Source organism: Aotus nancymaae, unplaced genomic scaffold, assembly GCF_030222135.1.
Source record: "Aotus nancymaae isolate 86718 unplaced genomic scaffold, 86718_ANA_hifiasm-v0.15.2.pri h1tg000011l, whole genome shotgun sequence".
Classification (NCBI taxonomy): Eukaryota; Metazoa; Chordata; class Mammalia; order Primates; family Aotidae; genus Aotus; species Aotus nancymaae.
Window position 1 is genome coordinate 10,877,434 of NW_026988422.1, and position 144,179 is coordinate 11,021,612.

The 144,179-nt window shown below is 41.3% G+C and overlaps 2 protein-coding genes and 2 pseudogenes across 2 annotated transcripts; 2 read left to right on the forward strand and 2 right to left on the reverse strand.

The window, feature by feature from the left end:
• Nucleotides 1–6,568: 6,568 nt before the first annotated feature.
• On the reverse strand, nt 6,569–14,811 carry DPPA4 (developmental pluripotency associated 4). The gene is made up of 7 exons (XM_012460911.3): nt 14,735–14,811; nt 11,845–11,971; nt 10,364–10,521; nt 10,226–10,276; nt 8,789–9,074; nt 7,484–7,682; nt 6,569–6,615 (listed from the first exon to the last, which is right to left on the reverse strand). Exons 1-7 carry the CDS (start codon nt 14,756–14,758, stop codon nt 6,579–6,581), a joined length of 882 nt encoding a protein of 293 aa, XP_012316334.1. The 5' UTR covers nt 14,759–14,811; the 3' UTR covers nt 6,569–6,578.
• A 4,261-nt stretch (nt 14,812–19,072) lies between these two features.
• LOC105723042 (nucleoside diphosphate kinase 3-like) lies at nt 19,073–65,085 on the forward strand. The gene is made up of 4 exons (XM_064374434.1): nt 19,073–19,168; nt 63,806–63,824; nt 64,620–64,951; nt 65,065–65,085. Exons 1-4 carry the CDS (start codon nt 19,073–19,075, stop codon nt 65,083–65,085), a joined length of 468 nt encoding a protein of 155 aa, XP_064230504.1.
• A 58-nt stretch (nt 65,086–65,143) lies between these two features.
• On the forward strand, nt 65,144–66,426 carry LOC105723043 (glutamine synthetase-like; annotated as a pseudogene).
• Nucleotides 66,427–88,092: 21,666 nt separating this feature from the next.
• Nucleotides 88,093–97,788, reverse strand: LOC105723044 (eukaryotic translation initiation factor 1-like; annotated as a pseudogene).
• Nucleotides 97,789–144,179: the final 46,391 nt, after the last annotated feature.

Genomic DNA, 144,179 nt, shown 5'->3' on the forward strand with positions numbered 1-144,179 from the left:
AAAAAAAAAAAATTAGTAGGACGTGGTAGTGGGTGCCTGTAATCCCAGCTACTGGTGACGGCTGAGGCAGGAAAATTGCTTGAACCCAGCAGGTGGAGGTTGCAATGAGCCAAGTTCATGTGCCTGCACTCCAGCGTGGGCAACAAAGCAAGACTCTCTCTCAAAAAAAAAAAAAAAAAAACCCTCCAATTATATATTTTTCTCTTTTTTTTCATGAGTAGAATCTCTTAATCATTTTTTTAAATAATCTGCTTGAATCAACATCCAAATGAGATCTTTGATAATTAAAATGTGCCTTAAGTTTTTCTTTAATATGCAAGTTATTGCCATCTGTTTTTATTTATTTATTTTATGGAGACAGAGTCTCACTATGTTGCACAGGCTGGGCTTGAACTCCTAGGCTCAAGCAATCCTCCTGCCTCAGCCTCCTGAGTAGCTGGGATTACAGGCACATGCCACCGTACTGGCTTCCACTTCTTACTTCTTACAATTTGTTGTTGTTGTTATTGTCAAAAGAATTGGCCGGTCGTGGTGGCTCACGCCTGTAATCCCAGCACTTTGGGAGCCCGAGGTGGGTGGATCACAAGGTCAAGAGATTGAGACCATCCTGGTCAACATGGTGAAACCCCATCTCTACTAAAAATACAAAAATTAGCTGGGCATGGTGGCGCGTGCCTCTAGTCCCAGCTACTTAGGAGGCTGAGGCAGGAGAATTGCCTGAACCCAGGAGGCAAAGGTTGCGGTGAGCCAAGTCACGCCATTGCACTCCAGCCTGGGTAACAAGAGCGAAACTCCATCTCAAAAATAAATAAATAAATAAATAAATAAAAATAATAATAATAAAAAAGAATTGTGTGAATTTCCTATAGTTTCCTATTTAAATTTTCACAGTTTTACTTGTTCTACCCTTTAGTTTGCTCTCCTAGCTTCTGTTGCCCAGGCTGGAGTACAGTGGTGCGATCACAGCTCACTGCAGCCTCTACCTGCTGGGCTCAAGAAATCCTCCCACCTCAGCCTCCTGAGTAGCCGTGGCTACAGGCATGTGCCACCACACCAGTTTAAATTAATTTTGTTGTAGAGACGGGGTCTCACTATGTTGTCCAAGCTGGTCTTGAATTCCTGGGCTCAAGCAGTCTCCCACGTATGTCTCCCAAAGTGCTAGGATTATAGGTGTGAGCCACCACACCAAGCCTGCTATTTTAAGGTTTATTTTTATTTATTTATTTTTGAGACGGAGTCTTGCTCTGTTGCCCAGACTGCAGTGCAGTGGCACAATTTCGGCTCACTGCAACCTCTGCCTCCTGGGTTAAACGATTCTCTTGCCTCAGCCTCCTGAGTAGCTAGAATTACAGGCGCGCGCCACCATGCCCAACCAATTTTTTATATTTTTAGTGGAGATAGGAGTTTCACTATTTTGGCCAGGACCTTTTGAACTCCCGGCCTCAGGTGATCCACCCACCTCGGCCTCCCAAAGTGCTGGGATTACAGGCATGAGCCATCACGCCTGGCCAGTTTGTTTGTTTGTTTGAGGAGTTTTGTTCTTGTTGCCCAGGCTGGAGTGCCATGGTGCAATCTCAGCTCACCGTAACCTCCACCTCCCAGGTTCAAGCAATTCTCCTGCCTCAGCCTCCCGAGTAGCTGGGACTACAGGTGCTTGCCACCATGCCCAGCTAATTTTTGTATTTTTAGTAGAGACGGGGTTTCACCATTTTGACCAGGATGGTCTCGCTCTTTTGACCTCGTGATCCAACTGCCTCGGCCTCCCAAAGTGCTCGGATTACTGGCGTAAGTCACCGCGCCTGGCCTTTTTTTTAATTTTTTTATTTGAGACGGAGTCTCTCTCTGTCACCTAGGCAGTATAGTGGCGTGATCTCAGCTCACTGCAACTTCCGCCTCCTGAGTTCAAGTGATCTTCTTACCTCAGCCTCCCAAGTAGCTAGGACTACCGTCGTGTGCCATCACACTGGGCACCTGGCTAGTTTTTGTATTTTTAATAGAGACAGGTCCTCTCCATGTTGGCCAGGCTGGTCTTGAACTCCTGATCTCAAGAGATCCGCCCGCCTCAGCCTCCCAAAGTGCTGGGATTACAGGCGGGAGCCACCATGCTGACTTGAAACAGGAATTTGAGGGAAGAGCAGAACGTAGAGTTCTTCACCTTTACATTCTAGCTAGACCTGCATGAGTTCTGGAATGCTGAGGAATTCTTGTCCAGTCTGTGTACCTCTTTAGAACCCTTCTTGGTGTTATAAACCCCCTGATGTATTGTGGTCCTCCTTTGTCATCTACCATAGAGATAAACAAGACTTCTTTCAATCTCTAGCTCTGATATCTACAGAAATACTGGGGGTAGAGTCATGTGACACAAACCATTACCTCTTTGATTTCCAAACTAACCTTTTTTTTCTCCTTTGAGATAAAATTTAGAGCGAAATACAGATGTTGAATGTACACTGTTACAAGCTTTTAAAAAAGAGTAGTCAATTCCCCAATCAAGACAGAAAATATTTCTATCTCCAGAAAAATTCCTCTGGGGCCCTTCCAGTCAGTTCTCATTACTTCTGCCCTTTGGAAAACCCGTTTTACTTTTTATCACCAAGATCGGTGGTTCTTACACTCTTCTGCAGGACTTTTAAAAACACACTGTTCAGGGCCGGGCGCGGTGGCTCACGCCTGTAATCCCAGCACTTTGGGAGGCTGAGGCGGGTGGATCACAAGGTCAAGAGATTGAGACCATCCTGGTCAACATGGTGAAACCCCGTCTCTACTAAAAATACAAAAAATTAGCTGGGCATGGTGGTATGCGCCTGTAATCCCAGCTACTCAGCAGGCTGAGGCAGGAGAATTGCCAACCCAGGAGGCGGAGGTTGCGGTGAGCCGAGATCGCGCCATTGCACTCCAGCCTGGGTAACAAGAGCGAAACTCCGTCTCAAAAAAAAAAAAAAAAAAAAAAAAAAACACTGTTCAACCCCACCTGTGTCACTCAGTAGGTCCGAGATAAAATAATTTTCATTTCAGCCGGGCGTGGTGGCTCACGCCTGTAATTCCAGCACTTTGGGAGGTTAAAGGGGGTTGATCATGAGGTCAGGAGTTTCACACCAGCCAGACCAGTATGGTGAAACCCCGTCTCTACTAAAAATACAAAAATGAGCCAAGCATGATGGCACGCACCTGTGGTCCCAGCTACTTGGGGGAGGCTGAGGCAGAATTGCTTGAACCCAGGAGGTGGCGCTTGCAGTGAATTTGCATTTCAAAGTTTCAGGCTAATATGGATGCTCCCGGTTTGGGGACTAAAGGAGAATCACTGTCATATTTTATGGAAAACTTAACTTTTTTTTTGAGACCAAGTTTCAGTATTTTTGCCCAGGCTGGAGTGCTATGGCCCAATCTTGGGCTCACTGCAAACTCCGCCTCCCAGATTCAAGCGATTCTCCTGCCTCAGCCTCCCAAGTAGCTGGGATTACAGGTGTGTGCCACACTTGGCTAATTTTCTATTTTTAGTAGAGACAGGATTTCACCATGTTGGCCAGGCAGGTCTCAACCTCAAACCTCAAGTGATCCACCCACCTCAGCCATCCAAAGTGCTGGGATTATTGGCATGAGCCACCGTACTCCATCAACTTTATTGTCCTCTTGTTAATTACCTTTCTTCCTGGATTCTTTCTGAGGGTCTTGCTCTGTTGTCCAGGCTGAAAGGCAGTGGTGACATCATGGCTCACTGCACCTCTGTAGCCTCCTGAGTAGCTGGGACTACAGGCCACAGGCCACCACAGCTGGCTAATTTTTGTATTTTGGTGAAAGGTTTTCAACACGCTGCCCAGGCTGGTCTTGAACTCCTGGGTTCAAGTCACCTGCCAGCCTGTCTCCCATGTTGGGATTACAGGCGTGAGCCCCCACCCTGGCCTCTGTCACTCTTCACATATGGCTATGTCTAAGTAACTGTCATCCGAAGCAAGATGTACTCACTTAATCAGCCTGAGACAACAGGTATAATCAGGACTGATTGCTTCCTCATGATTAGATTCACATTCTTTTTGGCAATGATACTGTGCACTTCCTATTGTTGATGGGAAAAGACATTTCAGTTTGTAACATTCCTGGTGGTGCTAAGTTGGAATACTTGGTTAAGGTGGCTGTCACCAAATTCCAATTTTTATGTCCATAAACCTCATCATGTGAAAATGTAGAAATTTTATTTCTACCCAGCAATGGGTTCAGAAGCCCTGACCAATATTTTCCCTTGGGAGCTGCCATGTCCCTTTGGAGCCAAGAAAAATTTGGAGGGCTGGCTCCAGGTTTTCCACACCACATACAATGTGGGAACAGACCTATTTGTGCAAATGTTACCCTTACATCCAGATGGGAAATTAAGATTATAAACCTCTTCTCAGCTCCCCGCAAAACAAGGTATCATACCATGTCGTGCCTCTGCCAAGGAACCTATGAGACACAGAATTTATAGCTCCAGCAGTCTTCCTCTTTGTATTCTGGGAGTATGGGAGGGAAACAGAGAGTGGGGGACTGAACGTGGTGATAGGAACTTTGGGGAGGCTTGTGGAAATGAGGGTGATTTAGAGAGTATGTAACTTTAAGGGCATCCTTCCCAGGGCAGGAAGGATGAGTAAATAAACGGTCTTACTGGTAGAATGCAATTAAGCAAAGGAAATTTCCAAATTAATAGAAAGGAAACAGAATAGAAACTTGGCCCATCCAGGCCAGGCGTGGTGGCTCATGCCTGTAATCCAAGCACTTTGGAGGCCAAGGCAGGCGGATCACCTGAGGTCAGGAGTTCAAGACCAGCCTGACCAACATGGTGAAACCCCATCTTTATTTAAAAAATAAAAATAAAAATAAAAAAGAAACTTGATCCATCCAAAGAAAGCAGGGGAGAAGTTTTAAAAAGGGAACAAAATTAAAACGAACAATACACATAGTATTAAGAAAAAACATCTGTTATTTATTACACTGAACAACTCTGACCACCAGAGATGAATAGGGGGCGGGAGAGAAGAACATTTTGCTTCTCAATAAACTCTCCTTCCTTGTTTTAACATTTTTGAGGATTCTTTCCCAACCTATTACATCTATATTATAATGGTTACAAATTTTCCAACTCTGCCACTCCTTCCAGTGCATTATTTTTATTATCTTCATTAAAGATGGAAAAAAAAACAGATCCCTACTTGTAGTAACAAAACAATGTTGGAAACTGTCATTAAATCAGGACAAGTGAAAAACAGATCTGTTCCCAGACTCACAGGATTATAAATTTAAGAAGTACACACACACAAAAATAAAAATTATACTCAATAAGATACATTAAATATGTACAGCTTTTTGTATGTCAATTACACCTAAGTAAGTAGTTTTAAAAAAAGTATGATCCAACCCACACCACCAACTAATAAAGAAAAAACAAATGAGTAATGCAAAAGAAAAATCACGTTTCGGTTTACTCCTACTTTAAGAACACTAACAATAATTTGCATGCAGTGAATAGGGTTCCCTAAATACAACAGATGAATTATGTTCTATACATATTTATTTATGGAGAATTGGTTAATAAACACATTTTAAGTTCAATATATTATGTATTTCTGAGTGGGGAAGCAATCTTAAACACTTTAAACACCAGAAATATACAAAATTTTAAGTGAAATAATACAAAGTGCCTTGTGTTTTGATTCTGTAGTCACACCATAAAAATCTCAGATTAAGAGAACTCTGAAAAACATTGTTTTGAACACTAAGAATCATGTTTTGGGGGAGGGAGAGAATTAGCAACCTTTCTTTCCCTTAAAATACTTTTTATGAAATGTTTTATGAAATTGCAATTGGAATGAAGCAGCTCCTAAAGCCGTCAGTGTCCAGAGGAGGAAAAATTGAGCACAGGAGCAAACTACTGTTTTATTCAACTCCTTCCAATGCTCAGCTGAAGAAGTTCTCACTTAAAAGAGCTGCTGAAAGCAGGCACAGTGGCTCATGCGCGTAATCCCAGCACTTTGGGAGGCTGAGGTAGGTGGCTCACTCAAGGCCAGGAGTTTGAAACCAGCCTGGCCAACAAGGTGAAACCCCGTCTCTACTAAAAATAAAAAAATAGCTGGGTATGGCGGCAGGCGCCTGTAACCCCAGCTACCCGGGAGGCTGAGGCAGGAGAATCACTTGAGCCCAGGAGGCGGAGTTTGTACCGAACTGAGATCGCACCACTGCACACCAGCCTGGACAACAGAGCAAGATACTGCTCAACAAAAAAAAATAAAACAGAACAAAACAAAACAGCTGCTGAAGTCTTCTCTATTTTAGAAAGGTAGTATGAATAAGTTTTTCTACATATTAACCACAATTTATGGTAATTTGTGAAATGTTTTTCCATTTTTAAATGCAAGAGTCTATCTTATCTCTACTCACAAAGCAACAGGCACTGCTAGGGGTCTTAGACTAAGATCTGCCACCCCAGCAATCTGCATGGTCCGTGAGCAGGTACGGAGAGGATCAAGTTCACCTGCCAGCAGCACCACGGAATCCGACTCTCCAGCCTTTCTGCCATTAATTACCATAGATACTGCCTTTTTCCTGATATTCTATTCCCATTGGAGGCTTTTTATTAAGACCTTGTTCCTATAAAACAAATTAAATGTTTGTTTTTAAAAAGATAAGAATCAAGACATATCAAGCTTCATCCTGGAAAATAGCCCAGAACCCCACTGCTGGAATGCTGCTGAAATTGCCCTTACGCCTTTAGGATCATAGGTAAGCAAGCCTGTGACCATGTCATTAAAGAATGATGACCATCAGCCAAGTTATCACACCTCTGTAATTTGTTCCCTGACTTATGCAAGCCATGGGCACGAGGGCTTGGAGTGGCTCTTCTCATCCCTTTCACAAAAACCCAAGTATGTCATTAAAGAACTAACCAAAGTGACCTCAGTTCTATTCAGCTGCTTGGCATAGAGAGATTATCAAAATACAGCAAAAAGCAGGATATCCCAAAGAAGCAAAAACCACACATTCACACACTTCTTCCTGTGGGAGACGGTCTCGCTATATTTCCTAGGCTGAGAAATTAACTGATTCCCCCTTTCCATCTGGTCAGTTCTTCCCTTAACTTAAGGAACCTCTTCTTTTGATATGTCATGCTATTCCAGGTGCTTATATGCCCACCATCCCTATTAGACTGTAGAGTACTTAAAGAGGTTTTTTGCTAGTCATTATTTCGGTGTAGGACATATACTCTGAATATAGTAATTATACAATGTTTGTTGTTGCCAGAATTCTGTGTCTCAGGGTAGGAGCATTAAACCCTGATACATAAATACTTTCTTTTTCCTGGGATAAACTTGAGTAATAATTTTGTTGAAACGCTCTACTGACAATTTGAGCTTGAAATACGTGGCTATTTAAGATTAATGCATATCTTATCTTGACTTTCTGCAGTTGAAAAATCAGGCACCCACTCTTAGTTTGTAGAAAAGCACCAGGTAATTACCTGTGAACACATTTGGGGCACAACATATTGTCTTCAAGGTGCGGGGGTGGAAAACTGGAGGCAGGAAGCAGGAAGAGCGCACTCACTCTCCCTTCTTGCTTTTCTGGAACCCAGGCTTGACCAGCATGGAACTGCAGGTGCACCCAACCATCTGCGTCTGCAGGGAGACTTTTCCCATGGACCACACACCACCTGACACCTGGCAAAACAAAGACAGACAGGTACCCACACACCAGGATGACATACTCACCTAAGACTGCATTATGGCCCATCACCCTTGATTCCTTCTTAACTGCCAGCTCCAAGATATGAACCCTGAAATCCTAACTTAACCTTTATGCTATCCTGTTCTTTTAGAAAAGCATACAAGACAGTTCCTGTTAAAACTTCATCTAGTTGGAAGCAATATAGTCGTAGGTGGACAGACGGTATTAAGACTAACCCAGAGTGTCTAGAAAGGGCTTCATGAAATAAGCTCAGGGGTCTCAACTCTTAACACACATTGGATTAAGCTAAGCAGTTTACTGTCTTCTTTTCTTGTATTTCCTGTAATTCTTACAACATATGAGGTAGGTATTACTAACTCATTTTACAATGAAAAAAACTGTCCGGGCACGGTGGCGCCTGTAGTTCCGGCTACTTGGGAGGCTGAGGCTGGTGGATCGCTTGAGTCTAGGAGTTCTGGGCTGTAGTGCGCTATGCTGATTGGGTGTTCTCCCGGGGACCACCAGGTTGCCTAAGGAGGGGTGAACCCGCTCAGGTCGGAAACAGAGCAGGTTAAAACTCCTGTGCTGATCAGTAACAGTAGTGCGATCGCGCCTGTGAATAGCCACTGCACTCCAGCCTGGGCAACATGGCGAGACCTTATTTCTTTAAAAAAAAAAAAAAAAAAGAAAGAAAGAAAAGGAAAGGAAAAAAATTGGAAAATACTTAAATAACTTATTAATGCAATTCTGGGGTTCAGCAGCAGGAATCCATTTAAATTAAAGATCTTGTCTTTAATTTAAATTGCTTAAAGGGGGGGAAAAAGAAAAACCCAGACTGTTATCCTCTTCTGATGCCATTAATAATTTAGAGCAGTGGTTCTCCAACTGTGGTCCCCAGACCAGCATCTTTAGTATTGCTTGGGAAATTGTTAGAACTCTCAGGTTCTGCCCTAGACCTAAAACAGAAACTCTGTGGGCAGGGTCCAGGAATCAGCGACCCTTCATGAGTTTTTCATATACCCTAAAATGTATCAAGCATTAATATCTACTAAGCTTATTTCCCCACTGGACCAGAATGAGCTTTTCATGATGGGCTTACCACTGGCTTCTTGTGGAGATTCCACTGCCTCTGGCGTCCTTGCCCTGGCTGAAATTCTTGCCCAGGAGGCCAGCACAGCCTCTGGGGCAGAAGTTGTCACCACAACTGTATCAAGTCCCTCAAGAGCAGTGGGCCCTTCCAGAGCAGGCAGCCCCTCCGCAGGGGGAAGGGCCACTTGAGGAGGCTGTGTCCCAGAACTCTGCAGGCACGCTTTGCCTTTTTCCACCTTTAATTTATTTTGCAATGACTTCCGGATTTTGGCCTCTTTGGCTGTGCTAGGGAAATCCTACAGAAAGGGTTAAATAAAGATAATAATAAAGGGTAAAGCTCTACCAAAAATGGCCTCAGGGTTAACGAGGTGTGGATCAAATACAGTTTCACTTAGACAGGACTAGGTTCAAGAGATCTATTGTACAACTTGATGACTATAGATAGGTAATCTTGAAAATTGCTCAGTTAGGCTGGGTGCAGTGGCTCAGGCTTGTAATTCCAGCACTTTGGGAGGCCAAGGCAGGCGGATCATGAGGTCAGCAGTTCAAGCCCAGCCTGGCCAGGATGATGAAACCCTGTCTCTTATACAAAAAGTATCCGGCGTGGTGGTGGGTGCCTGTAATCCCAGCTACTGGGGAAGCTGAGGCAGAGAATTGCTTCAACCCAGGAGGCAGAGGTTGCAGTGAGCCAAGATCATGCCACTGCACTCCAGCCTGGGCAACAGAGCAAGACTCTGTCTCAAAAAAAAAAAAAACATTGCTGAGATGATTTTGAGTATTTTCACCACAAAAATAAACATGTAAAGTGATGTATTAATTAGCTTGTTAGCCATTCCAGAATGTATACATATTTCAAAACCATATGCTGTAATGAAAAAAATAAACAATTTTTTTCAATTAAAAAAATTTATGTGATGCCCTGCCTTTTTTTTTTTGAGACAGAGTTTCACTTGTTGCCCCAGCTGGAGTGCAGTGGCACGATCTCGGCTTAAAGCAACCTCTGCCTCCCAGGTTCAGGACATTCTCCTGCCTCAGCCTCCCGAATAGCTGGGATTACATGCATGCTCCACCACACCCCGCTAATATTTCTATTTTTTTTTTAAAGATGGGGTTTCACCATGTTGGCCAGGGTGGTCTTTAACTTCTAACCTCAGGCAATCTGCAAACCTTGGCTTCCCAAAATGCTGGGATTACAGGCGTGTAATCCCAGCCTAATATCTGTATTTTTAGTAGAGACAGGGTTGCACCATGTGGACCAGACTGGGCTGCCTCATTTTTATTACTCTTTGCAGATTTGGTGAAAAGTAGGAGGGTTGGGAAATACTGTTCTTTCTTAGAACTAGGGGTGGAGGGACAAAGGGAGGCTAAGACAGTTCCTTTACTCACTTTTGAGGTTACAACAAGTAATTAGGATAAGCACTGAAACGTCCATCCTTAAAAAAGTTACCTTTTGGTTTGGGTAGGCAAAGGCACACAAGCGCTTATATGCATCCAGTTTCTAGGACAATAGAAAACTGCATTAGTAAGACAAGTAAGACTCCTACCCCTTCCTCCCAGCAGCACCGTCCCCGGTCTAGGGCCTCACCTGGCCTCTGGTGCTCAGCTTTAATTGCTGACACCAGGCCCGCACGATGTCCCGGTGAATCAGATTAACAGGTGGCAGTTTAGAGGGTAAGGGAGGGATTGGTATCTTCTTCTGAGGTCTGGGGTTATCAGAGTCTGCCTTCTTCTTAGGGCAGAGCACTGAAGGAGAATGGAATAAAGTTAGTAGTAATTAACTTGTGGCTTTTCAGAATTTCACAAGTAAAATCACTTTTAGTTACGAATAGTTCAATTCCTCTCAAACCTAGGACTTACCGCTTCTAGATCCAGTTTTAATTCCTAAATCTCCCCACTACTCAGGTACACTTGCGCCTTTGTGAGCCCCCTAATCCACAGAATCCAGGTGGTGGCACCGGAGAGGGCACTTCCATCCCAGGGGAGTTACCGCTGTCTTAGACTTGAGATCATAAATACTCAGTGGTGTCCCCTTCCCGCAGAGCAAAATCAACACCTGGCCATGCTATGCAGGCAACCACTAATACCCAATTCTGCCAGCTCCCCCAGTCAGGGCAGCACTCTGATCTCATTGCAGGCATGCCTCCTTAGCCGTCCTGTGTTTTTGTTCATCCAGCTTCTGCACCTCACACACAATGTCTTCATTCAGTAAAGATTTCTGGCCAGGCATGGTGGCTCACGCCTGTAATCCCAGCACTTTGGAGGGCCAAGGCAAACAGATCACTTGAGGCCAGGCGTTTGCAACCAGCCTGGCCAGTATGGTGAAATCTCATCTCTACTAAAAATACAAAAATCAGCCAGATGTGGTGGCACACGCCTGCAATCCCAGCTACTTGGGAGGCTGAGGCAGGAGCATCACTTGAACTGGGAGGCAGAGGCTGCAGGGAGCTGCGATCATGTTGACAGAGCGACACCCTATCTGTGTCTCAAAAAAAAGACTTCCAGAGTTCTCAGGTACTAAAAAAAAAAAAAAAAAAAAAAAAGACTTCCAAATCACACCTCCAGGACAGACACATCCTGAAACGACACTAACAGTTACTAGGGTTTACTAGGTATATATCACTTCTCAGGCGTAGTGTAAGCGCTTCACCTAATTATTCTATGTCAATTTTCACACTCCAACCCCACCCCTGAATAAAGGTAGGTACTGTCCTAACTTACTTTTAGGATAGTAAGTTCGGTTTCAAGAATGAGTTTCAAACTTATAGTTGTCTGTTCCCAAATCATTGCACATGGAAATACTTAACTCCCAGTAGCAAGTGAAGGAAAAAATGATCAACAGAACCAAATATGCCGTGGAAGTCTGAAGACAGGAAGCGATCAGTGAGAGCAAAGGTGACCAAAAGATCCCTTCAGGGAGGTGCAGTTTCAGGCAGGTTTCCAAGAAGCGTAGGATTTGCACAATAGATGGTGGAAATTTCTTCCCTGGTTTTTCCTTTTCTTTCAGAAAAATTCTTCAGGCTTCCAAGACTTGAGAAAGTGGGATTTGAGGATTTGTAGACCTCTTACCTTTGTCACTTTTGACAGACACTTTTCCTTTGGTTACCCCCTTTGCTGATGTTCCCGGCAAAGCAATCGTGTTTGGTTGATTAGAAGCCTGCTGATCCTCTTCCCTCGCCTTCTCTGTGGAGGTCCCCTGGGGAACAGAGGAGCTGATCAGTCATTCCTCTAGTGTCCAAACCACACACACACTACCTGCCTCAAGATAACTCACTTCTAAGGCACCAAGACAGTCCTGCACTCCTCTGGCAGTGTGGATTCTCCTATGGGTATCCTCTTAATACTCAGTTTCATTTACAAGACTGGGAAGCAATGATGGAAAAAATGGGAAGCCAGTCTGAAAGCACATGAAAACACAGATAAAAACAAGAATAGAAGAAAACAGGATCTGCCTTGCGGGAAGAAGTGCTTAGGTAGGCCAGGAGTGGTGGCTCAGGCCTGTAATCCCAGTGCTTAGGAGGCCAGGGCAGGAGGATCGCTTGAGTCCAGTAATTGGAGACCAGCCTGAGCAACAAAGTGAAACCTTGCCTCTACAAAAAGGAAACAAAATTAGCTGAGCATGGTGGTGCATGCCTGTAGTCCCAGCTATTCAAGTAGGAGGATTGCTTGAGCCAGGAAGGCCTGGGTGACAGAATGAGTCTCTTAGAAAAACAACCAAAAAACAAAAGCCCTTCCCTCACCTACTATATTTTATCATCTCTTATCTGGAATAATTTTTTTCTCCCAGTCCTTCATTCTTGACCCCTTCCAAATAAATTATTTTCTAACACTGTTGGCAGAGTGACACTATGAAAACTTTACATCCTTTCAGCGGTTTATCGCTCTTAGAATAAAAATAACTGTCTTTGACTGGGTGCAGTGGCTCATGCCTGCAATCCCAGCACTTTGGGAGGCCAAGGCGGGTGGATCACAAGGTTAGACTTGCGAGACCAGCCTGACCAACATAGTGAAACCCCATCGCTACTAAAAATACAAAAATTAGCCGGGCATGGTGGCAGGCACCTGTAATCCCAGCTACTCGGGAGGCTGAGACAGGAGAATTACTTGAACCCGGAGACAGAGGTTGCAGTGAGCCCAGATCGCGTCATTGCACTCCAGCCTGGGAGACAGAGAGTGACTCCTTCTCAACAAAAAAATAAAACAACAATAAAAATTAGCTGGGCATGGTGCTGTGCGCCTGTAATCCCAGCTAATCGATAGGCTGAGTCAGGAGAATCCCTTGAACCCGGGAGGCAGAGTGAGCCGAGATCAGCCACTGCACTCCAGCGTGGGTGACAGAAGGAAACTCGTCTCATTAAAAAAAAAAAAAAAAAAAAAAATGTTTAGGCCGGGTGCGGTGGCTTAAAGTTGTAATCCCAGCACTTTGGGAGGCCGAAAGGGGCAGATCACGAGGTCAGGAGTTAGAAACCAGCCTGACCAACAAGGTAAAACCGCATCTCTAACAAAAATACAAAAAAAAACCAGTCGGGTGGTCCAAGCTAAAACTAGTCGGTAATCCTAGCTACTGAGGAGGCTGAGGCAGGAGAACTGCTTGAACCCGAGAGGCGAAGGTTGCAGTCAGTCGAGATCACGCCACTGCACTCTAGCCTGAAAGACAGAGCGGAGACTCCGTCTCTAAAATAAAAAATATATATATAATCTAAAACTTCCCCTAAATCTAAATCTTTTTCTTCACTTTTAGGGTGGATTACTGCACAAATTAACATTTGTATGGCATTTTTACATCTCTATAGCAGGTCTACATTTGGATTTGAAATTTACATTTGCATTAACCCTTACAAGAAGTACTCGCTTTGGACCTCACAAAGACTTAAAACAGAGTTAAAAATGACCCGGTTCAAGTAAAGAGGCTCAAATATGGCCGTTCAGTGCCTGTGTAACACGTCTCAAAGGCTCTCTTCCTTCAGTTTCTGTCTGCACGGCTGTTAATGTCTGGCTCCGGTTACTCCCAAGTCCTAAGGACACTGGGAAAAGGAAAATTCATACCCAGCACCTTTGGTTTAGGATCTGTGTCCATCTAAAGGAAATTAAGGAGTTTCACTCATTTCCAACCTCAGCTCAATGACCTCTTCCTAAAATCTTCCCTCACCACCGTTTTTCTCCTGTAATCATTTCCCTCTAGCCCCGATATTCAGTTAATTCTTCTGACAGGACAAAGCACTTCTTCAAAACAGAAAACCCGGGCCGGGAGCAGCGGCGTGCGCCCAAAAGCACTTTGGAAGGCCGAGGCGGAAAGATCGCTTGAGCCTGGGAGGTCAAGGTTGCAGTGAGCTGTGATGGCACCACTGCACTCCAGCCTGGGAGACAAAGTGAGACCCTGTTCCAAAAACAAAAACCTGAAAACCTAATTTCTTTCTTTTTCCCTATCTTCTGACACCCTCAACCTCCTCAGCTAAACCTAGAAAACCTCATTTTTTACTCCAATATACCAGGTTGCAATCATGTTCTTTGGGTTTACTCCAAAAGAGTCAAGAGAAGAAAATTCGAAGTCACATTGTTTTCTCCTTACAAGAAAAATCCGGGCCGGGCGCGGTGGCTCACGCCTGTAATCTCAGCACTTGGGAAGGCCAAGGCAGATCACCTGAAGTCAGTTTGAGACCAGCCTGACCAACGTGGTGAAACTCCATCTCTACTAAAAATACAAAAATTAGCGGGGCGTGGTAGCGGGTGCCTGTAATCCCAGCTACTCAGGAGGCTGAGGCAGGAGAATCGCTTGAACCCGGGAGGCGGAGGTTGCAGTGAGCTGAGATCGGGCCACTGCACTCCAGCCTGGGCGACGGAGCAAGGCTCCATCTCAAACAATAATCATCATCATCATCATCATCATCAGGAGTGCTCAGGGAAGACACAAACACGAGGAGACAAAGACAGAAAACAAATTCACTAAAACTGTACTGACCTCCTTGCCTTTTACCTTCTCCATATTCGGACAGGAAGCGGAGCTTGGCCAGATGCTTCCAAAATGGCCCCTGGCCCAAGATTGTGGTTTGCAAAGTCTCCTCCCACTTCCTGCCTCTCAAAGACCCTTTTTCTCCCCACCTCTTCTTTTCTTCTCCCCTTCTGTTCCCTCCCCTACAATTTGCAAATGCTAAAATTGTATCCTTTCTTATTCATGAGGTGACTTTTGTATGGGTTGAATTACTAATACCATTCCTCGCCCTTTTCTGTGCACTTTTAATGTAATTATCCAAAGTATGGTTCCGGAGACCTTGGGAGGTTGAAGACTCCTTCAGAACAATTCCATGGGGCGGGGAAAAAAAACAGTTGCCAGAGACTTGAGCAGGATGTGGGAAGGGATTTAGTAATGAAACATGTGGAAACAGCAGACTTCAGGGGACCAGACTGGTGGCTTGAAGAAAGCTAAACAATTTTCTCCTACCAAATACATTACATTTCCTAAGCAAGTTACTCAACCAACTAGAACTCCAGGTTTCTCTAATACCCAGCATCTTTTTCATCTGCCAACGATCTAGTAATCATAGCTTTTAAAGTCTACAGAGTAGGACGGGCGTGGTGGCTCAAGCCTGTAATCCCAGCACTTTGGGAGGCCCGGGTGGGCGGATCACAAGGTGAAGAGATCGAGACCAATTTGGCCAACATGGTGAAACCCCATCTCTACTAAAAATACAAAAATTAGCTGGGCGTGGTGGCGCTCTCCAGTAATCTCAGCTACTCAAGACGCTGAGGCAGGCGAATCGTTTGAACCCAGGAGGCGGAGGTTGCAGTGAGCCGAGATCTTCCCATTGCACTCCATCCTGGCAACAGAGGGAGACTCCGTCTCAAAAAAAAAAAAGTCTATAGAGTATGTTATTTATTTATTGTGTGTGTGTTGGGGGTGCGGGGGGCGTCCTCTCTACTTTGGCCAGGCTGGTCTCGAACTCACCAGTGATTCTCCATCCTTCTCCTCCCAAAGTGTTGGCATTACAGGTGTGAGCCACCACTCCGAGCCCAAGTATTCTTTAGATCAGATTGTGAGTTTAAAACTCAGTCATGCCGGGCGTGGTGGCTCATGTCTGTAATCCCAGCACTGGGAGACTGAGGTGGGCGGATCACCTGAGGTCAGGAGTTCGAGACCAGCGTGGCCAACATGGTGAAACCCCATCTCTACTAAAAATACAAAAATTAGCCGGGCATGGTGGCAGGTTCCTGTAATCCCAGCCACTACAGAGGCTGAGGTAGGATCCCTTGAAACTGGGAGGCGGAGGTTGCAGTGAGCCGAGATCACGCCACTGCACTCCAGCCTGAGCAACAGAGCGAGACTGCCTCAAAAAAAATAAAATAGCTCAGTCATTATTGTCCCCCCGTTTTATATATGACAGAAGTTTATATAAAATTTTATTGGTAATTTTTCCTATCATAGCACAGTAAGTGAACTCCTAACCTACTGACTCCCAAAGAAGTTCAAGTTTTTCTCCTTAAAATAATTTGAAAAATCCTTCCACAGATCACTGCTCCCGGTCAAGTTGTCAGTATATGCGAAGTGAAGGAAGTAGCGACTGTGGGACTGAAACCCTCCCTTGTCAGGGTCCAAAGTCTCCTTTTTCCTTTGGTTGATTTTGTTGTGTTTTTTTCCCTACATCTCATTGTTTGTCCTAAAATGATAAATAAGAGATGATCTTTATCCAAATGATATTAGTAATCTGCTCGCAGGCTAGAAATACACAGACAGAGGACGTCAGTAAACGGAGCCAGGAATAGAGAAGGAAGTGCCCATTGTGGACTGGGCAACCCCCGAGGCGGCAAAGAGGAAACAAGGTGAGTTGAGGTTATCTGGGAGATCATATTAGGGCTTTGATTGAACAATTCTTTACCACAGCCTTTGATAACAACCAGTCAGACTTACTAGCTCAGGTTTGTGTATAATTGAATCATCTTTCTTTTCTCAGTGTAATCAAACGTGACATTCAGAATAACTGGGAGTTCTGGGCTGGGCATGGTGGCTCACTCCTGTATTCCCAGCACTTCCGGAGGCCGAGGTGGGTGGATCACTTGAATTCAGGAGTTTGAGACCAGCTGGCCGACAATGCAAAACCGCATCTCTACTAAAAACACAAAAATTAGCCGGGCTTGGTGCCACCTGCCTGTAATCCCAACTACTGAGGAGGCTGAGGCAGGAGAATCGCTTGAGCCTGAGAGGCGGAGATTGCAGTGAGTTGCAATGGCACCACTGCACTCCAGCCTGGGTGACAAAGCAACACTCCATCTCAAAACCAACACAAAAGCAGAATAATTGGAGTTCTGAATTAAATATGAACTGAAGCATTGAAACATCTAATTCTGGGCAAGGTACAAACTAATTTGTATATGAACAGTTACAGTGTATTTTGGGATTAATCATTTATAAATCCTTGGATCCACTACTATTTCTGGGAACACAATTCTAAAAGAATTGCACCAACCATTTAAAACATGTGGGTTAGCTGACATCCTATACATAAAACCGATTAGTACAATTTAATTTAAAATGTTGAGAAGTAACTGGAAATAATATTACTGAGCTCTAGAACTAGCAAAAAGCCAAATATGGGCTGCAGGAGTGGTGGCTCCTGCCTGTAATCTCAGCATTTAGAGGGGCTGAGGCAGAAGGATTGCTGGAACCCAGGTGTTTGAGACCAGCCCAGGCAATGTAGTGAAATCCTGTCTCTACAAAAAATAAAAAAAGAAATTAGCTGGGAGTGGTGGCATGTGCCTGTAATCCCAGCTACTTGGGAGGCTGAGGTAGGAGGATCACTTGAGCACAGGAATAGAGGCTGCAGTAAGCTGTGATCATGCCACTGCACCCCAGCCTGGGCAACAGAGTAAGACCCTGTCCCCTCTTCCCCTAAAATATCGAAAAAAAAGAAAAAGTCACATAGCTTTTTGGCAGGTTTGTTGGAGTTGTCATTTATAAGCAGATTAGGGCAGGAGGCAACTTATTTGTGCACTGGTTTCTCAAATGTAAAATAGGAATAACTGTAAGTTTATGTGTTTTCTGAGAAATAACTAATTTTGTGTATAAAATTTCCTACAAATATTTGGTAGTCAAAAGAAAGACTTTTTTTTTTAAAGATGGGGTCTCACCATGTTGGTCAGTCTGGTCTCAAACTCCCGACCTCAGGTGATCCACCCGCCTCGGCCTCCCAAAATGCTGGGATTACAGACGTGAGCCACTGCGCTCGGCCTAGAAAAACTTTATTGCTATATTTTTTTTAGACAGGGTTTCGCTCTTGTTGTCCAGGGTGGAGTGCAATGGCGTGATGTCGGCTCACCACAACCTCCACTTCCCTGGTTCAAACGATTCTCCTGCCTCAGCCTCCCGAGTAGCTAGGATTACAGGCATGTGCCACCACACCCGGCCAACTTTGTATTTTTAGTAGAGACAGGGTTTCTCCATGTTGGTCAGGCTGGTCTCAAACTCCTGACCTTAGGTGATCTGCCCGCCTCGGCCTCCCAAAGAGCTGGGATTTCAGGCGTGAGCCACCGCACCTGGCTGAGGGGTCTAGTGCTATTTTTAATGTTATAATTCCAGTGCCTACATTTCTATCTTGAGTTAAAAAAGTATTCGTAATTGAACCACTGCATCTCTCATTCACTTACTGAATAAAAATGTATTAAGTGCTTTTTTTTTTTTTTTGAGATGGAGTCTTTCTGTGTCACACAGGCTGGAGTGCAGTGGTTCAGTCTCAGCTCACTGCAACCTCCGCCTCCCGGGTTCAAGTGATTGTCCTGCCTGCCTCAGCCTCCTGAGTAGTTGGGATTACAGGCACACACCACCACACCCAGCTAATTTTTGTATTTTTAGTAGAGATGGGGTTTCACCATGTTGGTCAGGCTGGTCTTGAACTCCTGACCACATGATCTGCCTGCCTCAGCCTCCCAAAGTGCTGGGATTACAGGCGTGAGCCATTGCACCTGGCCCACATTCTTTCAACATATATTTTATTTATGTGTATCATCAAAACGTATGCAACTGTTCAATTATGACACTTGCAAAGCAGGAGAACTCCCTGTGTATGACAGCATGCAATAGGGGTTTTTATTTAGTTTTGATGTTTTTTATAGAGATGAGGTCTCACTGTTGCCCAGGCTGGTCTCGAATTCTTGGGCTTAAGTCAGCCTCCCTCCTTGGCCTCTCAAAGTGCTGGTATTATAGGCATGAGCCACCTTGCCCTGCCCTGCAACAGGTGTTTTGAAGTCAGAAAAGTATCAGATCTAAAGGAGGTGGGGAACTGAACTAACTGAATAGGGGAAGGGAAGGATGGGCCCTGGGGAGAAAGCGCAGGCTCCTGGGGCAGCTCAGCATGGTCAGGGACTGAAAGAAGAGCAGTGGGGCTGGAGCTCAGAGGAGGAGGAGGTAAGCGTGAGGTGAGCGGGATAGGTAGGCCTACTTATCTTTAGGTTGAGGACCACGGGAAGCTATTGAAATATTCAAGGTAGGGGTAAGGGTGGGCTGACTCTGATGAGCGTTTTGTAAAGACCTCTCAGCTTCTGCTGGGGTGCAGTGGCTCACACCTGTAATCCCAGCACTTTGACAGGCCGAGGTGGGCAGATCACAAGGTCAGGAGTTTGAGATCAGCCTGGCCGATATGGTAAAACCCCATTTCTACTAAAAATACAAAATATTAGCTGGGCATGGTGGCAGGCTCCTGTAGTCCCAGCTACTACAGGGGCTGAGGTAGGAGAATTGCTTGAACCCAGGAGGTGGAGACTGCAGTGAGCCGAGATTGTGCCATTGTATTCCAGCCTAGGCGACAGAGTGAGACTCAGTCTCAAAAAAAAAAAAAAAGACCTCTCAGCTTCAATGAGAAAAAAGTGGAGATGATTAGAGTTGCCACAAAAGGTGAGTTATGAGGCTACTGAGCAGTCTGGAGACTGAAGTGGGAGTATGGACTGTGGTTAAGAGCACAGACACCAAAGCCAGAACAGATGGACTGATTTTTAAATGTAAGGCTTTAGCAGCTAGCCAGACAGGATTTAAACCCCAGCCTCCCCTTCACTAGCTGTATGACCTGGGCAATAACTTTAGGTCTCTTTCTTTTCTCATCTGTAAAATGAGGGTGATGAAAATAATGGCCTTTACTCAGAGGATTGTGGCGTGTCTGGAGAAAATAGTGTCTGGCACAGCACACGTTGGATCAATGTTAGATGTTTCCAACAGAGTTGGAGAAGGGCGGGGCGTGGGGCTCATGCCAGTAATGCCAGCACTTTGGAAGGCAGGAGACTCGCTTGAGCTCAGGAGTTTGAGACCAGCCTGGGCTATGTAGTAAAACCCCATTTCTACCAAAAAACACAAAAAATTACCAAGTGTGGTGACGCACTGGTCTCAGCTACCCAAGAGGCTGAAGTAGAAGGATCACTTAAGCCTGAGAGATGAAGGTTGCAGTGAGCCAAGATCATGCCACTGCACTCTGGCCTGGGTGACAGAGTGAGACCCTGTTTCAAAAAAAGACAAAAATAAATAAATAAATAAAAGAGAGAGGGAGAGAGAGAGAGTTGGAGAAGAATGAATTTGAGACATGTGAGGGCATTCTGGATGGGTTTTCTATTTTGCCTTTTTTGTTTTTTAAGAGATCTCCCTCTATTTCCCAGGCTGGTCTCAGGTGAAACTCCTGGTCTCACGTGATCCTGCCTTAACCTCCCGAGTAGCTGGGACTAAAGGCCAGCACCCCTAAACTCAGCTTTTCCTTTTTCCTTTTCTTTTTCTTTTCTTTTTTTTTTTTTTTAGACGGAGTTTCGCTCTTGTTACCCAGGCTGGAGTGCAATGGCGCGATCTCGGCTCACCGCAACCTCCGCCTCCTGGGTTCAGGCAATTCTCCTGCCTCAGCCTCTTGAGTAGCTGGGATTACAGGCACGCGCCACCGTGCCCAGCTAATTTTTGTATTTTTAGTAGAGACGGGGTTTCACCATGTTGACCAGGATGGTCTTGATCTCTTGACCTCGTGATCCACCCGCCTCGGCCTCCCAAAGTGCTGGGATTACAGGCTTGAGCCACCGCGCCCGGCCTCCTTTTCTTTTTCTAAAAAAAGTTTTAATTGAATAAAATGAGCTGAATTAATGAGTCCTTTAGTTTACCTGAAGGCAGTAAGTCTTCCAAAGTCATTAATTTGTATCTACAGAAAACAAACCAGCAGTGTTTCATACATAAAACTGTTTCCTGTCTGATGGAATGGAGAGCCGGGGAAGGAGGTGTGGCTGTGAGGGAGGGAGCCCTTGTCGGTATCTCTCTGTGCATTCCAGAAGCACTGAGTCAAAAGCTGGATTTATTTAAAATCTATATATAGTTAAATTCATTTCTAGAATGATTTCCCAAAATTATAACAGTGCATGAAAATACCTATTTTCCCATATCCAAGAGTCTAGTATTTTAACAAGTACACTAGAACTTGACACACCTAATTTATTTATTTATTTATTTATTTATTATTATTTTTTTTAATTTTTTAGAGATGGGGTTTCACCATGTTGGCCAGGCTGGTCTTGAACTCCTGACCTCGTGATCCACCCATTTCGGCCTCCCAAAGTGCTGGGATTACAGGTGTGAGCCACCGCGCCCGGCCTTATTTATGTATTTTTAAGATGGGGTTTCACCATGATGGCCAGGCTGGTCTTGAACTCCTGACCTCAGGTGATCCACCCACCTCAGCCTCCCAAAGTGCTTGGATTACAGGCGTGAGCCACCGCGCCCGGCTCTGACACACCTAATTTATAATAATTCCACCTTGTATCAGATAATCCTATATCCATAGTGGATAATCATTGTTGTTTTAGTGGTTATTTTACTTTAGGAAACAGGGGAGTCAGTTAAAATTAAATGTAGGGAGTAAGGCAGACCATCAGGTTAGTTTATAACTTTTGTTTAAACAGGGAAATGTTGGAGGTAGATGATAGAGCCGGTATCATCAAAAACAACAAAAAAACCCAAACCTATTTGTTTATAAAGTTTCCTTCCCTCCCTCCATTCTTTCATATCTTATTTTTATTTTATTTCATATTTATTTATATATTGTTTTGAGAGGGAGTTTTGCTCTGTCGCTAGGCTGGAGTGCAATGGTGCAGTCTCGGCTCATTGCAATCTCTGCCTCCCAAGTTCAAACTATCTCCTGCCTCAGCCTTCTGAGTAGCTGGGAATCCAGGCAAGTGCCACCATGCCCAGCTAATTTTTTGTATTTTTAGTAGAGACAGGGGTTCATCATGTTGGCCACGCTGGTCTCGAACGTCTGACCTCAAGTGATCCACCTGCCTCGGCCTCACAAAGTGCAGGGATTATAGGCATGAGCCATCCACCGAGCATGGTCGTTATTAGGTTTTCACTTTCTGACGCTTTTCCTGTGCTGAATGCCAAAGTAATTCTGTGTCCTAGGACCATCATTAGCACAATGACATTTTGTATACATTAAAAAAGTATAACACTTTGGGGCAGACAAATTGCAAAAAGACTTAAACACAGCAATTAGAAAAAAGTTGCCACTTCCTCTAGGCTGATGCAGCTGAGTGAGGCCACAGGGCTTGGCAAATGGCTCATGAGCTTTTTTTAAGCTTAATTATTGTCCTTTCTCAAGTCGCCCTCTCAGAGACTACAATCTGTACAACCACTGGGGCAGCACTGTGTCCCTAGGTTTTTTGAGATGCAGTCTCACTCTGTTACCCAGGCTGGAGTGCAGTGGCGCAATCCTGACTCACTACAACCTCTGACTCCTGGGTTCAAGTGATTCTCCTGCCTCAGCCTCCTCCTGAGTAGCTGAGACTATAGCACATGCCACCACACCCAGCTGGTTTTTGTATTTTTAATAGAGACGGGGTTTCACCATGTTGGCCAGGCTGGTCTTGATCTCATGACTTCGTGATCCACCTGCCTCGGCCTCCCAAAGTGTTGGGATTACAGGTGTGACCCACTGCGCCTGGCCGTGTCCCTAGTTTATTTCAAGTTTGTTAAGTAGATTCAAATGCTTTTTTAAAAATCCGTTTTATTATTATTTTTAATTGACACATAGTAATTATACATATTTATGGGGTACAGTGTGATATTTTGATACATGTATACAACATGTAATGGTCAGATGAGGGTAATTACTATAGCATATCCACTGCCTCAAACATTTAGAATTTCTTTGTTTTTAGAGACAGAGTCTTGGTCTGTCACCCAGGCTAAAGAGCAATGGGATGATCATAGCTCACTGCAGCCTCAGATTCCTGGGCTCAAGTGATCCTCCCACCTCAGCCTCCCAAGTAGCTGGAACTATAGACACGCACCATCATACCCGGGTAATTTTTCAATTTTGTCGTGGAAATAGGTCTTACTATGTTGCCCAGGCAGGTCTCACACTCCCGGCCTCATACCATTCTCCTACCTCAGCCTCCCAAAGCGCTGGGATCATAGGAGTGAGTTACCACACCCAGCCCTTATCATTTATTTGGATAGCAAACATTCAAGATCCTCTATTTGGCCAGGTGCGCTGGCTCACACCTGTAATCCCAGCACTTTAGGGGGCCGAGGCTGACGAATCATGAGATCAAGAGATCATGACTATCCTGGCCAACATGGTGAAACCCCGTCTCTACTAAAAAATGAAAAAATTATGGTATGAAACGCCTAACCCATTAAAAAAAAAAAAAAAAGCAAAAATTAGCTGTGCGTGGTGGTACATGCCTGTAGTCCCACCTACTCCAGAGGCTGAGGCAGGAGAATCGCTTGAATCCAGGAGGCAGAGATTGCAGTGAGCCGAGATCGCATCACCGCACTCCAACCTGGCGACAGAATGAGACTCTGTCTCAAAAATAAATAAATAAATAAATAAATAAGTAAATAAATCCTCTCTTCTACCATATTTTAAAATATGTGATAAACTGTTGTTAATTCCAGTCACCCTGGCTCGGTGCTGTGGCTCTTGCCTGTCATCCTAGCACTTTGGGAGACTGAGGAGGGAGAATATGCTAGAACCCAGGAGTTTGAGACCAGCCTGGGCAAAATAGTGAGACCCGGAGTGCAAGGCTGCAATCACAGCTCACTGCAGCCCTGACCTCCTAGACTCAAGCTATCCTCCCACCTCAGCCTTCCAACTAGCTAGGACTGCAGGTGCATGCCCAGCTAATTTATTTGCCCATTTTTAATTGTAATTTTTTTCTCTTGAGTATTTGGGTCCTTGTACATTCTGGATATTAGTCCCTTTTTTGGATAAATTTTTGTTTGTTTCCTGTGCTTTTGAGATCCTACATAAAATCTGTGCCCAAACCAATGTCCTGAAGCAATCCTCTTATGTTTTCTTCGAGGAGTTTTTTAGTTTTGGGTCTTACATTTAAGCCTTTAATCTATTTAGAGTCTATTTTTATATAGGGTGAGAGATGGGGGTGTAGTTTCTTTCTACTGCATATGCATATCCAGTTTTTCCATCACCATTTATCACTGTCCTTTCCCCAGTGTGTGTTCTTGGCACCTTTGTCAAAAGCCACCTGGCGGGGGGTGGGGAGTTGGGGAGAGATAGCATGGGGAGAAATGCCAGATATAGGTGAAGGGGAGGAAGGCAGCAAATCACACTGCCACGTGTGTACCTATGCAACAATCTTGCATGTTCTTCACATATACCCCAAAACCTAAAATGCAATAAAAAAAAAAGCCACCTGGCTATAAATATGTGAATTTATTTCAAGGTTATCTATTCTGTTCTGTTGTTCTATGTCTCTTTTTATGCCAGACCATGCTGTTTTTGTTACTATAGCTTTCTTTTTATTTTTTCTGACAGAGTCTCGCTCTATCACCCAGGATGGGGCATAGTAGCGGGATCTCAGCTCACTGAGACTTTCACCTCCCAGGTTCCAATGGTTCTTCTGCCTCAGCCTCCCAAGTAGCTGGGATTACAGGTGCACACCACCATGCCCAGCTAATTTTTGTATTTCCAGTAGAGATGGGTTTTCACCATGTTGGCCACCCTGATGTTGAACTCCTGGCCTCAAGTGATCCACTCGCCTTAGCCTCCCAGAGTGCTGGGATTCCAGGCATGAGCCCCTGCACCCAGCCTACTATAGCTTTGTAGTATATTTTGTTGTTTTATTATTATTATTTTTTTGAGACAAAGTCTTGCTCTGTTGCTCAGCCTGGAGTGCAGTGGTGTGATCTTGGCTCACTGCAACCTCTGCCTCCTGGGTTCAAGTGATTCTCGCACCTCAGCCTCCTGAGTACTGGGACTTCAGGTGTGTGCCACCTTGCCCAGCTAATTTTTGTATTTTTAGTAGAGATGAGCTTTTGCCATGTTGGCCAGGCTGGTCTCGAACTCCTGACCTCAAGTGATCTCACCTCAGCTGAGATCCCATCACTACACTCCAACCTGGTGAGATTCCAAAGTGCTGGGATTATAGGTGTGACCCACCACACCCATCCTTGTATGTTGATTTTGTATCCCACAATTTATTCAATTTGTTTATCAGCTCTAAGAGGTTTTTCGTGGCATCTTTAGATTTTTCCAAATATAAGATCACTTCGAAATCTTATATGGTTGAAAATTACAATTGTGTAATTTCCTTATTCCTGATGGTTTCCCCTCTCATTTTCAAATGATCTTCATTTGACTGGGGCAATTCAACTTCCTCCTTTCCAATTTGGATGCCCTTTAATTTTTTCTCTTGCCTAATTGTTCTAGCTAGGATTTCCTTAAATGCTTTGAAGCCAAGATATATTACTGTATATTTATCAACACTCAAGGAGATTCATCACTGTTGGAGAAGACATTGATAAGTTTCCCAAAGTGTGTTTTTCACCAAGTCAACTAATAATGCCTATAGATTGATTAGTGTTGATTTCGTTTCTTTTTTTTTTTTTAAGCCAGAGTCTCACTCTTTCACCAGGCGCCAGACTGAAGTGCAGTGGCCCGATCTCAGCTCACTTCAACCTCTACCTCCCGGGTTCAAGCAATTCACCTGCCTCAGCCTCCTGAGTAGCTGGTACTACAGGCATGCACCACCACGCCTGGCTAATTTTTGTATTTTTGGTAGAGACGGGGTTTCACCATGTTGACCAGGATGGTCTCGATCTCTTGACCTTGTGATCCGCCCGCCTCAGCCTCCCAAAGTGCTGGGATTACAGGCTTGAGCCACCGTGCCCGGCTTTTTTTTTTTTTTTTTAAGACAGAGTCTCACTCTTTTGTCAGGCACCAGGCTGGAGTGCAGTGGCCCGATCTCAGCTCACTGCAACCTCTACCTCCTGGGTTCAAGCAATTCACCTGCCTCAGCCTCCTGAGTAGCTGGGATTACAGGCACATGCCACCACGCCCAGCTAATTTTTGTATTTTTAGTAGAGACGGGGTTTCACCATGTTGGCCAGGATGGTCTCGATCTCTTGACCTCGTGATTCGCCCGCCTTGGCCTCCCAAAGTGCTGGGATTATAGGCGTGAGCCACTGCGCCCGGCCTTAGTGTTGATTTCTTAAGTCATTCACTGGTATATAGCTGGGAAAGAGAGACAGCTGTGAGACTTCAGGCCCTAATGAACCGATTTCAGTTGAAAACAGGCTGGCTCTGAGCTAGTCTTTGTGATCATAAGAACTAACTGAAATATAATGACCTACTTTGAAGTAAAGGAAGAAGCCTACAAAATATAGGTAAGATGCAGTGATTGAGATCATTTTTTTCAGCTCCCACTGTCAGCATCCTTACTTCCTTCTCTTCATTACTCATCAAGTCCTGATGAGTCTACCTCCTAAATGTTTCTCAGGGCTGACTCTTCGTTTTCAATCTCTAGTACTATCTGCATTCAGGATCTCATTTCATCTCACTTGCATCACTGTGATAACTTACTTATTGATGCTTCTGTCTTCATCTGATCTCTCACCCCTTCCAAACCATCCTCCTCAAGAGCCTGGCTATGGAAGGCTGTTCTGTCCATCTCTAGGGGATGCAGCTCTAACGTGAATGGCACCCCTTGGAGTTCTTTCATTTCTTGCATCCCAACAACTCAGGGAATAGAAAACATGAGTAAATGAGGCTTTTTTACATGGATAGCCATCCCAAGGAATTTATGAGTGAGAGTTTCTAACAGCAGGCTAATTTAATTCTGCAGCATGTTTGCATTTCTGCTCAAAAGCCTTAACTCTTGTTAAATTCATTTTCCTGTGGCTTTAAATTTTACCCAGCTCTGAAATAAGGTGGCTTTTATGATAAGAATTGCTTTCCTCCTGAGCTTGAGGCACAGCCATGCATAGAACAGTAAGACTAACTTAAATGAGAATGATTACTAAATAACTGTGGCTTCAAAGAGAAGATAGGTAATAACACTTTGCATTCATACAAGCCTGCCTTTCATCTGAGTATCTCAAAGAAAAGCAAAATGTAGCTGATGCTGTGTTATGGTTGAAAATTACAACTGTGCAATTTCCTTATTCCTGTTTCCCCTCTCAAATATGATACTGAGTTAAAGCATCTCTAGAATCTAATGTGTATTGATTTTGAACACAGGCTTTTTCTCTCTTGTTTTCTACTCCTTTAACATCAACCCCAAGTTGCAAAGGCATCAATGAACCACATGCTTTTTTGATTTTGAAGCATTTGCTGTCATTGGAGAAAAATATAATGATAAAGGAGAGACAAAGTTCTTACTCGGCTGTTCTAAACTTACCGTGGAAAAATAAAGAGATGAAGTTAGAGACAGAATATTCTCTTCACCCCCAGAATCAATTCGATCCTGGTGCTAACAAACACTTCAAGAATGTACCAGATTCACTCTACTGAAACACAAGATTCGCAAGGTGTGCTTAGTGGTATAAATGGTAACTATTTCCATTAAGGCCCTGAATTACAATACTGTGAATGTTCTGAATATTGATAGATCTAGAAATCCCAGTAGTACATTGGTAGAGACCCTCTTTACACACTTCCTCTTGTGAGGTTGTAAACTTGTTTTCTGGTGGCTTTAAAATGGTCATATAGGCTGGGCATGGTGGCTCACACATGTAATCCCAGCACTTTGGGAGGCCGAGGTGAGTGGATCACCTGAGGTCAGGAGTTCGAGACCAGAGTTGCAAACATGGTGAAACCCTGTCTCTACTAAATACACAAAAATTACCCAGGGGTGGTGGTGTGCGCCTGTAATCCCAGCTACTTGGGAGGCTGAGGCAGGAGAATCACTTGAACCCGAGAGGCAGAGGTTGCAGTAAGCCGATATCTCGCCACTCAACTCCAGCCTGGGCAATAGAGCAAGACTCAGTCTCAAAATAAAATAATAGGCCGGGCGTGGTGGCTCACACCTGTAATCCCAGCACTTTGGGAGGTCGAGGCAGGCAGATCATGAGGTCAAGAGATCAAGACATTTCTGGCCAACATGGTGAAACCCAGTCTCTACTAAAATTAGCTGGGCGTGATGGCCCATGTGCCTGTAGTCCCAGCTACTCAGGAGGCTGAGGCAGGAGAATTGCTTGAACCCCAGAGGCAGAACTTGCAGTGAGCTGAGATCGGCCACTGCACTCCAGCATGGGTGACAGAGCAAGAATCCGTTTCAAAACAAAAAAGAAAAAGAAGATTGTAGTTGACTATTACAACTGCGCAATGTCCTTATTCTTGGGTATTTTGTTGTCCAACAAGCTGTGCAGCAAGCAGAAGGCAGGTGCAATCAGCTGTTAGGGCCTGATGACAGGAGCCTTGGGAACTTCCAACTAACTCTTCAGGCTGCATTTTTTTTTTTTTTTTTTTTAGACAGAGTCTGGCTCTATTGCCCAGGCTGGAGTGAGTGGTGCAATCTCAGCTCACTGCAACTTCTGCCTCCCAGGTTCAAGTGATTCTCCTGCCTCAGCCCCCAGAGTAGCTGGAATTACAGGCGTTTGCCACCATGCCCGGTTGATTTTTTTGTATTTTTGTTTTTATTTTTTAATTCCTATACTTTAAGTTCTGGGCTACATGTGCAGAACGTGCAGGTTTGTTACATAGGTATACATGTGTCATGGTGGTGGTTTGCTGCATCCATTACCCAGTCATCTACATTAGGTATTTCTCCTAATGCTATCCCTCCCCTATCGCCCCACCCCCCGCTATCCCTCCCCTACTCCCCCCCCACCTCCCGATTTTTTGTATTTTTAGTAGAGATGGGGTATCACCATGTTGGTCAGGCTAATCTTGAACTCCTGACCTAAGGTGATCTGCCCACTTCCGCTTCACAAAGTGCTGGGATTACAGGAGTGAGCTGCCTCGCCCAGCCAGGCTGCATTTTCTTTTAACTAAACAAATTAAATTATTAAATTACAATTATAAATTGGTTACTGATGAACATTTGGTTAGAATGAGCACCCCAAAGGGGTTGTTTCTTTTGTGATTGACATTTACCCTTCCAAATTGGCATTATTCTGGCTTATGCCTCAGTCTCCTGTGAGGTCGCTTAGCAAGAATTATTCACCTAGAGCTGAAGAACTTAGATTTCTGAGCTTGCAAGCTGGAGCATAAGACCAAAGAATTGTGTGCTAGAAGAGGTCTGCCTGTGGTATGACCTGTGGCCCTTTCATCTCTCTCTTATCTCTGTTCTTCACACTTCACAGACATTCATTCAGAATTATCGAACAAGATCAACTTAATCAAATGAAAAGTCTTAAGCACAGAATATTTCAAAGAAAATTTATTTATTTTTCAATGTAATCCATCACAAAGACATAAAATGTAATAAATTTGAAAATTTAAAGTATATCAATGAAAAACTATTACAATATGTAAAAATGTTTTGAAATATGAAAGTTCTTTAGAAAATATAAACAGGGCTGAGCGCGGTGGCTCACACCTGTAATGTCAGCACTTTGGAAGGCTGAGCAGGTGGATCATGAGTTTAGGAGACTGAGACCATCCTGGCCAACATGGCGAAACCTGTCTCTACTTTAAAAACAAACAAACAAACAAACAAAGAAAAACAAAAATTAGCTGGGTATGGTGTGCACACCCACGCTGGAGTGCAGTGGCATGATCTCGGCTCAATGTAACCTCTGCCTCCGGGGTTCAAGCGATTCTGGAGCCTCTACCCCTTGAGTAGCTAGGATTACCCAGCGCCCACCACCATGCCTGGCTAATTTTTGTATTTTTAGTAGAGATGGAGTTTCACCATTTTGGCCAGGCTGGTCTTAAACTCCTGACCTCAAGTGATCTGCCCACCTTGGCCTCCCGAAGTGCTGGAATTACAGGCTTGAACCACTGCACTTGGCCTAGTTTAGGTATATTTTGAAGTTATAAAAATAAATTTCTGAGCAATGTGTATGCTGTGACATGTTTTTGATAAGCAATAATGTGAAGAATAGGAGAAGGGATTATTGGGCAAGTCATTTTCTATGTCAGACATTTCTGTAATATTTGAAATTGTTAGCATACATTTCTTTAAAATTTAATTTTATTCTATTTTTAGTTCTGGGAAACACGTGCAGGACATGCAGTTTGTTACATAGGTAAACATGTGCCATGATGATTTGTTGCACCTATCAACCCATCACCTAGGTATTAAGCCCTGCATGCATTAGCTATCTGCATTATTATTATTATTATTATTATTATTATTATTATTTGAGACAGAGTCTCACTCTGTTGCCCAGGCTGCAGTGCAATGGTGTGATCTCAGCTCACTGCAACCTCTGTCTTCTGGGTTAAAGCAATCCTCCTGCCTCAGCCTCCTAAGTAGCTGGAATTGGAGACACCTGCCACCACGCCTGGCTAATTTTTGTATTTTTTTTTAAAGACAGTATTTATTAAATGGCATACAAAATAAACCCAAATCCAGGCCATAAATCTAGAATAAAGAGACATAGATAAGACAGTGACTTAAAAAGTTTAAAAATAAAAGAAGAAACAAAGGTATATTAGGCCAATACAAACAAAAGAAATACAATTCACAGTGTTATCCCAGAGTTTTTTTTTTGTTTGTTTTTTTTTGAGACGGAGTTTTGCTCTTGTTACCCAGGCTGGAGTGCAATGGCACGATCTCGGCTCACCGCAACCTCTGCCTCCTGGGTTCAGGCAATTCTCCTGCCTCAGCCTCCTGAGTAGCTGGGATTACAGGCACGCGCCACCATGCCCAGCTAATTTTTTGTATTTTTAGTAGAGACGGGGTTTCACTATGTTGACCAGGATGGTCTCGATCTCTTGACCTCGTAATCCACCCGCCTCGGCCTCCCAAAGTGCTGAGATTATAGGCTTGAGCCACCGCGCCTGGCTTTTTTTGTTGTTGTTGTTTAATTGCATTTTAGGTTTTGGGGTACATGTGAAGAACATGTAAGATTGTTGCATAGGTACACACATGGCAGTGTGATTTGCTGCCTTCCTCCCCATCACCTATATCTGGCATTTCTCCCCATGCTATCTCTCCCCAACTCCCCACCCCCCACTGTCCCTCCCCTATTTCCCCCAACAGACCCCAGTGTGTGATGCTCCCCTCCCTGTGTCCATGTGTTCGCATTGTTCAACACCCACCTATGAGTGAGAACATGCGGTGTTTGATTTTCTGTTCTTGTGTCAGTTTGCTGAGAATGATGGTTTCCAGGTTCATTCATGTCCCTACAAAGGACTGAACTCATCATTTTTGATGGCTGCATAATATTCCATGGTGTATATATGCCACATTTTCCTTGTCTAGTCTATCATCGACGGGCATTTGGGTTGGTTCCAGGTCTTTGCTATTGTAAACAGTGCTGCAATGAACATTCATGTGCATGTGTCCTTACAGTAGAACGATTTATAATCCTTTGGATATATATCCAGTAATGGGATTGTTGGGTCAAATGGAATTTCTATTTCTAGGTCCTTGAGGAATCGCCACACTGTCTTCCACAATGGTTGAACTAATTTACACTCCCACCAACAGTGTAAAAGTATTCCTATTTCTCCACATCCTCTTTTTTTTTTTTTTTTTAAATACGGGGTTTCACCATGTTGGTCAGGCTGGTCTTGAACTCCCGACCTCAGGTGATCTGCCCGCCTTGGCCTCCAAAGTGCTTGGATTACAGGCGTGAGCCACCATGCCCAGCCTTATTTTTGTATTTTTTTTTTTTTTTTTTGAGACAGAGTTTCGCTCGTTACCCAGGCTGGAGTGCAATGGCGCGATCTCGGCTCACCACAACCTCCGCCTCCTGGGTTCAGGCAATTCTCCTGCCTCAGCCTCCTGAGTAGCTGGGATTACAGGCACGCTCCACCATGCCCAGCTAATTTTTTGTATTAGTAGAGACGGGGTTTCATCACGTTGACCAGGATGGTCTCGATCTCTTGACCTCGTGATCCACCCGCCTCGGCCTCCCAAAGTGCTGGGATTACAGGCTTGAGCCACGGCGCCCGGCCGTCTATTTTTGTATTTTTAATAGAGATGGGGTTTCACTATGTTTGCCAGGCTAGTCTTGATCTCCTGACCTCAGGTGATCCACCCACCTTTGCCTCCCAAATTGCTGGGATTATAAGCATGAGCCACTGCACCCGGCCCTGCCTTATTTTTATAATTAGAAAAAAACATTAAAAAGAATTAGCCACCCTTTCCAGTGTTAAAATATTTTATTTTATTTTATTTTTGAGACGGAGTCTTGCTCTGTTGCCCAGGCTGGAGTACAGTGGCGTGATCTCGTCTCACTAAAACCTTCGCCTCCCAGGTTCAAGCAATTCTCTTGCCTTTGCCTCCCGAGCAGTTGGGATTATAGGCACACACCACCACACCCACTAATTTTTTGTATTTTTAGTAGAGACGGGTTTTCACCATATTGGCCAGGCTGGTCTCAAACTCCTGACTTTGTGATCCACCCTTCTGGGCCACCCAACGTGCTGGGATTACAGGTGTGATCCACTATACACAACCAAGATTGTATTTTTAAAATAGCATGTCTTTGTGTAGAAGTATTTTAAGTAACTGAGATTCAAACTACACTAAAAAGGGATTTAATTTGTTATTTACAAGATTAATGATTATGCATCAGGGTGAAAGATCCTTCCATTTTTCTTCTGGAGATGGATTTAGACCAACCAGAAGAAAGAAAAACATAAGTTCCCAACTCATCAGGACAATGTGTCTGAATGGAGCAGAGATAGCCTCATGTAATAGAAGGTGAGAGGGACAGGGTATCCTTAGAAAGAAATGCAACTTGTTAAGTTTGTGTTCAGTGTTGCCATACCTGGAGACGTTCTTAGGGTCCTCTGCCCTTCTTTTTGTTGTTGTTGTTGTTGTTGTGACTGGGTCTCGCTCTGTTATCCAGGCTGGAGTTCAGTGGCACAATCTCAGCTCACTGCAGCCTGGGCAAGTGACCTCCTGGAATCAAGTGATCCTCCTGCCTTGGCCTTTCTTGTAACTGGGACCACAAGTGTGTGCTGCCATGCCCAGCTAATTTTTGGATTTTTTTGTAGAGACAGAGTTGAACTTTGTTGCCCAAGTGCTCTCAGACTCCTGGGCTCAAGCAATCCTCCCACCTTGGTCTGCCAAAGTGCTAGGATTATAGGCATGAGCCATCATGTCTGGCCCTCTAATTTTCTTTACCCAGTAACACAGGTGGCACCTCAGGAGCCAAAGATCTTATCCACAGGGACACTCTTCCCAGGGACCACGCTGTGAGCCCTAATGCTGATCTCTAGTATTTGCTTCCCATTCAACCATCAAATTTTGATTTTGGATTGATTTCTTCTAGTTGTGCTCTTTGGGTGGGAACTGGGTAGGTAATACACATATTCCAAGGCTGGGCCCAGTGGCTCATGCCTGTAATCCCAGCACTTTTGAAGGCCGAAGCAGCAGATCACCTGAGGTCAGGAGTTGGAGACAGCCTGACCAACATGGAGAAACCCTGTCTGTACTGAAAAAAAAATACAAAATTAGGCAAGTGTGGTGGTACATGCCTGTAATCCCAGCTACTCGGGAAGCTGAGGCAGGAGAATTGCTTGAACCCAGGAGGCCGAGGTTGCGATGAGCCGAGATTGCGATTGTGCCGTTGTACTCCAGCTTGGGCAACAAGCGTGAAACTCTGTCTCAAAAAAAAAAAAAAAAAAAAACCCAAAAACCACATGTTCCAGGCAGATATAGATAATTGTAACAGTTAACATTTATTGAGCACATAGGTACTAAGCAGTGTATTTACATTATCTCATTAATTATTATGATCATGCCTGTTTCATTTATTTATTTATGTAGAGATGGGGTTTCACCATGTTGCCCAGGCTGGCCTCAAACTCCTGACCTCAAATGATCCACCCGCCTCGGCCTCCCAAAGTGCTGGGATTACAGGTGTGAGCCACTCGCCCGGCCTATTTATTTATTTATTTTTATTATTATTATTTTTTTGAGATGGAGTCTCAGTCTGTCACCCAGGCTGGACTGCAGCGGCGCTATCGCGGCTCACTGCAACCTTTGCCTCCCTGGTTTAAGCAATTCTCTGCCTCAACCTCCTGAGTAGCTGGGATTACAGGCACATGTCACCACACCTGGCTATGTTTTTGTATTTTTTTAGTGGAAACAGGGTTTTACCATCTAGCCAGGCTAGTCTTTTTTTTTTTTTGAGACGGAGTTTCGCTCTTATTACCCAGGCTGGAGTGCAATGGCGCGATCTCGGCTCACCGCAACCTCTGTCTCCTCGGTTCAAGCAATTCTCCTGCCTCAGCCTCCCAAGTAGCTGGGACTACAGGCGTGCACCACCATGCCCAGCTAATTTTTGTATTTTTTTAGTAGAGACGGGGTTTCACCTTGTTGACCAGGATGGTCTTGATCTCTTGACCTTGTGATCCACCCACCTCGGCCTCCCAAAGTGCTGGGATTATAGGCATGAGCCACCGCGCCCGGCCTCTGCCAGGCTAGTCTTGAACTCCTGACCTCATGATCCATCCACTGGGGCCTCCCAAAGTGCTGGAATTATAGGTGTGAGCCACCATCCCCAGCCAGATTATGGCTGTTTTATAGATGAGAAAACTGATGGTCAGAAGATTGCTCAGTACCATACAGTTAATGAGATATGGAGTTAAGATTCCCAGATGTTTCCTTTTCAGAAACATGAGATGTTAACCCGTAAGCCAATGTTATCAAAATGTGAATCCTGACCAGGAACACCAACTTCACCTAGGAACTTGTTAGAAATGCACATTCTCCAGACCTACTGAATAAGACACTTTGAGACCTAGAAAGCTGTTTTGGTTTTTTTTTTTAAGACGCGGTTTCACTATGTTGGTCAGGCCGGTCTTGAACTCCCAACCTCAGGTGATCTGCCTGCCTTGGCCTCCAAAGTGCTTGGATTACAGGCGTGAGCCACCGCGCCCGGCCCAGAAAGCTGTTTTTAAACAAGGCCTGCAGGTGATTTTAACACAGGCTGATGCCCTAAATTACAGAGTTGTGTTGTCTAACCGAACTTTCTAAGATGGTGGAAATTTTTTTTGTCACTTTTATTCTAGGTTCAGGGATACATATGCAGGTTTGTTATGTAGGTAAATTACGTGTCACAGGGTTTGGTGTACAGATTATTTCATCTCCCCGGTAACAGCATTGTACCCAATAGGTAGTTTTTGTTTGTTTTTTGAGACGGAGTCTCACTCTGTCACCCAGGCTGGAGTGCAGTGGTGCAATCTTGGCTCACTGCAATCTCTGCCTCCCGGGTTCAAGTGATTCTCTTGCCTCAGCTTCCTGAGTAGCTGGGATTACAGGCACATGCCCCCAGGCCTGGCTAATTTTTTTAAGTTTTAGCAGAGACGGGGGTTTCACCATGTCGGCCAGGATGGCCTTGATCTCCTGACCTTGAGATCCACCCGCCTTAGCCTTCTAACGTGCTGGGATTCAGGCGTGAGCCACCGGCCCCCAATAAGTAGTTTTTTTTTGATTCTCATCCTCCTCCTACTGTCTACTGTCCACCCTCAGATAGGCCGCGTGTCTGTTGTTCCCTTCTTTGTGTCCTGAAAATGTTTTATACTCTCTGCTGTCCAGTAAGGTACCTACTGGCCACATGTGATTACTGCACATTTGAAATACAGCTAGTGGGATTGAAACTAAATTTTTAATTTAATTTAATTTTATTTTATTATTTGAGACAGATCTTGCTCTGTGACCCAAGCTGGTGTGCAGTGGCATGAACCTGGCTCACTACAGCCTCAACCTCTTGGATTCAAGGGCTCCTCCTTCCTCAGCCTTCCAAGTAGCTGAAACTACAGGTGTATGCCACCATGCCCAGCTAATTTTTAAGTTTTTTGTGGAGACAAGGTCTCCCCATGTTGCCTAGACTGGTCTCAAACTCCTGGGCGCAAGCAATCATCCCACCTTGGCGTCCCAAAGTCCTGGGATACAGGTGTGAGCTACATGGTCAGCCTTTATTTAATGTCAGTTAAAATCTAAACAAAGTCCAGGTGCGGTGGCTCACGCCTGTAATCCCAGCACTTTGGGAGGCCAAGGCGGGTGGATCACCTGAGGTCAGGAGTTCGAGACCAGCCTGACCATATAGTGAAACCCTGTCTCAAAAAAAAAAAAAAAATCTAAACAAAATGTCACATATGTTCAGTGGCATCCATGTTTAGATGGCACAGCTATCGTCTCCTTACATCCTTGACTACAGTTCCTTTTTTAGATCATCCCTTACCTCTAAAGAGAACTACTAATGTAGGCAATTAAGAGCAATTATAGCAGGATAGTGTCAGAAAACCATTGGCATTGGTGCAGTCTTGTGTGAGGCACATTACCTAGGGAGCTTCCCATTTTGTCTATGTATGGAATTGGTTTTAAAGAGAATAGATAAGACCATTTGTCTTAGTTTGTGCTGCTATAACAAAATACCACAGACTAGATAATCTATAAACAATAGACATTTATTTCTCATAGATCTGTAGGCCGGGAAGTCCAAGGTCAAGGCATGGGGGGATGAGGCCCCAGTCTCTCTGCTCTAAGATGGTGCTCTGTTGCTGCATCCTTTGGAAGGGAGGAACACTATGTCCTCATAAGGCAGAAGGGACAAAAAGGGCAAAAAGGGGTCAAACTCCCTCCCTCAAGCCCTTTTATAAAGACATTAATCCATTAATGAGGGCAAAGTCCAAATGACCTAAACACTCCCCAAAAGGCCCTACCTCCTAATACTGTCGCGTTGGGAATTAAGTCACCAAGAGATGAATTTTAGGGGACACATTCAGGCCATAGCACCATTCAACCCACAGGAATAACCCTATATTCGCCTATATAATACCAAAGGTAGTAATTAGGTTATTTACACAGACTGATTACCCTGTATAGACAGTGAACAACAGCTCTGATGCACAATTAAGATGAACTTCACAAATACTGTCCTAGAGATGACTTTGGGAAAAGGTCATAAAAAGCCTTATGAAATGCATTTTTTAAGCATGTTGGAATATTCAGGTATGATACCTCATTTGATGTGATTCAGAGGCAATTTTCTGACAGATGTCCAAAGAAGAGATAGACTCAGCTAGTGGACATAAGCATTCTTGACACTACAGTGAAGCAGATATTAAGAATATTAAATTCCTTCTGCTCACATGGGGAAGTTCATTAGCAGGAGGCAGGGGTCAATTCCAACAAACATATATTGACTCCTATGGACCAGCACTGATGAGAATTTAATGATGAGCACAGTTGTGTTCCTGAGAGATGCATGATGAGAGTTGTCCTTTAGGAAAATTACTTTGATCAGGGGCTACTATGGGACTTCTTGCTAGGGATAGAGAACACCAGAATGAGGTGGTTGTTGTGGGACTGCAAAGGCAAGTTATGTGAAGCGTTGGAAAGTTAGAATCTCAGGGGAAGTTATAAGATATGGGAATTAAAGTTTGTTGTAATAATCAGGTTTAGGCCGGGTGCGGTGGCTCACGCCTGTAATCCCAGCACTTTGGGAGGCCAAGGTGGGCAGATCACCTGAGGCTGGGAGTTTGAGACCAGCCTGACAAACATGGAAACCCTGTGTCTACTAAAAATACAAAATTAACCTGGCGTGGTGGTGCATGCCTGTAATCCCAGCTACTTGGGAGGCTGAGGCAGGAGAATCGTTTGAACCCGGGAGGCAGAGGTTGCAGTGAGCCGAGATTAAGCCATTATACTCCAGCCCAGGCAACAAAAGCGAAACTCTATCTCAAAAAAAAACCAAAAAAACAAAAGAGGCTGGGCAAGGTGGCTCACACCTGTAATCCCAGCACTTTGGGAGGCCTAGGCAGGTGGATCACTTGAGGTCAGGAGTTTAAGACCAGCCTGGCCAACATGGTGAAACCCAGTCCCTACTAAAAATACAAAAATTAGCTGGGTGTGGTGGCACGCACCTGTAGTCCCAGCTACTTAGGTGGCTGAGGCAGGAGAATCGCTTGAACCCGGGAGGCAGAGGTTACAGTGAGCCAAGATGGAGCCACCGCACTCCAGCCTGGCGGCAGAGAGAGACTCCATCTCAAAAAAAAAAAAAAAAAAAAAAAGAAATGAGGTTTAAATTTGGGTACTAGGAAATGGTGCTATTATTCACATCACTTTAGAACAAAAGAGATATGGAAGAGAGGAATATGTGCTGTGAACTTGATTCCTCCCTTCTTGGTTTTTGCAGAGCACTTCATATACCTTGCTGAGTTTTTATTCTACAAAATAATGGTTTGCTGGATTGGGAGTTCCTAGATTACAAGGACTACGTCTTATTTAACTTTATATTGCTAGCACTAGACTAAAGGCCTAGCACATAGATATTGACTAAGTCATGAGTAAATGACTGAATGGATGAACAAAGAAAATGCTAGGGACTTGGCTTAGTTCTCTTCATTTCGGCCAACCCTAAGTTTAGGTGTCTCCACAGGAATCTTGCCATTGGCTCAGATGAGGAATATTGATGTCAAGTATGTGTCACAGGTCTGGATTTTGGTTGGTAAGTGGTGGTGGGTGGTAGTGTGGGTATGTGGTGTGAGGTAAGTGGAGGGTATTGTGTGACGGATAGAAGATAAGACATCTAAGTAGGTACATTTCTTTATTTATGTATTTTAATCTTTTTTGCCTTTTTTAAAAAATAGTTTTTATAGGGGGGTGGGAAAAAAATAAAAAATATTTTTTGCAGAGATGTGATCTCACTAAGTTGCTCAATCTGGTCTCAAACTCCTGGGCTTGAGCGATCCTCCTGCCTTGGCCTCCCAAAGTGCTGAGATTACAAGTGGTACATTTATTTTCAGTGTGCTTCTGCTTCCCTTTCTATTACTATGATCAAATTTTGTTTCTCTGTTTCCTAATTCTCTGATATCTATTCATTTATTCAATCAACTAATATGCATTTTTACCTAACTTATACCAGGCATTGTGTAAAGTTCTGGGATGCAAAATCCAAAGAGCAATTTCTGGGACGCAGCTTACCTTAGCCATGAGGCTTGTGCTGTTGTCTTACAGTTCATCTGAGCATGCCCAGGAGTCTTTTATAGTCTCTTTGTTTGTTGGTGCAACATGATATCCTATGTTCATCTTACATTTCATCATTTCTCTTTGAAATACTTCCCCTTACTTCAAAGAAATACATAGTAAAATTTATACTACCTAAAATATCTTAATGTCTTTTTTGTTTCAGAAGTCTTCTATTTCATAGGGAGAATGTTTCAACCTCAAAAAGTATTAACAGTTGGTCTTTATTAGCTGTAAAATATGTATTTACTTTTTTTTTTTTTTTAATAAGACGGGGTTTCACCATATTGGTCAGGCTGGTCTTGAACTCCTGACCTCAGGTGATCTGCCCGCCTCAGCCTCCCAAAGTGCTGGGATTATCGGCGTGAGCCATCGCGCCCGGCGCAATACGTATTTACTTTTTTAAGTTTAAAGGCATCTTGATAATTTTCCACAAGACAGCAAAATTCCAATATCTATATTTAATATTTTAAAGTAAGCCTCCTTCTTAGTGATTCCAATATAGATCCAATATCTGCTTTGGATATAATAATGATATCTAGTATAAATTGGGTAAAAATCATATTTAAATGGCATATCTTTTTTGTCTTTTTATTTTTCCTTTTTTGTGGAGAATGGGGTCTCGCTATATTGCCCAGGCAGGTCTCGAACTCCTGGGCTCAAGCTATCCTCCCACCTCTGCCTCCTGAAGAGCTGGGAGTACAGGCGTGAGCCACCACGCCCAGCCTGGCATTATCTTTTAAAACACTGATTGGTTTTGGAAAGCAATAATTTTTCTTTAGCCCATTGCTAAACAAAGCAACAAAGCAGCCATTACAAATAAACTCTCTCCATCATTTTTGTCCTTTATCATTGTCTTTTTGCTTAAGAAATAAATGTATCAGGCCGGGCACGGTGGCTCATGCCTGTAATCCCAGTACTTTGGGAGGCCGAGGCGGACACATCACGAGGTCAAGAGATCGAGACTGTCTGGTGGAGGACCTTTGGGCACCGCCCCCCTCCCCGGCCACATGGAAAGTGCCTAACTTCCGGATGAGGAAAGCCCCTCTTCCCTTGCAAGGAGGGTCCCTTATCTCACTCTGTCTGCCGCCTTGGCTCAGCCCGATTCCCGGCAAACATCCCCCCCGCCCAGTCCCTTATCTCACTCTGTCTACCGCCTTGGCTCGGCCCGATTCCAGCAGCCTTCCGGCCGGGCAACCAACTGAACCAATCACCATCCGCCCCATCAGCTCTCCAGTAACTTCCAGCCCGACAAGCTCCCCGCCCGGCAGACATCCCCCCCGACAGCCAACCTGACTCATTGCCACCTGCCAAATCAGCTCTCCCACTCCCCCAATCCTTCTACCCCTATAAAAACCACCAAACAAAGAAAGCCGGTGCGAGACTGCTGACTCTTCCCCCGTTACGAGTCCAGTCCGCCCGGAGACTCTCCAATAAAGCCTGAACTCCTCTTTCATCTGGTCTAATTCGGTCGCGCCTTGGGGTCCAAGTTATGAGGGTCCGGGCAGGTCAGACAGAGACCATTCTGGTCAACATGGTAAAACCCCGTCTCTACTAAAAGTACAAAAAATTAGCCGGGCGTGGCTACTAAAAGTACAAAAAATTAGCCGGGCGTGGTGGTGCGTGCCTGCTGTCCCGGCTACTCGGGAGGCTGAGGCAGGAGAATTGCTTGAAACCGGAAAACGGAAGTTGCAATGAGCCGGGATCGTGTCACTGCGCTCCAGCCTGGCGATACAGTGAGACTCTCAAAACAAAAAAAAGAAGAAAAAGAAAGAAATGTATCATGCTTTCCAACATGAGAATTTGATGCTTTTGTTTTGTTTGGTTTTGTGAAAATATCTTGCTCTTTCAATCAGGCTGGAGTGCAGTGGCACAATCACGGTTCACTACAGCCTTAAACTCCCAGGCTCAAGTGATCCTCCTACCTCAGCCTTTTGAGTAGCTGGGACTACAGGCATGCATGCCACTGCGCCTGCTTGATATTTTTATTTTTTGTAGAGACAGGGTTTCCTTATGCTTCCCAGGCTGGTCTGGAGCCCGTGGCTCAAGTTATCCTCCTGCCTCAGCCTCCCAAAGTGCTGGGATTACAGGCTTGAGGCACAGCGCCCAGCCTGGAGTTATTTACTTTCTTTTCCAATCAGTTTGAGCATTTGTCTAGGAAATATTAGCTAATAATAAAGATGCTGTCTAAATAATTATTTGGAAAGTGATGAGCTTTTATAGAATATTTGATTTATAACCTTAAAAGATTATTTAAATTAATAACATTAGTTAATGACATTGAAATACTTTCAATAGGTTTTGGGCATTGGGAAATGATTTTTACAATGAAAATACTTTCATTATTTATTAATGCCAGTACAGCATGACTTGCTCTTAGTTTTCATAAATAATTTATGTGCATTCTTTAGCAAAGGTAACCATTTTTGCTAAAGCTCTTCATGGTGCCTGGCTGAATTTAGAAGCTTTAATCTCAATTGATGTAGTCAGTTTCAGAACTGTCTTACACTTACAGATGGGATGTCAATATTGCAACTGTGATGTTTTTATATCATGTGAGAAGAACAATGGTGTCCTGGGAGGCAAGTGCAGACAACCTCAAGGTCCTTGTGGATAAGGAAGTAACCATTTCAGTATTGTTATTTATACAAGGATGCAGAGAACAGTACAGCTGGAGAATTAAGCGGAGAGATCAGCACACAGATGGGTAAGAAAGCACTGTTTTGCCAACTGGATAACATCTGGCAAGTTAGAGTCAACCTAAATACCTAACAAGCTAAATAAAAGTTCAAGTAGCAGATGATCTCTTTATCTTTCTGCAAGGATCGGGAACATAGCAGTCAAAAATGAGTCATGGCAGATGTGGAATTCAGAGATACAGGTTAAAAAATAAAATCCTCCTTTAAACAGTTACGGAATATGCAGCTGGAATTGTAGCAATCAGGAATGTGAGAAGGCAGTTTATAGAAAACCTATAAACTGTTAACTCCATTGCACTGGGTTACTATATAAAATACAGTAAATTTGTCTTCCTCTCAAGATTGTTTTCATTTATCAGCTTATCAGCAGTGCTTATAAGGCAAAACAAACAATTTTTTCAGAATTAAAGCAGAGACACATATTGGTAATCAATTACAGGTCCATGATTCTAATAAAGCTTTTTTTGAGATCAACTTATAAAATGTTCTGTGCATTATCAATATTTTTAAGATGACTTTCATGTCAGAAATTCTATTCTTGGCCCTTTCTGTATATTTTGCATCATGATGCCTGGGATACCTTTCTGAGACAGTGAATCCAATCTGAGTTTTAGTCACAGTAACAGAAATTAAAATGGCATCAAAAATCCAATCTATTTTTTATTTTCTGACTTTGGGAGAAATAACCCAAGTTTGCAATTCGACCTTCATATTTGATGTTTCATTATTGAAGAAATGTAATTTTTAAGTTTTTATTTTATCTTATTTGTCTTCTTTGTTTATTTTTTGGATTCAGGGTCTCGTTCTATTGCCCAGGCTCTCTGAGGAGGGAACATATAAATGGAGAACTGAAGAACAAGAAGGAGCCAATTTCATAAAGAATGAGGAAAGAACATTCTAGACAGTGGACAGAGCTGCCTAAGGTCCTAAGGTGGGAATAAATGTCATTAGGAACAAAACATGGAAAATATAATGTGTATGTGATGAAGTTATTGGTTACATTAAATATGATGGCAATGATGGTACAAATAGTAGATAATTAACAAATCCTTAGGAGGGAAACTAAATGTAAAGTGTTCAAGAATGGTGCTGATGATTACAATATGATCACAAAAATGAGTCAGACACATTTACAAAGGTCCAGATGTTACAGGATGAGTGAGTTTAATTCCTGAATTAATTCCAGTGACTCTTGGCCTAGATTCAAAGCCATCATACGAACATCATCTGAGCCGGGCGTGGTGGCTCACCCCTGCAATCCCAGCCCTTTGGGAGGCCGAGGCAGGCAGATCATGAAGTTCAGGAGATTGAGACCATCCTGGCTAACACAGTGAAACTCCCCATCTCTATCTACTAAAAAAAATACAAAAAACTAGCTGGGTGTGGTGGTGGGTGCCTGTAGTCCGAGCTGCTCAGAGCGTGAGGCAGGAGAATCGCTTGAACCCGGGAGGTGGAGATTGCAGTGAGCTGAGATCACGCCACTGCACTCCAGTCTGGGTGACAGAGGGAGACTCTGTCAAGAAAAAAAAAAAAAAAAAAAGAGCATCATCAGTATGGACTCAAAGAGTAGAATATTTTTCCTACAGTTTGAACTTTAGGAAGAAGTCAGACTTCTTCCTTTACCATTGTAAAAGGCAACGGCCTGTAACAAACCCAATCCTCACTCTCACCTCCACTTTTAAATCTCTCTTTTAAAAGCACTGTAAAAATATTGTATGCAATCTTTTAGTTCTTTTGCAGTATTGGCCAGTAAATATTACTATCATCAGTAAGGGAAATAAATCTTAGATTTCCATCTCCTTCCAATTTAATCGGTTTTAAATGAAATTTGCATTTCCGTGAAATTATACTACTTTGACCCTTCATGAGTAGTTTCAATGCTTTTGCTTACAGGCTATCAAGTTGCAGATTTAAAATGGTAACTACTTGTTGAGGCTCAAAGTTCAGAAAACCTAGAGATGAGTTACTGTTTTTATAGTTCTCTTAAATGAGTAATGATAAATTATAGAAAGCCAATTTAAACCAAACATTTTGCAACAATACACTTCCCCTTTCCCTTACATCTATTCTACCCCAATGTCAGAAGTTTAACATAAAAGAATTAACTTTATTAAGCAAAGGATAGCTGTCACAGACCCTTTCCTGCAACTTAGAAATCATGGGACCTGTGGAACTGTCATTTCCTCCATAAATCAGCCAAAGAAGTGACTTGAAAGGCTGGCAGGAAACGCAGGAGGGGGCTCTCACTCGCTGCTTGGTGAGACCTGGGAGAAATCGAGTCTTCAGAGATGCAAATTAATTGCAGAATACAACCTATTGTTCTATAGATTCAGCTTAAAGAAAAGGCTTTCCTGAATGCAAGACAAAATGGACTTTCAGAATGCTGTGACTGACAGAGAAGTTGAGTTCTTCATTCTAGGCTTTCCACATGAAGGGAATTAGGAATTTCAGACTCAGGATCACACTTGGAAGAACACTGTGTGTTTTGCAACTTCTTCAGGGTTCTTGTATTTGACATCTTATTGCCTACTAGTGAGAACAGTTAACTCGACATTAAAAGCCAGTATGTGTGTATTCAGGGTCAACCAGACTGCCTTTCTCAGCCCTCAGAATCCCTGGAGATAGAAATTCTTTTTCTAGTGACCAAACTAAGGAAAACAAGGTGAGTCCCTGGGAACTGCTACAAGAAGACATAAAGGAAAATGGAGCCTGGGCAATTAGTGCTGCATCTCAGACCAATTATGCCGTTACTCTAAGATGACCCAGGTAACAGTTTTTTTTTTTTTTTAAATTAGGTTCCCAGGTGTTTCCATAATGCAGTCAAGGTTGAATCCCCTCAAACTTTCAGGTGCTCATGAACCACCTGGGGAATTTATTAGAATGCAAATTCTGATTCAGTAGGTCTGGGGCGGGGCCTGAGTTCTGCATTTTCAACTCAGCTCCCAGAAGTTACTTACTCTGCTGGGGTAGGGGGATCAAAGTGGAAACTGAGCAGTCCAAACCCTTGAACAGAGAGATGTTAACTCTGACGCAAGCGGATTCAGCATAATGATTTCCATGCCTGCTATTAAGCCAGTACTCGACATTTAAGTGCCAGACATTTAAAAATATAAATCTTGAAAATCCCGTTAAGTTTAGAGTATTACTCTAAATGCATTACTACTGTGTACAAATCTTTCAATTTGACGAGGTCTCTGAACTCTCCCCCACTGCTTTCCTCTGGCTCACTCTTCTTCAGGGCACAGTTATTCCTTCTGCTTTTCATACATGCCAGACTCATCTTCCCATCAAACCTACTGCTCTGGCCAGGTGCGTTGGCTCAAGCCTGTAATCCTAGCACTTTGGAAGGCCGAGGTGGGTGGATCACCTGAGGTCAGGAGTTCGAGACCAGCCTGGCCAAGATGGTGAAACCCTGTCTCTACTAAAAATACAAATATTAGCCTGGCATGGTGGTGGGCGCCTGTTATCCCAGCTACTCAGGAGACTGAGACAGGATACTCACTTGAACCTGGGAGGTGGTGGTTGCAGTGAGCTGAGATGGCACCACTGCACTTCAGCCTGGGTGACAAAGTGAGACTCTGTCTCAAAAAAATAAAAAAATGGGGGCTGAGTGTGGTGGCTCACGCCTGTAATCCCAGCACTTTGGGAGGTTAAGGTTGGCGGATCACCTGAAGTCAGGAGTTCGAGACCAGCCTATCCAACATAGTGAAACCCCGTCTCTACTAAAAACACAAAAATTAGCCAAGTGTGGCCGGGCGCGGTGGCTCACGCCTGTAATCCCAGCACTTTGGGAGGCTGAGGCGGGCGGATCACCTGAGGTCAGGAGTTCGAGACCAGCCTGACCAATATGGTGAAACCCCGTCTTTAAAAAAAAAAGAAAAAGAAAAAAAAAATTAGCCGAGTGTGGTGGCAGGCAGCTGTAATCCCAGATACTCAGGAAGCTGAGACAGGAGAATCACTTGAACCTGGGAGGCGAAGGTTGCAGTGAGCTGAGATCTTGCCATTGCACTCCAGCCTGGGGAACAAGAGTGAAACTCTGTCTCAAAAATCAGAAAAAAACCCAAAACCCTACTGCTCCTTGGAATTCTTGCTTAGAATACCTTACCCTCCATAACCTCATGGCTTGCTCCTTTTTTATTCAGCTCAAATGTCACCTCTTTAGCCCTTCCCTGAGCACCCATCCTGGAGAGACCACCTTCTGTCTGCTCCTCTGTCTCATAGCCCTACCCCTACGTGGCACTGATAACTATTTGAAATTGGTCACTTATTTGTTTGCTTATTGACTAAAGAAAACAAAAAAATATTTGACACCAAATGTACTTGTTTGACATGTTACAAGATGGCTATTTAGAGAGCCTGAAAACATAAGAACAGCTAAAAAAGCCTTTCCTCGGCCAGGCGCAGTGGCTCATGCCTGTAATCCCAGCACTTTGGGAGGCCGAGGAGGGTGGATCACGAGGTCAAGAGATTGAGACCATTCTGGTCAACATGGTGAAACCCCATCTCTACTAAAAATACAAAAAATTAGCTGGACAGTGTGGTGCGTGCCTGTAATCCCAGCTACTCGGGAGGCTGAGGCAGGAGAATTGCCTGAACCCGGGAGGCGGAGGTTGCGGTGAGCCGAGATCGCGCCATTGCACTCCAGCCTGTGTAACAAGAGCGAAACTCCGTCTCAAAAAAAAAAAAAAAAGCCTTTCCTCTTCTCTCCCTCTCCTAACCTGTCTGGCCATGCTCCAAGCTCCTCTTCTCTCTGTAACCTCTAGGTAGTAAAAAAGCATCAATTATCTGGCCCTTTCTTTGAGTTTTTAAACTCTGTGTTCCTCCCATGCATGCATTATTACATTAATAAGTATTGTCTGCCTTCCTCCTATTAATCAATCTTTTGTCAGTCGATATCTAGTGTACCTTCAGAAGGCAAAGGAGTTTTTCTCTTGGCTCCTACAACTTTCCATCTCCCTCTATAAGAATATTAGCCATGAGAGGCCAGGCGCAGTGGCTCACGCCTGTAATCCCTGCACTTTGGGAGGCTGAGGTGGGTGGATCACTTAAGGTTAGGAGTTCAAGACCAGCCTGACCAATGGGGTGAAACCCTGTCTCCACTAAAAATACAAAAACGTAGCTGAGCATGGTGGTGGGCGCCTGTAATCCCAGCTACTTGGGAGGCTGAGGCAGGAGAATCACTTAAACAAAGGAAGCAGAGGTTGCAGTGAGTGGAGATCGCGACATTGCATTCCAGCCTGGGCGACAAGAGCAGAAACTCCATCTCAAAAAAAAAAAATAAGGAACATTAGACCTTTGTCTAGGTCTCTGCTACCTTCCCAGATCCTAGAACACAACTGAACCCATTGATGGACACAAAAGAAAAAGAAATGAAAATGAATGGTGAGAGTATCAGTCAGGTTTTCCAAACAAAGAGAGATAAAGAGAGGTTCAGGAATTATCTCACATTATTGTGGGCACTGGCATGTCCAGAATCCATGGGGCAGGGCAACAGGTTGGAAACTCAGGCTGAATTCTTTCTCCTTTGGAAAACTTCAGTTTTTTGTTTGTTTGTTTGTTTTTAGGGTAAGATCTCATTCTGTTGCCCAGGCTGGAGTGCAGTGGCACAAACATGGCTTACTGCAGCCTCTACCTTCTTGCCTGCCAGACTGAAGTGCAATGGTGCAACCTCGGCTCACCGCAACCTCTGACTCCCAGGTTCAAGCGACTCTCTTACCTCAGCCTCCCAAGTAGCTGGGATTACAGGTGAGGGCCACAATGCCTGGCTAATTTTTTGTATTTTTAGTAGAGACAGGGTTTCTCCATGTTGCCCAGGCTGGTCTTGAACTCCTGAGCTCGAGCAATCCACTCATCTTGGCCTCCCAAATTCCTGGGATTACAGGCATGAGCCACCGAGCTCCACCACAAATTTTCTAATCATTTGAGAGTAGGATGCATAGATCATGTTTCTTTCTTCCTCAGTACTTCAGGATGTCCTAAGAACAAGGACATTCTCTCATGTAACCACGTATCAACCACATATGGTATGGTCATCTAATTCAAATATTGATACAATTTTTTATCTTATCTACAGTCCATATTTCAATTTTGTAAATTGTCTCAGTAATGTCCTTTATTGCAGTTTTAAAAATAACATGTAAGGCCAAGCACAGTGGCTCATGCCTTTAATCCCAGAATTTAGGGAGGCCAAGTCAAGAGGATGGCTTGAGGCCAGAGTTCGAGAACATCCTAGGCAGCATAGCGAGATGTAGAAACAGCATATTCTATTTCTTTTTTTTTTTTTTTTTTTTTTGAGACGGAGTTTCGCTCTTGTTACCCAGGCTGGAGTGCAATGGCGCGATCTCGGCTCACCGCAACCTCCGCCTCCTGGGTTCAGGCAATTCTCCTGCCTCAGCCTCCTGAGTAGCTGGGATTACAGGCACGCGCCACCATGCCCAGCTAATTTTTTTTTGTATTAGTAGAGACGGGGTTTCACCATGTTGACCAGGATGGTCTCGATCTCTTGACCTCGTGATCCACCCGCCTCGGCCTCCCAAAGTTCTGGGATTACAGGCGTGAGCCACCGCGCCCGGCCAGAAACAGCATATTCTATTTCTACAAAAATAAATAAATAAGTAAAGTGTAAGGGGAAGTCATTCTGTGATACAGAATGAGGTGTTGCCTGATGAAAGATTAAAAAAAAAATCAAGGATTCGGTCTAGGATTATGTATTGTATTGAATGCCACATCTCTTCACTCTTCCTTAATCTGCAACGGATTCTCAGTCTTTCCTTTTTTGTTAGTTTTGTTTTTCATGACACAAACATTTTGTTTTGTTTTGTTTTGTTTTGCTTTGTTTTGAGACAGAGTTTCGCTCTTGTTGCCCAGGCTGGAGTGCAGTGGCACGATCTTGGCTCACTGCAACTTCTACCTTGTGGGTTCAAGCGATTCTACTGCTTCAGCCTCCTGAGTAGCTCAGATTACAGGCGTGTGCCACCACCCCAGGCTAAATTTTGTATTTTTTTTTTCAGACAGAGTCTCGCTCTGTCACCCAGGCTGGAGTGCAGTGGCACAACCTTGGCTCACTGCAACCTCCGCCTCCTGGGTTCAGGCAATTCTCCTGCCTCAGCCTCCTGAGTAACTGGGATTACAGGCACGCGCCACCATGCCCAGCTAATTTTTTGTATTTTCAGTAGAGACGGGGTTTCACCATGTTGACCAGGATGGTCTTGATCTCTTGACCTCGTGATCCACCCGCCTCGGCCTCCCAAAGTGCTGGGATTACAAGCATGAGCCACTGTGCCTGGCTTAATTTTTGTATTTTTAGTAGAAGTGGGGTTTCACTATGTTGGCCAGGCAGGTCTTGAACTCATGATCTCAGGTGATCTGCCCACCTAGGCCTCCCAAAGTATTGGGATTACAGTTGTGAGCCACGTCTCCTTGCCTGACATTGACATTTTCGAAGAACATAGTTTAGTTATTAGAATAACTTTTTCTTTTCTTTCTTTCTCTCTTTTCTTTCTCTCTCTTTCTTTCTCTCTTTCTTTCTTTCTTTCTCTTTCTTTCTTTCTTCTTTCTTTTCTTTTCTTTTTTGCGGGGGGACAGTCTTGCTCTGTCTCCTAGGCTGGAGTGCAGTGGCGCAATCTCAGCTCACTGCAACCTCCGCCTCCCAGGTTCAAACTATTCTCCTGCCTCAGCTTCCTGGGTAGCTGGAACTACAGGTGTCTGCCACCACACCCAGCTAATAGTTTGTATTTTTAGTAGAGATGGGGTTTCACTGTGTTAGCCAGGATGGTCTCAATCTCCTGACCTTATGATCCACCCGCCTCAGCCTTCCAAAATGCTGGCATTACAAGCGTAAGCCAGCGCTCCCTGCCTAGAATGACTTTTAGTTTGGAGTTGTCTGATGTTTCTTCACAATTAGATTGATCTTTCTGAAAACGTTTTATTGTGTACAGAGAGAGGAGGGGCTGTGGTGAGGAAATTGCCAAGATGGGGTAGTGCAAAGTCCTGGCTGTTGCTCTCCAGGGCTGCTGTGGAAGAAGGGCCCCAGACACGTGGAACTCTCGGATTCACAACTAGATCTAAACAATGCACTTTTTTTTTTTTTCTGAGATGGAGTCTCACTCTGTTGCCCAGGCTGGAGTGCAGTGGCGCGATCTCACTCCAGCCTCTGCCTACTGGGTTCAAGCAATTCTCTGCCTCAGACTCCTGGGAAGCTGGGATTACAGGAGCCTGCCACCAAGCCCGTCTAATTTTTTTTTTTTTAATTTTTAGTACAGATGGGGTTTCACCATGTTGGCCAGGCTGATCTGGAACTCCTGAACTCTTGATCCACCGCCTTGGCCTCCCAAAGTGCTGGGATAACAGGCGTGAGCCTGTGCCAGGCCAAACAATGCATTTTTATCTGGAGTATTATGCAAGTGATGTACTAGTAACCATGGCTCCATACCTGTACTATGACTATATTGATGAAACAATGAAGCCAAAGTGCTTCATCTTTTAGCCTCCCACATCTCAGCTTATCCCAGTTGAACGTTATTATTTCAGCTCAAGTTCTGTCTATTCCCCAGCTCCAAGCAGCCAACACAGACTTCTCCTTTTCTGAAGTACTCAATCACTTGTCTAATTCACACATTTAGCTACTGCATAATAATAGGTCTCTGTGCATTGCTCATTATCATTGCATAAGTAGACATCTCATTTTCCTGTCCTTGAAGGCAGAAGCTCTGTTTATTTTATTCTCCTGAATACTCCATAGTTCCCACTCAGTGTAAATTTTTAACAACTATAAGCTGTTGCTTAAGAGATCTTAATGGCCAGGTGTGGTAGCTCACACCTGTAATCCCAGCACTTTGGGAGGCTGAGGCAGGCGGATCATGAGGTCAGGATTTCGAGACCAGCCTGACCAACATGGTGAAGCCTTGTATCTACTAAAAATACAAAAAATTAGCCAAGTGTGGAGGCACATGCCTGTAATCTTAGCTACTCAGGAGGCTGAGGCAGGAGAATCACTTGAACCCAGGAGGCGGAGGTTGCAGTGAGCTGAGATCATGCCACTACATTCCAGCTTGGGTTACAGAGCCAGACTTGGTCTCAAAAAAAAAAAAAAAAAAAGAGATCTTAAAGATTTGGGTTTTCTGATACTTGTGATTAGTGTAGAAGTGTGGTTGAAACAGCAGGATCACCTATGCACATCCATAGTGAGTCTGTCCCTGGCTCACACAAGATTTTTTTTTTTTTTAAGACGGGGTTTCACCATGTTGGTCAGGCTGGTCTTGAACTCCTGACCTCAGGTGATCCACCCGCCTTGGCCACCAAAGTGCTTGGATTACAGACATGAGCCACCACGCCCAGCCTCACAAGATTTTTAACCTGGCAGGGTATGGTGGCTCACGCCTATAATCCCAGCACTTTGGGAGGCTGAGGTGGGCAGATCACGAGGTCAGGAGTTAGAGACTAGCCTGACCAATATGGTGAAACCCCATATCTACTAAAAATACAAAAATTAGTCGGGCGTCATGGCATGTGTCTGTAGTCCCAGCTACTTGGGAGGCTGAGGCAGAAGAATCCCTTGAACCCGGGGGTGGAGGTTGCAGTGAGCCAAGATCGCACCACTGCACTGCACTCCAGCCTGGGTGACAGAGCCTGTCTGAAAAAAAATAAAAATAAAAAAGATTTTTAACCTCTGTTTTTGGAGATGGAGTCTTGCTCTTTTGCCCAGGGTGGAGTGCAGTGGCACAATCTCAGCTCATTGCAACCTCTGCTTCCCAGGTTCAAGCAATTCTACTGCCTCAGCCTCCCAAGTAGCTGGGATTATAGGTCCACACTGCTATGCCCGGCTAACTTTTTTTTTTTTTTTTTTTTTTGAGACGGAGTTTCGCTCTCGTTACCCAGGCTGGAGTGCAATGGCGCGATCTCGGCTCACCGCAACCTCCGCCTCCTGGGTTCAGGCAATTCTCCTGCCTCAGCTTCCTGAGTAGCTGGGATTACAGGCACGCGCCACCATGCCCAGCTAATTTTTTTGTATTAGTAGAGACGGGGTTTCACAATGTTGACCAGGATGGTCTCGATCTCTTGACCTCGTGATCCACCCGCCTCGGCCTCCCAAAGTGCTGGGATTACAGGCTTGAGCCACCGCGCCCGGCCAAACTTTTTTGTATTTTAGTAGAGACAGGGTTTCACCATGTTGCCCAGGCTGGTCTCAAACTCCTGAGCTCAGGCAATCCACCTGCCTCTTGGCCTCCTGAAGTGCTGGGATTACAGGTGTGAGCCACCACGCCCGGTTAATCTCTGTTTTTAAGAAAATTCTAATGAATCCATATACAGCCATGCATTGCTTAATGACAGGGATATATTCTGAGAAATGCATCGGTAGGTGATTTTTGCCGTAGGAACGTCGTAAAGTGGACTTACATAAACCTGGTTGATACAGCCTACTACACACCTATGCTGTGTGGCATAGCCTGTTTACAAACCTGTACAGCATGATACTGTACTGAATACTGTAAGCAATTGTAACTCCATGGTATTTGTGTATATAAACACATGTAAACTCAGAAAAGATACAGTAAAAATGTGGCATACAAGATAAAAAATGGCGTGCCTGTATAGGGCACTTATCCACTTATCATGCTTGAAGTTTGCAGGACTGGAAGTTGTTCTGGGTGACTCAGCGAATGAGTGGTGATTGAATGTAAAGGCCTAGCACATTACTGAACATTACTGTACACTTAAGCTTCACTAAATTTATAAACTTTTTTCTTTCTTTAATAACAAGTTAACCTTAGCTTACTGTAACTTTTTTTTCTTTATATATATTTTTTGAGACAGGGTCTCACTCTGATGCCAGGCTGGAGTGCAGAGGCATGATCTCGGCTCACTGAATGAGACCTCTGCCTCGTGGATCAAAGTGATTCTCACGCTTCAGTCTCCCAAGTAGTTGGGATTACTGTAACTTTTTTACTTTATACATTTTTAAATTTTTAAAAAAGTTTTGACTCTTGTAATAACACATAGTTTAAAACACACATTGTACATCTGTACAAAACTGTCTTGCTTTATATTTTTTGGTACGCTTTTTCTATTTTAAAAAAATTTTATTTTTCACTTTTTTTTTTTTTTTTTTTTTGAGACGGAGTTTCGCTCTTGATACCCAGGCTGGAGTGCAATGGCGCGATCTCGGCTCACCGCAACCTCCGCCTCCTGGGTTCAGGCAATTCTCCTGCCTCAGCCTCCTGAGTAGCTGGGATTACAGGCACGCGCCACCGTGCCCAGCTAATTTTTTGTATTAGTAGAGACGGGGTTTCACCATGTTGACCAGGATGGTCTCGATCTCTTGACCTCGTGATCCACCCGCCTCGGCCTCCCAAAGTGCTGGGATTACAGGCTTGAGCCACCGCGCCCGGCTATTTTTCACTTTTTAAACTTTTTTTTTTTTTTTTTTTGAGACGGAGTTTCACTCTTGTTACCCAGGCTGGAGTGCAATGGCGCGATCTCAGCTCACCGCAACCTCCGCCTCCTGGGTTCAGGCAATTCTCCTGCCTCAGCCTCCTGAGTAGCTGGGATTAAAGGCACACGCCACCGTGCCCAGCTAATTTTTTGTATTTTTAGTAGAGATGGGGTTTCACCATGTTAACCGGGATGGTCTCGATCTCTTGACCTCGTGATCCACCCGCCTTGGCCTCCCAAAGTGCTAGGATTACAGGCTTGAGCCACCGCGCCCGGCACTTTTTAAACTTTTGTGTTAAAAACTAAGATACAAACACGTACATTAGCCAAGGCCTACACAGGGACAGGAGCATCAACATCACTGTCTTGCATCTCCGTATCTTGTCCCATTGGAAGGTCTTCAGAGGCAATAATATGCATGAATCTGTCATTTCCTATAATAAAAATGCCTTCTAGAATATAGCCTGAAGAACTTGCCTTAGACTGTTTTGCAGTTAGCACTTGTTTTTTTTTAAATAGTAAGAGTACACTCTAAAATAATAATAATAAGTACAGTATAGTAAATACATAAACCAGGGACGTGGTCATTTATTATCATTATCAAGCAGTATGTATTATACATAATTGTATGTGCTATATTTTTATATGACTAGCAGTGCAGTAGGTTTGTTTATACCAGCATCACCAGAAACACATGTACTACATTATGATGGCTACAATGTTATAGGCTATAGGAATTTTTCAGCACCTTTATAATCTTATTTATTTATTTATTTTTGAGATGAAGTCTTGCTCTTCACCCAGGCTGGAGTACAATGGTGCGATCTCTGCTCACTGCAACCTCTGCCTCCCAGGTTCAAGTGATTCTTCTGCCTCAGTCTTTGGAGTAGCTGAGATTATAGGCCTGCACCACGACGCCTGGCTAATTTTGTATTTTTAGTAGAGACAGGGTTTCACCGTGTTGAAGAACACTTAAGATCTACTCTTTTAGCAAATTTCGAGTACACTACCACAGTATTGTCAACTTTAGTCACCATCTTGTACATTATATCCCCAGAATTTATTCATCTTATAACTGAACGTTTGTATCCTTTGACCAACATGTCTCCATTTCAGACACCCCTCAACCCCTGGCAATCCCAGTGTCCCAGTGTACCTCCTGCTTCTGTGAGTTTGACTTTTTTAGATTTCCGCATGTAAATGAGATCATACAGTGTTTGTTTTTCTGTGTCTGTCTGATATTTAAACTGCATTGCAAGTCCGGGCTCAGTGGCTCATGCATGTAATTCCAGCACATTGGAAGGCTGAAGCAGACAGATCACCTAAGGTCAGGGGTTCGAGACCAATCTGGGCAACACGGTGAAACCCCGTCTCTACTAAAAATGCAAAAAATTAACCAGGCATGGTAGCACCTGTGTGCAATCCCAGCTATTTGGGAGGCTGAGCACGAGAATCACTTGAACTTGGGAGATGGAGGTTGCAGTGAGCTGACATCACACCATTACACTCCAGCCTGGGCAACAGAATAAATAAATAAATAAATTAATTAACTATATTACAGCTTTGTAATATGGCTTAAAATGATAAAGTATGATATATATTTCTTTTCTTTTTTTTTTTTTTTTTTGAGACAGAGTCCCGCTCAGTCACCCAGGCTGGAGTGCAGTGGCACAATCTCATCTCACTGCAATCTCTGCCTCCCAGGCTCAAGCCATTCTCTTGCCTCAGCCTTCCAAACAGCTGGGATTACAGGCGCCTGCCACCATGCCCGGCTAATTTTTGTATTTTTAGTAGAGGCAGGGTTTCACCATGTTGGCCAGGCTAGTCTTGAACTCCTGACCTCAGGTGATCCACCTGTCTCAGCCTCCCAAAGTGCTGGGATTACAGGTGTGAACCACTGCGCCCAATGAAAGTGTGATATTTCTAGCTTTGATCATTTTGCTCATGATTGCCTTGACTGTTCAGGTTTTTTTTTTTAATATGAATTTTAGGATTAAAAAAATTCTATAAAAATGACATTGAAATTTTTATAGGGATTTCACTGAATCTGTAGATTACTTTGGATAGTATGAACATTTTTACAATATTGATTCTTCTAATCCATGAACATAGAATATATTTTCTTTTATTTGTGTCTTCTTCAAGTTTTTTCATTAATGTTTTACAGTTTTTCTTTTTTTTTGAGATGGAATTTCACTCTTGTCATCCAGGCCGGAGTGCAGTGGTGCGATCTCAGCTCACTGCAACTTCCGCCTCCTGGGTTGAAGCGATTTCCCTGCCTTAGCCTCCCGAGTAGCTGGGACTACAGGCATGTGCCATCATGCCCGGGTAATTTTTTTGTATTGTTAGTAGAGATGGGGTTTCACCATATTAGCCAGGCTGATGTCAAACTCTTGACCTCAGGCAATCCACCCACCTCAGACTCCCAAATTGCTGGGATTACAGGTGTGAGTCACCCTTCTCCATCTCTCTTACAGTTTTTAGTGTACAGAGATTTCACTTCTTGGGTAATTTATAAGTATTTTATCCTTTTTGATGCTATTGTAAATGGAATTGTATTTTTAATTTCTTTTTCAAATAGTTTATTGTTAGCATATAGAAATTTGGCTGATGTTTGTATGTAGATTTTGTATCTTGCAACTTACTAAATTAATTTATTCTAATAGTTTTCTTTTGGTGTGGAGTCTTTTGTGTTTTCCTTTTCTTTTCTTTTCTTTTTTCTTTCTTTTTTTTGAGACAGAGTTTCACTCTTGTTGCCCAGGCTGGAGTGCAATGGTGCAATCTCGACTCACCGAAACCTCCGCCTCCTGGGTTCAAGCAATTCTCCTGCCTCAGCCTCCCGGGTAGCTGGAATTACAGGCATTTGCCCCATGCCCAGCTAATTTTGTATTTTCAGTAAAGACAGGCTTTCTCCATGTTGGTCAGGCTAGTATCAAACTCCCAACCTCAGGTGACCCGCCCTCCTTGACCTCCCAAAGTGCTGGGATTTCAGGCGTGAGCCACCTCTCCGGGCCCCTTGCGTTTTCTATATGTAAGATCATGTTATTTGCAAACAGAGACCATTTTACTTCTTCTTTTCCCACTTGAATGCCTTTTTTTTCTCTTTTTCTTGAGTGTTAGCTTTGGCTAGAACTTTTAGTATTATGTTGAATAGAAGTGATGAGAATGGACACTCTAGTCTTGCTTTTAGGGAGAAACTTCAGCTTTTCACCATTGAGTATGGTAGCTATGGGCTTGTTGTCTATGGCCTTTTCTTTTGAGACAGAATCGGAGTCTCAGTCTGTCATCTGGGCTGGGGTTCAGTGGTGCGATCTCAGCTCACTGCAACATCTGCCTCCTGGGTTCAAGCAATTCTTCTGCCTCAGCCTCCCGAGTAGCTGGGACTACAGGCACATGCCACCATGCCCAGCTAATTTTTTGTATTTTAGTAAAGATGGGGTTTCACTGTGTTGCCCAGGCTGGTCTTGAACTATGAGCTCAGGCAATCCACCTGCCTCGGCCTCCCAAAGTGCTAGGATGCGCCCGGCATCTATGGCCTTTATTATGTTGAAGTACATTTCTTTCTTTTTTTTCTTTTTTCTGTTTCTTCTTCTTCTTCTTCTTTTTTTTTCTTTTGAGACGGAATTTCATTCTGTCACCCATTTTGAAGTGCGGTGATATAATCTCGGCTCACTGCAACCTCTGGCTCCCATGCTTAAGTGATCCTCCCACCTCAGCCTCCAGATTAGCGAGGACTACAGGCAAGTGCCATCATGCCCAGCTAACTTTTTTTGTATTTCGGTAGGGATGGGGTTTTACCATGTTGCCTGAACTGGTCTTGAACTCATGAGCTCAAGTGATCTGCCTGCCTTGGCCTCCCAAAGTGCTGGGATTACAAGCATGAACCACCATGCCCGGCTGAAGTCTGTTTTTTCTATAGCTAATTTGTTGAGAGTTTTTAATGGTGAATTATGTTACATTTTGTCAAATGCATTTTCTGCATCTATCGAAATAACGATGTGATTTTCATCTTTTTTTTTTTTTTGAGGTGGAGTTTCGCTCTTGTTACCCAGGCTGGAGTGCAATGGCGCGATCTCGGCTCACCGCAACCTCCGCCTCCTGGGTTCAAGCAATTCTCCTGCCTCAGCCTCCCGAGTAGCTGGGATTACAGGTGCGCACCACCATGCCCAGCTAATTTTTGTATTTTTAGTAGAGACGGGGTTTCACCTTATTGACCAGGATGGTCTCGATCTCTTGACCTCGTGATCCACCCGCCTCGGCCTCCCAAAGTGCTAGGATTACAGGCGTGAGCCACTGCGCCCGGCCGTGATTTTCATCTTTTATTTTTTGTTTATTTTGAGATGGAGTCTCGTTTGCATCCCAGGGTAAATTCCACTTGATCATGGTGTATAATCCTTTGACCTAATTTGGAGAGAAACAAATGATATTTTAAAATAATGTCATTTTAGAATGTTAAATGCCGCAACAAAAACAGATTTCTAAAATGGTTAATGTAATGTAAAGAACAAGGGCTTCCCAATGTTCTTAGGGAAAAGGCTAAATTCGTCCCAGTGGCCCATTTCAGCAACTGGCTGGCCCTGTCTGCCCTCTGCTGGTTCTTCAACAACCATGCTCAGGGCCACTTATGGAGTTCTTCCTAGGTCCCCTATGAACCTTTTCAATTCTGCTGGATGCTTCCTCCCACTGACCCTCCAATATATGTGCACACACCTGCTGCCTTGCCTGGTGAGTAATGTATGAATCAATTTATTATTTACTTATTCATTAATTTTGGAGACAGGGTTTTACTCTGTTGCCCAGTCTGGAGTGCAATGGTGTGATCATGGCTCAATGCAACTGTGATCCTCCTGCCTCAGTCATTAAGACTACAGGTGCACACCACCACACCCAACTAACAATTTTTTTTTTTTTTTTTAGAGATGGAGTCTTGCTATGTTGTCCAGGCTCATTCTCCCATTCTTGAACTCCGGCTCTTGGCCTTAAGTGATCCTCCTATCTTGGCCTCCCAAACACTGAGATTACAGATGTAAGCACCCAGCTTGAATCAGTTTAAAGAAAAATATATATGTCTTTTTGTTAAAAAAATGTGCAAAATAGTGTACAGTAAAACGTAATTCTCCCTCCCACCCAATTGTCTCAACTTTCTAGTTTCCTTTCCCAAAGGGAAACACTATTACTAATATTTTGTATATTCTTCTAGAGATATATAGGTTATTTATATTTTATTTTTACACAGATTTGCTTTTTGCCTTTCCAAAAAAAAAATTTTATTATTAACTTAGTGGGATAGATGATGTAGTTTTGTTGAAATTACAACTTGCAAAGTGCTTCTGCTACTGACTCCTGCAGCCCAGGTCTTCATGAGCTCAACATGACTGATCTGTAGATGCTGCATTACGACACATACCATTCACTACACTCCTCTGTGTGAACTACTGTGAAACCCTCTTTCAGCATTCATGATCACATTTGATCTTCGCTTGGCAGGAATGCAACGCATACATATTAAGTTGGTCTCTTCTTTCCTTTCCTTTTCTTTTTCTTTCTTTCTTTTTTTTTTTTAATTTCTGAGATGGAGTCTTGCTCTGTCACCCAAGCTGAAGTACAGTGGCGTGATATTGGCTCACTGCAACCTCCGCCTCCCGGGTTCAAGCAATTCTCCTGCCCCAGCCTCCCGAGTAGCTGCGATTACATGCATGCACCACCACACCTGGCTAATTTTTGTATTTTTAGTAGAGACGGGATTACAGATGTGAGTCACTACACCGTGCCAGATATACTTCATAAATAGCTTTTGAAAAAAAAAATTAAAAAAAAAGTTTTTGAGTAACTAAGTGAAGCAGCTATAAATCAAGAGACTGGAGCATAAGTCCTATCTTTACTTCTGCACGTGACATTGGCCAGTGATTTATCCTCTAGATCTCAATCTTCATATTCCAGAAAATGGGACAAGAAGAGTAATCAGAGATTCCCAAACTTGGCATCCACTGGAAGGCCATTTAAACAATATAGATTATGGCTTTCCACCTGTAGATGCTCTGATTTATTAAGTCTCGGGTAAGCGAAATAATCTGTTTTTATTTTTTATTATTTATTTATTTTTTTTTTTTGAGACAGAGTTTCGCTCTTGTTACCCAGGCTGGAGTGTAATGGCGCGATCTTGGCTCACCGCAACCTCAGCCTCCTGGGTTCAAGCAATTCTCCTACCTCAGCCTCCCGAGTAGCTGGGACTACAGGCGTGCGCCACCATGCCCAGCTAATTTTTGTAATTTTAGTAGAGACGGGGTTTGACCAGGATGGTCTTGTTGACCAGGATGGTCTCGATCTCTTGACCTCATGATCCACCCGCCTCGGCCTTCCAAAGTGTTGGGATTACAGGCGTGAGCCACCGCGCCCGGCCAATAATCTGTTTTTAAAAGCTCCTGAGGTTACAGTGTGCAGCTGGGGTTGAAAACCACTTCAGTAGCTCCAGCATTCTGTGATTCTTTGTATTTATTAGTCCTTAACTTGAATTCAGCCTATAGTAATTGAGGCTAAATATTACTAGCTAAATAAATGTGCTAAATATTACTAGCATTGGGACTAGTAATATGAGGAATATTTAGATTTTTCTGACACTAAGAATATGCCGCCTGACTGGAAGACAGACAAGTGATCTGATATGTTAATGAACACACTGGTAGCACAGCATGCTGAAAAGGCAGACAGAAGGCTTTCAACTAAGTCTGATGCTTAGGGAAAGATTGCAAGAGGAGATCAAACTTGACCATTAAAGGAAAAGTAAGGATTAATCAAGAGGGAAAGGCTTGGCTGGGCATGGTGTCTTAAACCTGTAAACCTAGCACTTTGGAAGGCCGAGGCAGGTGGATCACGAGGTCAGGAGATAGAGACCATCCTGGCTAACATGGTGAAACCCCGTCTCTACTAAAACTATCAAAAATCAGCTGGGTGTGGTGGCACGCACCTGTGATCCCAGCTACTCAGGAGGCTGAGGGAGGAGAATCGCTTGAACTCAGGAGAGGGAGGTTGCAGTGAATCGAGATTGCGCCACTGCACTCCAGCCTGGGCGACAGAGAGACTATCTCAAAAAAAAAAAAAAAAAAAAAAAAAGAGGGGAAGGTTTGTAATCAGAAAAGACAAAATGTGCAAAAGTCCATGGACATGGGAAAATCTACTTCACCAGAGTCCTGCAAACCATTTAGTAAAGCTGTGGCACAGCCAGAGGTAGGAGAGTACAATTTTCTGGAGACAGAGCAGTTATTACAATTCAGTGGCTGAGAGCAAGGATTTTTGAGCCAGAAAAATCTGGTTTAAATTCTGGTTTTGTCACACACTGCCTCTCTCTGTGACTTGAGAAAATAACTTGTTTGCACTCGATTTTCTTATCTGTAAAGTAGGGACAATACCTGTCTTGTAAGATTACTATGAAGATTAAGTGAGGCAAAATGAGACAACATACATACAGCTCTTAACACAGTGCCTAGTAGATTGCAACCAAAAAATACACCCAACAAGACAAGTTCATTGCAGTTTTTGTGTTTTTCAATTTTCATGGCTATACAGAACTTATATTGTATTTAAACTTTTTTTTCAAAAAAGTATTATTTTCATATAAAAAAATTAAATTGTATAATAGGGTATTCAGGGAAAAGTAAAGATCTTTCTCAAATCCTTGTGTCCTACAATTTGTTCTTCCTACAAGCAACCAGGATATACCCTTTTTTTTTTGTTTGTTTGAGACGGAGTTTCGCTCTTGTTACCCAGGCTGGAGTGCAATGGTGCGATCTCGGCTCACCGCACCCTCCGCCTCCTGGGTTCAGGCAATTCTCCTGCCTCAGCCTCCTGAGTAGCTGGGATTACAGGCACGCGCCACCATGCCCAGCTAATTTTTTGTATTTTTAGTAGAGATGGGGGTTCACCATGTTGACCAGGATGGTCTTGATATCTTGACCTTGTGATCCACCTGCCTCAGCCTCCCAAAGTGCTGGGATTACAGGCGTGAGCCACGGTGCCCAGCCATATCTTCCTTTTAAACAAACTCAAAAATGCAACACACAAAATATAATTTTATGTTAATAATAATATCTAATTATTAAGAATTAGGTGCACTTTGGGTGTTTTAACAATCTAGCTTGACCTTTTTATACTTATATCTTAATGATTTAAAAGTTTACTTAATGAATAAATAGATTTTCTGGTTTGCTAACTTGAGGGAGTTACTCCCAAAAGTAATTTACTCATAGTGAAAGGATTGCTGAATAGGTCTGTATGGCTCCAATCTTAAAGCCTTACACACTAACACATTGCCTAGAATTCTGATTGTCTTTCCTCTGAAGACCTTGTAATTTTATTGTTGTAGCGTTCTAGTAGAAACAGCTAGTTTAATGGCTTAGTGTGATGAGGCATAATATATATCCTGAGATATCAATGACTATAAGGCTCTGATTTAGTCATAGATGTTTTACTTGTACACCAAAAACATACATTAATTGAATGATACATTTGGATTTCAGAAATGTTCAAATGGAAAAAATCCTGAAGTATACTGATATTTAAATAACATTTCTGTTTATTTTCTTAGAGACAGGTGAAAGGGGCAGCTTGTTCTATTACAGAATTACAAAGACTTTCCATTAAATATGGTTATTGTTTTCCAAGGTCTCATTCCTGTTTTCTTTTTTTTCTTGAGACAGAGTCTCGCTCTGTCATCCATGCTGGAGTGCAGTGGCACGATCTTGGCTTACTGCAACCTCCGCCTCCTGGGTTCAAGTGATTCTCCTGCCTCAGCCTCCTGAGTAGCTGGGACTACAGGCACCTGCCACCACGCCTGGCTAATTTTTGTATTTTTAGTAGAGATGGGGTTTTACCATATTGGCCAGGCTGGTCTTGAACTCCCGGCCTCATGATCTGCCTGCGTCAGCCTCCCAAAGTGCTGGGATTACGGGCGTGAGTCACTGGGCCCAACCTCATTCCTGTTTTCTAGTCATCTCAGCAGAAAAGGACATTGTTTGCATTACTTTCTTTCTTCTTTTTTTTTCGAGACAGAGTTTCGCTCTTGTTGCTCAGGCTGGAGTGCAATGGTGCAATCTCAGCTCACTGCAATGTCCACCTCCCAGGTTCAAGCGATTCTCCTGCTTCAGCCTCCTGATAACTGGGACTATAGGCAGGTACCACCACACCCATCTAATTTTTTGTGTTTAGTAGAGATAGGGTTTCACTATGTTGTTCAGGCTGGTCTTGAACTCCTGACCTCAGATGATCCACCCGCCTCAGCCTCCCAAAGTGCTGGGATTATAGGCATGACCCACCACGCCCGGCTGTTTGCATTACTTTCTTTTGGCTACAGTAGTTCAACAGTCTCAATTTTTTTCAGCTTCTTTTTTTCTTTTTTTGAGACAGAGTCTCACTCTGTCATCCAGGCTGGAGTGCAATGGCACCTCCTGGGTTTAAGTGATTCTCCTGCCTCAGCCTCCCTAGTGGCTGGGATTGCAGGTGTGTGCCACCACATCCAGCTAATTTTTTTGTAGAGACAGAGTTTCTTCATGTTGGTCAGGCTGGTCTCGAACTCCCGACCTCAGGTGATCTGCCTGCCTTGGCCTCTCAAAGTGCTGGGATTACAGGTGTGAGCCACCGTGCCCAGCCTCAACCGATTTGTTTTTAAGTGTGTACACTACCAGATTTCTTTTCTCTTTTTTTTTAAATTGAGGTGGATGGTAGTGGAAGAGAATGTGTACTTGTCATACTAATGATACTAGAAATCAGATAATATAATACATATGCCATGTTACATGACACACCTGGTGAAGTTTGGGATGGTATAACTTGTCTAAACACACTAACATTTGATCTTAAAGATGTTTATGTATACTTATATAATTATATTGTCATAATAAGCATACTATATTTTCATATCGGTTCAGGGCAGGTTGTGCTACTAAATGAGTTTATGCCAAACTTACAGAAAGATATTTTATTACAGACATTTGGTTGTGGACTCTCTCATTCTCTCTCTCTCTAATACACATAAATCTGTGCGTGTTTGTATATTATATTTATATATATCATATACATATATATATAAACATACACACACACTTATGTACAGTTCATATATCCTATATACGGTTCTTATGCCCATCCAAAGGTGTTAGAGTCAGTAGCTTTATTATTATTATTATTATTTTTTGAGATGGAGTCTCACTCTGTCACCCAGGCTGGAGTGCAGTAGCACAATCTCGGCTCACTGCAACCTCCACCTCCTGGGTTCAAGCGATTCTCCTGCCTCAGCCTCCTGAGTAGCTGGGATTATAGGCGTGCGCCCCCGTGCCCAGCTAATTTTTGTATTTGTAGTAGAGATGAAGTTTCACCATGTTGGCCAGGCTGGTCTTGAACTCCTGAATCAGGTGATCCACCCTCCTTGGCCTCCCAAAGTGCTGGAATTACAGGCGTGAGCCACCGTGCCTGGCCAGTTGCTTTATAATTTAATAAACAATTGAATTTAATGCTCTTTTTCATTCACATGTTTTGTTTGGCTGTGAAGGGCATTTTTCTCTTCTGTCAAGGTGCAGTGTGGGAACATCGGTGATTTGAAGTAATAATTAGGCTTTCTTTTTCTTAGCAGTTCTACTGTGTCAGTAGGGAATGGAAACGACCATTAAGAACATTCCCAAAGCATAAACTTTACAAACAGACAGAGTCGAATTTGAATCCCAGCTCTACTATTAGTTGGTACACTAATGACATGTCAACAGGGGCTCATGTAAGTCAACCCTGGATACAAGTAGATTGTAAATTGTGGAAATTGGTTAGTGATTAACTGGGAAAGAGGAAAAGAATAGCGGCTGGAAGAGCAAAAGGAAAGTAGTTAGATTGTAATACTTTATTGCTTGATTTTGGTGGTTGTTGCACCAGTATGTTAACTTTCAGGCTGTATAACCTATGCATGGTATCTTTCTTTTCTTTCTTTTTTTTTTTGAGACGGAGTTTTGCTCTTGTTACCCAGGCTGGAGTGCAATGGCATGATCTTGGCTCACCGCAACCTCCGCCTCCTGGGTTCAGGCAATTCTCCTGCCTCAGCCTCCCGAGTAGCTGGGATTATAGGCACGCGCCACCATGCCCAGCTAATTATTGTATTTTTAGTAGAAACGGGGTTTCACCATGTTGACCAGGATGGTCTCGATCTCTTGACCTCGTGATCCACCCACCTCAGCCTCCCAAAGTGCTGGGATTATAGGCGTGAGCCACCGCGCCCAGCCGTGCACGGTATCTTTCTGTGTGTACTATTTCTGTATTTATTACTTAATAAAATGTTTATAAGAGTGATAGTTGGGATCTTTGTGTCCCCCACAAATTGATATGTTGAAACCTAATCCCCAGGCCCCGCGCCCCTTCTCCGCCGCCGGCTCCCTGGTGTGGTGTTGGCTCCAGCTCTCTGCTCCCGCAGCGCAGCGCCTCCGCTCCGCCCCTCCAGCTTTCTGAACCGTGGCCACCTTGAGCGCACCTTCATCGCCATCAAGCTGGACGGCATGCAGCTTGGCCTGGTGGGCGAGATCATCAAGCGCTTTGAGCAGACGGGGTTCCGCCTTGTGGCCATGAAGTTCCTCCGGGCCTCTGAGGAACACCTGAAGCAGCACTGCATTGACCCGAAAGACCTCCCATTTGTCCCTGGGCTGGTGAAGTACACGAACTCAGGGCCGGTCATGGCCATGGTCTGGGAGAGGCTGAATGTGGTGAAGACAGGCCGAGTGATGCTTGGAGAGACCAATGCAGCGGATTGTAAGCCAGGCACCATTCGTGGGGACTTCGGCATTCAGGTTGGCAGGAACATCATTCATGGCAGTGACTCGGTAAAAAGTGCTGAAAAGGAAATCAGCCTGAGAGTCAAGAGTGGGAGGAGAGCAGAGCGTGTGAGCAGAGCAGCGGCCTCCTCTCCTCACCTCGCTCTCGCGGCCTACCTTTCCCTGCCCGCCTGCTCGGCGCCCAGAACACCTTCCACCATGACTGCCTCAGCAAGTTCCTATTCAACAAAGGCATCAAGTAGGTGTAAGTGTCCCTGCCCCAGGGCGAGAAAGTCCAGGCCACGCATATCTGGATCAATGGTACTGGAGAGGACTGTGCTGCAAGACCAGGACCCTGGACACTAAGCCCACGTGCGTGGAAGAGTTGCCTGAGTGGAATTTCGATGGCTTTAGCACTTTACAGTCTGGAGGCTCCAACAGTGACATGTATCTCGTGCTTGCTGCCATGTTTCGGGACCTCTTCCGTAAGGACCCTAACAAGCTGGTGTTGTGTGAAGTTTTCAAGTACAATGAAAAGCCTGCAGAGACCAATTTGAGGCACACCTGTAAACGGATAATGGACGTGGTGAGCAACCGCCACCCCTGGTTTGGCATGGAGCAGGAATGTGGACTGATGGGCACCCCTTTGGTTGGCCTTCCAACGGCTTCCTGGGACCCCAGGGTCCATATTACTGCAGTGTGGGAGCAGTCCAAGCCTCCAAGCCTATGGCAGGGACATAGTGGAAGCCCATTACCGGGCCTGCTTGTATGGTGGAGTCAAGATTGCTGTGACTAATGCCAAGATCATGCCTGCCCAGTGGGAATTTCAAATTGGACCCTGTGAAGGAATCAGCATGGGAGATTGTCTCTGGGTGGCCCGTTTCATCTTGCATCGTGTATGTGAAGACTTTGGAGTGATAGCAACCTTTGATCTTAAGCCCATTCCTGAGAACTGGAATGGTGCAGGCTGCCATACCAACTTTAGCACCAAGGCCATGTGGGAGGAGAAAGGTCTGAAGTACATTGAGGAGGCCATTGAAAAACTAAGCAAGCGGCACCAGTACCACACCTGCGCCTATAATCCCAAGGGAGGCCTGGACAACACCCGACGCCTAACTTCCTCAAAACCTCCAGCACCCACGACTTTTCTGCTGGTGTAGCCAGTTGTAGCACCAGCATATGCAGTTCCTGGACTGTCGGCCAGGAGAAGAAGGGTCACTTTGAAGACCGTCGCCCCTCTGCCAACTGCTACCCCTTTTTGGTGACCGAAGCCCTCATCAGCACGTGTCTTCTCAATGAAACCCTTCCAGTACAAAACTGAGTGGACTAGACCTCCAGCTGTTGATCCGTCCTCGTTCTTCAACCCACTCCAACTCTTCCCCCTCTCCAAGTTGTCCCAATTGTAACTCGAAGGGTGGAATATCAAGGTCTCTGTTTTTTGTTCCTTGTGCCCAGTTAATCTTGCTTTCTTTGTTTGGCTGGGATAGAGGGGTCAAGTTAATTTCTTCACATCCTGCTCTTCGTTTTCCCTATCACTAAAGCTTTTTAGTGCATTAGTGGGGAGGAGGAGGGGAAACATAACCACTGCTTCCATTTAATTGGGTGCACCTGTCCAATAGGCGTAGGTCTCCGGACAGAGCAGGTTTGCAGGAGGGGGACTTGTCTTCGAGGTAGCTGAAAGGGAAAGACCTGACTTACTCAGGTTAGGTTAGGACTTGCCCTCGTGCTAGAAATTTTCTTAGGAGATTATAACCAACTTTTCTATTAAAAGTGGGAATTAGGAGAGAAGGTAGGGGTTGGAATCAGAGAGAATGGCCTTGATCTCTTGCTTGTGGGACTAGCCTGGCTTGGGACTAAATGCCCTGCTCTGAACACAAAGCTCAGTATAAACTGATGAATATCCCTACCTTGAAAGAAGAAAAGGTTCTTATTGCTTGGTCCTTGATTTATCACACAAAGCAGAATAGTGTTTTTATATTTAAATGTAAAGACAAAAAAAAATTATGTATATGGTTTTGTGAATAAAGTGTGTTTGGCTAAAGGAAAAAAAACAACATCCAGGTCAGGGGCACCACAATTGAGACAAATAGTCTGAATTAGAAATCAAATATCTCCTTTTGAGTAGGGAGTGAGAGAAGTGGTTCTTAGAAAGATGGTAATTTGGGGTTAGGACCTCATGACCCATTTAGGGTTTGCCCTGCCCACCCTCTGGAGAAGGTGGATGTTCGTTAGTTAACAGATGACACATGTTACTAGCAGTCACTTGATCTCTGTGGCTCTGGTTTGTGGACAATGACTTGTCCACATGGGTTTAGAGATAAGAGCTGGCTGGTCAACTTGAGCATGGTACTGACAGAGGGGGTATTGGGGTTATTTTCTGGTAGGAATAGCATGTCACTAAAGCAGGCCTAGTATTAAATTTCTTAAAAAAGCAAAATTATAAAAGTTTAGATTTTAATCAAATTTGTAGGGTTTCAAGGTAATTTTTACAGAATTATTTGTTTGCTTCAACTGTCTCCTACCTCTGCTCTTGGAGGAGAAGAGGATAGGGCTGGAGTCAAAACCCTTGTAATTTTGTATCCTGATGTCTTTTCTCTCAGTATGAAATATTCCATTTGTTTAAGACTGCTGAGGAAATTTTTTGTTCTTTTATTATTATTATTATTATTATTATTTTTTTTTTTTTTTTGAGACGGAGTTTCACTCTTGTTACCCAGGCTGGGGTGCAATGGCGCGATCTCGGCTCACTGCAACCTCCGCCTCCTGGGTTCAGGCAATTCTCCTGCCTCAGCCTCCTGAGTAGCTGGGATTACAGGCACGCGCCACCATGCCCAGCTAATTTTTTTGTATTAGTAGAGACGGGGTTTCACAATGTTGACCAAGATGGTCTCGATCTCTTGACCTCGTGATCCATCCGCCTCGGCCTCCCAAAGTGCTGTTATTATTATTTTTTAAAGATGGGGTTTCACCATGATGGCCAGGCTGGTCTTGAACTCCTGACCTCAGGTGATCCACCCACCTCAGCCTCCCAAAGTGCTAGGATTACAGACGTGAGCCACCGCACCCGGCTTGTTCTTTTATAATAAGAAACAAACCCCACCTTTATTCCTTACTTCACTTCCCCTACCGCTTTCTGGTTCTTGTGTTGGCTGTGGCAGGCCAGCTGTGGTTTTCTCTTGCCATGATGACTTCTAATTGCCACATATAGTATGTTCAAAGTCAAATAACTCCTCATTGTAAACAAACTCTGTAACTACCCAGAGCAGCACTTATGAATCAGCCTAACCTATTAAAAAAAAAAAAAAAAAAGAAATCGACCTATGGTTTAAGCCTGATTGACTACAAGTCTTGTGCTCATGACTGGGTTTATGACTAAGAGGTGGACACAGCAGCAGTCTCCTTCAGCACGGTGTGGTGTGTCCCTGGACACAGCTCTTGATTCCACTGACTTAGAAGCAACAGAATTGATCATTCTTTGGTAGAGCATATTTGCCAGTAAAGCCTTTGGAAACTGGAAAAAAAAAGAAACCTAATCCCCAAATGCAATGGTATTAAGAGGTGGGGACTTTGAAAGACAATTAGGTCAGGAGGGCTCCATGCTCACGAATAGGATTAGAACCCTTCTAAAAGAGGCTTGATGGAGCCTGTTCACCCCTTCCATCCGTCCCATGAGGATATATAGAAGGAACCATCTTTGAAGCATAGAGCAAGCCTTCATGAGACACTGAATCTACTGGCACTTTGACCTTAAACTTCCCACCCTCCAGAACGATGAGCAATAAATATACACTGTTTTAAAATTACCCAGTCTCGGCTGGGGACAGTGGCTTGTGCCTGTAATCCCAGCACTCTGAGAGGCCAAGGTGGGCAGATCACTTGAGTCCAGGAGTTCAAGACCAGCCTGGTCAAAAAGGTGAAGCGTCTCTACTAAAAATACAAAAATTAGCCAGGCAACAGAGCAAGACTCCATACCCCCCAACCCAAAAAAAAAACCAAAAAGGGAGACCAATGACCCATGGCATTTCATCCTGAAATGTGGTCATGAAAGGAAGACAAGAAATTGAGGCAACTGGAAGAGGGACAAGGTCAAAGAAGAGAGGTTTTTTTTTTTTTTTTGAGACAGAGTTTCGCTCTTGTTACCTAGGCTGGAGTGCAATGGCGCGATCTTGGCTCACCGCAACCTCCGCCTCTTGGTTTTGGGCAATTCTCCTGCCTCAGCCTCCCGAGTAGCTGGGACTACAGGCGTGCGCCACCATGCCCAGCTAATTTTTGTATTTTTAGTAGAGACGGGGTTTCACCTTGTTGACCAGGATGGTCTCGATCTCTTGACCTCATGATCCACCCTCCTTGGCCTCCCAAAGTGCTGGGATTATAGGCGTGAGCCACCGCGCCTGGCCCAGGAAGAGAGTTTTAAAATTATTTTTATTAAGATGAAAGACATCTGAGAAAGCTTATACTGTAAAACAAGACAAAACTGTACACTTTTCATAGAAGAGGCATTATTGGATTCAGAATGACTGACAAAATTAAGTGGTAGCTCTTCTGTTAGTCTTCAAATCAAGCCTTCACCACTTTCTCCCTCTCTCCTCTTAAAATAGTTGTCTTTAGGCCAGGCGCAGTGGCTCACACCTGTGTTCCCAGCACTCTGGGAGGCTGAGGTGGACGGATCACGAGGTTAGGAGATTGAGACCATCCTGCCCTACATGGTGAAACCTCGTCTTTACTAAAAATTAGTCGGGAGTGGTGGCATGCACCTGTAGTCCCAGCTACTTGGGAGGCTGAGGCAGGGGAATCGCTTGAACTTGGGAGGCAGGGGTTGGAGTGAGCCTAGGTAGTGCCACTGCACCCCATCTTGGTGACAGAGAAAGATTCTATCTCAAAAAAAAAAAAATAGTGGTCTTTAATTATAATGGTTTCTATGTGGAGATTTTCTGAAAATTCTTCAAAACAAAGTGCTTCTTTTATGGCATGGAAAATGATGAGACCAGTAGACCCAATTCATTGTGATTTCACAGACTTGCAGAGTGGCAAATCACTAGAAGGCAAACATTGCACTAACTTAGAAATGGAATTGGTATTGGTGAATTCAAGGAAAGCAAAGAAGAGAACCAAATGGAGGAGGAAGAGGGAAGATTTTAATGCTGTGCAGTGGTGCTCAGGTCTAGATCGTATGAGTCTCATATGATCGTCTCTTGACTTCGGCTTTCATGGTAGGACATTACTGACAAGACAGAAAATAACAGGGAAATCCTATTCCTTTTGCCTTCAAAATTTATTTTGTCTTTATTTCACTTGACCTGGTTCATTTCCTCTATAATTTCTTATTTCAGCGATATTTATTGAACACTATCATGATTAATCAGGCACACTGGGTGCTGGTGACAAGAGAGGGAACAGAACGGTCAAAAATTCTTGTAATCATGGAGCATATATTATAGTATGGAGATAACAAATGAGTGAAATAAGCTAACTCATACAGTATCCTACAAGCTGTAAGCTGTTGTATGTTGTGGAGAAAATAAAGCAGGGAAAAAGGAGTCGGAGAATACGGAGGGGTTGCAGTCAGACCACCTGCTTAGCTGCATCCTGCACAAGGATATGTGGGCAGGGATAAGCACGAGCTGACATCCAGTCATCTTCTGGTGAGAAGGTGCCTTTTTCTGACTAATGACAGGGCTTCAAAAGCCTCAGGTGGGGACCAAAATATTAATGTCTGCCTTTAAATGGGACACTCTTTGAAATGCCCTTCTGGCAATATTGAGTTATTAAGCTTTTGAACATGTTGGATACAAGCTTTTGCCAAGGTTTTACAAATTTTATACTATAACTCTAAATCTTTTTGTAGATGAGAAAATCACGTATTATAGAATTAAAATCTTATTCAAGTCTAACAACATTCCATCAGTTGTATTTACTTTGTCTATGTAGCTAGGTAGGCTCTTACAGGAGAGTACCAAATGGGTTGATGAGTTTCTCTTCAGAGAATCAGAGTAAGGCTAAGTGTTCTTCCATATGTGGCACTGTTGGTGTTTTTGCACTGATTATGTGAAGAGTAAAACCACAATTATAGAGTATGCAAATTTCCTGGGACTCCAAGGAAAGTTGCATATTCTATAATTTAAAGGGCCATCACAATTTTTCTAATTAAAAATGAATATAACTTCTGCCCTTTTCAAGCATAACATATGTTCTGTCTCCCAATGTTCCTTAGTTACTGAGATAATGGCCTGTCAGTGTAGGCCAATTTCTTGAGTATTTTAACTTGGATGCCAATTAGCCCTCCCTATCTAAAGCACATTTGGATATTTTTCTCCCCAAGACAAGCCAGTCTTCACTTTCTGCCCCTTTCTTGGTACAGATAGTGTGTATTACATGTATTAAATTACAGTTACTTTAAAAAATTGAGATAAAAGTTTGAAATCATATTCTATGTTTATCACTCTTATAAACATAGTCTACTGGCCGGGCGTGGTGGCTCATGCCTGCAGTCCCAGCACTTGGGGAGGCCGAGGGCGGGCGGATCACCTGAGGTTGGGAGTTCGTGACCAGCCTGACTGACATGGAGAAACCCTATCCCTACTAAAAACACAAAATTAGCTTGTCACCCAGGCTGGAGTGCAATGGCACGATCTCGGCTCACTGCAACCTCTGCCTCCTGGGTTCAAGCTATTCCCCTGGCTCAGCCTCCTGAGTAGCTGGGACTACAGGCATGTGCCATTATGCCTGGCTGATTTTTTTGTATTTTTAATAAAGATGGGGTTTTGCCATTTTGGCCAGGTTGGTCTTGAACTCCTGACCTCAGGTGATCTGCCTGCCTTGGCCTCCCAAAGTGCTGGGATTACAGGCATGAGCCCCCATGCCCAGCCTGTAATTTTAGTAGAAATGGGGTTTCACATGTTGGCCACGCTGGTCTCAAAACTCCTGACCTCAAGTGATCTGTCCGCCTCTTCCTCCCAAAGTGCTGGATTACAGGCGTGACCCACTGCGCCTGGCCGATATTTGATTCCTACCTTTTATTGTTCCCTTGCAATTTCTGTTTTGCTTTGGTCAACTGATTTTGTCCTGTAAGTTTCGGTACTCTCTTTTAGTGAGGATGAGACCATTGGGTTAGCCTCAGAATTATAGAAAAACTCAATTTAGAGTTGCTAAAGGAGAAGACAGAAAAGGACACTGGCTTGTACGGATGAAGAGGGTTAGTCATCCTTATCATTCTGGATGGATGGAAGTTACATGATAATTAGAATTATTGGGTATCAGTGTCTTTTTTCGATTTGTGCTATTTCTCTCCTCCCTTGTCTCTCTCCACCACCTCGTCATGCATTCCCCATGGCTTTTCTTGGGTGAAAGCCAGACAACCAGTCACTGCAAGAGCACCTAATCCCTCCCTTGATTCTACCCTTCATTTACCTCTGGATTTTAGTCCCCTATATCTATCTCCGTTGCATTTTCTTTGTATCTATTGACTAAGGGATATAGATCTTCTTCCAGTACAGAGTGTAATTGCAGCACAATTACAACTGAAAAGAAAAGGAAAAGCTGACTTTGCTGAAAATATGCCATATTCATTCTGAATTCCTTTAAACTACAGGCACATATGCTTACGCTCATGACAATATGAATTTGTAAGAAAAGAAAGAGAAGAAAGGTCTGCCTTCCTCCCCTGCAAAATGTCATCACATATGACCATGAGAGACTGAATGTATAAATGAACAATGACTGGATCATATATAAAAATAGAACTCTGAATTATGACCTGCAGCAAACTGCTTAGGAAACTAACTTCTTTATCTACAATAAATAGTTCAGGACACCAGCCTGCTATAAGTTGCGGGGACCCACTTGAAACGTGAGAGTTGATATGAAGATTATTTTAAACTGAAGATATCTGAGATTCAACAGATGCAGAGGATAGCATCCTTGGAGGTTGTCTTATCTGACTAACAGCAGCAACTTCTGAAAAACGAGGCTACCATAAATCCCCTCTCCTGGGGAGTTTCATGGCCATGAAGAAGATGAAAAGATCACCACACCTGTATAAACAAACATTATAACAAATTTTCTTAACTCCTGTTTGTTCTCCTAAAAACAGATTTGTTTTTCCTAAAGAAACCTATTTGTTCTATGAGAACATTTTCTGCCCCTCCCTTTTCTCTACTAAATTAGGTATATGAATGGGCAAGCTACTTCTCTGTTGTATGCAAAGAAAACTTTTTTTTTTTTTTCTTTCATCAGTACAAGCCCCAGGTACTGAAGATAAGACTATGGAGAAGTTTTTCTTCTGGCAGTCAGAGTTGCTGGAAGCCAGGTTGCTGTCTCTAGTAATGATCCAGGAAGCTAAAGGATAACTTCTGTAACAACTGGTCCCACACCACCAGGACTTGATTAGTAACTGACATCTACCCTAATCTTTGTGTCTACTTCCAATTTAAGACCAACCAGAGAAAGTGAAACATGCACCCCAACCCCATGCAGTATGCCCTACTTCTGTTTAGCCCGCCTACGGCTTCCCCATGGCAACAGCCGCCAGTCAGGATACACCTGAACCCTTCCCTTTTTACCCCTATTATAAAGCTTTCTCATTTCTCTGCCTTTGAATCACTGCCAAAACACAGTGACAGTAGCTGACTTGCTATACAGCAGGCTGTGAAAAAATAGCATTTGCATTTCTCATTTGATTGGTCTTCATTTATTTCTATAACCTTGTGTTTCATTCATGCAATTCAGAAGTTTCTTTGGAATAACTTGCAGAGTAAATGAAAAAAGATTTATTTGTTATGATACTTTCTATATGTTTTCTGCTTATTTAAATTCCCTACTGGAGTTTTGAAATTCTCCCTGATGCTAGTAGTACAAACTTCTTACTTGAAGCAAATCAATTAATCCTGAAGACGACTGAAAGATCAATATGAGATAGCTGCAGATAAACCAACTATTCTCTAAGCTCTAGGACACCTGCAAACAGCACAAATCCTCTGCATTTTAATACAAGTATTTACACACTGATTTTACTTGCAAAGAAATGAGAAAATTCAAGCATAAAAAGCTTGGGACTATGAAAACCAAGTGTTTTGTCTAAACATCTTTTTTTGCTGTTAAAAAAGGAGGCTTCAGGCGTGGTGGCACATGCCTGTAATCCCAGCTTCTCAGGAGGCTGAGGTGGGAAAATCGCTTGAACCTGGGAAGCAGAGGTTGCGGTGAGCCAGGATCGCTCCACTGCATCCAGCTCGGGTGACAGAGCGAGATTCTGTCTCCTGGGGGGAGGTGGGGGGTGGAGGGTGGAAGGCTTTCAGAAATTTTGTAAAGTTTTAAATTTGAAGCATCCTTTGTCAAGAGCTCCCCTATCCTCCCCCACACACATGCACACACCCTACCACCACCACCATCAAAAATTGAATAGAGAGTAAATGTCCCAGCTTAACTAAGGCTAGAGCAATTAAAATGTCATTAGATACTAGACAGATTAATATTTATGCTAATGATCAACACAATGAGATTTGGGAATCAAGCCTTGCCCTCAACTAGTCTGAAGTGGGCTATTGCAATTGGACTTGGACTCTGGAGCAGAAGTTGGGGCTGGGGGCCATGGTGAGTGCTGGAATACATCGCAGTTATTATATTTTATTTTATAATTAAGTCCCTAGTTCAGTGGTGAGAGCCTGAGGCATGATTTAGGGTAACTGGTGATAGTTCTCTCTGGGAATGCTCCAGCCTTCGCTAACCTGGGCTGTGAAAATAGAAAGCTAACTTTCTTTTCTCTTTCAGTGGTGGTGGTGATGGGTGTGTGTGCTGTAAAAGAAACTGATAATTTGGTAAATGGATAATTTTTGTAGAAAGCCACAAAACGACCTTGTGAATCTCTTCTAATTTCCAAAGGCTTCCGATTTGCTTTCATTCCTGGACGTCCAGTCATAGCTCCTTTGTTATTAGTACTTCTATTGTTTTGTAGAACTGAAATACATTTAAGTATAATTAACCATGTGTAAAATATTATTCATGTAGGCGAATTTTTTTTCTCCTAGAATAGTAATTAAAAAAACAAACTCAAAAAGTAAAGTGAAAAGAGCATGGATTTTGTAGCCAGACAGACTTGAGTTTGATTCTCCACTTCATCTGCATATCATGATTATTTATGGTTTTGGGGTGAGTCAGCTCTATGTTGGCATGTGACCAAATTCAGAGCCTCTGTGCGGTGGTGTGACCTCGGCTCACTGCAACCTATATCTCTGGGTCTCAAGCAATCCTTCAAACTCAACCTCCTGAGTAGCTGGGACTATAGGTGCATGCCACCGCACCCAGCGAATTCTTTGTTTTTCGTAGAGATAAGATCTCACTATGTCCTACGGGCTAATCTTGAACTCCTGAGCTTAAGCTGTCCACCAACCTTGGCCTCCCAAAGTGCTGGGATTCTAGGTCAGAGCCACCACACCAGGCATTTTTATCATCTTTTAAGTTGATATAAAAATATTTATCTTCCTGGCCAGGCGCAGTGGTTCGTGGGCAGGTTACCTGAGGTCAGGAGTTTGAGACCAGCCTGACCAACATGGAGAAACCTTGTCTCTACTAAAAATACAAAAAATTAGCTGGGTGTGGTGGTGCATGCCTGTAATCCTAGTGACTCAGGAGGCCGAGGCAGGAGAATCGCTTGAACCTGCGGGGCAGAAGTTGCAGTGAGCTGAGATAACGCCATTGCACTCCAGCCTGGGCAATGGGCAAAACTCTGTCTCAAAAAAAAAAATTATCTTCCAAAGGTTTTGATGAAAATTAACTCTAAAACACATAAAATTGCTCAAAGCAAATAGTAGAAGAGAAATTTAGTTTTCTCATGTCCCTCTCTAACCCCATCTTTTGGTCTCACAAAAGATACCCTGCTAACTTTCCACCTTTCCTGGTGAGTTCAGGTCTTAAACATTAATTATCTCATTATAATTCAGCCCTGATGACCATTTATTCTTTGGGAAACTCATGGTTACTGTTTTGAGGTTTGGTTATTTTATTTTTTTCACCGTGGCGTTCTTTTCGTTTCTACTGCCTGGCGGGATTGAGAGGAGATGGCAGTACCTGGCTACATGCCTCACATCCACTGTCAAAGTATAGGCCGGTTCATAAAGGACTATACTGAGAAATACAGCAAAAGACTTTGTGTTCTGTGACTCCTGTCCCTCCACACACCCCCCTGCATACTTCCTGTCACAGCTATGAAACTTGGTAGGCTATGAGTTTCTAGGTTTCTTTCTTTTTTTTTTTTTTGAGACAGGGTCTTATTCTGTCACCCAGTCTGGAGTGCAGTGGTACGATCACGGCTTACTTCAGGCTTGACTTCCTGGGCTCAGGTGATTCTCCCATCCTAGCCCCCTGAGTAGCTAGGCTACAGAAGTGCACCACCACACTTGGCTAATTTTTTTGTATTTTTAGTAGAGAGAGGGTTTTGCCGTGTTGCCCGGGCTGGTCTTGAACTCCTGGGCTCAAGTGATCCACCTGCCTTGGCTTCCCACAGTGCTGGGATTACAGGTGAGCCACCACATCCTTTTGTAATAAAGCTAATTAATCGAGAGCAATAGAAAGAGTAATAGAGAACGCATTCTGCCCCCACCCCCATAAGTTATCACTTAATTAGAACTATTCCCATTTTCTAGATGAATAAATTGAACCTGTTGACAAACGGTACGGCTGCTTTTAAAGGCATGGGGAATGCCTTTAAACCTAGAGCACTTGCTCCATTTCTTTGGTGTTAAAACATAGCTACTTATCTGCTTTATCACAACGTGCAGTTGAGTACACTCCAGCTAGCACAGCCACTTCTAGTGAACAGTTTCAGCTTGGGTCATAATTCCCTCGGGCTCAATTCTTTAGGTATTAGCAGCTAAAATGTACACAGTATGGAGAGGAGCTTTGTTTGGGGCTTGAAATACAGTGAATCATTAGGCATCTTTAAAATGTTCAGAATATTTGAATAAATGCAGCTGCATTGCAACTTGCTAATGTAAAATATTAGTTGCACCCTAAGTAACAACAACAGCTTGGAGAGACTCTAATGGTCCCTCTTTAATTTTGTTGCTGACACCTGGCAACATTTGAAACTATAAATAGAGTAGCAGGGAGGGGGAAGAAAGCCAAAGAGATTTCCTGTTGCTGTCTCTATCCATAAAACGAGGTCTTTAAAGAAAGAAGAAGAAAAATCACATCTGGAAAAAAATCAGGGGCCCATTCAACTAAAAAATGCACCTGCTATAGGCTTTAGCAGAATATATTGTAGTTTAAACACCCTGAATTCTGGTTGGATTTGCAGGACTCGTCATAATGATGGGTGATGCTGCAGCAAGTTGCTTAATCGTTCCAATATTAAGCTTGATTTAGAGCCCCAAGACTCTAAGTTATAAAATTAGGGTGCAGGAGCACTGCCTCCTCTATTTGGATTTCCATTCCCGATGATCCAATGTTAGATAAGGCAGAGGGAGTAGAACAAAGAAGGGAGGTAGAGGGTTACAAAATAGCCTTGACTAGGTCCTGAGTAAGGATCTAATTAGTGGTGGCAGCAAAGTAACCTATAGCCAGAGGGTATTCTAAAAATTCTGCTTAATAGATAGACTATTAAACTTATTACCGGGCAGACAGAAACAGAATCTCTGCCTCTGTCTCATGTGAATTGGCTTCTTCCTTAATTCTCCCTCTTTCATAAATCTAGAAATATATGAAGCAGAAATCATGGCTTTTGGTAGACCAAATCATCTGTTAGCAAATGTGAAGGTGTCAAGAGCATAAACTGAGAAGGTTAAGCAGACTGAGCTTATCTCAACCCTGCTTCCACCAGCTTCGTGATCTTACTTAGGCTTCCGAAGCCTTAGTTTCCAAAAATCCCCACCTCATAAATATGCTGTGGGAATTGAATAAGATGATCCCCATCAAGAGCCTAGTGTGGTGCAGATGCTTAACCCCTTTAACTTCTTCCCTTCCCCTGAATACTGAGAGGTTTATTTTTGGTATAGATTTATTTATTTATTTCTGCTTTATTTTAACATTGCTATAATGCTAGAAGAGAAAAAAAAATCACAATGTTTTCTTACACAGAGGCAACTCCAGCCATCTCAAACATAGGAGTAGATTTAGTGCTGCAGAGGTCTAAAACATTTCTCTATAGCCGAGTTTCTAATCCTTGTCTTGTACCAAAGGAGTCTAAGAGATTTGAGCATAATATCCAGCTATTTTAATAGGTTTTCTAAGACTGTGAATTGGCTTATAATACAGGAAGCTCCTTTTTATCATAGGGTTGAAAGTCAACATTTTTTTCCTGAGGATTATAGGATTACCTCTTATACTGTATTTCATGAACTGTTATAAGAACTAAGGAACTGAATAAATGTTAAATAATGACGTCAAATGTGAGTTTTCTTTTTTTAACACAAATGTATTAAACTGTGAGTCTTTAAGTTTCTCTATCCAAGCCATTTATTATTACAACTTAGTCTAGCATAAAAAAAAAGTGAGAAATTCACAAAATCTTTTATTTGCAAGTTGTCAAGCAAAACCAAATTGACACAGGTATCCCTCATAAGTAACTTGTGACATTATTCTGTACGTGACCCAGCCTGAGCAGGAATCCAGTTTCTATCAGTTTTCATTAACCTCTGGTAGCAGCCTCCATACTAATTTAAAGATCTCTTGCCTCAAATCAAATCTTTCCATGCTATGGAGCAGTAAAAGATTCTGTGTGTCACAGAACTTAGCAGGGGAAGTTTTGGTGCACACATACCGGAAGAAAAGTGACATTTGTTACCACTTATCAGTGTTGAGACACACACTTAATGTTTCTGAAATTGGGATGTGTCTGGGGCATCATATATGAATGATCTTACAATCTAGGGCACCTTACCTTAATTGTCAGTGAGGGTAGAGGTGACTAGTTGCCATTGCCCGAGTATGAGAGTCCTACATTATCATTCCTGGGGGAGTGACTGGAAAACTGCAACTCCTCAGCATTGCGACCAATGGATCACTTCAGGAGCTTCAGGAACATTTGAGGAAGACTATAAAGCCTGGTTATGGATTAGAAATCTTTTGTTTTTTTTTTTTTTTTTGAGACAGAGTTTCACTCTTGTTACCCAGGCTGGAGTACAATGGTACGATCTTGGCTCACTGCAACCTCCGCCTCCCGGGTTCAAGCAATTCTCTTGCCTCAGCCTCCTGGAAGTTGGGATTACAGGTGCAGGCCACCATGCCCAGCTAATTTTTTGTATTTTTAGTTGAGACGGGGTTTCACCATGTTAGCCAGGATGGTCTCGATCTCCTGACCTCGTGATCCACCCACCTCAGCCTCCCAAAGTGCTGGGATTACAGGCGTGAGCCACCGCGCCTGGCTAAAACTCCCATTTTATCTTTTCAGTTAAATGTTTCCTTTTTATCCCAGCTCATGAATTCATAGAGATCTCTCTCTCCTTTGAAATCATTGCTCTTGTAATCTGTTCCCTTAAATTGATTATTAGTCATTTTTTTCTATGCACAGCTGTCTTTTCCATTAAACTGTAAGTCCCTTGATAGTAGAGATCATAGCCCGCCTATGGTAAGTACCCAGTAAAGCTAGCTGACTCTGTCTCTGCCACTTTCACTGAAAATGATTTCCTTCCTTATAATCCCCTAAGGAGAAAAGCCTATTATTATTCTCCAGGTAAAGGTTCTTCATGTGTTAAGAAGTATTATTAAATTGTTTCTTGGTCTCATCTTTTTCATTCTTTATTTTAATTTTCTGTTTCCATCTCTACTTCTTAAATTCTGTTTTTGGTTTCTTTCCTTTGGCACCTCTCCAGATGCACCTCTTTTTCTTTTCTTCTCCTTTTTAAATGTTCTTCCTTTGTTCCTTTATTCCTCTCTGAGTTTAACCGGGGAGTCAAAGATGTGTGCAGAAGGTGGAAAGCCAGAACAGACTGAGGAGTAGCTGCTTTCTACCAGAGTGTGGACAAAGTGTGGCAGGGCTGGCCAGATCGTGGAGGGGTGTGTGTATGTGTGTGTATGTGTATGCATGTGTGCATGTGTATGTGTGTATGTATGTGTGTGTATATATGTGTGTTTATGTGTGTGTATGCATGTATGTGTGTGTGTATCTGTGTATGTGTATATGTATGTGTGTGTGTTGACATTCCAGGCAAGGGGAAGAATGTATAAAAAGGTATGGAGATAAAACCATGACATTTTTTCTCATACATAGTTAGATATTTATTCTCTAGCCCTCAAATATTTGTTTTTGTTTTTTTTTTTTTTTTAAGACGGAGTTTCGCTCTTGTTACCCAGGCTGGAGTGCAATGGCGCGATCTCGGCTCACTGCAACCTCCGCCTCCTGGGTTCAGGCAATTCTCCTGCCTCAGCCTCCTGAGTAGCTGGGACTACAGGCACGCACCACCATGCCCAGCTAATTTTTGTATTTTTAGTAGAGACGGGGTTTCACCATGTTGACCAGGATGGTCTCGATCTCTTGACCTCGTGATCCACTCGCCTCAGCCTCCCAAAGTGCTGGGATTACAGGCGTGAGCCACCGCGCCCGGCCAAATATTTGTTAAATAAATAAATCAATGAATTAACTACTCCCATCATGATTGATCAATTCTTTTATCAGTGAGGGCTAACCACTAGTTTTCTTTCTTTGTAAACACAGGCATATGCTCATCTTTTATGTATTTATGTATTTATATATTTATTATACCTTAAGTTCTGGGGTACATGTGCAGATCGTGCAGGATTTTTACATAGGTATACCCGTGCCATGGTAGTGGTTTGCTGCATCCATCACCCCGTCATCTACATTAGGTATTTCTCCTAATGCTATCCCTCCCCAATCCCCCACCCCCTGCTGTTTCTCCCCAGCCCTGCACCCCTCAGGTCCCAGTGTGTGATGTTCCCCTCCCTGTGTCTGTGTGTTTTCATTGTTCAACTGCCACTTATGAGTGAGAACATGTGGTGTTTGGTTTTCTGTTCTTGTGTCAGTTTGCCGAGAATGATGGCTTCCAGTTTCATCCATGTCCCTGCAAAGGACATAAACTCATCCTTTTTTATGACTGCATAGTATTCCATGGTGTATATGTGCCACATTTTCTTTATCTGATCTATCATTGATGGGCATTTGGGTTGGTTCCAAGTCTTTGCTATTGTGAACAGTGACACAATAAACATACGTGTACATGTATCTTTATAACAGAACGATTTATTCATTTATTTATTTTTAAAGGAAGCTTTAAGTAAAAGCTGGGATTTGGGATAGTCCTTACTTTTTATTTTTATTTTTTTTGAGACAAGGTCTTGCTTTGTCACCCAGGTTGGAGTGCAGTGCAGTGGCAATCCTGGCTTACTGCAACCTCTACCTCCCTGGTTCAAACGATTCTCATGCCTCAGCCTCCTGAGCAGCTGGGACTACAGGTGCACATCATGCTTATCTAATTTTTGTATTTTTAGTGCAAATGGGATTTCGCCATGTTGGCCAGGCTGGCCTGGAACTCCTGGCCCCAAGTGATCTGTCTGTCGCGACCTCCCAAAATGCTGGTATTACAGGTGTGAGCCACTGCACGTGGCCCAGGCTCATGTTTAGAGTATGATTTTAGTTATTATCTGTCCAGGCAGTAATAGTTAATATTAAGTGAACAAGTATGTGAGACAGTAGAGCTGAGTAATAAAAAGTTTATACTCAGGATCCATATGCCAGTTCAAATCTCAGTTCTGCCCCTTGGCAGCTGGGTGACATTTGGACAGATCACTTATCCTCTCACCTGTTTTCTTACTTGTAAAATGGAATTAATAATTATATATATTCAGCGGGTGGTTACCAAGACTCAATGACATAAAGTCTTTTAGAAATCCTAATCTTAAATCTAAATTTAAATCAATATAATTCTTAATCTTGTCTTTTTTTATTTTTTTCTTTTTTTTTGCAGCAGAGTCTCATTCCGTCATCAGGCGCCAGACTGGAATACAGTGGCACGGTCTTGGCTCACTGCTTTCTGGTTTGCTTTCTGGTTTGCTTTCTCCTCCATATTGATTTTCTAGACCAGATTTTATGTTTGACCTCTCTGGAGAAATGAGGAGGAAGATAACTTCATTGATACGATTTTAAATACAAAATAACTCAGGGATCAATTGAGTGTCCGTAGAAAATGGGTTGAAACCTTTTTTTCTCCTGCTCTGGTTGTCAGATCATTTAGTTACTAGGTATTAATAATTGAAGCTGGATTGTCAACATAGAGAGATATTAGATTTTGTTTTTCATGGTGAAAGCTGAGTGTGTGTTGGGATAGGGAGTGTTAAAAAAAAAACCCTATTATCAGGAAGCTTAACAATCACATAGCAAAGAGAATTTCAGTGGCCCAGAAGTAAAAACACCAGCAAAGATTACTTTGCAATTTATAAATATGAGATTTTTTTTAAAAAGTGTCTTTGTTGCCCAGGCTGGAGTGCAGCAGTGTGATCATGCCTCATTGCAACCTCCGCCTCCCAGGTTCAAGCGATTCTTCTGCTTCAGCCCCCCAGTAGCTGAGATTACAGGGGCTTGCCACCACACCCGGCTAATTATTGTATTTTTAGTAGAGACGGGGTTTCACCATGTTGGCCAGGCTGGTCTCAAACTCCTGACCTCAGGTGATCTGCCCGCCTTGGCCTCCCAAAGTGCTGGGATTATAGGTGTGAGTCGCTGCACTCAGCCAGATATGGGCTTTATTTTTACCATTTTGTATAGCCATTGTGTTTTATGGGATTGTTGATGTAACTTTTTACATTTTATTTATTTTTATTTTTTGAGAAGTAGCCTCACTCTGTTGCCCAGGCTGGAGTTCAGTGGCATGATCTCAGCTCATTGTAATCTCTGCCTCCTGGGTTCAAGCAATTCTCTTTCCTCAGCCTCCCAAGTAGCTGAGATTACAGGTGTCCACCACCACACCTCGCTAATTTTTGTATTTTACTAGAGACTGAGTTTCACCATGTTGGTCAGGCCAGTCTCAAACTGCTGACCTCAAATGACCCACCCCCCTCAGCCTCCCAAACTGTTGGGATTACAGGCGTGAGCCACCACGCCCAGCCTGTTGATGCAACTTTTTATACCATACCTTTAGTGATTATTTTTGCCTAGGATTGTCTTGTCTATATGGACTCTTTTTTAGTTTCATATGAAATTTAAAGTAGCTTTTTCTAATTCTGTGAAGAAAGTCAATGGTAGCTTAATGGGAATAGCACTGAATCTATAAATTACTTTGGGCAGGATGGCCATTTTCATGATATTGATTCTTCCTATCCATGAGCATGGAATGTTTTTCCATTTGTCTGTGTCCTCTCTTACTTCCTTTAGCAGTGGTTTGTAGTTCTCCTTGAAGAGGTCCTTTACATTCCTTGTAAGTTGTATTGCTATGTATTTTTTTTTTTTTTTTTTTGAGACGGAGTTTCGCTCTTATTACCCAGGCTGGAGTGCAATGGCGCGATCTCGGCTCACCGCAACCTCCGCCTCCTGGGTTCAAGCAATTCTCCTGCCTCTGCCTCCTGAGTAGCTGGGATTACAGGCTGCACCACCATGCCCAGCTAATTTTTGTATTTTAGTAGAGACGGGGTTTCACCATGTTGACCAGGATGGTCTCGATCTCTTGACCTCGTGATCCGCCCGCCTCAGCCTCCCAAAGTGCTGGGATTATAGACGTGAGCCACCGCGCCCAGCATATTGCTATGTATTTTATTCTCTTTGTAGCAATTGTGAATGGGAGTTCACTCATGATCTGACTTTCTGCTTGTCCATTATATGTCCAGGAATTTATCCATTTCTTCTAGATTTTCCAATTTATTTGCATAGAGGTGTTTATAGTATTCTCTGATGATAGTTTGTATTTCTGTGGGATCAGTGGTGATCTCCCATTTATCATTTTTTTTATTGTGTCTATTTGATTCTTCTCTCTTTTCTTCTTTATGAGTCTGGCTAGTGGTCGATCTATTTTGTTAATCTTTTCAAAAAACAGCTCCTGGATTCATTGACAGGTTTTTCGTGTGTTTGTCTCCTTCAGTTCGGCTCTGAGTTTAGTTATTTCTTGTCTTCTGCTAGCTTTTGAATTTGTTTGCTCTTGCTTCTCTAGTTCTTTTAATTGTGATGTTAGGGTGTTGATTCTAGATCTTTTCCACTTTCTCATGTGGTCACTTAGTGCTGTAAATTTCCCCCTAAACACTGCTTTAGCTATGTCCCAGAGATTCTGGTACGTTGTGTCTTTGTTCTCGTTGGTTTCAAAGAACTTTATTTCTACCTTAATTTTGTTATTTACCCAGTAGTCATTCAGGAGTAGGTTGTTCGGTTTCCATGTAGTTGTGTGGTTTTGAGTGAGTTTCCTTCTTTCTTTCTTTTTTAAAAATAGTTTAACAATCATTAGAGCAAACTGACAACCAACAGAATGGGAAAAAATTTTTGCAATCTACCCATCTGACAAAGGACTAATATCCAGAATCTATGAAAAACTGAAACAGATTTACAAGAAAAAAACAAACCCATCCAAAAGTGGGTGAAGGATATGAGTAGACACTTTTCAAAAGAAGACATATATGAAGCCAACAAACATATGAAAAAATGCTCATCATCACTGGTCAGAGAAATGCAAATCAAAGGCACATTGAGATACCATCTCACGCAAGTTAGAATGGCAATCATTAAAAAATCTGGAGACAACAGATACTGGAGAGGATGTGGAGAAATAGGATCCCCTTTACACTGTTGGTGGGAGTGTAAATTAGTTCAACCATTGTGGAAGACAGTGTGGTGATTCCTCAAGGATCTAGAAATAGAAATTCCATTTGACCCAGCAATCCCATTACTAGGTATATACCTAAAGGACAATAAATTGTTCTATTATAAAGACACAGGCACATGCATGTTCATTGTGGCACTGTTTACAATAGCAAAGACTTGGAACCTACCCAAATGCACATCAATGATAGACTGGACAAAGAAAATATGGCACATATACACCATGGAATACTATGCAGCCATAAAAAACGATGAGTTTGTGTCCTTTGTAGGGACATGGATGAACCTAGAAACCATCATTCTCAGCAAACTGACACAAGAACAGAAAATCAAACACCGAATATTCTCGCTCATAGGTGAGTGTTGAACAATGAGAACACTTAGACACAAAGTGGGGAGCATCACACACTGGGGTCCATTGGGGGGTGGCTACGGGAGGAATAGTGGGAGGGAGGGTGGGGGAGGGATAAAGTGGGAGAAATGTCAGGTATAGGTGATGGGGGGATGATGGCAACAAACCACCTTGTCATGATTGTACCTATGCAATAATCTTGCATGATCTGCACATGTACCCCAGAGTCTAAAGTACCATTAAAAAAAAAAGAAAAAAAATAGTTAATATATTTTAATAGCAAACTTACAGGAACAGCACAAAAGACAGACAACATTAAAAACATGTACTTGACCTGGCACAGTGACTCACGCCTGTAATCCCTGTACTTTGGAGGGCCGAGGTGGGTGGGTCACAAGGTCAGGAAATTGAGACCATCCTGGCTAACACGGTGAAACCCCGTCTCTACTAAAAATACAAAAAAATTAGCTGAGGGTGGTGGCATGCATCTGTAGTCCCAGCTACTCAGGAGGCTGAGGAGGAGAATCATTTGAACCCAGGAGGCGGAGGTTGCAGTTAACTGAGATAGTGCCACTTCACTCCAGCCTGGGCGACAGAGTGAGACTCTGTCTCAAAAAAAAACCAAAACAAAAAACCAAAAACAAACCAACATGTACTTGCATGTAGGACAATTCAGAAAAATATAGTGAATGGATAGAATCTACTGTATGATAAAAATGCTACAAACAACATTTAATTGCCATCAATGAGAAATTTTCTTGTTTTTTTAAAAATCCAAATGCTAGGCTGGGCGTGGTGGCTCACGCCTGTAATTCAAGCACTTTGGAGGCCAAGGCGGGCGGATCACCTGAGGTCGGGAGTTCAATACCAGCCTGACCAACATGGTGAAACCCTGTCTTAAAAAAAAAAAAAAATCCAAATGCTGGCATAGTCCAGAAAAATTTAACAAGTTTATTTATAATTATTATAAAGTTGAACTGCTGAAACTTGTTCATTGAAACATTTTAACTTGCATTAATGCTTTATGTCTCCACATTTATATTAAAAATTCACACGCAAATGAAAGTGGAAAAACTACCAATACCTGATTTCTGTCCCCTATTTTTCCATTTGCAATCATATACTTAGGTACCTTTTGATTCCATGGGAAAAAAATATGTAACATTCAGAAGTACCAATAACAGGAAGAAGAGAATTTTTTTTTTTTGAGATGGAATCTCACTCTAACAGCAGGCTGGAGTGCAGTGGTGCAATCTCAGCTCATTGCAACCTCCGCCTCCCAGTTCAAGTGATTCTTCCACCTCAGCCTCCTGAGTAGCTGGGACTAAAAGCAGGCACCACCACGCGTGACTGATTTTTGTATTTTTAGTAGAGATGGGGCTTTACCATGTTGGTCAGGATGTTCCTGATACCCTGACCTTGTGATCCACCTGCCTTGGCCTCCCAAAGTGCTGGGACTACAGGCACGAGCCACTGCGACCGGCACATCATAGTGGATTCTTAAGCACCATGTATGTGACATGCTCGCTGGATGTCTTTTGGGATAATTGTTATACGTTTACTATGGACAGCACACAGGTTGGTGTCTTCGAAAAGGACAATCAGATAGGCCTCACTTGCCTCCTGCAAAGCACAGATAGCTGTGCTCTGGAAGCACAGATCTGGTTTCTTTTTTTTTTTTCAAGATGGGGTTTCACCATGATGGCCAGGCTGGTCTTGAACTCCTGACCTCAGGTGATCCACCCACCTCAGCCTCCCAAAGTTCTAGGATTACAGGCGTGAGCCACCGCCACTGGCCTGCACAGATCTGTTTTAAAGTCGAGCAATTTCTCGCTCCAGATGCTGTGGAAGGGCAGCCACAGTACCAGGCCGGCAATCATGAGGTTTCTTCACCCCTCCAGCAGGGGGCTCACTCTTGGGAGCGGCTTTTCTAGCAAGAGAGGCTTTTCTAGCCAGTTGCTTCCTGAGCGCTTTGCCTCAGGTCGATTTGCTGGCAGCCTGCTTTGTAGGAGCCATGATATACAGACCTCCTTACTTTTCCTTCTTTTTTTGGCTGGAGCTCGAGACAGAGCGAGGAGGTGCTGACGTCGAAGAGCGGCTGGGAACACCTTCAGTGAGTTTCTTAATCTTGAGTTCTAATTTGATTGCACTGTGTTCTGAGAGACTGTTACGCTGTTTTTTTGGCATTTGCTGAGGAGTATTGTACTTCCAATTATGTGGCCAATTTTAGAATAAGTTCTACGTGGTGCTGAGAAGAATGTATATTCATATTGAATGAAGGCCCATTCTAACGCCATTATTTTAACTTATTTCTTAAAGACCCAATCTCCAAATACAGTCACCTTGTGAGGTACTCGAGGTTAGAGATTCAACATACGAATGTCGAAGGAATGATGCACCATAAGGGTGGAGAAACAAAGGGAAGAATTTGAAATTACCAACCATTAAAGGCTTACAATAAGCGCCCTGCAGATCTAATACTCAGACTTTTGAGAAAAAGGGGAAGTTGGTCTGGTGCGTGTACCTCTGAGCTGAAAAACCAATACCACTGCACAAATTTAAGATACAAATATCTTACTACCAAGATGGAATAAGAGGTACTAGAGTTTACTGTCTTCTCTGAAAAAACAAAGAAAAAAACACAAATAATAGACAAAAATGTATAAAACCAGTTTTTAAGACATCAAGTAATGAAGGGCCATAATCTTGGAAAATGGGAAACAAATGAGTTGAGCCCTGTGCTCGCACAGCCTACTTACCTGAGAGGGACCCTGGGTTGTGTTGTGTTGTGTTTTTTTTTTTTTTTTTTGGCTGTTTTCAGTTTATTGCATGAAGGAGTTACACTAGTCCAAGTTAAAAGTGGACCCCAAATGGTTACATTATATAAGCTGTGAGGTTTTTAAACTTGTGACAAGGGATAGAAGGGAAATTCTATTCATTGCAAGGAAATCCTCACATAAGCTTCGGTGAGCCAAGCACTTAAAACCCATCAAGCTTCAGCTGATAGTCCTTAGCCAGTTAAATCTCTACGAGGAACTGGCACGTGTTCTTGCGTTGGTCACCCTGTAGCTGAATTACTTCTCCATATTCTGGATGCTCTACAGTACCATTGCAGGCAAACTTCTTCTTAAACGCCTCCACTAGTTTCTTTTTATCATAATTATCAGCGATCCCTTGGACAGTAGTAAGGGTCTTCCTGCCGTTTCTCTGTTGAATTCTTACATAGATATAATCCTCAGCGCCAGCAGGAAACAGTTATCATCACCCATACCTGCATCAGCAAAGGGGTCGAAAGAGTGGAGGTTCTGGATAGCGGACACACGATACGATTCCTTTTCCTTGGTGGAAACGGCCTGCGGAAGGCGGCGAGAGAAGGCGGGCAGAGGGGACGGAAGGTTGGGAAGTGAGGGGGCTCAAGGGAACCCAGGCAGGGCCTGGTAGACTCTGTATGTTAAGAAGACAGAGTTGAGCGTCTGGGGAAACTGAGGCAGCTAGTGTTCTCAGGACAGAGTGCCAGAAGTGAAGGAGCTGCCCCAGAAAGAACTCTGGAGATCTGTAGAGGGTGTCCCTTAGTATTTAGGAGAAAGCTGGTCAGCACACCTGTGAGAGGAAAGCTGACACAAAGCTGGGGAAAAAACCACTGAGAGGATTAGAGAGAAGAGCATATAACACTCACAAAAGGTGAGAGAAACTGCTGTCTTACTAGCTCAACTAGAGAAGCTCACAATTCATGGGACGCTGGGGACAATATTGAGAACGGCCTTGACTCAGTAGTGTGGAATAGTTAACCCAAGACTAATTATGGCTCTGGTCATTCCTAATGTCTTTTTTTTTCTTTTTTCTTTTTAAAGTCTTACTCTGTTGCCCAGGCTGCTGTGCAGTGGCATGATTTCAGCTCGCTGCAGCCTCTGCCTCCTGGGTTCAAGTGGTTCTTGTGCCTCAGCCTCCAGAGTAGCTGGGATTACAGGCATGTGCCACCACGCCTGGCTAATTTTACTATTTTTAGTAGACATGTGGTTTCACCATGTTGGCCAGGCTGGTCTCAAACTCTTGACCTCAAGCGATCTATATCCCTGCCTTGTCCTCCCAAAATACTGGGATTACAGGTGGGAGCCATCAGGCCCCACCCATTACTAATGTCTTAAAAGCAAGACCAAAAGAGGATCCAACCATTTTCAAGTAACTTTATATCTGAGAACAAACCTCAAGAATATTTATTGAGATACAAAAAGATGCAGAACTCATGAAGGTGAAGTTCACACTTTTACTAGGCATGAAAAAAAGCAGAAAAAACTGATGCACAATGAAGAGAAAATCAATCAATTGAATTGGATCAAGAAGTGATACAGAGGCCAGGTGCTATGGCTTATGCCTATAATCCCAGTGCTTTGGGAAGCTGACATAAGCGAATCACCTGAAGTCAGGAGTTTGTTTGAGAGCAGCGTGGCCAACATGGTGAAACTCTGTCTCTACTAAAAAATACAAAAATTAGTACTGGGCTTGGTGGTGGGTATCTGTAATCCCAGCTACTCAGGAAGCTGAGGCAGGAGGATCACTTGAACATGGAAGGCGGAGGTTGCATTGAGCAGAGATTGTGCCATCCATCCATTGCACTCCAGTCTAGTGACAAGAGTGAAACTCTGTCCAAAAAAAAAAAAAAAAAGAAGTGATATAAATGTTGGAAATAAAAGTAAAGGACATTAAAGCCAGTTATTATAACTCTATATCATATGCTCAAAAAGACATTTTTTTGCAAAGATCTAAAGTGAGTTTCTACAGGTAAAAGTGACAATGCCCTCACAACAGCTTTACTTGTAATAGCAAAAAAAAAAAAAAAAAAAAGAAAATCTATATACCACAAACAGGTGAGTGGTAAACAAACTGTGGTATATCTGTACAGTGAAATACTACTCAGCAATAAAAGGGGCAAACTGTCGATACACACAACATGGATGAGTCTCAAAATAATTAAGCTGAGTGAAAGAAACCAGGCAAAAGGAGAACACAAAATGCCAGTTCATCTACAGTGATAGAAAGTAGATGAGTAGTTGCCTGGAGGTAGGAGTGGGTAGGGATTACAAAGGGTTATGAGAAACTTTTCAGAGGATGATGGATTTGCTCATTATCTGGATTGTGATGATGGTTTCATGTATATACATACATCTGTCAAAACTTATAAAATTGTACACTTTGAATATGTGATGTGCAGCTTACGGCATGTCAATCGGTAAAGCTGTTTTTTTTTTTTTTTAAATAATGATTGACAGGAGTATTTAAGGAGTATTTAAGATCGATCTCAAAACTGATCTTTTCTGGAGGTTGCCACACACCAACCTGTAATGTACTTTATACTTGGAAACAGTAATATGCAGTTGTTCTGTCAGTAACTTGCTTTGATGGGTAGCTCTACCCACAGACCCGTAGTAGGAACGTTAGCTAGCATTTGCCTTCAGCTTTGCTTCCAGTGACTCTTCTCTTCCTGACAGGACTTTTGCAGCCCCAACAACCTTATATGACATTTAGAGGGTAAGACATTTAGTATTAACTCATATTCTCACTAACTGGGTCGATGGAAAGAAGTACGGACAAGGAATGGAGTCTTGCTGACGTTATGCTGCCACTAAGTAGAAACACATAGCAGTAAAGCGTTCACTGCCTGGTGATGGTCTGTTCTCAGCTTTCTAATACTGTTTTCTCCTCTGTAATTGTGCAGTGTCTTCTGCCTGGAAATCTTCCAACTCTCCCATAAGACATTTGATTTTACAACATTCATGTGAAGAAAAGTTACAATAATCATGACTTGCTAACCTCAGTAAGGTCAACAACAGGTTTAAAAAAATCTTTTTTTCTCTCTCCTCATCTCCGCCATTGTTAAATAATTCAGGAAATACCTAGTGAGGGCTTAGTGCCGGGCACACTTAGCTGTCATGTACGTCTACAGCCTTGTTATTCCAAGGGTAGTGGAGCACAGTCTCCGCATCATCTGGGAGCTTATTAGAAATGCAGAGTCTTAGTCCTCCTCCAGACATACAGGATCAGTTTCTGCATTTTAACAAGATCCCGTGGTGAAATTTGTATGTGCATTTAAGAAGCTGTGTTCTGGAGAATTCTCCTTAGCGCTACCAGTTAAATACTGCCATGACTTTGAGAAACAAACTTCACTTCTCTAAGTCATTAATAAATGGACGGTGTGGGAATAATAGTAGAACCCACCTCATATTTGTTGGGAGGATTTAGTGAGACAAACCTTCTAAAGCTCTTAACATACTAGCTGCTAAGTGCTTTTTACTTTTTTATTTTCATTTTTATTTATTTTTTTTGAGACAGAGTTTCACTCTTGTTGCTCAGGCTGGAGTGAAATGGCACTATCTTGGCTCACTGCAACCTCTGCCTCCCGGGTTCAAGCGATTCTCCTGCCTCAGCCTCCCAAGTAGGTGGGATTACAGGCATGTGCCACCATGAACGGCTAATTTTTTTGTATTTTTAGTAGAGACGGGGTTTCTCCATGTTGGTCAGGCTGGTCTCAAACTCCTGACCTCAGGTGATCCACCTGCCTTGGTCTCCCAAAGTGCTGGAATTACAGGTGTGAGCCACAGTGCCCGGCCTCAGAAATGTATTTTCTTACAGTTCTAGAGGTTGTGGTGCCTGCATGGCTAGGTTTTGGTGAGGATGCTCCTCCTGGCATGCAGAAAGCTGCCTTCTGATTGTGTCTTCACATGACCTTTCCTCCACAGTTGCATGTGGAGGGGGAGAGAGATTGTTCTCATTGTTCTCTCTCTCTCTTTTTTTTTTTTTTGAGATGGAGTCTCTCTGTCATTCAGGCTGGAGTGCAGTGGTGCAATATTGTTTCATGCAACCTCCGCCTCCCTGGTTCGAGTGATTCTCCTGCTTTAGCCTCCAGAGTAGCTGGGACTACAGGTGTGTGCCACCATGCCTGGCTAATTTTTGTATTTTAAGGAGAGACAGGGTTTCATCATGTTTGTCAGGCTGGTCTCAAACTCCTGACCTCAAGTGATTGGCATTGTATTTAGTTGTCATGTAATCAATGAAATAAACATTTTCATCAATCCCCAAAAGTTTCCTTGTCCTTCTTAGTAATCCAATCTCCCTTCCTCTCTCTCCATCCTCAGGAAAGCACTAATTGATTTCTGACACTGTAGATTAATTTCCATTTTCTCTAGAATTTTATAGCAGCGGAATTCTACAGTGTGCATTTTTTGGAGTGAGGGTTCTGGCTTCTTTCATTTGATGTAATTATTTTGAGATTAATCCATGTTGTTGAATCTATCAATAGTTTCTTACTTTTTGGCAGGAGGGTGGCTTACACCTGTAATCCCAGAACTTTGGGAGGATGAGGTGGGCGAATCACAAAGTCAGAGTTTGAGACCAGCCTAACCAACATAGTGAAACCTTGTCTCTACTAAAAATACAAAAATTAGCCAGCGTGGTGGCACGCGCCTGTAATCCCAGCTACTCAGGAGGCTGAGGCAGGAGAATCGCTTGAACCTGGGAGGAGGAGGTTGCAGTGAGCCGAGCTCATGCCGTTGTACTCCAGCGTGGGTTACAGAGTGAGACGCTGTCTCAAAAAAAAAAGCTTATTTTTATTGCTGAGTAGTATTCCATTGCATTGATTTACCACAGTGTGTTCACCCATTCACTAATTTATTGGGCATTTATGTTTTTTTTTTGGTTCATGACTCTTACTAATGAAATTGCTATGAGCAAGTAGAAGTCTCTGTACAAGTCTATGTCTCTGTCTTTGTATGGATATATTCTTTAATTCTCTTGGTAAAATATCTAGAGTTGGAATGGCTGGATTATACAGTAGATCTATGTTGAACATTTATGAAACTGCTAAATTATCAAAGTATTTGTACCACTTTAGAGTCTCTCCAGCAATATATGAACATGTTCATTTTTTTTGAGATGGAGTCTCGCTCTTGTCACCCATGCTGGAGTGCAATGGTGTCATCCTGGCTCACTGCAACCTCTGCCTCCCAGGTTCAAGCAATTCCCCTGTCTCAGCCTCCTGAGTAGCTGGGATTACAGGCGCCTGCCACCACGCCTGGCTAATTTTTTATATTTTTTAGTGGAGACAGGGTTTCACCATGTTGGCCAGGCTGGTCCTGAACTTCTGACCTTAGGTGATCCACCCTCCTTGGCCTCTCAAAGTGCTGGGATTACACACGTGAGCCCCTGTGCCTGGCTATGTTCATTGTTTGATGTCTGCACCAATATTTGGTATGGTCATTGTCTTTAATTTTATCCATTATACAGTGTGTATAGTGGTACTACTTTATGGTTTTGATTTGCATTTTCCCAATAACTAATGATGTTAAACATTTTTTAGTGTACTTGTTTACCATTCATGTGTCTTCTTCAGTAAAGAATCTTTTCGCCGGGCGCGGTGGCTCAAACCTGTAATCCCAGCACTTTGGGAGGCCGAGGTGGGTGGATCACGAGGTCAAGAGATCGAGACCATCCTGGTCAACATGGTGAAACCCCGTCTCTACTAAAAATACAAAAAATCTCACGCCTATAATCCCAGCACTTTGGGAGGCCGAGGCGGGTGGATCACGAGGTCAAGAGATCGAGACTATCCTGGTCAACAAGGTGAAACCCCGTCTCTACTAAAAATACAAAAAATTAGCTGGGCCTGGTGGCGTGCACCTGTAGTCCCAGGGAGGCTGAGGCAGGAGAATTGCTTGAACCCAGGAGGTGGAGATTGCGGTGAGCCGAGATCGCGCCATTGCACTCCAGCCTGAGTAACAAGAGCAAAACTCCGTCTCAAAAAAAAAAAAAAAAAAAAAAAAAAAGAATCTTTTCAGATCTTCTACCCATTTTTACTGGGTCATTTGAGTTGTAAGAATTTTTTCTTCTTGTTGAGTTGTAAGAATTTTTTATATATTCTAGAATTAAGTAATTTGTCAGATTGTGTGTTTTGCAAATATTTTCTTCATTCCTGCCTTTTTGTTTTCTTAATAGTGTTATTGGAAGAGCAAAGGTTTTTGATTTTGGTGTTATTGGAAGAGCAAAGGTTTTTGATTTTGGTGAAGTCAGCTTGGAAGTAGATCCTCCAATCCCAGATGACTACATCCCAGACTAACAGTTTATCTGAAACCCTATGAGAAACCCTGAACCAAAACCACCCAACTAAGCCACTCCTAGATTCCTGACCCTCATAAACTATGTGGAATCATAATTGTTTGTTGCTTTTAGCTACTAAGTTTTGGATAAAATGATATGCTGTGATAGATAACTAATATACACTGGTTTAAAGTGAATATGCCTTATAATTTTCTTCATATATATATTTTTAATAATTTCAACTATTATTTTATATTCAGAGGGTACATGTATAGGTTTCATTCTCCTACAGGTGGCTTGTCAATTATCCCAGCACCATTTGTTGAATATGGTGTCTTTTCCTCATTTTATGTTTTTTTTACTTTGTCGAAAATCAGTTAGCTGTAAGTATCTGGCTTTATTTCTGGGTTCTCTATTCTGTTTCATTGGTCTGTGTGCCTAATTTTATACCAGTACCGTGATGTTTTGGTGACTATGTCTTCATAGTGTTGTTTGAAATCAGGTAATGTGATGCCTCCAGATTTGTTCTTTTTGCTTAGTCTTGCTTTGGCTATGCAGGCTTTTTATTTTTTTTGGTTCGGTATGAATTTTAGGATCTTTTTTCTAGTTCTGTGAAGAATGATGGTGGTATTTCGATGGAAATTGTATTGAATATGTAGATTGCTTTTGGCAGTAGGGTCATTTTCCTGATTTAAGCTGGGAGGGTTATGTCTTTCCTGGAATTTATCCATCTCCTCTATGTTTTGTTGTTTATGAGCATAAAAGTGTTCATAATAGTTTTGAATAATCTTTTGTATTTGTGTGCTCTCAGTTTTAATATCTCCTGTTTCATTTCTAATTGAGGTCTATCAATTTTATTTATCTTTTCAAAGAACCAGCTTTTGTTTCATTTATCTTTTGTATTTTTTTTTGTTTGTTTGTTTCAATTTCATTTAGTTCTGCTCTGATCTTGGTTACTTCCTTTCTTTTGCTGGGTTTGGGTTTGGTTTGTTCATGTTTCTCTAGTTTCTTGAGGTGTGATTTTAGATTGTCTGTTTGTGGTTTTTCAGATTTTTTGATGCAGGCATTTAGGGCTATGAACTTTCCTTTTAGCATTGCCTTTGTGGTATCCCAGCTTTGCTAGGTTGTGTGACTATTGTCATTCAGTTTCAAAGAATTTTTAAATTTCCCGCTGGGTGCAATGGCTTACGCCTGTAATCCTAGCACTTTGGGAGGACAAGGCAGGCAGATCACCTGAGGTCAGGAGATCAAGACCAGCCTGGCCAACATGATGAAACCCTGTGTCTGCTAAAACTACAAAACTTAGCCAGGTGTGGTGGCAGATGCCTGTAATCCCAGCTACGCAGGAGACTGAGGCAGGGAGAATTGCTTGAACCTGGGAGGCAGAGGTTGCAGTGAGCCAAGAGCATGCTACTGCATTCCAGCGTGGGCAACAGAGAGAGACTCCATCTCAAAAAAAAAATTTTTTTTAATTTCCATCTCGATTTCATTGTTGACCCAATGATCATTCAAAAGCATATTATTTAATTTCCATGTATTTGCATGGTTTTGAAGGTTCCTTTTGGCATTGATTTCTAGTTTTATTCCAACTGTAGTCTGAGAGAATGCTTGAGATAATTTCAATTTTCTTAAATTTATTGAGGCTTGTTTTGTGGCCTATCATATGGTCTATCTTGGAGAAAGTTCCATGAGCTGATGAATAGAATGTATATTCTGTGGTTGTTAGGTAGAATGTTCTGTAAATATCTGTTAAGTCCATATATTCTAGGGTATAGCTTACATCCATTGCTTCTTTGTTGACTTTCTGTCTTGATGACCTGTCTAGTGCTCTCAGTGAAGTATTGAGTTCCCCCGCTATTATTGTGTAGCCATCTATCTCATTTCTTAGGTCTAGTAGTAATTGTTTTATAAATTTGGGAGCTCCAGTGTTAGGTGCATATATATTTAGGATAGTAACATTTTCCTGTTGGACAAGGCCTTTTATTGTTATGTAATGTCCCTCTTTGTCTTTTTCAACTGCTGTTGCTTTAAAGTTTGTTCTGTTTAATATAAGAATAGCTACTCCTCCTTACTTTTGGTGTCCATTTGCATGAAATATCTTTTCCCACCCTTATCTTCAGTTATGTGAATCCTTATGTGTTAGGTTAGTCTCTTGAAGGCAGCAGATGGTTGGTGAATTCTTACCCATTCTGTATCTTTTAAGTGGAGCATTTAGGCCATTTACATTCAATGTTAGTATTAGGATGTGAGGCACTATTACATTCATCATAGTATTTGTTGCCTGTATACTTTTTTTAAAAATTTTATTTTTGTTTTATAGGTCCTGGAAAGTTTATGCTTTAAAGAGGTTCTGTTTCAATATGTTTCCAGGATTCACTTTAATATTTAGAGTTCCTTTTAGTAGTTGTTGTAATGTTGGCTTGGTAGTGGCAAATTCTGTTAGCATTTGTTTGTCTGAAAAAGACTATCTTTCCTTCATTTGTTCAACTTTGTTTTGCTGGATACAAAATTCTTGTCTGATAATTGTTTGAGGAGGAGGCTGAATATAGGGCCCCAATCCCTTCTAGCTTGCAGGGTTTCTGCTGAGAAATCTGCTGTTAATCTGATAGGTTTTCCTTTATCTGGTGCTATTGTCTCACAGTTTTTAAGATTCTTTCTTAACTTTAGATAACCTGATGACAATGTGCCTAGGTGATGATGTTTTTGAGATGAATTTCCCAGGTGTTCTTTGTGCTTCTTGTATTTGGAGGTCTAGGTTTCTAGCAAGGCTGGGAAAGTTCTCCTTGATTATTGCCCCAAATATGTTTTCCAAACTTTTAGATTTCACTTCTTTTTCAGGACCTCTGATTATTCTTAGATTTGGTTATTTAACATAATTCCAGACTTCTTGGAGGCTTCATTCATATTTTCTTTTTTTCTTTGTCATTGTTGGATTGAATTAATTTAAAAACCTTGTCTTCAGGCTCTGAAGTTTTCTTCTGCTTGTTTAATTCTATTGCTGAGACTTTACCGAGCATTTTGCATTTCTGTAAGTTTGTCCATTGTTTTGTGAAGTTTTGATTTTTTAAATTTATGCTATCTATGTCATTGAAGATTTCTCCTCTTATTTCTTGTATTATTTAAAAAAAAATTCCTTATATTGGGCTTTACATTTCTCTGGTGCCTCCTTGATTAGCTTAATAATTGCCCTCCTGAATTCTTTTTCAGGTAAATCAGGGATTTCTTGTTGGTTTGGATCCATTGTTGGTGAGCAAGTGTGATTTTCTTGGGGTGTTAATGAACCTTATTTTGTCATATTACCAGAGTTGGTTTTCTGGTTTCTTCTCATTTTGGTAGGCTCTGTCAGACGGCTGAAGGCTGTTCAGATTCTTTTGTTCCACGGGGTGTTCCCTTGATATAGTACTCTCCCTCTTTTCCTAGGGATGTGCCTTCTTAGATTCTGTCATCTCTCTTCTGGATATAGCCACCCAGCAGGTCTACCAGGCTCTGGGCTGGTACTGGGGGTTGCCTGTATAGAGTCCTGTGATGCGAACCATCTGTGGGTCTCTCAGCTGTGGATACCAGCACCTGCTCTGGTGGAGGTGACATGGGGGTGAAATGGACTCTGTGAGGGTCCTTAGTTTTGTTTTTAAATTCACTATTTTTGTGCTGGATGGGCCTCCTGCCAGGAGGTGGTGCTTTCAATGGAGCATTAGCTGTGGTAGTATGGGGAGGATCAGGTGGTGGGCAGGGCCCTAGAACTTCCAAGAGTATATGCCCCTTGTCTTCAGCTACTAAGGTGGTTCCCAGGTCAATGGAGTTATGTTCTCAGGAGGCTTATGGCTGGCTCTGCTGTGTCATGCAGGTTGTCAGGGAAGTGGGGGGAAAGCCGGCAGTCACAGGCCTCACCTTGTTCCCTTGCCACCCAAAAGGCCTAGTCTCACTTCCACCATTCTCCTGCCCCCCCAACAACAACACTGAGTCTGTTTCCAGGCAGTGGGGAAGCAAGGCTGAGAACTTGCTCCAGGCTATCAGCCTCCCAGCTGTGAAAGCAAGTAGGGCTTGCGTGCTTCCCCACCTGTGGAGCCTGCACACCAGATTCACATCCTCCCCTGAGTTCTGGCCAGGAGACTTCTCATTAGGTTGGAATTGTTAAAAAGTTCAGCTGGAGGTTTCCTTCTCCCCGTGGCCTTTTCCCAGTACCTCACGCAGCCTGCTTCAAGTATCCCGTGAGGCAAGGCAGAAATGGTTTCTTAGGAGACCCAGAGAGCCCACAGGACTTTTCCTGCTGCTTCTTGTACCCCGGTGTTTCGCTCAGCTCTCTAAACCGACTCAGCTCAAGGTGAGTTCAGACTCTTCTCCCATGTGCTAGACCTTCGGGTTCCCCAGTGAGGGTGTATGTTCGAGGGCAGACAATCTCCCTTTCCTATTTCCACAGTTTGGGCGTTCACAGTATTTGGGGTGTCTCCTGGGTCCTGCAGGAGCAATTCACTTCCTTCAGTGGGTCTGTGGGTTCTCTCGACTTCCCTAATTTATTCCTGCATTAGTTCTGGAGCAAAAGTTCATGGCGTGAGCCTCCACCTGGTGCTCTGTCTGTCCGAGTGGGAGCTGCAATCTAGTCCTGCCTCCTGTCTGCCACGATCCTCTCTAGCCCCTGCTATTTGAATTTGACTGATGTTTTCCTCATGATAAGACAGGTTTGTGAGTTATTGGAAGACCACAGAGGCAAATTGCCCTTTTCATCTCATCATATCAAGGATGCATATTATAAACACGGTTTATGGTTGCTGATGTTCACCAAAATCTCCTTATTTGTGTTTGCAGGCACTAGGATATTTATTTTACACTTTGAGTTATAATCTAGTACTACTTGATTTATTTTTTTGCTTAACTCCTTCCACTTTTGGTTGCTGAGAGCTCTTTCAGTGGCTCCTGTTGTTACAGAACTGAACTGGGGTCCACTCGCCTGGCACAGTAAAAACAGATGTCTACACTGAGGTTTTTGCAGTGCTAGAAAGGAGGACGTTTATTGTATGGTACTACACAAGGAAGAGCAGACAGCTAAATGCTCAAGTCTAGACTTCCCAATGAGTTTTTACAGGCAAGGGCAAATTTCAGAAAAGCAGAAGTTACAGGCAAAATCATAAATCAATGTGGTGGTTACATGTTGGTTTGAGCTTAAAAGGGCAGGATATTTTGCATTGGGGGTTTGCAGGTTGTAGGTAGATTCAAGAGCTTCTGATTAGCCATTGGGTAAGAAAGAGAAGATTTGTTTAAAAATTTGGGGTCAGTGGAGAAATGCTAGCTGGCTAGGGGGACTTTTTTTCTCCAAGCCCCTCAGAAAGGAACAGAATAAAAGATGAATAAAGTTTAGTCTTCACTTCCTCTTTACCGGTGGTGTATGTGCCAGTGGATCCATTTCATTGGGGCCCTAAGTGGGAGTACAAGCTTCTGAAAGACAATTTGGTGACATATGTTGTTATTCTTAGTTTCTATAGGGAAGGCAAACATTTCTGGAACTTTAAGTTCCTTGGCTTGTTTTAGGCTATGATTTGCTTCTTGTTTCACAAGTTACTTATTTACTTCTGGGGCTAACTAGATGCCTGGAATTTCCCTTGAAGGAATTTCAGGATTTTCCTTTACGTTCATGCTTGAGATTTGCAGGCTGCTAAAACGGGAGCCCCTGCTGTGTCTCACTGTGTCTATAGCAATGTGGCTTTTTGTTTTTATTTTCTGCTCTTCCTTACTTTTTGACACAAGATGCTGAAGGCTGATCTTGTATATTTCCTCCCTGAGACTTAAGCCAGCCATTTCTTCAAAGATCCCTTATTCCTTTTGGTGAAGAATGGTTGGTGCATGCCCGTAATCCCAGCTACTCGGGAGGCTGAGGCGGGAGAATCGCTTGAACCCAGGAGGTGGAGGTTGCAGTGAGCCAAGATTGTGCCATTGCACTCCAGCCTGAGCAGTGGGAGCAAGACTCCATCTCAAAAAAAAAAAAAAAAAAAAGAAACTAAGTTCTGGACCCTAATGTGTTTGTTGCTGTGGGTTACTAGGCCTTTTCAGCTGCAGAGCAAAAAGTATATGTGCATATACTAGCCCATGCATATACAGGTATCTATACATGTCTGTATCTATATTAAGCTAAACATGAATTTATATTGATATATAGAACTCAAATCCATTATTACTACATAGGTCATTCTTGATTTTTTTCTAGTTTTATTGAAATATAACTACAAATAAAAATATATATTTTTAGATTTGCAACATGATGATTTGTTATGTGTATACATTGTGTAATCATTACTGCAACCAAATTAACACTTTTATCATCATCCATAGTTACTATTTTCTGTGTAAGTGCTGTGTGTGTATGTTTGTATGGAGAAGACACTGAAAACCTGTACTTTTATCAAATTTTAAGTAAACAACACAGTACTATTAACCGTAGTAACTTTCCTGTACATTAGATCCTCAGAACTTATTCACTTTATAACTGAAAATTTGTACCCTTTGACCAACATCTCTTTAGCTCCTCCACCCCCAAGCCCTTGGCAACCACCATTCTAGTCTCTGCTTCTATAAAAGTTTGACTTTTAGGGAAATGAAATCAGTGTCTCTGGGGGGGCCATGGCAGCAACAGCCCTCAGCAAGCTAGAGCTGCATCTCCATCCTGGTGTGCACAGGTGTGTATAATCCCAGGGGCCTGGAGTCCACGGGACCTGGCGTGTACAATTCCAGGGACCTACAGTCCACAGGACCTGGTGTGTACAATCCCAGGGACCTGCAGTCCATGGAGCCTATCCTTGGAGAAGGGGAGCCTCCATTCCACAGGCGCTGAGACTTCTGCTTCAGTCCAGGGCTCATAGAGGCCTCCCACATGGTGAATGATGTGAATGAGGCTGTGCAGCTGGTCTTCCACAAGGAGGACTGGGCTTTGGAGTGAGGGCAGTGCAGTGGAGATGAAAGGGTAAGCCTGGACCTGTGGGCAAGTCCTATTGGCTGGGCTCTGGTCTGATCACTGAGCTCATCAGGCCAGAGCCTGATTCTCTTGCCACCCTTCCTGCTGCCCCACAAGTGTGGCATTACTGGTCATTTGGAAGAAGACAATGGCTTTTTCCCTGTTGGGTAGCATTTTGTATAAAACTGTTGGAATTTTCTGGGCCCAGTTCCCATATGCCTCTCCTGGCAGTCTAACCCCAGGCCAGTCTCTTCACCTATGCGCCTCTGTCCTCCTTATTTCGTAGGGACTTCTGAAAAGGGGGAGGCAGTGTGGAATACTGTAGACGTCTCTGCAGAGTCTTTGCTGGCACTGAAGGGGTGTTCCCTGTCAGCAGAGTGTCTAACACCAGATGCTACTTTTTACTGTATTGTAGTTTATTATTCAGAGATTTGGGGCTTATTTTTTTAAATTAAAATAATAATAAAGAAAAATCAGTGTCTCAAAGAGATTCTGGGTGGGTGCGGCGGCTCCCGTCTGTAGTCCCAGCACTCAGGGAGTCCAACATGGGTGGATTGCTTGAGTCCAAGAGTTTGAGACCAGCCTAGGCAACATAGTGAAATCCTGTCCCTACTAAAAATACAAAATGTTAGCCTGGCGTGGTGGCACGTGCCTATAATCCCAGTTACTCCAGAGGCTGAGGTAGGAGAATCACTTGAGCCTGGGAGGTTGAGGCTGCCAGTGAGCTGAGATCACGCCACTGCATTCTAGCCTGGATGACACAGTGAGACTCTATGTCGATAGAGAGAGAGAGAGAGAGAGAGAGAGAGAGAGAGAGAGATATCTGTACTCCCATTTTCATTGCAGTGTTGTTCATGATAGCCAAGATATGGAAACAACCTAAGTGTCTATGAACAGATGAGTATTTATAGAAAATGTGCTGTATAGATACAATGGAGTATCATTCAGCTCTGAAACAAGGAAATCCTGCCACTTGTAACAACATGGATGAAGCTTGAGGAACTTATGTTAAATGAAAAAAGCCAGACACAGAAAAACAGATACTGTATGATTTCACTTATAAGTAGACTTTAGAAAATTATTTTTAAAAATTAATTTTATTTATTTCTTTGATCAGTTAATGTAGTTACATGGCCAAAAAAGTAAAAGGGGCATGTAGTGAAAATTTTCCCTCCCTTTCCTTTCCTGAAACTACACTGGTTGCCTTCTGAGGCTGACTAACATTATCAGTTTCTACTGGAGAATTGAGGTAAGAAGACCGTCTTTCTTTGTTTTTTTTTAGAGATAAAGTCTTACTCTGTTGTCCAGGCTGGAGTGCAGTGTTGTGATTCTAACTTACTGCAGCTTCATACTCCTGGGGTCAAGCAGTTCTCCTGCCCGAGCCTCCCAGGAAGCTCACTACAGGTGCATGCACCATGCCTGGCTAATTAACAAAATTTTTCTGTAGAGATGGTGTCTTGTTGCTCAGGCTGGTCTCGAATTCTTGGTCTCAAGTGATTCTCTCACCTCAGCCTTCCAAAGTGCTAGGTTCACAGGCTTGAGCCACTGCACCCTCTACTTTAATTATATCTGACAGCAATGATGTGAATCAATTGAAGAAGACATTACTAATGTCATTTTAAAAGTAAGCAGAATGGGAAATAAAAATTTGTTTTTCTTCTAAATAAGAAAACTGTGTAAATTTATAATGTGGACAATCCGAGAAGCACTACGGAAATACTCAAATTTTAGAGTCAGGATTTGACTGTAGTATAAATCCCATCTCTGCTGGTTCCTATTTAAATATGACATATCTTTTAAACAATCTGAGTTTCAATTTTTTCATCTGAACATTGCATTAATAATACCTATTTAATAGAGTTGTTAATTATATTTTTAATGTGCTGAAGCCAGTGCCTGCTAGAAACAAATTGCTCAATAAATGGTAGCGATTATAATTTTAAGTTGTTTTTGTGCATGAGCATAAAAATAATTGTTTTATTGTATGTCAGTCATGTTTATGTAAGTTAGCCTCAAATATTGGATGGAGAGACCACTAGCTATTTTCTTCCCTAGCCATCTAGCCAGGTGCATTGCCGGAAAGTGGCATCTTCCTTATTTTAACAAATCTTTGGAGGAAAATTCTGGCTTCTTCCACTCCATAGAGAGGCAAAGTCAGATTTTTGGAAAATAAACGCTAAAATTGTCTTTTCCTCTAATAACTATATATTGGAGCTCTCTTCAAGTATATAAAACATTTTTGGGACTGCCTTTATAAAAAAGATAATTTATAACCTGAGAGAAAAACCTTAAATATGGATAAGATTCTAAATAAGTCTAAGGGGAGTTTGGCGGTAAGAGAGGACATTTCTATCTACCTAAGCTGCTCTTGACAATGGATATTTAAGCAGGCTAATCAAATGTGACTTCTATCATGAAAATTAGTAGGGCATGAAAAACTTTTATGAGATCATTCATTACACTGCCTGTTTGAAAATATGATCTCATGTGCCTTCTTAAGAGTGCTCACTTTGGGCTCCCTCTGCAAAGTGAGGGTTTCAGATTTTCAGGATGTTGCTAAGCAGACCAGGATTTGCTAATTCCTATGAAAGTCATTTAATTTTTTTTGTTTTGTTTTGTTTTTTTTGAGACAGGGTCTCACTCTGTTGCCCAGGCTGGAGTGCAGTTGTGCCATCATGGCTCACTGCAGCCTCTACCTCCTGGGCTCAGGTGGTCCTCCCATCTCAGTTTCTTGAGTAGCTGGGACTACAGCTGTGCACCACCACACTGGTTAAATTTTGTATTTTTTATAGAGATGGTGTTTCACCATGTTGCCCAGGCTGGGCTCAGACTCCTCGGCTCAAGTAGGCTGCCCACCTTGTCTTCCCAAAGTGTCGGGTGTGAGCCATCATGCCAAGCAATCTTTGTGTTTTTGAAGGAGCAATAGACTTCTTGCATTTTGGCAGTCCCATTATTAGAACTCTTTCTCTTTTACTGTTTATAACTTGGACAGTTTGTAAATAATTTAGTGCTATTTTCACCAAAGGTCATATTCTTTTCCAAGTTTATTTTCTTCGTTTTATATTACTCCTATCTAGAAGAGGGAAATTTCCAATTCAGTAGGAATAAGTTAAGACAAAGAATGTATGCAAGTATTTCCAAATTTATTCATATCTAATCATCTTTTCCTTTTGTATTCAAAAAATACAGCCATAAAGTCTTAGATGTTATAACACACCTAGGAACACATATATAAACTGATGTATTATATTCCTTTTACTTTAAGCTTTGTTTTATTTATTTATTTTTCTTTTTTTTAATTGCATTTTAGGTTTTGGGGTACATGTGAAGAACATGCAAGATTGTGGCATAGGTACACACATGGCAGTGTGATTTGCTGCCTTCCTCCCCATCACCTATATCTGGCATTTCTCCCCATGCTATCTCTCCCCAACTCCCAACCGCTTTGTTTTATTTTTAATCCCAGGTAGTGGTGAGTTTTCACTTCAACCTCTAATTTGGTCAAAAAGTCATTCATTTTTCTAATTACTTATCATGCAATGGTGTTTGCCCTGTTTATGTCTTACTTTTAAGAAATAATTTAACAAGGGATTTCTAGCTAAATAAACCTCAGTGAGCTTGTTTTTGATTTAGGAAAATGCAGATTTTATTTAATTGGTGAATCAATCTATATCTATTCGACATCTTCCTGAAGTGCAAAGTCTAGGGAATAATATAATACCAGAGACTTATCAGTTTGGGTACACATGCTTCTGTGGGCCTTTAGAAATAAGGTGCATATTTATCTGGTTTTGTGGCTTGGCAGATGTGTTGCTGAGGTCTAGTACACAGTTTTAAAGGTGAATTGTCAACTAGAGGCAAGGCTTTCAACCAGTGCCCATCAGAGGAATGCACAAGTCCACAAATGCCAGGAGTTCACAGATATAAATGAAAAGATAGTCTCGGGCTTTGAAGGATTGAATAAACAGAAGTGGCTGATTATGTCAAATGGTGCTGGGGTTTCTCAATTGTTGCTAGACGTTAAATACAATTATCTCTGCTATTTAAATGCAAATATTTGGGAGAAAGTGAGATGAGAGAAAATATTGCTTTGGTTACTCTCGATACTGGGTTGTATAGAACACTCCATATAACTTTGTGCATGTGTGACCTTGTGTGTTATTTCTCTAACTTGTAAAATTCTGGCCAGTTTTATGTTATAATACATCATGGTATGGACCAGAGCCATAAAATAGGATTTTCTATGATGATGGAAATGTTCTACTCTGCACTGTCTAATATAATAGCCAGTAGATTCATGTAGCTGTTGAGCACTTGAAATGTGGCTAATGCAAATGAGTTATATAATTTTTAATTTAATTTCAATGAAGAGAACCACATGTGGCACATGGCTGTTATATTGGACAGTGCAGTTCTAGTCATTGTACAATAAATGCTCCATTTCTAAGTGCAAGTGAAAAAAAATTGCTAGTTTCACATGCATTGCAGAGGAGTAGCTACTAAATACTTGTATTTCAGATGTAAAACCACAGAATTCTCTTCTCTCTTACACCAAAGTAAACTATATCACTGATCTGTAGCTGCATCACTAATAAGATTAGTATCATGTGTTTTTTCAGCTCTTTCTTTTTCTGTCTTTTCTCCATGACGAGAATTAATAGCCCATGGCTTCTTTGTGTTTCTCCTTGATTTAGCACATGTTTATTGAGCATCTGCTATGTATCAGGCAGTGTCTTCGTGGTGGATATGCAGCAGTGAATAAGACTCATCTCACTGAAATTACCTTAACACATAATTATGTAAAAATCGCTTGAGAAAAATTATGGTAAGGTTTTAGTGTGTTTACCTAGAAATAACTAAAAAATTGTTGATTGAGAATTGTCACTGTCTACAAATTCTATCAGGCATTGACCTTGACTACTTTAAAAGGGCTCTCAGTTTATTTTATTTTTTTTTAGAGACAAGGTCTTACTTTGTCACCCAGGCTGGAGTGCAGTGGTGTGATTATAGATCACTGTAGCCTTGAACATCTGGGCTCAAGTGACCTTCCTGTCTCAGCCTCCTGGTAGCTGGGGCTCCTCAGTTTAAATTAGGTATATAGGAGTGGGGAAAAGATGAATGGTGGAGCAGGGGGAGAGAAACAAGAAATAACCTTTCTTCTTTAGTTATCCATAATTTTACTTGAATGTAAACACCTTGCAGGAGGAATTAGCCTAGTCCCTTCCACAATCCTCCACTAGCCTCTGTCCCCAGCACCTGAGTTAGTGTCTAGTGAGCATTACTAAAACAAAACAAAAACAAAACACCAAAGAAAATCTTTCTGAATTTTTCCTCTTAGATTATTTCTGGATTTTTTAAATGCTTCTGCAGTCATTTTTGTTTTGTTGCCTTCTTCCCTTCAACCGATCGAGTACTTCAGGTGTCCACACTGGAGTGGCTGAAAATTACGATAGAGCTGCCCTTTCACCATCCCATTTTCTTCTTTCTTCTCCTTTTGGTCGTTGCTATGGTCTGAATGTTGGTGTCCTCCAAAAATTCCTATGTTGGAACCTAATACCCAGTGTGATAGTTTTAAGAGTTGGGTCCTTTTGGGAAATGGTGAAGTAGTAAAGTCTCAGCTCTCATGAATGGGATTGGTACCCTTTTAAAAGAGTTAATAGGGAATTGCCTTGCTTTTTCTGCCATGTATGGACACAGCAAGAGGTGTCCATACATGGCAGAAAAGGCAAGGCAAGTCTCTATTAACTCTTTCACCTGACATCAAATCTTTGGCAACTTGATCTTGGACTTCCCAGGCTTCAGAACTAGGAAAAACAAATTGCTATTGTTTACAAATTACCAAGTCTAAGGTATTTTGTTATAGTGGGCTGAACTGGCTGAGACAGTCTTTTTTCTTATTTTCCCCATTAAGTTTGAGGTAGGAGATGAGGAAGGAAACAGATAGATGGTTAGTGTTCTGAGGCTTATAATTCCAGTTCTCTTTTCTTTAATTTCCTTTCTCTTCCCATCAAGCTATGAATTCACAGATGACTTTTCCCTTTATTTGTGTTTCTTACATTTTAAGGTTATTTCCAAACTCTCGATATCTATCTCCTTCTACTCTAAAATTTTGGCTCACTTTTCTTTGACGAGCAGGTCAACATAAAAGAAAACTAAAAGTCAACCTTGATGTCATTGGTTCTAAACTGTATGTCCTGCTTTATTCACATCATGTTCTTGTCACATTCTTTTAAGCAACTTAACATTTTGGAGAAATGTCCCTATAGGAATTTTCTTCCGTACTTTTCAGCTTTGTGGTAATTATCAATGTAGACATTAAACAAGATTTACAGAAAATCTATGTTTATTCCAATAAGAACACCTTTATTTTGTCTGGATAAGCCATTGCTCTCTGGTGGTAAAATATACTCAAAGTAATTACACCATTAAAAGTTAATTTTGGCTCTGCTTTAGAATCAAATCTGCGGTTGGATTCATGTTTTCAATAACTTCACTCCTGAAGCTTTGCATTTTTTATTATGTGTGGAGATCCATTTAGGAGGTTGAGCTTCTTGTTTATAACTAGTTTTGAATTGTTTATGTGAACCATAATCATTAGGACCAATAATCATAAGCAGTTATAAGTGCCAGAACGACAACTGCTTCCTTTCCTACTGCTGTTGTAACAAAATATCATGAACTGAGTTGCTCAATGCAACACAAATTTATTCTCTTACAATTCTGGAAGTCAAAATTCCAAACATCAATCTGGGTAGGCTAAAGTCAGAAGGGCCATGTTCCTTTTTGAGGCTCTGGGGGAGATTTGTTTCCTTGTCTTTTCCATCTTCTGTTGGCTGCCCATATTCCTTGGCTCCTGCCCCATTCTCTGCATCACTCTGACCTCTATTTCTGTTGTCACTTCTTATCTCAGAGTTCGACCTTTTTCCTGTCTTTTAAGAATCCTTGTGATTACATTGGGCTGCCTGGATAATCCAGGATAACCTCTCCCTGCCAAGATGCTTAGCTTAATCACATCTGCACAGTTCCTTTTACCATGTAAGGTAACATTCATAGGTTCTGGGGATGCAGAAGTGGGCATCTTTGAGGACCGTTTTTATGCCTAGCCACACCAACTATAATTTAAACAAGAAAAGAGCACATTTAGTTCAGAGCCGCAAGTGACACCACTAGGGCTCCCTCTGTCTCAGCTTTATATTCCTTTGTGTTGGTCTCCTTTTCAGGCAAGATTTTCCTACAAAGTGAAAAAAAAATTGACCTAAAATTCTATCAGTGCTCCATTCTCAAAAGTTTCAGGGATGACTCTCTTTGACAGAGCTTATATTTTTAAGCTTCTTCTGTAGTCAATCTGCAATCTCTGACTCTTATTTGGCTGCCTGAGTTGAGGAGGGGAGCAAGTTTATCCTTACTTAAGCCTTGTGAATTTAATTATGAAGAGAGGGTGTTTTGCCTAATGAAAATTGAGCTGCTTTTACCAGAAGAGAAAATGGGATATTGTGTAGAAAAACTAATATTCATTTACCACATACTCCTTAGGATGTAGGAATCTGAGTGTTTTCTTTGAAAGGTTTATGATTCACAGAACACTAAAGCCCCAAGAAACTTTATTATCAGGCTCACAAAGTTGATTTAATTCCTCTAGAAAGGCTCAGCATGGATTCCTCTGGGTGAAAGGCACTAATTCATTATCAATCATCATTATCAGGGTGCACACATGATTTAGGTGCTTTGAGATTCCCCTGCTAGGCAGTGATGAAAATAGCTAAACATGGAGATTTCTCTGTGCCTTGTCTATGAAGCATTGCTCAGAAGAGAAGGATTACTTCAAAAAAGATTTTTTTTTATTCACAGTAACAAAAATGTATTATTGTTACTTCTAATTATTACTTCTGAAAAGTTAGAAGTAATAATTTGTTCTGTTATAATCAATTCAATCTTCTATTGAAGTTATAATTAATCCTATTACCTATTCTATTCTACTATGTAAATTTCTACAATGAAGAAAAGTTTTCTTGTCTTCAATTACTTGGGGAATGAGAAAGAAAACAAAGTTTGTTTGTTATATAACCATTCCAGATATTTGATCAGATTGACTTTCACTTGCATATGGGCAAAGTTGATACTAATTCTTTTAGTTTTCCTCTCTAGGTTCAACTTTTCTAATTTTTTTTATTATCTTTGGTTGGGAAGATGTCAAAAATACTTTTAGACAAGTAGATAATTTATTAAAACATTTTTATTTCTAATATATTAACCATATACAAACCCACATATAAGCTACACAGATGATCCCCTCTTATTTTTTTTTTTTTGAGACAGAGTCTTGCTCTGTTGCCTAGGCTAGAGGGCTGTGGTGCAATCTTGGCTCACTGCAACCTCTGCTTCCCAGGTTCAAGCAATTTTTCTGCCTCAGCCTCCTGAGAAGCTGGGATTACACGTGTGCACCACCATGCCTGGCTAATTTTTTATATTTTTAGTAGAGATGGGATTTTACCATGCTTGCCAGACTGGTCTCAAACTCCGGACCTTGTGATCCACCCACCTCAGCCTCCCAAAGTGCTGGGATTACAGGCATGAGCCACCACACCTGGCCTACAAGATGACTCATATATCTGTTCTTCAATTTCAGTACTTACCAACTCATGACTAAATTATTTTAAAACAAATCTCAGACAAAAATTTAATTGTAAAGATAATTATTTATAAAAAAACATACTATTGGCCAAGGAGGTGGAGCAAGATGGCTGCATAGAAGCCTCCACTGATTATCCTCTGACAAAAACACCAAATTTAACAACTGTCTCCACAAAAAAAACACCTTCGTAAGAACCAACAATCAGGCAAATGATCACGATACCTGGTTTTAACATCATATCACTGAAAGGCACTGAAGAGGGTAGGAAAGACAGTCTTGAATTGCCTACATAACCCCTTCTTAGTCTTGAATTGCCTACATAACCCCTTCCTCATCTCTTAGCAGTGGAATGTGGCACAAAGAGGGGTGTCACATGGGGTGTGCTTGGCAGAGGAAGACTGCAGAAATTGTGGGACATTGCACTGGAACTCAGGGCTGCCAATACCAGGGAGAACTCAGCCAAAACCCACAGAGGAAGCATTTAGACTAGCCCTAGCCAGAGGGGAATTGCCCATTGCAGTAGTTAGAACTTGAGCTTCAGCAAGCATTGCCACTGGGCTAAGAGGCTCTGGGGTCTTAAATAAACTTTAAAGGCAGTCTAGGCTGTAATTCCAGGCAAGATTAAAATTCCTAGGCAAACTTCAGTGCTGTGCTAGGCTTGGAGCCAGTGGACTTGGGGGACACCCAGCTTGTGAGTCACAAGCTTGAGTGGATAAGAGAGTACTTGCATCACCCCTCCCCTCAACCCCAGGCAGCACAGCTCACAGCTCCAAAAGTGACCCCTTCCTTTCACTTAAGGAGAGGAGAGGGAAGAGTGAAGAGGGCTTTGTCTTGCAACATAGAAACCAGTTCAGCCACAGTGGGACAAGTCATCAGGCGGAGTTATGAGGTTCCTCATTCCAGGCCCTAGCTCCCAGATAACTTAACCTTCTCTTCTCTTCTCTTCTCAACAAGAACATCTAACAAAAAGAGAGCTATTTTAGGGGAAAAATACAAAGTTGAATTTATTCTTTAATATATGTGAAACATAAAAATTTTACAAATACAGTTAAATATAATTGTAAATAATAGTTATTTTAAAGTTCAAGACTGTATAAGATTTTTGTGTGTTTCTTCATGCAGTAGTACAATTAGTAGCTAAACATCTTGAAATTCTTATGGAAATATTTATTTTCTTTAAATTATTTTTTTATTATTTATTTATTTTTAGTAGTCAAGTGAAGCAGTGGGAGTGGAGAAGGAACAAAGAAATCTGTAACTGGTTGTGATCAATTAGTTGTAAACACCACTGCACTCGGACCAGCCGAAATATTTATTTTCTACTAAATAATAATGCATTAGTTCATTCATTGTATCATATGGGCTCTAACAATTTTAATTAAATGATTGAGTATATACTTCAATTAACAATAGTACAATGAATATCAAGGTAATGAGTAACTTGATCACTAGACAGGGAAAGAATAAACAAAGTCAGTATTCCAACTTCTTTAACATGGGGATGTTTCTTTCTCTGTTGGTATTTTCTAAAGACACTGTCTTAAGGGGCAGCATGCCAACCGTTGGGAAATAATGGCTTAGCCAAGGGCTGGTTAGCTACAAAGAGCAGGGGCCTTGTTTAAGTGGGTCTGGGGTCATTATGCTGACACAGGCAGTGAAAGAGGAGGGAGGTCCTCAGAGGAGACGGTGAGGACTAAAAAGAGAAGCTCAGGCCAGGGTATAGGGGACAGTGTCTAAAGTCAGACCAAGAGGCTGAGTTCTAAACAAGGAATCAATCATAAGGAGATTAGCTGCTTGAACAAAAATGAGGAAATAAATACAGTAGGAACATTAAAAAGGGCTCGGTCTTAGATTATTGCTGTGACTTCCAAAGAATTATTAAAATTTGAAAAAGTGTATTTTTTTTTCCTGTATGTTTGCACATTTAAAAACTTTCTATAACATTAGGTCAGGTGTGGTTGCTCACGCCTGTAATCTCAGCACTCTGGAAGGCTTAGTCGGGAGGATTACCTGAGGTCAGGAGTTCGAGACCAACCTGGCCAACATGATGAAACTCCATCTCCACCTAAAAAAAATATAAAAATTAGCTGGGCGTGGTGGCAGCTACCTGTAATCCCAGCTACTGAGGCAGAAGAGCAGCTTGAACCCAGGAGGCAGAGGTTGCAGTGAGCCGAGATGGCACCACTGCATTCCAGCCTGGGCAACAGTAAGACTCCATCTCAAAAACAAACAAAAAAACTTTCTATGATATTAGATATGTGAAATTAAGCTAGGCATTGAACCTTGTAGTTTTGATATTAAATAAAAAAATTCCCATTAATTTTCTTTTCTTTAGCCAGGCTGGAGTGCAGTGGTGCAATCTTAGCTCCCTTGCAACCTCCACCTCCTGGGTTCTAGCAATCCTCCCAACTCAGTGCTCCAAGTAGTTGGGGCTACAGGCAGGTGCCACCATGCCCAGCTAATTTTTTTGTAGCGATGTGGTTTCACATGTTGCTTAGGCTGGTCTTGAACTCCTGAGCTCAAGCCCAACTCAGCCTTCCAAAGTGCTAGGATTAAAGGCGGTGAGCCACTGCACCCGGCCTTTCATTGCATTTGACTATTGCCATTACCTTTAAAAACTGGCAATAAACTTGAAGTTCCACCTTTTCTTTTCACTAACTGAGGAATCTTGGACAAGTCACTTTAACTTTCTCAGCTGCAGTTTCTTCATATGTGAAATGGAATAATGGGGTGAGAGAGAAGAGTGAGCAAATTTGGATCTAAGGAATAAGACAGTCATTTTAGAGCTGAAAAATACTGCGTAAATAGAAAGCAGAATTGCCTCGTGCATCAATTCTTACATAGTTTGGGTAGCTATTAGGCAAACTAAGGTTTTCTATTTGTAAAACTGAGACAATGCCTATTTACACTGTAGGTGTTAGTATTTGTATAATGTACATCAAAGTCATAATTCAGCATCTAGCATACAGTACCATGCAACAAGCCCATAAGAATATACTAAGGTGAACTTTAGAAAAACATATCATATCTAAGTTATATATATTTGTGGAGGTGTGTGTGTGACTATGTATACACATGCAGCATATGTAATATCAATACCAGTATTTGACAAACTACTGGTTAAATGTGGTTTACCACTGTTTTTATAAATAAAGTTTTATTGGAACATAGCCAGACTTCTGTTTGCATATGGTCTATAGTCATCTTTGCACTACAATAACAGAGTAAAGTAGATGTGATAGAGACTGTATGGCTTTCAAATCCTAAAATGTTTACTGTCTAGCTCTTCGCAGAAGTTTGCTGACCACTGACCTACTATAAGATACACATGTATCTATATGCCTTTATCTATTATATTTATAAATGTATATAGATATATAGATATCTATTAAAAACATACATTATCGACATATTTTTGCAATAGTATATATATGTAGAGTAACATATACATGTATCCACACAGAAAAGATAATAACCATTTATTCATCATTTACCTACTGCCAAGTATTTTACATGTATAAGTTTATTTAATTGTAATAACATATTTATTAGGTAGCTAAAATTATCTCCTTCCGTAGAGAGGAGGAGGAAACTGAGATCCATAGAGATTGAGTGACATATCCAAGATTGCGTAGCCAATAAGTAGCTGAGTAGCATCTGAAGTCATGCGGTGTAACCTAAGGGTCCAGCTGGCTTAAATCAAATGGTGGTCCACCTTCATATTGGCCCTTGCTGCATGAGGTCCCAAGTGAAAAGGGGGCTCTAGAGATTCACAGCTTCTCAGCCATGAGTAGCGTTTATTAATGGAAGAAGGAAAAATATGTTTTGCTTTCCAAGTCATTCAGAAAGGGGTGTGTGTGTGTGCGTGTGTGCATGCTAGGGAGTGTACTACAATTCCTCAGAACCCCTAGAATACATCTTCTGTTTGTTCAAAAGGGAAGGTACATTGCACCAAACTTCCCTGTTGTTGGCATGTGTTTGCACTAATATAATAACGTGTAAGTATCCATGATCAGATGAAAATTCTGCCTGTTTATTAATACAATGCTGAAAGTGGCAGGGAGTTAACAACTTTTTTAGAATTACGTGCAATTTAGAGTAGCTATATACTTATACTTTAACAATTAATATTTAAGTTACCAGCATGTAACATTAACTATGTGTCACCCATTTGGTAATTTATACAAAGAGCGAAAATTTACAAACTGAATATCCCCACTGAGTTTGTCCTGAGGATGAATTTTTGATGAAATAATGTCTTTTATCCCCCGAATCCTCCTGCTACAAAAGTCCTCACTCTCTAGTACCTATTGCCAGAGCTAGACTGTCTGGTAGTTGAAGAGGATAAGTGCACAAGGGAACAAATATAGACCCAATTAAAATCCAACCTTGTCCTCCCTCTGACAAGGCAAAAAGAAAATAGCAATGTGAATGGAAAACTGCATTTACGTAAATTGTAGTAACCATCACACTATATATCCGTGAAGCAGGTGTCAGTTATAATAGAGAAAAGTACACAAATCATATACATATAGCTCAATAAGTTACCACAAATACATTTATAACCATCCATAAAAAATTAATAAGCACCAGAAACCCCTCTAATGTCTCATTCCAATCTAATATTCCTTTCTCCCTCTCTTAAAAGAGTATGCTTTACATTCCAAAATTTGCAGTTATCCATGAAAAACTGTGTGTAACTCTTTCAAAATTCTATCACTAGATTCATAAACATTTCACCTGAGAAGAAAAGTAGCATTCATATTTATAATAAAACATAGGTATAGGTGTTTAAAATGAACTGATATTTTGCTAATAGTGCTAAAAGATACTAGGCTACTTTGCATAAGGCTAGTTAAGTTTGATATATTGCTGATAGTGACCCTATTTTTGTTGCACATATTTGTACGTCTGTCTTTTGTGCAGCCCATTGAAAAACAACTTTAAAAACTCTTTGTGAACAGAATCAACTTTGTAAGTGTCCTGTAGGTGGTTAATTGCTCCTTAATTATCAAGACTAATCAATTAGTATATATTTTATAGCAATAATTGCAACTTTAAAAGGATGGCATCAGGTTTATCACAAATGCAATTAGGAGATTGAGGAGATTGAAGCTTAAAAACATCTCTTTAACGACACTGCCATGTGTGCACCTATTCAACAATCTCACATGTTCTCCACATGTACCCCAAAACCTAAAATGCAATAAAATATATTTTTAAAAACCCATCTCTTTAGTATAAATTTTTGGTATAAAGTCATACCCAGTGTAGGTGCTTAAACAGATTCATACTCTTGCAGTTGGTTAAATTTTTTCCAATAAAATGATATATCTTAAAATGTGGTGCTTTTAAGGTAAAGTGAAAATAAATATAAGCCATTCCTTGGACAAACGTATTTTAGGGTGTTGCATGGGACTTTGCTTGTGTGGAGATTGTATCCTAGCCAAGAACAAAATAGTTTTGAAGTTTATGTTGAAATCTTAAGTGCAAAGTTAATTGCCTTCTAAAGCATAAAATTCATACACTATTTGTCATGAAACCTCATTTGATAGTCAGATGCTTACTGTATATCCTCTACTCACTCCCCAGGAATGTCATACTAAGACAACTTACCTATGTAGATTTTGTTTTTGTTTTTAATGCCACTTGTGACAAATACAGTGGTAAATAATCGTGGCTGGGGAAGTTATTTGTAGTCTGAGAAATGTAATACTTTAAAAAATATTTTTGAAGGGTTATGTCTTTATAACTTCAGCTATGTCTCAAACTTCAATTTCAAAAAGGATAAAGAAAAATCAAGTAGAGAAGAAACAAAAGACAACTAAACGATGGTGAAATGTTGAATATTAGGATGATATAAATTTATGGGAATTTCAAAAATAGGAATAAAAACAGCCAAGCTCTTCATGGTTGAATAAACAAGGTAGGAACTGCCTCTTCCCAAATTGTATTTTAATCTTTTTCAATTTTTCTGCTGTCTCTTCATATAATTAGTGGTCGATAGTTATTAATTTATTTGGCATTTATTATGCCAATGTTAATTCATGCGTATCTAATATGCCTTAATTGGAATTCGAAGAAATTTTCTGATATGGTGGAGTAATTCTAATGGAGTATTTATTGAGAGAAAATAAATATTTTCAAATGGATCCCACTGTAGTTTATTAATTAATTAGACTTACACTTTCATATACAGAGTGACGTTGAAATCTATACCAAATGAAATAGCAGCAGTTTGAAAATTGGTCAGTATTTATGTTCCTATTTAATGCATCTCTTTTGGAAGCCACATGTAAGAACAAATTATCCAGCAACCAAGTTATCCTATAAACTGTATTTCTATTTTGTGCTTTGTAGACTGGGAATCTTACAAGGTGAGCTACATCTCTGTTAATGAGGAGATGATGGCTGAAATGAACCCATTTTTTAATAAAATCATTGTTATCTGATCCCTGCCCCTTCCACAGAGTATTCCTGTGCACCAGCCACCTGCCACTTGCTTCTCTTCCTTGTTTGGATTTGTCTTTGGCCTTTCTTTGCTGGGAATTTAGTGTCCGCTCTAAGGCTGAGTTCTGGAGAATCAGCCTCTGAGAATTGAGGTCTAAAGATCCTGGAGCCCACATTTTTCTGTGAATGTCATGTAAAGCTTGGTAAAAGCAATATCTTTTACTGCCTTTGGTACAAATAAATACTTACTCTGTGATTTCTGTGAGTTAACTCCGTTTTTAACGTGTGGAAAGAATTGCTTAATACTGGTGTTTCCATGGGCATTTTCTAGTCTGTATTAGGTATTTTTACCTTTTCTAGTGCTAATGAAACTTCTTATTCTGTTCTTTTACAAAAAACATTCTGAAAAAACATTCTGATAACTTGAATGGGCTACACGTTTAAGGAAGCAGAATCAATTTAAAATCAAGAACATTGAAAATTAAATGCATTGAGTGCTGAACATTTATAGGGAGGTGTCAATGAGATGATCTACATTTTAAAATTCAGCACTTTATTACTCAGAAGAGAAAGAGATATTTAAACAAACTACCCAAAGTATACAAACAAATTTGTAAAACAAGATGTAACTGTGGAAATTTTCTATTAAGCATACTATAAGATTATAAACATCTTTAGAGTAGAGACTGTCTTTTTCATGTTTCCATTGGCTGAACCTACCACATAGTATGCACTTGGTAAATTTTTTAATGAAAATGAATAAGTAACTTAAAAATGTTTTTGTTAGAGTAAAACATATGTAAATGGCCAGGCACGGTGGCTCACGCCTGTAAGGAAGTGAGCATTTTTTCATATGTTTGTTGGCCATTTGTATATCTTTTTTTGAGAATTGCTTATTCATTATTCATGTCCTTAGCCCACTTTTTGATGGGATTGTTTGTTGTTTTCTTAGTTTAAGTCCCAGCAATTTATTTTTGTTTTTATTGAATTTGCTTTTGGGTTCTTGGTCGTGAAATCCTTGCCTAAGCCAATGTCTAGAAGGGTTTTTCCAATGTTATCTTCTAGAAGTTTTATAGTTTCAGGTCTTAGATTTAAGTTCTTAATCCATCTTGAATTGATTTTTGTATAAGGTGATAGATGAGGATCCAGTTTCATTCTCCTACGTGTGGCTAGCCAATTATCCCGGTACCATTTGTTGAAAAGGGAGTCCTTTTCCCACTTTATATTTTTGTTTGCTTTGTTGAAGATCAGTTGGCTGTAATCATTTGGGTTTATTTCTGGGTTTTCTATTCTGTTCCACTGGTTTATGTGCCTCTTTTTATACCAGTACTATGCTGTTTTGGTGACTGTGGCTTAATTGTATATTTTGAAATCAGGTAATGTGATGCCTCCTGATTTGTTCTCTTTGCTGTCTTGCTTTGGCTATGCAGGCTCTTTTTTGGTTCCATATGAACTTTAGAATTGTTTTTCTTAATTCAGTTTAAGAATTTCCTATTCAGGGAATTGTGCTGCTATAAACATGTGTGTGAAAGTATATTTTTTGTATAATGACTTCTTTTCCTCTGGGTAGATACCCAGTAGTGATATTGCTGGATCAAATGGTAGTTCAACTTTTAGTTTTTTAAGGAATCTCCACATTGTTTTCCATAGCGATTGTACTAGTTTACATTCCCACCAGCAGTGTAGAAGTGTGCCCTGTTCACCACATCCATACCAACATCTACTATTTTTTGATTTTTTTATTATGGCCACTCTTGAAGGAGTGAAGTGGTATTGCATTATGGTTTTGATTTGCATTTCCCTGGTCATTAGTGATGTTGAACATTTTTTTATGTTTCTTGGCCATTTGTATATTTGATGTGGATGATGTTCCTGCTCATAAAAATGGGGGCATCATACAGAAGTTTCTGGGGAGTAAAAGTAACCTAATATTAAATTGCAGTTTTTCTTCTTAGTAGCTGTGATAAGGTGTCTTTAAAGATGTCCCCAAAGTGAACCATACCTTCTTTTATTTATGCTTGTGGCAGTTCCCAGGTTTACTGAATCTAGGCTGTCATTCATTGACAAAGAAAATGAAATCTAATACTAGGAAGAAACAGAATGAATAGAATTCTATGGTGTATGTGTGCCACAATTTTTTTTAAGACTTTTTTTATTTTACCAACAATTTTTAAACCAGCTTATGTATTAATGATTTACTTAAGTCATGTAAATTAAAAGATATTTAGGCTTATTACTATAAATTTCATATTTTATATGAGTACTCATTTATCTTTGAGGAATTTTTGGTTGACTATATTAGGTTTTACCATGTAGACACAACATATAACATAATACATGTACATATGCAGAAATACATCCAAACACACATATATATATATACATGCTTGTGGCATTTGGTTTTCTATTCCTGTGTATATATAATACACCAAAATATAGACCTTTTAGCTTTTATTTTAGAATCTAATTCATGAGGTAATAACACAGACTCACCAGTTTATAAAAGACAGTTGGATCCAAATTATATTTCTGACAAAATTGGGAAGTATTCATATGGCTAAATATTATTTGCCCTGATAGCTAACCTTATGAAGGTTATGGACCAAAATTTTCAATAAAGAAATTTCCATGGCAGTTTGATTTTTTTAAAAACAGTGTCTTTTACTTTCTTTTTTCCTTTTTACACTTTGAAATGATTTTAGAGTTAAACTTGAATTACTTACATTTTAATAGGAACTGGCTAAATTTTGTAAGAAAAATGAAATCACCAAACGACCTTGAATTAATAAATTTATCTTTTCTTTGCCAGTCTAGTTTGCTTCATTAGCAAATCAAATGCAAGTGAAAAATAATCTTAGCAGTTCTGTTTTTTTTTTTGATGTTTTAATTTTATTTTTAAGATTCAATTTTTATTTAGATAGTGGGTACATGTGAAGGCTTGTAACATGGGGTATATTACACCCAGGTAGTAAGCATAGTACCCAATAGGTAGTTTTCAACACACACATCTCTCGCCTCCTTCTTCCCTCTAGTAGTCCACAGTGTCTATTCCCATGCTTATGTTTATGTATGCTCACTGTTTAGCTCCCACTTATAAGTGAGAATATGTGGCATTTGGTTTTCTATTCCTGTGTTAATTTGCTTAGGATTGTGGCCTCCAATCATGCTGCTCCAAAGGACATGATTTTGTTCTTTTTTATGGCTGTGTAGTATTCCATGGTGTATATGTAGCACATTTTCTTTATCCAGTCCACCATTGAGGGGCCACCTAGGTTGATTCCATATCTTTGCTATTGTGAATAGCATCGCAATGAACATATGAGTGCATGTATTTTTGGTAGAACAATTTATTATTATTTTTGCATATATAACCAGTAATGAGATTGTTGGTCAAAATGTAGTTCTGTTTTAAGTTCTTTGAGAGCTCTCCAAACTGCTTTCCACAGTGGTGGCTGAGCAAGTTTATATTCCCACCAACAGTGTATAAGTGTTCCCTTTTCTCTATAGCCTCACTGGCATCTGTTGTTTTTTGATTTTTTAATAGTAGCCATTCTGACTGGTGTGAGATACTCTCTCATTGTAGTTTTGATTAGCATTTCTCTGATGATTAGCATTTTTTCCTATGTTGTTGGCTGTTTGTATATCTTCTTTTGAGGATGGTCTGTTCATGTCTTTTACCCATTTAATAGGGTTGTTTTTAGCTTGTTGAACTACTTAAGTTCCCTATAGGTTCCGGTAATTAGGCCTTTGTCAGATGCATACTTTGCAAACATCTTCTCCCATTCTGTGGGTGGTGCTCTGTCAGTACTTTCTTTTGCTGTGCAGAAGTTCTTTAGTTTAATTCGGTCCCACTCAATTTTTGTTTTGTTGCAACTGACAGCACACATTTTGGAGAAGAAATAGCCCTTGATGAAAAAAGTCAAGACATGTAATCCTGATCCACAGATAATGATTTGAAATTGGAGGAAAGAAAATCATTGAATGTAGTATATAGGGTAAAAAATAAAAATCAGTAATGCCAGGATACACCATCAAGTGTTGTAAACTGACGAGCCTCCTAATTTAGTAATACTAGAGAGAAACAGGACATGAGTCCTTGGGAATGGTAGAGTATTTGGAAATGGATTTTGGTAATGAGGCAGTCCACTAATAACATTTGGTAGCTTATGTCAACCTATTTCATCCTAGGATCTCAACTTTCTTTATAAATATAGCTTCCAATGAAGTACTCAGCCATATTTTACAGGTGTATAACCCAAGTTGTAGCAGTGAAGTCATATATATAATTAACCATTGAATACAAGATTGAGAATGGTCACTTACCCTTTGCCTAGTTACTTACCTACAGTGTTCCATTTTGTTTATGTCTAACTTTTTTTTCCTTCTGATTTGGAGTACATGAAGGGTTAAGCTTGGCAGGGGATGAGCGTTTCAAGCTTTTTGTGTATATGTATATCTGAATATGTCTGTGTGTACCTGGCTGTATATACACATATATATCTTCACTTTGTTCTATTTATTGTAATTATTAGTTTTCTGAAGAAAATACCGCTATTAACAAATGAGTTCACAGAAAATGTCTAAGGCTAATACTTTAGAGTATATTATTATGAAATAAACTTTAAAGTAGTAAAATTTGAGTTTAAGTGGCTGATTCAAGGTAGAATTCAGAAAGATTTCCGGATGCGAAGCTAAGCTGAAGCCATGAGATTTGATATACATTTATTTCTACTTGTTTTCTTTGGTGGTGGAAGCAAATGTCTGGTGAAATGGTTTTGTAAAGACCAGGGACAAACCAGAACATTAAAAAAAATCTAGTTTCTAGATTTTTTTTTTCCTTTACCAAACATGATCAGAATATTTTTAGACATACATGTTTTTAAAATTACAGATATTCAAATACGATGCCAGAAGGAGTATTCATCCTTTAGATTTACTCTGTGTAACATTAAGTGGTGTACTAACAAAACTGACAAAATGTGTTTTTTTGAAACACACTGACAGGCACAAAGTACTTTTTTTTTTTTTTTTTTTTTTTTGAGACAGTCTCGCTTTGTTGCCCAGGCTGGAGGGCAATGGTGCTAACTTGGCTCATTGCAATCTCTGCCTCCTGGGTTCAAGTGTGTTCTTCTGCCTCAGCCTCCTGAGTAGCTGGGATTACAGGCATGTGCCAGCATGCTCGGCTAATTTTTGTGTTTTTAGTAGAGATGGGATTTCATCATATTGGCCAAGCTGGTCTTGAACTCCTGACTTGAAGTAATCCACCCACCTCAGCTTCTCAGAGTGCTGGGATTACAGGTGTCAACCACTGTGCCTGGCCCAAAGTTTAATAATATTGGAAGTTGAAAACAGCAACAACAACAAAAAACACAGTTGAGTTCTCAGTATAAAGCTGCCTGTCAGACTTATCATCAAAATGCAAATGTCAATATGTTAAATACTTTTGCTGCAGCACAGCAAAAAAGAGAGAAACAGCTTAATAATGTACATTGCTGGAAACTGGGGCAAAAAATGCTGTTTGAAAGTTGCATGAGACTAAAACATACTCTAGTAAATTAGGCTTTTACCTTAACAGGTTTGGTTTTCCATTTAGGAAAGAAAAAAGAAGATTAAACTCTAAATCTCTTCCCATTCCATCCATTTTGACAGCTTCAAATGAGGAAAAGTAGTTTTTTGGTTGTTACTTTCCATCATAACAATATTTTTTCTCATACTTCTCTGGCACATATGACATATACTTTGCTGTTGTCAACGTGTCATAGCATTTTCCTTTCATATTTAACTTGCTTTGTTCTAAACCAACTGTATCAAGTAGATATAATTTTCTGATGTAAATTTTCTAGCACCACAACCTGCCATTTGAGTGGAAATGCCTGGTAAACAGAATTTAATTTTCCAAAGTGTTTGTTCTTAGATTTTGTGGAAATTCAATCTTTGCACTTTTTTCATTTTCTACCAAGTTCTGTACTCACAAGATAAGTGATTTTTTTCTGGGAACTGAAGTTTATCTAGACCACAGGAGCACCCTTACCTATAAAAAATATAAAAAATATATTTGCAAAAAAGTTAGGGAAGTTATTCATAAGTGATCTTTAACTTACTGAAAAGATCTGTCAAGGGGTTACTTCTAGAAGCCAGCTGTAAAAGTACATCTGCTTATTTTACACACAACTAACGATTTTAGAAACCAGGGCAGAGAAAATTAAAGAATTAGGAATTCACTGCCAATTATAGAGCAATTAAAAATTAAGATGTATTTATCTAAAATCATAGTGGAAACCAACATGAAAACATAGTCTCTGTGCCTAATGGGAGCACATGTACAGAGTAGTCTGCTTGAGAAGCTGACTTTCTTGATATTCATCGAATCATCTCCTACCCTGGGCTATGCTTCGTTTGAAGGCCATGAAAGTTGTTTTGGTGTAAATGTATAGATCAGCTTTGTTCTCAAGGGACTTACAGTCTAATGAAAAGCATCAAATTGATGAATGCTTGACTCTTGCACACTAGGGAGGAGTGACTTGCTCTGGGATTGAGATTAAATGCTACAGTTAGTGGTTCTCAGTTAATCAGAAAAAACTCCCAGAAAACAAGTTTAGATTTATGACCTAACTGTCAAAGGGAAATATTCCCAATCTTATGCAAGCTAACAATTTAATGAGGTAGGAAAAAGGTATAGTTTGGATTGGAAATATGGTTTATCTCTTAACTGTGTGAGTTGGGGGAAGTTATTTTCTATAAGCTTCAGTTTTCTTCATGTTAAGAGTTATGGTCTTTATCTATTTCATAGCATTGTTGTGGAAACCAAATGAAACATAATTGGAATGTGATTAACACAGTCCTTGGCTTAATTCCTCTAACTGACTTGCTATATATTCTCAATCTGCACCCATCAAGGTGTCATCCATTCTAGATTCACGTCTGCCTCTGAGCTGCAACACCTCGTCCAGGTTAGTGGACAATCTGCCCAAAGTGGAAACGTAGGTGCTGGAGAGAGGTTGGGAGGAGAGTCTCTGGGGACATGATTGACACTAATAAAGAGCAGCCTGTTGGCTGGACTGCTCAGCTTAGAGGCAGTAAGTCTGTAAGACTGGAGATTTGAAACATGTAAGCAACAAATGGAGAAAAAACAACAACAAAAACAAAGGTCAACATGAAAAAAGATTTAAACAGAGGAAGAATTAGAGAACTCCTTTGATGAATGATAATTTTCTTGAGACCAGAGCTCAATGTTCTGCAGCTTAAAAATTTGTAATTTTTAAATTTTTTTGAGATGTTCTCGCTCTGTCACCTAGGCTGGAGTGCAGTGGCATGATCCTTGCTCACTGCAACCTCTGCCTTCTGGGTTCAAGTGATTCTCCCGCCTAGGCCTCCCAAGTAGCTGGGACTACATGCACATGTCACCACGCCTGGCTAATTTTTATACTTTCAGTAGAGATGGGGTTTCACCATATTGGCCAGACTCGTCTCCAACTCCTGACCTCAAGTGATCCACCTGCCTCAGCCTCCCAAAGTGTTGGGATTACAGGTGTGAGCCACTGTGCCCAACCTGTAATTGTTTAATGAATGCACAAATAGGGAATCCCTGTTTACTGGGCACTAGCAGGGTTTTCTGCACACATGTGCCTAGACACTAACACTCTGATGAGATAGGCTAGAATGATGCATGCCTGTGACTTTCCCATCAGTGCCTGATACAAATTCAAAGAGATGATATCCCTTATGGAATCTGGGCTGTTAATACCTGGAACTCAGTTTCCTATTTGGTTCAAGCAGAAAAGACTAGAAAGCCAGAGAGTCAGTGGTTAATAGTGTTAGAGTGGAACAGGAGAAACAATTCTAGACGATGATGATTCTACCTATGGCTAGCAGGTGTCCATGGGACAGCATGGGGATGGGAAAACTCAGCAGCTTAGGGACATATTCCTGCCTCATCACTAGTAATAACAAGAGCCAAAAGTAAAATGACCTAAAATAATTTTTACATTTCTGGACCACTGTTTTTTTAAAAAAGGATTATATCAGGAGGTTTTTTGCTTCAAAGTTTCCCCATTCTGTCTGGTTAGGTATAAGATATTGGCTAAAATATCCAACAAATGAAGGTAGACCAGAGACACCCAGCTGTTCTCCTCTTAGCATGAAAAAGAATTTTTTATTTATAGTTATTTATTTTACTAAATACCCAAAGGCTGTCAGATGGTGACATTTTTTGTCATCCACAGGTAATCTAATAGTCTATTAGAAGTAGCTATTTATGTAGCAGCAGACACCTGAGCCTCTCCTATATTAACTTTTCTTCAGTATTACCTTTAGACGTGGGCCTAATACCAGAGAGATGGATGTTAGCTAGTGGTCAAATTTTAATGCATTAAGTCAGGTTTGTTTCTGAGAAACCACCTGTTCCACAGAAACAGAAATGGTAGGACTGAAGGGTAGAGTGAACGGTCACCCAATTTATCCCCCATCTCTTTACAGTACATGGAATGACCCAAATATTACATTCATTTTAATTGTACTTGTTGTGCTGAGCTTGGTGATGTGTCATTTCCTGCCTCTGTTCCTCAGAGTGTAGGATTTGTTTCGCTGATAATACTGATAACTGCTGCCATAATATCATCAAATCACATACGAATTGATTTTGTGATTGAAACAGCAGATGCCACTATTATCTGATTTCTTTAAATGCTTTTCCAAAGATACATTTGGCCTCTGTCTAATTCTCTCTGCTTTGATTTTCCTAATATCCTCAGGGTTGACTTGTTACTCAAGGGTGAGTGCATCCTGTCGATATATAAATGATTCTCAGGGACTAAAGAAGAAACAGAAACCCTAGACTTCTGGACTATAAAACCTCCTTTTTGGTTCCTTTTAATTATATGTCCTTTAGATAATACTATTTTCATAGGAGAAGAAAAAAATGAAGCTGGGAATTCAGTTCGTTTTTCTAGGAAGAACTTCACCCAGGCTTAAGACTCCTGGGTTATATTGAAAGTGAGCTGACAACTCAGGTCCCTCCAGGGTATCTGTAACCTCTACGGAGATGCAAAAAAATCCAGCAGAACACTCTCGGTCTCTGATAACCTTACACAACTCGACCAATTTTCGACGTGGTACAATCTAGCTGCAAATAGATGACAGATGGCATTTTTTTGTTGATTAAGTATGAGACTTTCCTATAGCAGCAGGAGATCCTAAAAGCTTTTATTTTGGTCAGTGTACTAATGACAATTAGCATAACACAAAAGCATTCAGAAATTAGTCAGGCTTTTTATTGAGATTCTCCTATGTCATATAACCTTTCCAGAATTAAAAATTAGCTTGTCTGTACCTGTATTTTTGCCTCTGTGTGTGTGTGTGTGTGTGTGTGTGTGTATGCATGCACGTGTGTGTGAGAGAGAGAGAAAGAGAAATTGATTCTTTATACCCTACCTTATAATTTAATAATTACTTAGCATCTTCTCCAGTGATGGAAAAGAGAGATTGTTCATTAAGTCTGCAGATGGGACTATGCTGGGCAAGCTAACAACATATAAAGTTAGTTAACTTCAGAGCTACACAAAGCAGTGGAGAAGTAGATGAGACTGTCACGAAGTGTGGAAATTGGGTTGGGTCATGAATGAGAAATAAAAGAACCATAGCTTTGTAGAAAGAAGAGGAAAATTAAAATAGGACCGTGGAAAAAAATTTTAGAAATACAGAATTCAGGACAATACTCCAGTGAAAATTGAGAAGAAGAGGAAGAAAAACCTTTATAACTTTTAGATATAAGGCTGGAAAATTGCTAAAAATTATTATGGAATAATATAATAATATAAATCTATATTATTATAGAATGTCTGAATAATAAAAGACTAAAATTAGATGACCGCATTGCATTTTATAGTGGTAAGGTAGAAGTCAACTAGATCAAGTGATAATGTGCTTTATTTGCATATAAAAATTAGATAAATTTATTAAAAGTTTTGCTCACTTTATATGTGACCTCCTTTAAACCATTTCCATATTGCCAACAGTACTTTTTAAGTTTTTTTGATATAATTTTAGATTTACATAAGTTTCAAAAATAAATTCCATATAATCTTTATATAGATTTCCCAAATGTTAACATTTTACCACATTTATCACTCTCTCTCGCTTCCTTTCTCTCTTTCTTCCTTCCCATTTCCCTTCCTTCTTTCCTGTTTTTCTCTCTATATAGTTATATATTTTCAACTGTTTGAGAGTAAATTAGAAATATGATACTTCTTTATACTGAAATACCTCAGTGTGTATTTCTTTAAAATGGGTAATTTTTTTACATGGCCAAAGTACAGTGATCAGCATGAAAAAATTAACAATATAAAACTATTATATAATCTATGAATCTTGATCACATTTTCAGATTTCCCCACTAATGTCATCATCGTAGATTAATTTTTTCTCTGGTTCAGACATCTATCCATGTTCACAAATTACATTTAGTTGCCATCAGAATAATCGTCTTAAAAACCCAGATCTGCCAGTATCACCCCCTTGCTAAACGTTTTATGATGATTTTTAAAGTTTTCTTAAGGTAAAATATCCCAGACTGTTTATGATATTCAGCTGGTGTGAAGCTCTAAAACCATATTGGCTTGTTAATGTCTCGTCCAGTTGTCTTGAGTTCATTCACATTGGTTAGTGCCTGTGTTAGAATGGTTGTTCAATATTTGCAATATTACTTCTGACCATGTATCATAAAATCCTGCTTTCTTTTCTAGATTCATGTTTTGAAATTCTCTCCCAAGCTGTCTTTGCTGTGTTCCTACTTGTCACAAACTCCAGAGGGTAAAAGATTTTATGCTACTTGGAAGCTAACAATGTAGTTGCCACAGTTTCACAGATGCTGCCAGAAGACACAAAACCCCTGGGTCAGAGACAAAGAATATTACTGTGCATAACAAAAGAGGCAGATTAATATTCACATGGTTCCCTTGACCCCCAAGTCCCATGAGAATGATATGGAGGAGACTCAGGTGGATGTTGTACACACAGTGAATCTGTGTCACAGCTTAGGATCTATTCTAAAAAGTAGGCAACTAGCAAACTTGTCCAAACTTTGCCCTGGAGAAAGATGTTATCTTTATTATTCTGCACTTTGCCCCAGAGGGAGAAACTATGTATCTTCCAAGGTTGTTTGCTATGTAAATATTTTGGAAAGATAGTCCAGCAAAAGAGTTGATTCAAGTAATCTATAATACCTTTTATGGAGAAATGTCTCTCAACAACACTGACCATCTTTCAGTGTCTGTAATGGCCTATGCTCACTCTGAGTGCTACTGTATCTGTTTTTCTTTTGGAAACATTTTCCCTCCTTTCTCTGTCTCATCTAATTAACTTTTCATCATTCTTAAATGTCTTAAAAAGTTATTTTTTTTCCAGTTCTTTAGATTAAGTTGGACTTCCCCATAAGTTGCTATTTATTCCATTAAGAGGATTTATTGGCCAGACATGGTGGCTCACACGTGTAATCCCAGCACTTTGGGAGGCTGAGGTGGGTGGATCATGAGGTCAGGACTTCAAGACTAGCCTGGCCAAGATGGTGAAACCCTATCTCTACTAAAAATCACAGAAATTAGCCAGGCGCAGTGGCAGGTGCCTGTAATCCCAGCTACGAGGGAAGCTGAGGCAGGAGAATCACTTGAACCTGGGAGGCAGAGGTTGCAGTGAGCCGAGATCACCCCACTGCATTCCAGCCTGGGTGACAGCATGAGACTCTGTCTCAAAAAAAAAAAAAAAAAAAAAAAGTGTCACACTCTGTGATTTATGTCAGCATAAATATTTGATTAATGTTTGTCTCTCACAGTAGATACAATTTCATAAATATCAAAGACTGCTATGTTGCTTCCCTTGAAACTCTAAGATTTAGCATGATGACTAACACATGATACAAAATATATATTTGTGGGGTGAAAAAGAAAATATCATCAAACATGTAGTATTTAAGTTAGCAGAACCTGTGGTTTTGCAGTCTCATAGCAGTTATTCCATATTTTTTGAGTATTTGATTTTGTCAAATCATCTGAAAATAATTAGTCTGGTCTATTTATTTCTAGTATTTATATCTCAATTATAACTGTAGTGGCTGGAATCTGTAATATAATGATGTGAGTACTATTGACAGTGGGTATTTCTATGTTGTTTCAACCCAAACAAGAATGGTTCTGATCTTTCATTAAATATAATTCTTCTAGAAGATACCTTTAAAGAAATTTCTTTCTATTCATACAAAGCATATCTTAGAGATACTGCAGGCTCAGTTCATGACCACCAAAATAAAGATAAATTGCAATAAAGCAAGTCACACTATTTTTTTGTTTCCCAATGCATATAAAAGTTATGTTTACACTATACTATAGTCTGTTTTGTGCAATATACATATGTTTAAAAAATACATACCATATGAAAAACCTTATTGCTAAAAAATGCTACTGATCATTTGAGCCTTCAGCAAGTTGTAATCTTTTTGCTAGTGAAGACTCTTACCTTGATGTTGATGGCTGTTGACTGATCAGGGTGGTGGTTGCCAAAGGATGTGGTGGCTGTGGTATCTTAAAATAGAAAATCAAGTTTTCTACATCTATTTATTCTTCCCTTCATGAAAGATTTGAGATGCTGTTTAATACTATTTTACATACAGTAGAATATTTTGCAAAATTAGAGTCAATCCTCTCAAACCCTGCCATTACTTTATCAACTAAGTTTATGTAATATTCTAAATTTTTTGCTGTCATTTTAACAATGTTCACTGAATTTTTGCCGGGAATTGATTTTGTCTCAAGAAACTGCTTTTTTAGGAGCAACTCTTTATCTGTTCTAGCTTTATCATGATATTGCAGCAATTCAGTTACATCTTTAGGGTCCACTTCCAATTCTAGTTCTCTTGCTATCACTACCCAATCTGCTGTTATTTCCTATATTGAAGACTTGGACCTCTCAAAGTCATTCATGAGGGTTGGAACCCAAACTCCTGTTAATGTTGATATTTTGACCTCTTCCTATGAAGCATGAATGTTTTTAATGGCATCTAGAATTATGAATCCTTTCTAAAAAGTTCTCAATTTATTTTGCACAGATCCATTGAAGGAATCACTATTTATGGCAGCTATAGCCTTATGAAATATATTTCTTAAATAATAAAACTGGAAGGTAAAAATTACCTCTTGATCCATGGGCTGAAGAATAGATGTGGTGTTAGCAGGCATAAAAACATTAATCTGCTTGTACATATCTGTCAGAGCTCTTTAGTGGCCAGTTGCATTGTCAATCAACCTTAATATTTTGAAAGGAATCTTTTTTTAATGAGAAGTAGTTTTCAACAATGGGCTTAAAATATTCAATAAACCGTGATGTAAACACATGTGCTGTCATCTAGGTTTTATTATTCCATTCATAGATTACAAGTAGAGTAGATTTAGGATATTTCTTAATGACTTTAGGATTTTTAGAATGGTAAATGAACATTGGTTTCAACTTGAAGTCACCAGCTTCATTAACTTCTAACAAGAGAATTAGCCTGTCCTTTGAAGCTTTGAAAGCGGGCATTGATTTCTTTCTAGCCATGAAAGTCCTAAATGGCATTTTCTTCCAATAGAAGGCTGTTTTATCTATAATGAAAATATGTCCAGAAATTATTTTAGCACAGCTTTCTAGATAACTTGCTGCAGATTCTACATCAGCATTTGCTACTTCACCTTGCACCTTTGTGGTATACAAATGGCTTCTTTTCTTAAACCTCATGAACTAACTTCTGCTAGCTTCAAACTTTTCTCCTTTTTTTGGGTTATTGTTTGTTTTTGAGACAGACTGTTCTCTGTTGACCAGGCTGAAGTGCAGTGGTGCAATCTTGGTTCACTGCAACCTCTGCCTCCTGGGTTCAACCCATTAATGTGCCTCAGTTTCCTGAGTAGCTGGAATTACAGGCATGTGGCTTCATACACAGCTAATTTTTGTATTTTTAGTAGAGATAGGGTTTCACCTTGTTGGTCAAGCTGGTCTTGAACTCCTAGCCTCAAGTGATCTGCTTGCCTCAGCCTCCCAAAGTGCTAGGATTACAGTCATGAGTCACTGTGTCCAGTATATGCCTGTATTTGCTAAGAATTTTTTTAAAGAATGTATATTGAGTTTTATTAACCACTTCCCCCTCAATATTTTCTCTTTTAGCCAATTGTTGAGTCAGTAGAGTAATTGTTACCTTCCAAAAAAACATTGCGAGATTGTTATATCATTTAAGAATGATATTCATTGCAAGTAACAAAATACCAAAATTAACAGTGAAGTATTCCAACACAAAGTAATGTTAAATATTTGAGATAATGAGTGTTAATTACACAGATCTGATCACTGTACACTATATGTATCAAAACAACACTATGTATCCTGTGAATACATACAAATGCCTGTCAATTAAAAAATAATTTCATTAATAACATCAGTAGGGTTTCTATACATGAGCAATGGACTAGTCAAAAAATCAAGAAGACAATCCCACTTACAACAGCTCTAAAAAAATTAAAACCACCTTAGAATAAATTTAACCAAGGTGGTAAAAAACCTCCACAAAGGAAACTATAAAACATCTATGAAAGAAATTAAAGAGGATACAAACAAATGCAAAGACATTCCATGCTCATGAATTGAAGAATTAGTATTATTAAAATGACAGTGCTACCCAAAAGAATCTATAGACTCAATGCAATCCCTATCAAAATACCAGCGACATTCCTCACAAAAATAGAAAAAAATTCTAACATTTCTACGGAAACAGAAAAGACCTCAAATAACAAAGCAACTCTGAGCAAAAAGAACAAAGCTGGAGGTATTACACTGCTGGAGGTATTACACTGCCAGACTTCAAAATATCCTAAAAAAAATCCCAAAGTAAATACAAAAGATAGGCATTATGTCACTTTACAAGAAATCTGGAATTAACTTGTTCCAAAATAGGTCTGACTTAACAGCATCAGAACTCAGACATAGTTCTCTGAGATTCTTCTGGCCTACCCTTCATGATTCTTAGATGACTCTAGCATTTTTAGTACCATGTTCTCATACAGAAGCCAAAGGCTTTATGTAAGCCACTTTTAAATGGAAGTATCTATTTAAAAATATCAAACTTTAAATGTATATTGACATGTAGCTTAGTATTTATAGATTGAAGCAAAATCCATTAAAATTTGATGTGTTTGAATTTATAAAAATTTTAAAAAGCAGTTTTCATGATGGGTTTGGATATGTACATAACTGTAATGCTACTTTTAATTGATAATTTATAAACATCTTAAATATATTTGAAAGAGAAAATTATTTTATTTTTTCCTACATTGAATAGAGGTTATTTTGAAGCATACATTCAACATTTTTCTAAAAATACTACACCAAAACTTTGTTGAAAATACTTGTCTTTTTAAAAATGTGATTCTTTTTTATTTCAAAAACCTCACATTTTCTGCAAATAAAATCAAGAAGTAAAGAATTAAGGAACAATTAATGAAGACAATAGAAATTCAAGGTATAAATCATAAAAAGGACTTTTTTTTCTTTTTTTTTTTTTATGACAGGGTTTCACCATCTTGGCCAGGCTAGTCTTGAACTCCTGACCTCAGGTGATCCGCCTGTCTTGGCATTCCAAAGTGCTGGGATTACAGGTGTGAGCCACCACACCCGGCCTATTCAAGGACTTAATTAAAGATTAATAAATGCTAATGAATAGTCTCAAAAAATACAAGTAAGTAGTCATAAAAACAGATATACTGACCAATGGAATAGAATGGAGAAATTAACCCACATATTTATACCTAAATAATTTTTTAAAAAAATTCCCATAGGTTATTGGGGAACAGGTGGTGTTTGTTTACATGGCTAAGTTCTTTTGCGGTGGTTTGTGAAACTTTGGTGCACTCATCACTTGAGCAGTATACACTGCACCCTATTTTAGTTTTTTATCCCTCACCCCTTCCCTCTTCTTTCTGCTGAGTCCCCAAAGTCCATTGGGTCATTCTTAGGCCCTTGCATCCTCATAGCTTAGCTCTCACTTATAAGTGAGAACATATGATGTTTAGTTTTCCATTCCTGAGTTACTTCACTTAGGATAATAATCTCCAATCTCATTCAGGTTGCTTCGAATGCCATCAACTCCTTTTTATGGCTAAGTAGTATTTCATCATTTATCTATACCATAGCTTCTTTATCCACTTGTTGATTGATGGGCATTTGGGTTTGTTCCATAGTTTTGCAATTGTGAATTCTGCTGCAATAAATATACATATGCAAGTATCTTTTTCATATAATGACTTCTTTTCCTCTGGGTAGATACATGTAGTGGGATTGCTGGATCAATGGTAGTTCTACTATTATTTTTAATTATTTTTATTTTTTTCTACTTTTAAAATATTTAAAATCTCTCCATAAGTTATTGGGGTACAGGTGGTATTTGGTTACTTAAGTTCTTTAGTGGTGATTTGTGAGATTTGATGCACCTATCACCAAGCAGTATACACTGCACCATATTTGTAGTCTTCTATCCCTTCCCTCCTCCCATTCTTTCTCCAAAGTCCCTTGCATCATTCTTATGCCTTTGCATCCTCATAGCTTAGCTCCCATATATCAGTGAGAACATACGATATTTGTTTTTCCATTCCTGATTTACTTCACTTAGAATAATAGTCTCTAATCTCATCCAGGTCACTGCAAATGCTGTTAATTAATTCCTTTTTATGGCTGCATAGTATTCTATTATATATATATATATATAGAGAGAGTGTATTACACACACACACACACACACATACACACTCCACAATATTCCATGTATATATACCACAGTTACTTTATTCACTCCTTGATTGATGGGCATTTGGGTTGGTTCCAAATTTTGCACTTGTGAATTGTGCTGCTATAAACGTGTGTGCAAGTACCTTTTTTGAAAAATGACTTCTTTTCCTCTGGGTAGTGGGGTTGCTGAATCAAATGGTAGTTCTACTTTTAGTTCTTTAAGGAATCTCCACACTGTTTTCCATAGAGGCTGTACTGGTTTACACTCCCACCAGCAGTGTAGAAATGTTCTCTGTTCACCACATCCATGCCAGCATCTACTGTTTTTTGATTATTTTTTATTATGACCATTCTTTCAGGAATAAGGTGGTATCGCATTGTGGTTTTGATTTGCATTTCCCTGATCATTAATGATGTTGAGCATTTTTTCATATGTTTGTTGGCCATTTCTATATCTTCTTTTGAGAATTGCCTATTCAAGTCCTTAGCCCACTTTTTGATGGGATTGTTTGTTTTTTTCATACTGATTTGTTTGGGTTCACCATAGTTTCTGATTATTAGCTTTGTTAGATGTATAGATTGTAAAGATTTTCTCCCATTCTGTGGGTTGTCTGTTTACTCTGCTAACTGTTCCTTTTGCCATGCAAAGCTCTTTAATAATTTGGTTCCAGCCATTTTTGTTTCTATTGCATTTGCTTTTGGGTTCTTGGTCATGAAATCCATGCCTAAGCCAAGGTCTAGAAGGGTTTTTCCAATGTTATCTTCTAGAATTTTTATAGTTTCAGATCTTAGATTTAAGTCCTTAATCCATCTTGAATTGATTTTTGCATAAGTTGATAGATGGGGATCCAGTTTCATTCTCCTATATATGGCTAGTCAATTATCTCAGCACCATTTGTTGGATAGAACATCCTTTCCCTGCTTTATGTTTTTTTATGCTTTGTTGAAGATCAATTGGTAAATATTTGGGTTTATTTCTTGGTTCTCTGTTTTGTTCCATTGGTAGGTGCCTATTTTTTTTTTATTGCATTTTAGGTTTTGGGGTACATGTGAAAAACATGCAAGATTGTTGCATAGGTGCATACGTGGCAGTGTGATTTGCTGCCTTCCTCCCCTTCACCTATATGTGGCATTTCTCCCCATGCTATCTCTCCCCAACTCCCCACCCCCCGCTGTCCCCCCCACTCCCCCGCAACAGACCCCAGTGTATAGTGCTCCTCTCCCTGTGTCCATGTGTTCCCATTGTTCAATACCCGTCTATGAGTGAGAACATGTGGTGTTTGATTTTGTGTTCTTGTGTCAGTTTGCTGAGAATGATGGTTTCCAGGTTCATCCATGTCCCTACAAAGGACACGAACTCATCGTTTTTGATGGCTGCATAATATTCCATGGTGTATATGTGCCACATTTTTCTTGTCCAGTCTATCATTGATGGGCATTTGGGTTGGTTCCAGGTCTTTGCTATTGTAAACTGTGCTGCAATGAACATTCATGTGCATGTGTCCTTATAGTAGAACGATTTATAATCCTTTGGATATATGCCCAGTAATGGGATTGCTGGGTCAAATGGAATTTCTATTTCTAGGTCCTTGAGGAATCGCCACACTGTCTTCCACAATGGTTGAACTAATTTACACTCCCACCAACAGTGTAAAAGTGTTCCTATTTCTCCACATCCTCTCCAGCATCTGTTGTCTTCAGATTTTTTAATGATTGCCGTTCTAACTGGTGTGAGATGGTATCTCAATGTAGTTTTGATTTGCATTTCTCTAATGACCAGTGATGATGAGCATTTTATCATATGCTTGTTGGCCTCATGTATGTCTTCTTTTATAAAGCATCTGTTCACATCCTTCGCCCATTTTTGAATGCGCTTGTTTGTTTTTTTCTTGTAAATCTGTTTCAGTTCATTGTAAATTCTGGATATCAGCCCTTTGTCAGATGGGTAGTCTGCAAAAATTTGTTCCCATTCTGTTGGTTGCCAATTCACTCTATTGACTGTTTCTTTTGCCGTGCAGAAGCTGTGGAGTTTGATTAGATCTCATTGTCTATTTTGGCTTTTGTTGCCAATGCTTTTGGTGTTTTGGTCATGAAGTCCTTGCCTACGCCTATGTCCTGAATGGTTTTGCCTAGGTTTTCTTCTAGGGTTTTTATGGTGTTAGGTCTTATGTTTAAGTCTTTAATCCATCTGGAGTTACTTTTAGCGTAAGGTGTCAGGAAGGGGTCCAGTTTCTGCTTTCTTCATATGGCTAGCCAGTTTTCCCAACACCATTTATTAAACAGGGAATCCTTTCTCCATTGCTTGTTTTTGTTATGTTTGTCAAAGATCAGTTGATTGTAGATGTGTGGTGTTGCTTCTGAGGTCTCTGTTCTGTTCCATTTGTCTATGTCTCTGCTTTGGTACAAGTACCATGTTGTTTTGATTACTGTAGCCTTGTAGTATAATTTGAAGTCAGGCCTTGTAGTATAAAATGATGCCTCCAGCGTATTCTTTTTGCTTAGGATTGTTTTGGCTATGTGGGCTCTCTTTTCATTTCATATGAAGTTTGAAGTGGTTTTTTCCAGTTCTGTGAAGAAGGTCATTGGTAGCTTGATGGGGATAGTGTTGAATCTATGAATTACTTTGGGCAGTATGGCCATTTTCATGATGTTGATTCTTTCCAATCATGAACATGGAATGTTTTTCCATCTGTTTGTGTCCTCTCTTATGTCATTGAGCAGCGGTTAGTAGTTCTTGAAGAGCTCCTTTACATCCTTTGTTAGTTGTTTTCCTAGGTTTTTTTTTCTCTGTAGCAATTGTGAATGGGAGTTCACTTATGATTTGGCTCTCTGTTTGTCTGTTATTGGTGTATAGAAATGTTTGTGATTCCTGCATGTTGACTTTATATCCTGAGACTTTGCTGATGTTGCTTATCCATTTCAGGAGATTTTGGACTGAGACAATGGGGTCTTCTAAATGTACAATCATGTCATCTGCAGATAGAGACAATTTGGCTTCCTCTTTTCCTAACTGAATATCACTTTCTTTCTTTTTCTTGTCTGATTGCTCTGGCTAGAACTTCCAATACTATATTGAATAGGAGTGGTGAGAGAGGACATCCTTGTCTTGTGCCAGATTTCAAAGGGAATGTTTCCAGTTTTTGCCCATTCAGTATGGTATTGACTGTGGGTTTGTTGTAAATAGCTTTTATTATTTTGTGATATGTTCCGTCGATACCTAGTTTATTGAGGGTTTTTAGCATAAAGGTCTGTTGAATTTTGTTGAAGGCCTTCTCTGCATGTATTGAGATAATCATGTGGTTTTTGTCTTTGGTTCTGTTTATGTGATGGATTACGTTTATAGACTTGCGTATGTTGAATCAGCCTTGCATCCCCAGGATGAAGCCTACTTGATCATGATGAATAAGCTTTTAGATTTGCTGTTGCATTCTGTTTGCCAGTATTTTATTGAATATTTTTGCATCTATGTTCATCATGGATATTGGCCTGAAGTTTTCTTTTTTTATTGCTCGGTTTTGGTATTAGGATGATGTTGATCTCATAAAATGATCTGGGAAGGATTCCCTCTTTTTCTATTGTTTGGAATAGTTTCAGAAAGAATGGTACCAGCTCCTCTTTGTACATCTAGTAGAATTTGGCTGCACACTCATCTGGACCACGACTTTTTTTAGTTGGTAGGCTATTAATTGCTGCCCCAACTTCAGCCGTTGTTATTGATCTATTCAGGGTTTCAACTTCTTCCTGGTTTAGTCTTGGGAGAGTGCAAGACTAAATAGGAATTTATCCATTTCTTCCAGATTTACTGGTTTGTGTGCATAGAATTGTTTGTAGTAATCTCTGATGGTAGTTTGTATTTCTGTGGAATTGGTGGTGATATCCCCTTTATCATATTTTATTGTATCTATTTGATTCTTCTCTCTTTTCTTTTTTATTAGTCTGGCTAGTGGCCTATCTATTTTCTTGATCTTTTCAAAAAACCAGCTCCTGGATTTATTGATTTTTTGAAGGGTTTTTTGTGTCTCCATCTCCTTCAGTTAGGCTCTGATCTTAGTTATTTCCTGTCTTCTGCTGGGTTTTGAGTTTTTTTTATCTTGCTCCTCTAACTCTTTCAATTTTGATGATAGGGTGTCAATTTTAGACCTTTCCTTGCTCCTCATCTGGGCATTTATTGCTATGAATTTCCCTCTAGACACTGCTTTAAATGTGTCCCAGAGATTCTGGTATGTTGTGTCTTCGTTCTCATTGGTTTTGAAGAACATCTTTATTTCTGCCTTCATTTCATTGTTTATCCAGTAGATATTCAGGAACCAGTTGTTCATTTTCCATGAAGTTGTGTGGTTTTGTGTTAGTTTCTTAATCCTGAGTTCTAATTTGGTTGCACTGTGGTCTGACAGACTGTTTGTTATGATTTCTGTTTTTTTGCATTTGCTGAGGAGTGATTTACTTCCAATTATGTGGTTGATTTTAGAGTAAGTTCGATGTGGTGCTGAAAAGAATGTATATTCTGTGGATTTGGGGTGGGGGGTTCTGTAAATGTCTATTAAGTTCTCTTGGTCCAGATCTGTGTTCAAGTCCTGGATTTCCTTGTAGATTTTCTGTCTTGTTGATCTGTCTAATATTGAGAGTGGAGTGTTAAAGTCTCCCACTATTATTGTGTGGGAGTCTAAGTCTCTTTGCAGGTCATTAAGGACTTGCTTTATGTATCTGGGTGCTATTGTATTGGGTGCATATATATTTAGAATAGTTAGCTCTTCTTGTTGTATTGATCCTTTTATCATTAAGTAATGCCCTTCTTTGTCTCTTGATTTTTGTTGGTTTAAAGTCTGTTTTATCAGTGACTAGGATTGCCACCCCTGCTTTTTTTTGCTCTCCATTTGCTTGGTAAATCTTCTTCCATCTCTTTATTTTGAGTCTATGTGTGTCTTTGCACATGAGATGGGTCTCCTGAACACAGCACACCGATGGTTCTTGGCTTTTTATCCAATTTGCCAGTCTGTCTTTTGATTGGGGCATTTAGGCCATTTGCATTTAATGTTAATGTTGTTATGTGTGAATTTGATCCTGCCATTTTATTACTGGTTGGTTGTTATGCCCTTTGGTTGGCATAATTTCTTCATTGTGTCATTGGTATTTACCATTTGGTTCTTTTTTGCAGTGGCTGGTACTGGTTTTTCCTTTCTGTGTTTAGTGCTTCCTTCAGGAGCTCTTGTAGGGCAGATTTGGTAGTGACAAAATATCTCAGCAATTGCTTGTCCATAAAGTATTTTATTTCTCCATTACTTATGAAGGTTAGTTTGGCTGCATATCAAATTCTGGGTTGAAAGTTCTTTTCTTTAAGGATGTTGCATATTGGCCCCCACTCTCTTCTGGCTTGTCGGGTTTCTGCCGAGAGATCCACTGTGAGTCTGATGTACTTCCCTTTGTGGGTCACCCGACTTTTCTCTCTGGCTGCCCTTAGTATTTTTTCCTTCCTTTCAATCCTTGTGAATCTGACAATTATGTGCCTTGGCGTTGCTCTTCTAGAGGAGTATCATTGTGGTGTTCTCTGTGTTTCCTGTATTTGAATGTTTGCCTGCCTTGCTAGGTTGGGGAAATTCTCCTGGATAATATCCTGAAGAGTCTTTTCCAGCTTGGATTCATTCTTTCCATCATCTTCCGGTACACTGATCAAGTGTAGATTAGGTCTTTTCACACAATCCCATATTTCTTGAAGGCTTTGTTCATTTCTTTTCACTCTTTATTCTCTTTCTTGCCTTCTTGTTTTATTTCATTGAGTTGATCTTCAGTCTCTGATACCCTTTCTTCTGCTTGGTTGATTTGGCTATTGAAACTTATGTATGCTTCTCAAAGTTCTTGTGCTGGGTTTTTCAGCCTCATCAAGTCGTTTATGTTCTTCTCTAAGCTGTTAGCATTTCTTCTGATCTTTTTGTCAAGGTTTTTAGTTTCTTTGCATTGTGATAAAACATGTTCCTTTAACTCAGAGAAGTTTGTTATCACCCACCTTCTGAGGCCTGCTTCTGTCAGTTTGTCAAATTTGTTCTCTGTCCAGCTTTGTTCCCTTGCTGGTGAGGAGTTGTGATCTCGTAGTGGGGGAAAGGCATTCTGGTTTTTGATGGTTTCATTCTTCTTGCATTGGTTTCTTTCCATCTTCTTGGATTTGTATAGTTTAAATCTCAGGTAGCTGCTTGGGAAGGTGGCCTTTCCTTTGTCTGCCTGCAGAGTCGCTGCTGGGCTGCCACGGATTCAGTGGAGCTGCTGCATCCTTAATTTACTCAGGAAAATTAGGCCAGCTTCTGCAATGGCAGCTGCCTTTCCCCCTGCTGAGCTCGATAATTCCTGGTTGCTCTATAACTGATGTTCTGGGTGAAAAACTCTGTAGTGAGAGTTTTTTAGCCTGCTGGACTTTGTGTGTGTGTGGGGGACCCGTCCTGCCATATGGGCTGTTTCCCTGTTTTCAGTTCCCCTTCTTTCTAGAGGGTGGGTGGCTGCATCCAGCTGGTTGTTTGGCTTTCGCATCAGTCAGTGCTTCCATCTAGATCTAGGCTAACAGCCCTGGCACCAGCTGAATTTGCTGTTCTGCCCTGTTCAGGCAGCTCGCTGAGGCTTTTCAGCCCTGTGAAGATCTCCTGTTCTGTGGGTTGTAGAGGGCTTGGGTGGAGCCCTGTATCCGAACCGAAGTCCCAGAGGGGGAGATCCCCCAGTTGCCTAGTTGGCTGCATGCACCTCTTGGGTGGGCAATGCTCTGCCTTGCCTCAACTTGCCCTATTTGGTTTATACCCACTGTCCAACCAGACTGACAAAACGAACCTGGTACCTCATTTGGAATTGTGGAGACCACTTGGCTTCTGCATCACTCTTGCTGGGAGCTGCTTTCTGGAGCTGCCTCTTATGCGGCCATCTTGGGATTTCCCCCCCTTATAATGAACTTTCATTAGATCTTTATAGCCATCCTAAGTCTTTTGTCATCCACAGATAGTTATTTTACTCTCATGCTTTCCTAAGAGTTCTTACAGGTACAGAACACTTGTCTTTATGTGAAAAAAACTGTCTCAGAAACCCATGGAAAAGGACTATGTTAGGTATTTTGAGATATGGAGTTCTGATGGCATTGCCTAAGTAATTTTGAGATCATACCAATAATCAAGATTTCCAAAATTCTAAGAAAAAAGCTGAAGAGCTCATAAAATTGCCGTTTTAGTCAGTTTGGGCTGCTATAACAAATTACCATAGACTTGGGTGGGCGTGGTGGTTCATGGCTGTAATCCCAGCAGTTTGGGAGGCCTAGGTGGGTGGATCACCTGAGGTCAGGAGTTTGAGACCAGCCTGACAAACATAGAGAAACCCTGTCTCTACTAAAAATAAAAAATATTAGCCAGGCCTGATGGCGAGCACCTGTTGTCCCAGCTATGAAGAAGGCTAAGGCAGGAAAATTGCTTGAACCCAGGAGGTGGAGGTTGTGCCACCACTCCAGCCTGGGTGACAGAACAAGACTCTGTCTCAAAAAAAAAATTACTATAGACTGGATATGTTACACTATATAAAAATTTATTTCTCGCAGTTCTGGATGCTGGGAAGTCCACAACGAAGGTGCTGGCTGACTCAGTATCTGGTTAGGGCAGTCTTCCCGGTTTGCAAATGTTCATTTTCTTGTCATAGCCTCACATTGCAGAGAGAGTTTTCCCACAGCTCTCCAACCCCTTGCAGGAGAGGGAGCATGCAAGCAGACCTGTGCAGGAACCAGAGCAATTGAAAGCTGGGACTGGCTGCTTGCCCCTCTCTGGGGGAAACAGGCTTTGTGCTAGCCCATGATAGCTCCCAAGCTTGTGACAATGCTCTTTTAGCTCTGGGGTCCAGGAGGGGTTGTCTGCAACCCCTGGAGTCCTAGAGGGTGTGTGTTACAGTCAGTGCTCTTTTAGTATTTGCCATCCATGGATGGCTAAGTATTAACCAGCCATCAGTGGAGGGTCAGGTTGATAGCCTTTTACACCCTGCCCTCTTAGTACCTGAGTTCTTGCCCAGCATTCAGGAAGAATCAGGTCACATAAATGAACTGAACGGTGGTGAATGTGAAGGACTTTATTGAGCAGTGGAAGTGACTCCAGAGGGACAGGGAGCCTGAAAGTGGGTGTAGTGGGAAGACAATCTTCCCTTGGGGTCCTGCCATCTCCTGCTAAACTCCTCCCTGTAGTCTCTGATGTGAAGCTGCTGCTTCTCCTCTTGATGTCCAGATACTTCTCTCTTCTGTGTGTATGTATGCTCTGAGTCTAGGGTTTGGGACTCTTATGGATGCTGAATAGAGAGTGGGGCTGGCCAAAAGGCAACATTTGACTAGGAAAACAGAACTAGTTCTCACTTTGGGCAGTGGGTCCAGGCTTGAGGTTGGAACCTTCACCAGGGATCCTGCCCTCTTCTACCCAGCATTTCCCTGCATCCCATCCAAATCATAATTGCACAGTTTTAAGGAACTTTGGTTAACTTTATTAAGTCTGCTTACAAAGCACTCTCAAAAAAATCTAGCCTGGTACCTGGCTTACAGGTTTTCTAGCCTTCCTAGCCTAGTACCTGGCTTACAGGTTTCCTAACCTGGTACGTGACTTACAGGTTTCCTAGCCTTACAGGTGAGTAAGAATGTTCACTTCTTGGCAGGCCCAATAACCTTAGGGTATCCACTCAAGAAGATTGAGATTCACTCAAATTTAAATACTACAGATGAAAACTAATGATAAATTCGTGGCTTGGCTTCATAGCCTCAAGAAAAATTTAAAAGTCCAGCTTGAGATTTTTTAAAATAAAAAGTTTCATAAAGCATATCTAAAAAGGCCTATATGGTCAATTACTATTCTTGTTGAACTTGCCTAAATAATCAGGCCAAATTTAATGAGAAAAAAATATTTTATAAACAATAATAATATTACTTTGATTATCTTTAATCAAAAAGGAGGTTAATGCCCTTATCATTATCATATTATAATTCTACTTATTGTCTTTAAGGTTTTATTATCTACCCATAAATTGAACTGATCCATCCATTTTACATATTTTTTTCAGGCCTTACCAAATTCTCAATTTTTCTAGTTTCCTTCAATATCTAGTTATAACTCTCCAAATTGATATTTCCAATTTTCCTCTCTCCCTCCTGACTTGGCATCACTGAGAACTAAAACTTGACTGCCCAGATCATTATAAGGACTCAGTTTGCCTTGTATCTACCCTTTCTCCAGGATCTGAGAAAGCCCTCCACACTGAAGCCAGGCAACGTGGTATAAACTTCAAAGAACTCATCACTACAACAAACTATGTATGAGCAACATTTGTTCCAGGAGCTGCTACTCCATGGGCCACAAAAAATGTCACAGGAACTCCCACATCTTCCAAACTCTGCTCCAGAAAATAGCTGTAACCGTGACACTGATATCTATGCCATTATCACAAACATTCAAACTGTAAACTGGGAACTCCATAGGGTAGCCCCTGCTGTCTTCAGTCCACCATCTAAAAACACTGAGAGCTCAATATCTACAAATCATCTCAACTTACTGTCTCCTGGACTAAAAAACTGGGTTTATAGTCTGCTCCAAGCATTAAACTTTGTTTTTGTTTCCATAAAGATACCCTGCATTAAAGACCTGATTGCTTATACCATCCAGCAAATACCCTCTACTACTATGTCTAAACAGGTAATTCAGGTGTTCTTTAATAAACAAAAGGCAATTCTTCCTTTATCCTCAAACAATCTTTATGATGAATTTACTGTATATCCTGTTAGTTCATTTTACTACATTTATATGCAGCCTAAAACCTTGAAGTCCTTATTTTTTTAAACAATGTATGTATTATATAACACATATCTTTTTGCTACCTTTTATTTTATGTATATCCATTTTGTAGATCTACCTCCATGCTGATATACATACATCAGTTTCATTCATGGAATTACTTTGAATATATATCATTTTCTTTTTTTGAGATGGAGTTTCACTCTTGTCCAGGCTGGAGTGCAGTGGCATGATCTCAGCTCACCGAAACCTCTGCCTCCTGGGTTCAAGCAATTCTGCTGCCTCAACCTCCCGAGTAGCTGGGATTACATGCATGCACGACCACGCCCAGCTAAAGTTTTCTATTTTAGAGAAATAGAAACCCCATAGAGACGGAGTTTCACCATGTTGGTCAGGCTGGTCTTGAACTCCTGACCTCAGGTGATCCACCCACCTTGACCTCCTAAAGTGCTGGGATTACAGGCATATATCATTTTTTATTTGTCCACTAATGAGAAATCTTCTTTATTAAATAATTATCTGTTAGTAATTGGAGAAATGTTATCAAAATGATAGATACGTATGTTTTAATGAAAAGGCAGTCCAATCCCTTTTTAAACACATCTTACAAGCATATCTTTCTGACAGCCATTTGAAGATTGCTGAAATATTTTGATGAAGTCTACTCTCCTCTCCCTACTGAGTATCATCAGGTCTACGTGAATGTCAGAAGGCTTCAATTCCCTTGAAAACCCAAGTAAATTCTTGGAGGGCTTTTTAAGGAAGTGCTCATATACTGAAGGAAGTCTATGATTTTGATATACTAAGGAACTTAGGTATATAGTGTTTGCTCAGTCTCTGGATAGTAAATATGTCCCTCCTTCATTCCTGCAGTGCAATTTTTAGTAAATAACCAAGTTTTATTTAAAATTTTAAATCTATGGTCCTCTTTGTCTTAACACCATTCTTTGATCAACCATTAAATTTTCTTAATGCCTTGTTAAAAGTGATGAATTGAGCATATTTTTATGTCTCTTTGTGTAGAGTTTCAGAGTGGGGAACTGTGTGAAAATTTCTATAGGATAAAAACTGAGAAGTTGAATTGTTGGGTCATGTGGTTTGAGTATTTTCAGTTTCTCTAGATACTGACAACTTGCTCTCCTAGGGGCTATGATAATTTGTTCTACTTTTTGTGTGTAAAGGTTTTCTTTTCTCACCGTTTTTCCAACAGTTGGTATTGTCAAGCACTTAATCTGTTTGGTGAAAGTGGTGTGTTCTTGCTGTTTTTATTCATTTGATTTGATTATTTGTGGCATTGTTCTCTATTCTGCACCACTGATCTATTTGGTTAATCTTGTGTAAATAACACACTATTTTTATTACTATAGTTTTATTCAAATATCGGTATCAG

Excerpts from the sequence above, each read along its gene's own strand:
- DPPA4 (XM_012460911.3), bottom strand. The coding sequence starts at position 14,758 with ATGGAGAAGGTAAAAGGCAAGGAG. Across the intron at positions 10,522-11,844 it reads GTCTGTCAAAAGTGACAAAG|TGCTCTGCCCTAAGAAGAAG; the intron begins GTAAGAGGTCTA and ends ATTCTCCTTCAG. Across the intron at positions 9,075-10,225 it reads TTGCCTACCCAAACCAAAAG|GATTTCCCTAGCACAGCCAA; the intron begins GTAACTTTTTTA and ends CCCTTTCTGTAG.
- LOC105723042 (XM_064374434.1), top strand. The coding sequence starts at position 19,073 with ATGGGCCCTGGGGAGAAAGCGCAGGCTCCTGGGGCAGCTCAGCATGGT. Across the intron at positions 64,952-65,064 it reads CAGGGCCGGTCATGGCCATG|GAACATCATTCATGGCAGTG; the intron begins GTCTGGGAGAGG and ends TCAGGTTGGCAG.